This window comes from Gossypium hirsutum, chromosome A03, assembly GCF_007990345.1.
Source record: "Gossypium hirsutum isolate 1008001.06 chromosome A03, Gossypium_hirsutum_v2.1, whole genome shotgun sequence".
NCBI lineage: Eukaryota > Viridiplantae > Streptophyta > Magnoliopsida > Malvales > Malvaceae > Gossypium > Gossypium hirsutum.
Genome location: NC_053426.1, coordinates 110,472,204 through 110,613,189, shown reverse-complemented (window position 1 = coordinate 110,613,189; position 140,986 = coordinate 110,472,204). Strand labels below are relative to the sequence as shown.

The 140,986-nt window shown below is 30.2% G+C and overlaps 18 protein-coding genes and 2 non-coding genes across 29 annotated transcripts in view; 9 read left to right on the top strand and 11 right to left on the bottom strand.

Annotated features, from left to right (window-relative positions):
- Nucleotides 1–3,663: 3,663 nt before the first annotated feature.
- LOC107886953 (BTB/POZ domain-containing protein NPY2) lies at nt 3,664–7,798 on the bottom strand. 2 transcript variants are annotated; one of them, XM_016811063.2, is made up of 5 exons: nt 7,462–7,798; nt 6,446–6,539; nt 5,693–5,762; nt 4,396–5,568; nt 3,664–4,317 (listed from the first exon to the last, which is right to left on the bottom strand). In XM_016811063.2, the coding sequence occupies exons 2-5, from the start codon at nt 6,505–6,507 to the stop codon at nt 3,763–3,765; spliced, it is 1,860 nt and encodes a 619-aa protein (XP_016666552.1). In that variant the 5' UTR covers nt 6,508–6,539; nt 7,462–7,798; the 3' UTR covers nt 3,664–3,762. The 2 variants fall into 2 exon arrangements, with proteins under 2 accessions (XP_016666552.1, XP_016666551.1); XM_016811062.2 differs by having other exon boundaries at nt 6,446–7,798.
- Nucleotides 7,799–19,189: 11,391 nt separating this feature from the next.
- LOC107908847 (zinc finger protein ZAT10-like) lies at nt 19,190–20,422 on the bottom strand. The gene has a single exon (NM_001327006.2). The coding sequence runs from the start codon at nt 20,227–20,229 to the stop codon at nt 19,411–19,413; it is 819 nt and encodes a 272-aa protein (NP_001313935.1). The 5' UTR covers nt 20,230–20,422; the 3' UTR covers nt 19,190–19,410.
- Nucleotides 20,423–24,119: 3,697 nt separating this feature from the next.
- Nucleotides 24,120–26,348, bottom strand: LOC107886951 (pentatricopeptide repeat-containing protein At5g38730). The gene has a single exon (XM_016811061.2). The coding sequence runs from the start codon at nt 26,024–26,026 to the stop codon at nt 24,770–24,772; it is 1,257 nt and encodes a 418-aa protein (XP_016666550.1). The 5' UTR covers nt 26,027–26,348; the 3' UTR covers nt 24,120–24,769.
- A 2,467-nt stretch (nt 26,349–28,815) lies between these two features.
- Nucleotides 28,816–32,239, bottom strand: LOC107886950 (mitotic checkpoint protein BUB3.2). Its single transcript, XM_016811060.2, has 9 exons — nt 31,903–32,239; nt 31,686–31,816; nt 31,493–31,575; nt 30,856–31,122; nt 30,593–30,668; nt 30,381–30,461; nt 29,460–29,538; nt 29,277–29,377; nt 28,816–29,169 (listed from the first exon to the last, which is right to left on the bottom strand). The coding sequence occupies exons 1-9, from the start codon at nt 32,023–32,025 to the stop codon at nt 29,082–29,084; spliced, it is 1,029 nt and encodes a 342-aa protein (XP_016666549.2). The 5' UTR covers nt 32,026–32,239; the 3' UTR covers nt 28,816–29,081.
- A 2,929-nt stretch (nt 32,240–35,168) lies between these two features.
- Nucleotides 35,169–40,124, top strand: LOC107886949 (zinc finger protein-like 1 homolog). 4 transcript variants are annotated; one of them, XR_001680953.2, is made up of 11 exons: nt 35,169–35,563; nt 36,020–36,100; nt 36,522–36,642; nt 36,756–36,850; nt 37,438–37,509; nt 38,321–38,587; nt 38,746–38,854; nt 39,086–39,272; nt 39,713–39,824; nt 39,906–39,955; nt 40,046–40,124. XR_001680953.2 is itself a non-coding variant. In XM_016811059.2 (10 exons), exons 1-9 carry the CDS (start codon nt 35,540–35,542, stop codon nt 39,792–39,794), a joined length of 1,038 nt encoding a protein of 345 aa, XP_016666548.2. In that variant the 5' UTR covers nt 35,169–35,539; the 3' UTR covers nt 39,795–39,824; nt 39,906–40,124. The 4 variants fall into 4 exon arrangements, 2 of the variants coding, with proteins under 2 accessions (XP_016666548.2, XP_016666546.2); XM_016811059.2 differs by having other exon boundaries at nt 39,906–40,124; XR_001680952.2 differs by having other exon boundaries at nt 35,170–35,563; nt 39,713–39,955.
- A 12,253-nt stretch (nt 40,125–52,377) lies between these two features.
- LOC107886947 (transcription factor bHLH84) lies at nt 52,378–53,840 on the top strand. Its single transcript, XM_016811055.2, has 4 exons — nt 52,378–52,836; nt 52,923–53,156; nt 53,240–53,371; nt 53,561–53,840. The coding sequence occupies exons 1-4, from the start codon at nt 52,486–52,488 to the stop codon at nt 53,657–53,659; spliced, it is 816 nt and encodes a 271-aa protein (XP_016666544.1). The 5' UTR covers nt 52,378–52,485; the 3' UTR covers nt 53,660–53,840.
- A 1,656-nt stretch (nt 53,841–55,496) lies between these two features.
- Nucleotides 55,497–60,215, bottom strand: LOC107886944 (vacuolar-sorting receptor 3). The gene is made up of 12 exons (XM_016811054.2): nt 59,642–60,215; nt 57,965–58,657; nt 57,776–57,864; nt 57,597–57,666; nt 57,443–57,526; nt 57,257–57,333; nt 57,086–57,167; nt 56,663–56,745; nt 56,501–56,567; nt 56,141–56,269; nt 55,932–56,041; nt 55,497–55,750 (listed from the first exon to the last, which is right to left on the bottom strand). Exons 1-12 carry the CDS (start codon nt 59,949–59,951, stop codon nt 55,652–55,654), a joined length of 1,893 nt encoding a protein of 630 aa, XP_016666543.1. The 5' UTR covers nt 59,952–60,215; the 3' UTR covers nt 55,497–55,651.
- Nucleotides 60,216–65,684: 5,469 nt separating this feature from the next.
- On the top strand, nt 65,685–66,225 carry LOC107886948 (EPIDERMAL PATTERNING FACTOR-like protein 4). The gene is made up of 2 exons (XM_016811056.2): nt 65,685–65,846; nt 65,927–66,225. The coding sequence occupies exons 1-2, from the start codon at nt 65,730–65,732 to the stop codon at nt 66,113–66,115; spliced, it is 306 nt and encodes a 101-aa protein (XP_016666545.1). The 5' UTR covers nt 65,685–65,729; the 3' UTR covers nt 66,116–66,225.
- Nucleotides 66,226–67,839: 1,614 nt separating this feature from the next.
- Nucleotides 67,840–71,923, top strand: LOC107886943 (50S ribosomal protein L1). Its single transcript, XM_016811053.2, has 10 exons — nt 67,840–68,455; nt 68,609–68,686; nt 68,998–69,039; nt 69,116–69,218; nt 69,465–69,529; nt 69,614–69,658; nt 69,792–69,899; nt 69,989–70,076; nt 70,660–70,706; nt 71,599–71,923. The coding sequence occupies exons 1-10, from the start codon at nt 67,925–67,927 to the stop codon at nt 71,677–71,679; spliced, it is 1,188 nt and encodes a 395-aa protein (XP_016666542.1). The 5' UTR covers nt 67,840–67,924; the 3' UTR covers nt 71,680–71,923.
- A 1,319-nt stretch (nt 71,924–73,242) lies between these two features.
- LOC107886942 (dual-specificity RNA methyltransferase RlmN) lies at nt 73,243–76,403 on the bottom strand. Its single transcript, XM_016811052.2, has 9 exons — nt 76,183–76,403; nt 75,943–76,105; nt 75,720–75,830; nt 75,507–75,641; nt 75,035–75,139; nt 74,458–74,627; nt 74,256–74,355; nt 73,597–73,858; nt 73,243–73,527 (listed from the first exon to the last, which is right to left on the bottom strand). The coding sequence occupies exons 1-8, from the start codon at nt 76,275–76,277 to the stop codon at nt 73,616–73,618; spliced, it is 1,122 nt and encodes a 373-aa protein (XP_016666541.2). The 5' UTR covers nt 76,278–76,403; the 3' UTR covers nt 73,243–73,527; nt 73,597–73,615.
- Nucleotides 76,404–77,810: 1,407 nt separating this feature from the next.
- On the bottom strand, nt 77,811–83,563 carry LOC107886941 (DNA polymerase kappa). 4 transcript variants are annotated; one of them, XM_041102002.1, is made up of 14 exons: nt 83,025–83,563; nt 82,738–82,928; nt 82,484–82,657; nt 82,275–82,398; nt 82,082–82,182; nt 81,911–81,997; nt 81,375–81,470; nt 81,074–81,194; nt 80,569–80,697; nt 80,015–80,094; nt 79,607–79,718; nt 79,145–79,479; nt 78,711–79,045; nt 77,811–78,255 (listed from the first exon to the last, which is right to left on the bottom strand). In XM_041102002.1, the coding sequence occupies exons 2-14, from the start codon at nt 82,906–82,908 to the stop codon at nt 78,132–78,134; spliced, it is 1,989 nt and encodes a 662-aa protein (XP_040957936.1). In that variant the 5' UTR covers nt 82,909–82,928; nt 83,025–83,563; the 3' UTR covers nt 77,811–78,131. The 4 variants fall into 4 exon arrangements, with proteins under 4 accessions (XP_040957936.1, XP_016666537.2, XP_016666539.2 ...); XM_016811048.2 differs by having other exon boundaries at nt 82,738–82,898; XM_016811050.2 differs by having other exon boundaries at nt 82,738–82,889.
- A 5,840-nt stretch (nt 83,564–89,403) lies between these two features.
- On the top strand, nt 89,404–96,473 carry LOC107886940 (endo-1,4-beta-xylanase 5-like). Its single transcript, XM_016811046.2, has 7 exons — nt 89,404–89,534; nt 92,177–92,223; nt 92,306–92,525; nt 92,691–92,854; nt 93,985–94,083; nt 95,028–95,807; nt 96,043–96,473. The coding sequence occupies exons 1-7, from the start codon at nt 89,459–89,461 to the stop codon at nt 96,385–96,387; spliced, it is 1,731 nt and encodes a 576-aa protein (XP_016666535.2). The 5' UTR covers nt 89,404–89,458; the 3' UTR covers nt 96,388–96,473.
- Nucleotides 96,474–101,507: 5,034 nt separating this feature from the next.
- LOC107886939 (endo-1,4-beta-xylanase 5-like) lies at nt 101,508–104,836 on the top strand. The gene is made up of 7 exons (XM_016811044.2): nt 101,508–101,607; nt 101,749–101,795; nt 102,821–102,995; nt 103,116–103,288; nt 103,381–103,473; nt 103,540–104,331; nt 104,418–104,836. Exons 1-7 carry the CDS (start codon nt 101,553–101,555, stop codon nt 104,763–104,765), a joined length of 1,683 nt encoding a protein of 560 aa, XP_016666533.2. The 5' UTR covers nt 101,508–101,552; the 3' UTR covers nt 104,766–104,836.
- Nucleotides 104,837–107,578: 2,742 nt separating this feature from the next.
- Nucleotides 107,579–111,210, top strand: LOC107886938 (ADP-ribosylation factor-like protein 8a). The gene is made up of 6 exons (XM_016811043.2): nt 107,579–107,755; nt 109,034–109,115; nt 109,220–109,252; nt 109,380–109,501; nt 110,463–110,624; nt 110,759–111,210. Exons 1-6 carry the CDS (start codon nt 107,718–107,720, stop codon nt 110,874–110,876), a joined length of 555 nt encoding a protein of 184 aa, XP_016666532.1. The 5' UTR covers nt 107,579–107,717; the 3' UTR covers nt 110,877–111,210.
- Nucleotides 111,211–112,071: 861 nt separating this feature from the next.
- On the bottom strand, nt 112,072–112,145 carry TRNAP-UGG (transfer RNA proline (anticodon UGG)). The gene has a single exon. It is a non-coding gene; the product is annotated as a tRNA-Pro (tRNA).
- A 904-nt stretch (nt 112,146–113,049) lies between these two features.
- On the bottom strand, nt 113,050–113,121 carry TRNAP-AGG (transfer RNA proline (anticodon AGG)). Its single transcript has one exon. It is a non-coding gene; the product is annotated as a tRNA-Pro (tRNA).
- Nucleotides 113,122–115,562: 2,441 nt separating this feature from the next.
- Nucleotides 115,563–117,477, top strand: LOC107886937 (LIM domain-containing protein WLIM1). The gene is made up of 5 exons (XM_016811042.2): nt 115,563–115,863; nt 115,989–116,085; nt 116,683–116,726; nt 116,819–116,902; nt 116,998–117,477. The coding sequence occupies exons 1-5, from the start codon at nt 115,726–115,728 to the stop codon at nt 117,223–117,225; spliced, it is 591 nt and encodes a 196-aa protein (XP_016666531.1). The 5' UTR covers nt 115,563–115,725; the 3' UTR covers nt 117,226–117,477.
- Nucleotides 117,478–119,985: 2,508 nt separating this feature from the next.
- LOC107886936 (telomere repeat-binding factor 1) lies at nt 119,986–123,843 on the bottom strand. Its single transcript, XM_041101990.1, has 7 exons — nt 123,585–123,843; nt 122,938–123,130; nt 122,611–122,828; nt 122,440–122,524; nt 121,638–121,721; nt 120,688–121,038; nt 119,986–120,487 (listed from the first exon to the last, which is right to left on the bottom strand). Exons 2-7 carry the CDS (start codon nt 123,085–123,087, stop codon nt 120,473–120,475), a joined length of 903 nt encoding a protein of 300 aa, XP_040957924.1. The 5' UTR covers nt 123,088–123,130; nt 123,585–123,843; the 3' UTR covers nt 119,986–120,472.
- Nucleotides 123,844–127,151: 3,308 nt separating this feature from the next.
- Nucleotides 127,152–128,771, bottom strand: LOC107886935 (cysteine-rich and transmembrane domain-containing protein WIH2). The gene is made up of 3 exons (XM_016811041.2): nt 128,446–128,771; nt 128,109–128,277; nt 127,152–127,372 (listed from the first exon to the last, which is right to left on the bottom strand). Exons 1-3 carry the CDS (start codon nt 128,495–128,497, stop codon nt 127,327–127,329), a joined length of 267 nt encoding a protein of 88 aa, XP_016666530.1. The 5' UTR covers nt 128,498–128,771; the 3' UTR covers nt 127,152–127,326.
- Nucleotides 128,772–139,848: 11,077 nt separating this feature from the next.
- LOC107886934 (nucleobase-ascorbate transporter 4) overlaps nt 139,849–140,986 on the top strand; it is a 3,553-nt gene continuing 2,415 nt past the window's right edge. The window contains exons 1-4 of one of the 3 annotated variants that reach the window (XM_016811039.2): nt 139,849–140,261; nt 140,411–140,508; nt 140,602–140,778; nt 140,864–140,964. In XM_016811039.2, coding sequence (XP_016666528.2) covers nt 140,009–140,261; nt 140,411–140,508; nt 140,602–140,778; nt 140,864–140,964 — 629 coding nt within the window. In that variant the 5' untranslated portion in view covers nt 139,849–140,008. The remainder of the gene's footprint in view (nt 140,262–140,410; nt 140,509–140,601; nt 140,779–140,863; nt 140,965–140,986) is intronic. The other 2 variants (XM_016811040.2, XM_041101983.1) reach the window with 2 other exon arrangements.

Genomic DNA, 140,986 nt, shown 5'->3' with positions numbered 1-140,986 from the left:
ATTTATTCAGATTTTCCTTTGATTTTTGCCTTTTTTTAATGGTATTTTAAATTCAGGTATTCGAATCCAGTTTATTTTAATATTTTCAGAACTAGATCGATAATTAAATCAGATAAACCATCGATTTTTAATTTGTCTAGTTTAATTAAATAAATTATTTAAAAAATAAATGATTCAATTGGTCTAATTTCTCTCTTTCAACCGATATTCTCATTAGTTCACGGTCCAATTTAAACAACATGGACTTATTTGTGATTTTTTAAATTTTATAGGGTTAATTATATTAGACATCCTTAAGTCATAGCTCATATTCTAAATCATTTTTCCAAATTTTAAAATGTTTTAATTGAGTTAAAAGTATCAATATTGCCTCAATTCTGTCATTTTTTCAAGTTCGGACGTTGAATATCAATTCAAATTTAATGTAAAGAATGTTTAAAATACGTTAATCAAATTATAAAATATGTGTATTTATTGTATGGACAATTTGAATAGCATAATTAAAACACGTGAGCCAATTTATAAAATATGTATACTTGTTGCATGGAGAACTTGGATTTTACGTTCATTTCTAAACTTTATTGACACTTTTTTTTCTTTTTAATATGTCAGATTCAATTTGATTCGTGTGTTTTAAATAATGTTATATGTCAAATTCGAATAAACATTAGTGTCTAAATCGACAACTAGGCTAACAAAAGTACTAAATTGTTACAATATAATTTTTTATCGGATAGCTACTTTTATTTGTAAACCCTCCTAATCAACTAACATTAGTGTCTAAATTGACAGGTAGGCTGACAAAAGTACTAGATTGATACAATATTCTTTTTTATACAATGTTTACTTCTACCTATAAAGTATAAACTTTTAAATCGAAGGAAAAATACGCTTAAGCCCACTCGAATTCATGTATTCCTTGTTATTGTAATAGTAACGATGTCAACTGAGCTAAAGCTCAATCAAGGTAAAAGTATCATGGAGGCCTTTATACTAAGAATCATATTGCATTTTGCCCCATATACTCAAAAAAATGGGCAAACTATTCTTTATACATTAGATTAAATAACAAATTGATCCTTTCTATTAAAAATTTCATTAATTTGTATTGTTAAAAATTGGTGTGGTTGACAAAATAAGTAGACAAGGGCATGTGACATGCCATGTGTACCTGATGCCGATGTACATGGACCAATTTTTAACAATATAAATGAATACAATTTTTAACAGAATGGTTAATTTGCTTTTTGATCTAATGTATAAAGACTATTTTACCCATTTTTTTAAGTAGTGGGGTGGTAAAATGAAATTCGACTCTAATATAGAGGCCTCCATGATACTTTTACTGCTCAATCAACCTAAGATTGAAACAATATTGATACATTGAATATCCAATTAGAAAATTTTGAAGTTTAGGATCAATTTAGAAACTAAATAATAGTTTAGGGACGTTTGATGAAATTAACCCAATTTAATATAAGATTTTTATCCTCCATTACAAAAACACAAAACATGGTTGGTCAATGCAAGAATGTTTCTTCATTCCATTGTAATAAACGCTGCAGTGAACAAAAATTTACTGGTTTTGCTTGTGTCTTTATGCTAATGGAGTTTTTATATATACAGATCAGATAGGTCAGCTTTAACAAAATCTAAAAACACCTTCGAGATAAACGGTACATGAAACAGTACAAAGCCGGTCAGAAACTTGTATGTTAACAGCTATGGCTTCTCCTTCTTTTTTGTTTTTTTGGGGTTTAATTGGATAGGGTTTTCCATGGTGACCTTTGGCTGAACTTATTGCCGCTTCACAGTTAATCGTGTAACGTTCTTTTTTAACTGGATAATATGTGGAAAACAGGGTTTTGAACAATATATATGTGTGTGTATGTCTGAGATCATTGACGATCATATCTAACTTTTGATTCTTTGTTCTGCTGTTACAATCGGAGGAAGATAACTAATTTTTCAGAAAAAAATATTTAAAAAATTTAGAAATACTAATATATATATATATAACAATAATGATACACTCATATTTAGGTAGAGGTGATTATTGGTTCAGTCCGGTCAATAGAATTTTAGGTTTGGCATAAAAATGAGCTTAAAATTTTGTCCAAATTCGGCTCAGATAAAAATGTTAAAATTCGAGTTCGGTATGTCCATATTAAATTTTTTTATATTATTATTTTTATATAAAAATAAATTTAAAAAATATAATACATTAAATACACTAAAATATTAAAATAAATGTTTCCGAATAAATTAAAAATAAATTTAAAAAATTATTTATAATTAAATAACATTAAGATAGGTGTAACTAAGAGAGAAAATACCTCTAAGATAGTAGTAAAAATAATAATAAAATAAGAGTTATACAACATCTAAACAATAACAATAAAATAGTAGCAATATAATAAAGAAACGTCACCAAAATAGTGACAAAATAATAGCAAAACAATGAAAATAACAAAAAAAAGTAGCAAATTTTTTTTGCAAATTCGGGCAAAAAAATTTACCCGAGGTTTGGCCCGTTTAGAAAACGAAACTCTTTTTCTGTCCAAGCCTATTTTTCGAGGCTATATTTTTACTGAATTCATTCCACTTTTCAAGCTGGCTTTCGAGCCCGACCCATGATCATGCCTATATTTAGGTTAGTTTTTATTTTTTTCCACTGTTTTTAGAATAAGAATAATCAATTGGATCGAGAATGTCCAAAATAAGGGTTGAATAGACCAATAAGACAGGTTGAACTACCTGTTGAATCGATTTTCTTTATTTTTAATAATTTATTCAATTAAATAAGATAAACCGATTAAAACCGATAATTTAATCGATTCAAAAAACTTTTTTTCCCCTCAATTTTCTCATTTATTAAAAACTTTTTAAGGTATTTAGGTAGTTGGGCCAGATGGTTTAAGCATTTGGGCTTTAAGTATTTGGGTTGGGCCAATTTTTTTTTTCAATTTGGACCATTAATTTAGGTTAAAAACAATTTTAAAATACAGTTCAAGTTCCATCCCAATTATGAGCAATTCGCTCTAAAACTATATTAACTCCTTTGTTGTTTTGTTGGGACCGATTTTTGATTTAGTTGACGAGTCCAATCTAATTTAAGGTGAGTTTGGATGAGCAGTGGAGTGCGATACAATGCATCTCACGCTACAATATTTAATTTTACCGCTACTACTGTTGTTTTTACATTAACTAATAAACACACCATCCGTCTAAATCCACCCTTAAACATGAAATTCATGTAACTAACAATAGTACTTGATAAGGAATAGAGTAAAGAACATTAAATGGATTGCATGAGCGATACTGTAAGAACGAATTCTATCCACAACCAATAATGAGCATAGAACAATTAAAAAATGAATCTTCACGTATTCTTATACTTAAGACCTCGAAACACCCCTAATATAGAGCCAAGTATATTCGTTTGGAAGTATGAGGATATCTATAGTAACTATAATCTACTTAACCGCACTTGATCATTTTCAGCCCATCTTGGAGTGACTGAAAAAACTGAAACAGATACTAAAAGTGTTGCATGATGGACATGGCAGTGGCATCTTGCATTCATCGATGGCCAGACAAACAAATCTATATATACATATATATATAATATTATATGTATATAGTATGCTTCATTTTACTGAGTTAACATAAAACTAGTCTTGAATTTACCATTGTCATTAAGAGAGGTAAAAACATTAAAAAACCCCACCAAAAAGTTAATGTATTTTCCCACATTGTCTACTAAGAAACTGAATGCCTCCTATTTCTAGATGGTGTTGATTTAGCTTCTTCAGGATTTGCAGAACCAAGACTCTCTGATGAATCTGAACCACTGTTTTCACCTATGGCTGCTTTGCTTGACCATATCTTTGTAAATATCCTCTTTGACTTCATTAAACCTTTCATTTTACTAATGGCGGCCGCGTTGTCAACGTTGTTTCTAATATCTCCGCGGTTTCTCAACCTTAAGGCAGCCAGTTCGGTTTTCAGAGCCTTCAGCTCCTCGGTTGCAGACACTGAATCCCAATCTTCCTCCGGATTAGTTGGTGCTGATCTTGAGCTCCCGTGAGATCCGCCATTTGCGTTTTTCAGGGATTTGGGTAAGTCAGGAGTGCTAGTTCCGGATGAAGTGGCAGCAGCCCCCCGGAGTTGCTTGAAAAAAAGAACCTGAATGACCACACGCAATGGGAGCATCTCGTTTTGAACAGCATGCATACATGCATCGGCTGATAGTTTCTTGCAGTCCATTAACTTGCATATCCTTTTTCGCTCGCTCTTGCTCATCCATGGGTGCTCCTGCATCGAAACAGCACAATTCATGTAAATGCGGATTTGCTATGCATGGAAAAATACGGGTTTTGGCAAGATTCTCACCTTAAGATACATGTCAATGGCTCGGTAAAGCCCGTTATGAGTAGGCCGAGAGATGCAAGACACTGTTTCAGCAAGGTCTACAAACTTTGACAAGGGTAAGTTTGGATCCTTTGCGATTTCAGCAAGGTATGAATCTATCAACTTTGCCACAATCAGCTTGGAAGCATCTGTTAAGATTCCGGGTCTTTGTATTTCCTGAACCTTGTTTTCTTCCGATTCATATTCAGCATTCCGATCTTGCATCAGAAACTTGTTCACTATTTTCTGTACCATATCGACATCATACATTACGTCTTCCCTTTCTGCTGCTCTTATCAAAAGATCATTCAGGGAAGCCTCCTCAAGTTGTTGTCCTATTTGTCTCACCAGCTGTTCCCGAGCCATATCTCCTGAGTCAACTATGATAGCCGCTTTCAACAACTTAAACAAGAAACTGCAAGATACACTTCCTTTCTCTGCAGGCAACAACCAGACGATAGTGTCAACAGTTGATCGATACTTTCCAACATCACGAGAATGGATTACGCCCTTACTGAAACCCGGCAACCTTCGATAAGAATAAGCTTTCAAAGCTTCTCCGATCACTTCATGGGATTGTATTCCTTTGGTTTTAATACTCATTATAACACGCTTATATAGATCAATTTCAAGTTCACACAGATCTTCAACCCACCAGTCCTTTGGCACTGGTCGACTTTTGACACCATTAAAGTTCGGATCATTCCCGTTTTCCTCTGGGAGCTTCTTCCGGTTATAAGTGTAGGACCAATCAACCTTGGAAACATCAATACAAGCATTGGTAGCTATAGCATCGACGCATAGACCGGCCACCTTCAATTCATCGGATAACGGTGACAAAGATTTTGTAGTCTGAAGAACAATAATCGAATCCTTCCAGCTGTGGACAATGCTGGAGTTGAGAAAGATATCAATCTTATAAATTAAATTCCCTTTTTCAATGGTCTCATACATTCCTAAATACTCAGCTGCACATCGAGTGGAAAAGATGTTGTAAGCATTAAGGTTGACGGTCATGCCATAACAAAATTTGGCACATATCTCAAACACAACCGAGCCACCGGGAATGTCAGAAATCTGAACTTCATCGCAATTTTGTTCGTTGCCACTTGCAACCAACTTCTGTAAGCAGGCACTTTTTGATAGAAGAGGAAACTGCATATATGTTCTTCCATTAATCCCAAAATCCCAAATGAACTTTTAAGACTATAAACAAGCAGAACGGAGTCGTGCTTGCTCAATTGAACCGATCTAAACCAAATATGAAATGAATGCATACCTTGTGCAGATAAAACTTAAAATCCCCAACAGTGACTACAATGTCAGTTGCTAGCTCACTTGCTACATACCTGAACAGGAGCACGTAAGCGTAAAACCATTAGAATTTTTCAAAACTCACACGGGTTCAACAAAAGGCTAGATTAAAAAAGGTAACCATAGAGCTTGTAGTAAGAGTTTATATTCAATTCGAACACCATCTACCTTTGGTTTTAAACCTATTAAAATAGGAAAACGAAAACTCTTTGAATTGCTCTGCGCAAGACCAGTATGATACAAAACTCTATGCATAGGCTATAACTTGACGATTACCGGATTTATTTAACTAATAAACGATGCATAGGCTATGCACAATCAAAGTTGCAGAAAGTATAATGCATACATGAGGAACCATAGAAGAAAGATAAAAAGTGAAAACCCCATAAAGTTTAGTCAGATTTAGATGATCCGTCACTTGGATCAGAAGATACTCAAAAAAGGGCTGTCGATTTTTTCTCGGAAAATCCTAAGCAGCAGCAAATTAGTCATTGTTGTGAGGAAAAATAACAAATGAATAGACTACAAAAAGCTGCAAATCACATCAAAACATAAGCCAAAGACCGATATTTGACATCATTCCAAAAGGATTCCTAATAGGACTGTGCAAGTCGAAATGAACAAGAAAGCAATGATCTTATGGAAGATTGAATACATCAAACAACATATAGGGTGACAATACGTTAGATTTCAAATAAAGGGTACCAAGAGATCTCACCTCACGTTATTCCCATCACTTCGAAAGGTATCTGGTTTTGATCCAAGCTTCATAAACTTCATATTGTCAAAGCAAAAAGGATCCCTTTCCTTCCCTGTGAAAGCTTACTCAAAACCAATCACCAAACAATCACAGCAACTCACATAACCCAATAAAAACATTGCCAAAAGTGGTAAAGAATATAACACCAAGTGTGGGGAATGGGGACCCAGCTTCTAAATTCAACCAGCTTTTTCAATGGCAAGATGGGATTTTTGAGTAATAAATTATGAAAAAAGTTGAAAGAGAGCCATGGAAACATTTGTTTCCTTTGTTGATGGCAAAGTCCACTGAGTCCGGGCTAACTCAGTCAACTCAGGGGAACATAGATGACAGACCCTTTTGTACTAAATAATTCCCAAAAACCAGAGCTTCAAGCTCCAAACATGGCATATACTAATCAATATATAGTTTTAAAAGCAGCATCTTGGTATCAGATGAAGAAACCACCAAAACGGTAGACAACAAGCATCTACTTTTATTATTTTTTAAAGTATGGGAATAAATGAAAAAAAAAAGAGATCAAAATAAACAAACGTGAAGAATCAAAACATCAACTACCAAATAACAATATCAATCTGAGGAATCCATCAGAGTATATCACACAGAGATCTAAGTTATAAAAATAACAAGTTGTTAAGATTCAAAAGATCAGATTTTTAATATATTTAAAAAAAATCCCAAAGCCCCACCACATGAATGAGAAAATGGGAAAATGGGAAAATGGGAAAATGTTCATAAATCATATAATTAAACTTGGGTTAATCATATAATTAAACTTGGAACCCAAGAAGAGTGAAAAACAATCCCCCAAAAGCCACTCTCCGTGTAAACCCCAACAATATCCAAGACCCTTGTATCAAATTTGCGAACCCCATAAAGAATATATGTATATATATAGCACCTTCACCATTGTAGCAAAACAAGAAATCCCATTTTAAGAACATAAAGACCTTAATGAAAAAAACAGAGCTTACCAAGATAATTTTTTTACACCACCACCATTGCAATAAGTGTAATAGAACGCTTGAACAGTAATTATTTAGTCACACAGGAACCATGCAGAGGAGCATTTTGGTCAATTTGAACAAAAAAAAGTACCAAAGCCCAAGAAAGTAAGGAAATTTACATAAAACCCACCAGTTTTTTGTACTCATCAGGTTTTAGTACCTATCAAAGTACTATCTTTTTTGAAGTTTTTGGCAAAAACAGCCAAGCTGGTTGCTATTCAACACAAACCCAAAACTTTAGCTTTGTTGTTGTTTTGTGTAATTTTTTGGTTTATTAATAATGGTGAAAGAAAGTAGATTTAGTTTGGTTTAGTTTTTGGGGTGGTGGTATTAACACAGTCAACATCTCTAAGGTCAGCTATGTACGCCAAAGCTGACACTCTCAGCTTATAAATGGCTTCTCTTTTACTCTTTACTTGCGTCCTAATTAACCTGTACTGTTCTCTCTCGATCTCTATCTCTCTCCTATTACCCTATGAACTGAATACATTTGGTAAAAAAACCTCTTGGTCCTTCTTAATTCTAATATTTAGTATATTGGTCCCTCACAAAAAATTGGAACAATTGTACATATTTTTATTAGTATAATAATAAAATTAGTCATTAAATCTTATATATTCTGTCAATTTAGTCTTGATTTAATAAATTTAGCTCATAATCTTTACACGGAATATATCAACGTTGATGGATAAATTTTCTATTGCACCAATCAAAATTATATACAATTGACGAAAAATCGTGATTAATTGTTATTAGTTACTCACTCTCGAACAACAACTAAATTGCCCTACTTTCTTTTTGGAAAAAAATAAATTTCCTTAATATCAAAATCGAGAGATATCAAAGAGTTTTTTTTACCAATAAATTTCATTACAATTTCATGTTTTTAATCCCAAAAAAATGAAGAAAAGATATACGGTCCTTTTCATTGTTGTGAAATCATGACTAAAAGAGTGGGGTGAAGAAGGGGAAAAAAAATGTTGGTTTTTTTGATGGGATGTCAAAATCTGAGTGCATGAGATATAATTGTGAAGCCCAATTATTAAAGATAGCTTCAAGGATTAAAAGCATAATAATCAAGAATGTGTGTAAAATATAAGCTATCTCTAGGATTTAATTGTGAAATCAATAAAAAAATTTGTATCAACTTTTAATTTTAAAAAAATTTTGTGTAAACATAATACATGGTATTTTTCAATTACAAGTAGTGAATTTTATGGATAGGTTGTCTGTTTTAAAAAAAAGAAATCCGAGTTTATAACCATTATTTTTATTATTTTTAGAATCAGATTACTATTGAATTAATAAAATTATTATTTTTTATTCGTCTAATTCAAATTAAATAAATTAATATTAAATAAATTAATAGAAATATTATAAAATTTGATTTAACTGATTCGTACCAATTTCGGATAAATTCTTACATACTTCCATTGAAACTTACAAGAATTACTTTAAGAAAATAGAGTTTCAAAAGAATATTTAATGCTAGTACAAGTGAAAATGGATCAAAACAGACAAAGTTCAATTATAGCATATTAGGTCAAGTTTGAGGTCTGCTAATAGCCTGCAATTTGTATATATTTCGATTTTTTCAATTAAAGGATTATATTATTAAATTTGTATTTTCATATGTATCAAACATAAATTATATATAACTTCAAACAAAAAAATACAAAATATAAATAGGAATTTAATAATATAATTATTGAAGGTAGTTTGGGTTGATGAAGGCAAAAGAGCTATACAAAGTTTGAAGTTTTTCAATGGGCTAATTGCCCTTTTAGTCCTTCTAAAATTTTTATAATTCAATTTGATTTTTTTTAATACAATATTCATGCTGTGCGCTTCCCAAGAACTTTGAATTTTATTTTGACTTCTAAACAAAAGTCTCAGACTTCATCCCGGTACGTTAGTAGAGAGGAAGGTGATGATAGATTGGGAGAATAGTTTAGCAAAATAAAAGTGGCTATAGTGATCATACCTCTTATAAATCGTATTTTTGTCTTTGTTCTTACGTTTTGTTGTCCCCGTCATTGTTGTTCTAGAGGATGCGTAGGGCATTACATGTTTGTTTGTTGAGATATTCGTATTTCTTTTGTGGGGTGAAATTTAAAAGATATAGACTTACGAAATTAAACCTTCGAAGGAGGATTTTCAAATAATCTTAAACTTAGTCTTCTGTCGTGAATTATCTTAATTAGACTATTTGTAGCTATATTTTTTTCTCGGGAAATACGTTGAATCTTCCGCTGCTTTACCTTTGCTAGGGTCTGATGAATTTTTTTTATTATAGCTGAGTTCAAAATTCTAAAGGTACCCTCTTGAATGGCAGTAGTAGCCTCGAGACTGTCTGCTTGAATTAAGACACTTTCGAGTCTTCTATCTGGGATAAGCTTTAATCCATCCAAGATACCCCAAAACTCAACCTCCAACATTATACAATTTCCTAAGTGTCTGCCAAACCCAATGATTCATCTACCATTTTGATCACTCACTAAGCCTCGTACTACAGCAAATCCTTCATCCTGCCTAATTGTACTCTTCAACTTCTTTAACCTCCTAGAACTGTACTCTTCAACTTCTCTATTAGTTTCATCATTTGTTTATCATTAGTTATTATTGTGAGCAATCGATGATTAACTGATAATTTATTATCTCATGCCATAAATTTATTTATAAGAATCAAATCTTTTTTTATATGATATATTGATAATAAAAAGGTGTGTGGCTGGGAGACTTCCATGAGAAAATGTATGGAAGAATTTTGATCTATGAACACACATAAAGATGTTGATAACTACAAAAGGATGCTTCCTACATTTACATGCCTAATTTTGAGCATATTTTATGTATCATACTTTAGGAATTTCATGTTGAGTTTAAATAAAAAATTCAAATTTTAATGATTTTTATATAAAACATGTAAATTTTTAAATTTTAGATTCGGGTTTTTATGGGTTTTTTTCTTTCAAAATTTTGTGTATGAATATGTGCAACTAAATTAAAATTAATATTAAATGTTTTTATTGAGTTAGTGTTACTTTTTAATTAGATTCTAATTTAATGGACAATTTATTAAAAAAATATTTATCGTATAATAGGATTTGAAATAGATCTATTTATAGGTCGGGCTACTAGTCCAAGCCCGAAGGTCTACCTGAAATTTGAGAGAGTTTGGGCAAAAATTTTAGGTCCCAAAAATGGGCTCGGGTAAAAAATTAGGCCCATTTAAAATATGGGCTGGGTTTAGGCTTGAATGTTCAAGATCCGAGCCCGGCCCATTTTAATTTTATAATACTTTATATTATGTTATTTTTATATATTATGTCATTTAGAACACATTAAAAACATAAACCTATACTAAATATATAATAATACTCTAATGTAAACATTAAATATTGTTAAGATGACTATATAAAAATTTTCAACAAATAAAAAATGTATAAATTTATTAAATATTAAAATAATATAATATAAAAATCATTAAAAATTGTAACATCCCGAAATAAGGCCTAAACGAAACAGTAGTTGCGAAACCATAAATTTGAGGTAGAAAAATTTATTTTATTATTATTTTGAGGTCTATGATATGTTTGCATGATTGTGTGAAAATTTCGTGAAGAAATTCTATGCATAAAGTGCTTAATTTGAAATTAGGGACTAAATTGAATAAATTGCAAAACTTGTGTTCTAGAAGTATTTTGCATAAAATTGAATTAGATTATTAATTAGAGGTCCTTAAAGAGTAATTTTACCAATTTCTAAGTCTATGGACAAAAATTGGACATGGATGGAATTTTAGAAAGTTTAGTAGTAAGGGCATTTTGGTCATTTAAGGGTAAAATGAATTAAAATACAAAATTAAAAGCCAAATTTGCTCATCTTCAACCCCATGGCCGAATATAGCAAGGACAAACCATTGCTAGGGTTTTTCAAGCTTCCAAGCTCGATTGTAAGTAGGTTCTAGCCTCGTTTTAATGATTTTTACGTTTTTGGAGTCCCGGTAGCTCGATTAAGCTTATGCTAGCAATAATTCAACCTAGGGTTCATATTTGGAAAAATACCCATAGGTGAAATTTGTGTATTTTGGTGTTTTATGATAGAATATGAGGTTTTAAATTATGATAGACAACTTGTACTACTCGGTTTTAAGCAAAAACGAGTAAAAGCACTTAATCAGTAAAAATACCTAATAGTCATAAGTGCATGTTAGAGTGTGAATTTGATTCTGCCATAGAAGGGAAAAATGATCAGCATGTCATAAAACATAAGAAAATAGGCTGAATTTTAATTTACGAGCTTTGGGGCAAAAGTGTAAATATGTAAAAGTTTAGGGGAAAAACTATAATTTTGCCAAAATATGATTTTGGGTCAATTTGAATAATGTGAGTCCTAATTAGACTATATTTTAAATGATAGAGCAATGAAAACTGAAATTCGGGCTAAAATGGGGAAAATACCAAGTTGTGGACGAAATGGTAAAAGTAGCTATTTTTGCATACGAGGTAAGTTTCCAATAAATAAATGCAATATTCTTTTATTTTACATTATTATTGTCAATTTTCAGCATTTATATACTTTTTTTGAGAATATTTAAAGTCGAATTAAAGGCGAAGTGACAGAGAAAAAGCATTAGGAAGCCCCGTTTGAACCTTAGGAATGTTAGGATATTGGGGTTGACAGGACAGGACAGGACAGAAATGAGCCATGTAAGTCCATATCAGTTATATGGCTTTGGAGACAAGAATGAGCCATGTAAGCCCATATTATATATATATGGCATTGGAGACAGGAATAATTCATGTAAGTCCATGTCGAAGACATGGCATTGGCAGGATATTGATAAACAGGAACGACCCTAGTATCCTTAGTATTCCGAGTGGTTCAACGGGTCATTGTACACGTTAAATTACAGTGAATTATCAGCAAAAGGGAAGGTAGATTATATTTATGAATAGTGAAAGGTCAGGTAAGAAAGAAGGTAAATGAGTAAAGAATAAGGTAGAAAATCAGAAGTAAAGAAAGTTTATGAGGCTAGGTGATATTATGTATAATTATTCATTATGTTGAATGTTGTAATTTATTTACTTGTAAGCTTACTAAGTCTAATGCTTACTCTCTTCATTTTCTTTTTCTTATAGACGTTTCGTTTTGTGTATGGCATGTATAGGAACTTGGTTTCTTTTGATATGATATGATCAATGAATGATGTGTAAATACTTGCTAGTGATTAACAAATAGAAGGGCTGATGATATACATGTTTAATAGTATGTATGAATAAGTAGTAACTATCACATGAAAACTAAGAAAAATGTGAAAGTAACTTAAAAACAGATTCAAGTATCAGAAATAATGTGATTTTGAAAAATCACAAGAAATTGTAGAGACATGGGTTGATGGTGAATAATATATGAAATTAAAGCTTATTGTGTCTATTTTCAAATGGATTAAGCAAAACAGGTAAAGGTTTTGTATTTTATAAGATATCTGAGTTTTAGTGAAATAGGGCCAGAGCAATTTCTGGATCCCCTGTTTCAACTTTATAAATTCACCATAAATTTTACAAAAATAATTAGGTGGTGTACTTTATATGGTTAGAATCCTTATTGAATCTAGTTTTAATAGAAACAAACGGTATAGTCATATGATTTTTGTACAGAGAGAAAAATGGTTCGTAGTAAGTAGAGGCCAGTGCAGTCAAATTCTGAAATAGGAGTAACTTTAACTAATAAACTGTACTAATTGGCTAAGTCAAAAATTCTAGAAATAATTAGTAGATAGATATATGAGTCTAGTTTCATAAAAAATTTACGGATCTTAATTTCGAGTTTTGAAACTCGAGAAATGAATTTTTAAGTAACCATGATTCAGAAAAACAGTTTATTCCGAAAATTAAAATAAGTGGTTTAGAGTTGTTGAAAAGGTAAGATAAGTTTAGTAACAGCTCGAGCTTGACTCCGGTGACGGTTTCGGGCGTGGGGGCATTACAAAAATAATATGAACAGGTTTAAAATGAGCTTGAGTTAGTCTTTTATAAATATGGACATGTTTTGGTAAAATTTTATGCCCAAATTTTGAGCCGAGTCGGACTTGGGCAAGAATAAAGTATATTAATACTATGCTTAAACCTGGTCCGACTCGACCCATGAGAACCACTAATTTGAACTCAAAATATTTTAATTTTTAATAACTCAAATAATCATTTAAAAAAACAATATTTGGTTGTAAATTAAATTATTTAAATTTCATTACATAAAATATTCATCCTCGTCGTGAGTGTATTATAATCTTGTGTAATTTTTACTCAAATTTCAATATTATTTAATTTTAGATTAATGTAATTTTTTAGCCTTAAACTTAGCAAATAATTACATTTTAATACTTTATTTTTTTTATCGGCTTTAATATTTGAACTTAACAGTTCTACCCATTTAATCATTGAATTTAGATTCTATAAAAGTTAGGTTGAATAAATAAAGATGAATTGGGCTTCTAACATTCTTAACTAAAAGCCATGCAGAGCCGAAAACCCATTAACCAAACCCTTCGTTTTAGCCCAATTTACAGTTCTGTTTTGTACTTCCTCTCGTCTTTCCAAGTTTTTGGCCGAAGGCATTATGCAACCTTCATTCTAAATTAGTCCCTAAATTTTAAAATATTTTAATAATAACTTTAAATTATCGAGATTATATTAATAAAGTTTTTATTATTAAAATAATTAATTTAGCCGTTAGATGATATTTCAAATCGTATGTGATATAATTTAAAACAAAAAGTTAAATAAAAATATATATGAAGAGTAATTATTTGATACATCACCTATGATTTTTTTAGACTCCATAAGTAGTTTGAGGGTATGACAAGTATTACGTTTGTTTATATATTTATTTTTTACTACACACCCTGTAAGACACTTGTCATACCCTAAACTCGCTTGTGAGATTCAAAAAACCCTATAGGGAGATGTATGATATAATCTTTCAAAAAATATTGTAAAAATAGATTTCATAAAACTCATAGTTTTAAGGTTTTCGAAACATTTACAAAAATTTTATTGCTCGTTTTTTTTTTGCAGTTTTACTTTTAAAAGCTACGCAATAACATTTTACTTTTTTCTAATAAAATTATTTTAAATTACGGCACATAAAATTTGACATATTATTTAACGAGTTTAATATTTGAAAGATCTTATTGATATGATAATCAATAATTTGGGGATGTAATTAAAAGCTTTTAATGTTCGAAACATCAATTTAAAATGATGATAAAAGTTTGAGATATTTGATGTAATTAACTCGAACTTTTTTTATCACATTTTTATTTATGTATTCATATTATGTCGGTTTTAATTCTTCTTCTTTATTCAAAATATAGATATAGTTTATATATTTTAATTTAATTCATTTATTTTTGTAATATCATTAATAGTCTCAAATAATATTATTAACTATTTGAACTAATTAATTACACCATAAAAATGTAAAGAATAAAATATATCAAATTAATTTACAAAAAATAAATATCATATTTAAGCAAAGTAAAGGGTTTGAACTATAATTTAACCATTTATGTTATCGTTTTCCCAAAATCCATATCTTTATCATCGAGGGTTTGTATTGAAATTTTAATTGATAACAATTTCGAGTTCGATCTCTAAATAACCCTACCCCTATCCTTTATCGACATTAATAATTATTTGATGCATGGTTAATGAAAATTAAAAATTTCACAAGTAGTCTTACAATGATGGCCATTTTTTTTAGTAAATTTAAAAGTTTAAAAATTAAATAAATAAAACACTCGACACTTTCATATCCTACAATTGTGAGAATTATAATAATCCTATCAATATATAGATTTATATATTTTCGATTATCTATGTATCAAATAATTATTCGAAAGATTAAACTACTTGATTTTATAATATAAAAGTTGATGTCAGTCCTTGTACTATGCATTAATTGTGAATATAGTTCATATATTTTTAATTTGATTATTTGTAGTTCTTATCCTTTTGAATTTTAAAATTTCAATCATGACAAAACGAAGATTATTAAATTAATTAAGTTATATTATTTTTAAAATCTTATGTAGCAAACATATATCACCTATACAATCCCATATTAGCGAACTATTTTCACACACTACAAACAAAAAAAAAAGAATTAGTGAATGGATTCAACAACTATCATTAACATCAAAACTTAAATTTTCAAAATTTGAAAAATATAAGAACTAAGAATGATCAAATTGGAAAGGAGCGATATAATTTTTGACTGTTGAACTTGGCAATTAAGTTCACTTTGGCACCTGTATTTATTTCCACTTTGACACTTGAGTTTGACAACTAAATCTATTTTGGTCTATAAACTTAAGAAATATAAAAATTCGATGATGTGACGGTATGAGATTATATCACATGATCACTTGAAATTAATAAAGTTATATAAGTTTACAATCAATAACCAAATTAATGGTTGAACAAGTTAATCCATTGATTCCTGATTCAACCAATTTGATGATTCGATCGCCAGACTAACAATAGTTAAAAATTCATAAAGATCTACAAAAATTTAAAGAAAAAATTACATCAATCCAACATATTCAACTATTGATTTTTTTCCTTTATTTTTATCAATTTCAAGTAACTTTTGAGTCAATCAATTCAACTTATTTAGTGGAACTGTTATATAGATCAACTCTCAATTTATTTAATTTAATTTTGTTTCAATAACATTGGCCACACCGTTGACTTTTGCTCCTATCAAATTTAGGAACTAAAATAAAATCAAATGACAAATTTAAAGACCAAATATTCTTATAAAATTCAAAAAATACCCAAAAATGAATAAAATTGATGAATTTAAAAAGCGCATAATTCAAAGACTCTTAGCAGAGCGTAGCTAAGGGTGGCAGCCGCATCCTTTAGAGTGGAATTTTTTTTTTAAATAATAAAATTTTAATTTATTTTTTTTAAAAAAAATATAAATATATAACTATTAAAAATGATAAAATTAATAATTTCCTGCCCCTAAAAGTAGTTTCGTACTTCACGGCTATCTCTTAGCAAGAAAGCAGACCCTCTCTCTCTCAAAAGTATAGCAGGCTTCCAGGTGTTAGTTTCTCCTCCTTATCTGTAAAACTGGAATCGATCAAGGGATATAATCTACTAGTAAAGTTACCCCACAAGGAAACTATTTAGGCTAATTATTGCATCCCGTGGGATTAGTATATATGGCGCTGGCACTGATCATAATATGCCACGCACATTCGATGTGGGATCGAATTCGTACAAGCATACAAGACTTTTGAGTAAAGAGAGTTAAGGATAGCCGATGACACGGCGTTACATCGGTTCTTAATTTACGTAGACAATTAGGACAGACAAACCCATCCGGAGTTAGATTGTTAACTCAAAATTTTTGAATTATTTGAGTTGATAATTTTTATTTTGTATTAAAAAAAGATTTTAATGAAAAGGTAAAATTTATTGGACTTAAGATTGTATTATATAATAGTTATTATATAGATAATTGGTAAAACATCTCCCTAGTCCTTCTCCGTTTCAAAATTAAACAAATCAATCCTTTTAAAAAGAATTGAAGTAATTTAATATCTGTCAATTTTAGAAATGAGCAACTAAGGACAATTTATCATGATGTTAATGTTCTTTTTCAATTATGCATAATTTTGATTGGTATAATAATAAATTTAGCCCTTGATGTTTACATATTTTATTAATTTGGTCTTGATTCTAAAAAAATTCAACAAATTTAGCCTCGACATTTACACATTTACAAACATATTGTTATCTAAATTTGTTAAATCATGAGAAAATTGATAGAATGTGTGAATTATTAGAGCTAAATTTATTATTATACCAATCAAATTATGTAAAATTGACGAAAAACATAAAAGCCGTGATTGATTGTCCTTAGTGAGGAAAGTTTAGAAATTTCACAAATAATAAGAATTTTTGTTTATACTATAATTAAGATTAGATGAATATTTTGACCGATTTAAAACTAGTATTTATGATCTTTTAAGGTAAAAGTGTTATGGAGGCTCATTTATTAGAAGTGAGATTTTGTCCTTTTTACTAAAAAAAAGAGCAAATTAGTTCATATATGCTAGATTAAAGAGCAAATTGATCATTTTATTAAAAATTCTATCTATTTTCACTATTAGAAATTTGTCCTTATATGTCAGCATAAGGTATATGTGGCATGCCATGTGTCATTATCTGGTTATTCTGTCAGCCATATTAGTTTTAACAATATAAATGGATTAAATTTTTAATTGGAAGGACCAATTTACTCTTTGATCTAAAGTGTAAGGACTAATTTATCATTTTTCACTAGAGAGAATAAAATGCAATCTGATTCTTGAAATAGGGGACCTCTATGGTACTTTTACCATTTTTTTATCAATTGTAGAAAAGTCAACTTATCAGACCATGGATAATCTTTTTTCCATTAACTTGATTAAACAAGAGACCATTGTAATTAATTATTTAAATTATTCATAGAAAAACTAATATTGTTTTGGTGGAGTGGCAAAATATGATTTGGCTTAATTTGGTAAAAATATTAAAGAAGTCCTGTATTAAGATTTGGATTACATTTTTTCACTTTACTAAAAAAGAGCAATTTATTCTCTATAAGTTAGATCAAACATCAAACTGATATTTCTCTTAAAATTTTATCTATTTTTACTATTTAAAGTTAATCAGGTACACATAACACATAACATGATATTGTTTGGTTATTCCATTAACTACATTAATTATTAAAAATATAAATTAATAAAATTTTTAAGAAAAAAATTAATTTACTTTTTAATTTAATTAATTATAATTAATTTATCTATTCTTTAAAAAAAAGAACAAAATATAATTTTTACCGCTTAAATTTCATTAGAAGAGGTATTATACAAGGTCATGATGATCATTATGATCCATTGACGGTGAGATTGCCAGCCACGTGCATTGAAAAGCATGTAATGGAAACCCACATGGAGATGATGGATATCTAGGCGGTTTCAACTGTTAACCATCTCTTTAGATCCCCTAACATGGGCCGGCTGCCTGGTTTTCCCTGTCTGTAAAACATAAAACCACCACCACCTCCGTGACTCCTTGTCCCTTGCCTGCTGTCTCTTCGCTGTTTCACGCGGCATTCACTTTTGCCTTGTTCTTAGCTTAGCTCTCTCCACTCCCATTACAACTAAGAATAGGAGATTGAAAAAAATTAAATCAATAGAAAATTAATTAATCTTTTTTGTGTTTTGATAATTTTAAGTAAACTCAACGAAATTAATACAAATCTGTTTTATTTATATTAATTTTATATTGTCTTGTTTAAATTTAATTTTTATTTAGAATAAAATAAAATATTTTAAAATTAAAAATATATTTTTTTTTATAATTTAAAATTTATAGTTATCGTATAATTTGATTAACGAATTTAATTTTAATATTTAATTTGGTACATATATTATTCTCTATTTAATACTTTAATTTAATTTAATTTCAATGTTATTTTTAATCATTAAATTTTTTTAATTTGATAGATAAAAATATATAAGACAAAAATTTATCGAATCGAGTCATGTAATTTTATTTGATCGAAAAATTAAATTAAATATCAAAATTAAATACTAAATTGAAAAAAATATAAGATATCAAAATTAATATTAAAAATTTATATATCAAATAGTATTAACCCTTAGAAGAAATGAATCAATGGATTATGAGGCCAGTAATTGAATATACAACAGTAGAGGTCACAAATAATGAATGAATTCATAAAGAAGATCAAATAGAAATCCCAAAAATCAATGGAAAAAGAAAAACATAAATCCCAAAATAAATGAACTCACTCTATGTTTAATTCCTATAAACACTAATGAAATTAATGTTGTGCTAAAGAAGCTGTCATAAAACGTGGTTTCTTGGTCGGCAATGGACTTTCAACCTCTTGCTCTGTATAGATTTGACTAAATCTGCTTCCATCCTTGTTTTCCAACTCGCACAAAGCGGGCAAGTTTAGGTCAAAGTCAAAGTCGACGCAACGGGTTTGGCTCAACGCGCCACCGTCCGACACCGTCACCCCACTCAAGCTGACGCTACTGCTCTTGTTGTTGTTGTTGGTGGTGGTGGTGGTGTTTCCGCCTTCGTAGTGACAGCGTTTGTGACCTCCCAAAGCTTGGCCTGTAGGGAAAGACTTATGGCAGATAGAACACTTATGGGCTTTACCGTTACCGCCGGTTTCCCCGCTGGCAGTGGTACTGTTGGTGGTGATGGATTGATTATCGGGTTTAGCATCGGTGGAGGATTTACGGTGGCTGGCTTTATGTCCACCTAGAGCTTGGTAGGAAGGGAAAGCCTTGTTACAAACACTGCACTTGTAAGACAACTTCAAAGCCGCTGGTGCCGGTGCTGACGAAGAAGAAGACATACGATGGTCATCGTTTCCACCGTCTGTCACGGCGTTTTCAGTGGTGGAACCACCACGAGCTAGCATGATGAGACAAAGAGCAAGGTACTCTTCTTCATTCGTCGGTGGCGGCGGCGGCGGCGGCGGCGGAGAAGAAGAAGACTCGTCGTCGCGTTGTCGCTTTGAACGCTTGCCTTTCTTCCATGTATCGACGTAATTGTTGTCGATGTCTTCGTACTTGTTGCTGTAAGGGGCAGTCGCCATTGTTGGAGATTTCAGAGCTTCAAGAGCCATATTTATCTTCTAATTTCCTTAAAATTCAATCAAGTCCAAGAAAACAAAAGAAAATTTTCAAGTGAGAGTTAAAATTGGTGTGAGTTAAAGGGGTTTATATAGAAATTGTAGGAAGTAAAGTCGGTCAACTAAAAGGAAAGGAGGTGTGTGGAGACTGAGCTTCTCTATTGGCAGATTATATATGACTTCTTCCAAGTCAAAACATTGCTACGCCAGCTTTTCTTATCACTTTCCTACTGCTATCCTACCCACTTTTTTTTTCCTAGGGTTAATTTCATAAAAACATCCCTAAACAATTTTTCATATTTTAATTTGGTCCTTAAACTACAAATCATTCTAATTAAGTTTTTAAAGTATCAATATTGTATTATTCAAGTCTTTTCATCAATGTAAATATCAGTTTAGATGCTAAACAGTAGTTAAGATTTGTCATGGAACATATTTAAAATACGTGGGTTAAATTATAATCGTATGTATGTATATCGCATCAACAACTTGAATATGACGTGTTAAAAAGAAATAGCAAAGATATAGGAGGGCTATTTCTTTTTAACACTATGAACCCAAGCTGTTAATGCAGTAAGTACACACATGCTTATAATTTATATTTGAGCTACCATTTAAGTGACAAAAAGCTTTATTGAATACTAATATTTTAGGACTCAATTGAAAATTTTGAAGTTTAGAGACAAAAATAAAATCTGAACCATGAAAAGAGAACGTTGTTTCACTCATCAACTCATAAATAAAAGGATAATGTGTTTCAGCACAGTTAAATTCACGTTCTTCTAAATTGATAATAATACTCATGCCAACCAAACTAAAACTCAATTGTTAATAATATATTTTTTAATTATATCAAATACAAACAACATATTAAATAAAAATCCAAAATTATGGCATATATTACTTACAACTACAAATCATGTTTGCCATTTGATTGAAGAAATCACTTTTGCCACCATTTTTTTATTAACAACACTCCTCCATTTCCTTCTTAAATTCTTTATTCATTCATTTATTTATTCCCTAAATGATGCTCCACGTTGAAGGCTTATATGCCAAACAAAAATATTAAAAAATAAGAAATAAATAAATAAATAAATTGAGTGCCCATAACTTGGTGAAAAGATAATTGGTTGTAAGATAGCAGCTTGGGAATGGTATCGTCTGTTCTGCCGTAACATTCCTGTGTTTTGGTTTTTTGGCACACTTCAATGTGTGTTCGGTTGGCTGGCTGGCTTTGCTTTTTCGTGTTCTAGAAAGACACACACAGAGCTAATTCCTTAAAACGGAATCCATTATTTAGCCACGTGTGTAACTCTAACACCCTTCCTCTTATTCTATCTTTTCCTTTCTACAATTAACAAATCCCCTTCACTGTTCTTTGCTTTTCCATTATTACCCCTTTTCTGGAATTTTAATGATTTTCCACAAGTACAGAATTTTCATGTTTTTAAAGTACAACAAACCAATATTTTTAAGAGATAAATTTTAAAATTATATACATGAATTTTTAATTAAGTGAAATTTTAATTTTGATTTAATCATATATATTTAAAGAAATAAATATATTAATTTATTTTTATATTGAATAAATATAATTATTTATGTATACAATATATAAATATAAAATGATGTTATGTCAATAATTATATTAATAATTTATAATAATTAGATTAAATTAAAATTTCAATGAAAAATTACACAAAATTAAATTTTAATTATTATTGAATTCGTAAAATTAAATTATTGATTTATTTTATGTATATGAATTTTAAAATATTTAAAATATTTTTAGTAATAATATATATATGTATTAAAAAGAGCATTGAGGGTATATACGTAAAATCCGTACGGAGTGGAGCTAATTAGACTGAAGTAATAGAAGTGTAAAAGAGTGTAGAAATTGTAGCTTTGCAAACGCGAAACCGTCGGGACATACGGCACGTAACGCGATTTTGATCATCATCCGACTTACACGTGGCAATTTTGGGTACCCTTTGGAACGACTTTCACATGTTATGACATAACCGACAAGTAAGCTTTTGTTATTATCCATCCACATCAAAAGCCGTCTTTTTGTTGGGAGTCTCCACCAGTGCGACACGTGGATTTCAAATTCTTATCTTTACCACGTGCCACGTTTTTACTTTTAACACGTTGAGCAATTTTAGTGGCTGTAAAGCGTGTTCATTTATATATGGTAGGTAAGCGTGTGGAGGTTGGCTGTGATTAGATACGTGGCTGGCAGGGTGATGTTGTCACTGACCTATATTTTAGTTACTCTTTGTGCTTTGTAGTGTGAAAATTAAAGTAGTAAGCACTGCCAGTAGACGGCAAATTCTACTGTGCGTTCCGGAGAAAAAGAATCACCTTATACTAGTACTAAAATGGAATAATTCTAATTTGGTCCTCTAACTTTATAAAAAAAGATATCTTAATTATTTATTTAATTTTTGTTTCTTTTTAATCATGTTATAGTCTATGTGTATACCATGTTACTAATTAATTAATTTTTAAAAAAATAAAATTATTTATAATTTTTATATTTTTTTAATAATTTGAATATATTCCCTCTTTTATTCACAATTGTTAATTTTAAAAAAATCTCACAATATCTCACTATAATAATATCTCACTTTAGAGGTTATCCAATTTTTTTAATGCTTTAATTAAAATTTTCGATATACTTTATTTTATTTTTTTTGCAAAAGCATGGTAGAATTTTTGGCCACAAGCGTATTGTTTTTCTATTCAAACTAGTATTGATATTAATTTGTTTTGAGGTATTGTTTCAAATTTATCGATATTTAAAAGGTTAAAATATGACATAGGTCCCTGTACTCTTCATAAATTTGAAATTTAATTCTTGTACTTTTTTTTAAAGAATTTAGTCATTGTACTTTCATATAAACTTCGTTTTGTAAACAAACTAACCTAAAATAAAATTATATCTTTAATAGAATCTAGAACAAAAACCAATTCTCAATTATTATTTATATCAATATTTTTATTTATTTGCATAGTTGGTTCTAATAAGTCTAACAAATGAGTAATTTTGTGAGTTATTAAATTTGATAATTAAAATTGAATCAAAATGGAATTAATACAATATTGAATTAGATCCACAGATGAATGTTCAATCGAATCAAGTGAAAAAAATTCGAGTTAGTCGAATTGACGAGTTCTATTTTATCATCTTAACTTGATTTGAATTTTTTTTCAAATCGAATTGAGTGAAATGAAATTTAAGTTGATTCAAATCGAGTAAATTGTTTGAATTAAATTAAAAGTTTAAACATATCAAATAAAATCTTGTTGCAATGGAATTAATTCCATATTAGAGCATATAAATTTGAAACCATATATATTTGAAATTCTTTCAAAGCAAAGTAAGAGAAAAAAAGAAGAAAATATTTTAGTATGACAGACTTGAATTTGTAATTTACTTGTTTAGGTCATCAAAATTATTATTTCAATTTTTTTAAAAAAATTAAACATTTTTTTATATATTCTTTATATTTAAAATTTTTTTAATTATGAAATTTTTATAAATATTTTAAATTTTTGAAAATTATTCTGAATTTTTTTTTGTTGGAAAAGTCTAATTTGCTCATTTTCGAGATTGATGAGAAAAAATAATAATTACACCAATCCGTTATTTGAATTATTCGAATTATAAATTTCAACTCAAATCGAATTCAAACAAACCGAAAACTCGATCCGATAACCCGAAATTAAATTTTTTTTCGAGTTTTTCAAGTTTTGGTCACACTTAATTAAAATTAGGTCTCATGAAGTTTGGTGTCTACAAGTATATATTGCAAAGTATAACTATGCTCATCTTACCTTTTAAGAAGCAAGAATAAAAAAAGGGAAAAAAGCAGTTGAATTTTGAACCACATGAACTGCCATATGAAAGGTTAATTCATGAATCTAAATCTTTTTTTTTTTTAAATTTTTACAACGATTATTCGAACCAAGCTCTTCTTAAGGTAAAATATCAATAGGCTACAACTTAGGTTCAAATCTCACCTTTATTGATATCCTTAAAAATACTCTTAGAAATTAATCCCCTTTGAACCACATGATTCCAAAACAAACCTAAAATGCTATTATTATTATCACCACCATATGAAGCAGTGAAAGATCTATAGGTTTTGAGAGTTATCATCAACCTCTTTTCATACATTTCATTTAATAGATTTGAAGCAGCATTCACCTTCCCCATTTTCCAATAACCATATGCTAGGTTAGCATATATTACACTATCTCCACATATACCTTTTCCTTGCATAATGCCGAATATTCTTTTGGCGCAATCGAGCCTTTCTCGTTTACAAAACCGTCTTACGAGTGCCCTGTACACCGAGACATCAACAATTAAGCCTCTTTTCAACAATTCATCTGGAAACTTCATAACTTCTTCTTCTTTGCCTAAGTTACAATACCCATCAACAAGCCATGAATAGGTGCAATAACTAGGACAAAACCCTGCATCAAGCATGTTGATCAAGTAATCTTTTGCACTATCCATTTAATTCACCTTGCAAAATCCATGAATCAATGCCTTGAATGTAAATTGATCTAACTTCAATCCGGCTTCCATCATCTTGTTCTTCACTTTTATAGCAGACCCCATATCTCCAATCTTGCAATATGCATTGATCAATGTGTTACAAGTCACATTATCAGGTTCAACTTTCTTTTCATTCATCTCATTCAAAATCCAATTAGCTTCCCTTATTTTACCGTCTTCGCACAACTTACGAATGATTGCGTTATAAGTAACAACTCCTGGATAAATCCCTTTAGCCTCCATTATGTCTCGCAATCTTAATGCTTCTCCTAGCTCATTCACTCTACAATAACCATCAATTAAAGTAGTGTAAGTGACATGGTTAGGACTAACACTAACACCTTTCATTTCCTTAAATAGTCTTAAAGCTTCTCGCATTCTACCTTGTCTACAGAAGCCATAAATAAGTGAATTATAAGTTCTAATGTCTGGACTAATCCCGGCTCTTTCCATCCTATCTTGCACACACAATGCTTCATAATGCATACCCTTTTTAGAATACAAAACGATGATTGTATTGAACGTAATAAGATCTGGAAAAACGTTCTTCAATTCCATCTCACTCAATACCATTTCGGCCTTTTCGACATCACCAGCCATGCAACAAGCATGAAGCAAGACATTATAAACGTGTAAATTCACAACCACCCCAAGTTTAACCATTTTCTTGTAGATTTTCCATACGCTATCAATCAATTTATCTTTAACCAAACAATTTAAAAGCACAGTACAAGCATGTAAATGAGGCTTTAACCCATGAACTCTCATCGACTCAAAAACCTGTAAAGCATCTTGGGTCATTCTCAATTTCCCATATGATATCACCAACCAACTTAAAACATGAGAATTAACTTCAACGTCCGAATGGGTACTCACCAAAACCTTCAAAACGGAATTTGACGACAAGAAATCTTTGTTAGGAATTTTGTCGAGCAAGTGGTGTGCAGTCTTGAAATGTTTGTGCTTGGTGAGAATGTGAATCATTGTCCACGTAGATTGCAGAGAGTGGTTATAGGTGGCAATAGAAGTTTTTACCCATTGAAAGAAAGACCACGAAAGAAAAGCATTGCAACTGAAAACAGAGAGGTGGAGAAGGAGATGGTTAATGGTGGTGGAAGTTATTTGACTGCAAATTTTGGGTTCCAAAAGATGATTCCAATGACCCTTTAGGACAATGGTGAAAATTGTTTGAGTAAATCGAGCTGAGTTAGCCATCTGCTACTTCATAAGATCACCCCAACTCCCTTTCCATCCACAAAGCAGCTACTTCCCCTGCACCCTCCTATCGGTTATGTGAAATTTAACAAGGATGGATCCGCAATTGGCAATCCAAGTCCAGCTGGAATTGGCAACTGATCATGCTGGCACAGTACTCTTCTTCTCTAAATATGTTGCAACTGTAGATGCTATTCTTGTATAGCTGCTAGCCATTAAAGAAGCTTGCTGCATTTTCTTAAGTTCAACATGGAGGCACTCTTTAGCTCATTACAGAGTGCGACGGCAGCAACGTGTTCAATGAATTCTGAGCAATTATATTAGGGTAAACTACACCATTACAACTTCTTGTTTTGGTTACTTAATTAAAAAATTTACAATTTAATCATTAAACTATTCAAAAAATTTCATTTTAGTCATTTAACTATCTAAAAGTTTTTATTTAAGTCACTGGCTTGTAAAGTTGATTCATAAAAAAAAACTGAACTGTAAAAGATAAAGGAAAAGATAGCTTTCGATTGGTACAGACAGTGCGAACAGAGAAAATCATATAACATCGATTTTAATAGACCAATTACTTAAATAAAAACTGTTGAATAGTTCGATGACTAAATTATAAATTTTTTTAGTTAAGTGACCAAAACGAAAACTTACTCATAATTTAATGACTAATGATGTAGTTTACCTATTAAATTAAATGTAGATAAGTACAAGTTTGGAAAAAATTCTATCATATTATTAAATTAAGTTTTAAAATAATAATAATTTAATTTAAAAAATTGTGCTAATTATAAAATAGATTTACTTGAACAAAATTTTAAGTATAAAATATAAAAAATATTGTGATAATTATAATTTAGTATATAATTATTAATTTTTTAAAATTGTTCTAATTTTATTAATGTAAAAACTATATATTATATAAAATATAATAAAAATTATCATTATCAATGATAATTAACAATAATTAAATTTGAAAATTAATTATAAATTAAATGTGTAAAATGTATAACTTCGAAAAAACATTTGAATAGAATAATATAACATTTATTATTTATTATATTACTAAATTTATTCTTTTAAATAATTTGTTTATTTATAAGATTCATCACATATATTAAACTTTCAAATTATACACAAATTGCTTTTATTTGAATAGAAAAATTAATTTAACCATTAAAGTTTTAATAAAAATGAAATTGTAATTCGCATGAATTTTTCTAAAATTATTAAACATTACTAATAAAGTATATTAATTGTCATACATGCTACTACATCAATGCTATTAAATTTTAATAATTGAATCAATTTTTCCATAAAAAAAATAGCTTAATCAAATCTTGAAGGTTAAAGGCAAAAGTAACCAAAAAGAAAAGAGAGAGAGTACATGTAATGGCTAAATTTATCATTATGTCAAAATGAAAAACAATTATCATGTATGAAAATGTTCCACTTACACCAATATAAAATTAAAATAATTTTACATATTTTCATGACATTTTGTACAATTGATATTTTAACAGTGGTTGCGTATATTGATTTATTCATAATTGTAAATGTAATTTATGTTTAAGAGTTTAATTTATTAATCGATTGAGTCTTAATTTTATTAGTATAAATATTATTGCCAATGTAAGAAGACTTGAGTTCAAGTGTAATGCATTATCCTATTATTTATGAATAGTAAAAAAATTATAAAATTATAAAAAATTTTAAATATTATGTCAATAAAAAGTAAATATAGAGAATGTTGTAAAATTTTAAATGAACCCATTCAAAGCAACAGTAAAAGCATCTTCCAAGCTCCTTTATTATTAATTAAATTACATTTTAAACTTTTTATTTACACAAATTTGTTAAATTTCACAAGCATCTAAGGACAAAGTCAAACAAAACCATTTGGAGGTGAATAATGTTGAATATTTTAGGCCGCATTTCTTGCTACTTGGGCTCGGCAATGTTCTACAAGAGTACAAGATTTCATCATGGTGAATTCAATTGTGAATTTAACCTTTATATTTTAATTTGAAATTTTTAATCTTTATATTTTAAAAATTGAAAATTCTAACATAATCAAACATATTATTATATGTATAATACCATATTAGCTTATTAATTTTATATAGTATTAAAAAAATCAAATTAATGAATTTAAATGTTTAATGTCTCGATTGGTTACTAATATATTAACAAGTAAAAAATTATTTATTTAGTATGCATTACAATAGTTAGACATAAAAAAATAATTAATACAAATTTAAATTTGAAATAAAAAAGATGAGTAATAACAATTATAAGAAATAAGAATTCTTTAAAATAAATGAAAAATTTTCCTTCTTTACTAAAAATGAAAGTAGTTAAATATTACCTATTAAATTAATTTATTATGAACCATATACTAAAACATGAGTAAAAAATAACATTCCTACCAAACATAGGATAAGAAAATTCAAATTGAAGAATATAAACTAAATTTATAACTTTATGTATGATAAATGATTAATTGCAAAATTTAATCAATCAAATTTAATTATCAGGTTAAAATTAAAAATTAAAAATTCGAAAGTAAAGAGGACTAAAGTTAACTAATTTAAATAAACTCATAATACATACATAATACAAGGACTAAGAACAAAATTTAAATTTTTAGTTGTCTCAATGCTTCCAACGTCATTAATATAGTCTACACATTCAAAATTTTCCCCATATATTTGAAAGATGTAGCCTCAAACATTAATACATGTTTTAAAACAGATACTTCCAGAGAAGAAAAAGAAGAAATTAGAACATAGACCATAACAGATTCTAAGCACTGTTAACATTGGAAAACAATGTACGCTAAACACTTTTCAACAGAAAGTGGGAAAAAAAGGGTATTATAGTTGTAACAAATTCACAGAGGATGTGAGAAAAAAAGAAAAAAAAAAACTCTCTAGCCTATGATTAAAAAAGAGTTTAGTTTCATGGTTCAGACCATTCACTCAAGCCTTACAAAGCAATTAACATCTCAAACATATAGAATTACCACATAGAAGATAAAAATATGCTTAATCAGCTACGCTGGAGGATTAGGATATACCTTTGGTTTTGGCTTGACTTCAATTTCATTTACGCTACGTACAAAGATTGCATCTGGTTCATGTCTGCACAAAAGAGAAGGATCTGAAATTAGAGCTCGACTATGTGTATACCGTAAACCTTCATGATTTTGGGGTCAGAAAAAGAGGGAGAGAGTTGAGAGGAATCTTACGCTTTATCTCCCTCTTCGAATGTGTAACTTGAAGCAACGGCCAATAGTCGCCCATCTTTGCTGAATGAAAGAGCGGCAACGCTTGTCGGGTACTTTGAATACTGCAAAAAGATCATTTAATGATGGTAATAAATTATCAGCTCTTTTAACAGAAATGAAATTGCACTTCGATCCAATCTTTACCTGATACAGCCTCTTCTTATTGTTTCCGTCCCACACATTAACAAAACCATCACAACCTCCAGTTGCAAATGTACCATATCTGCAGGATTGAAAGTCAATGAAGAAATTAGATATGGTTTGAATGGAAACAAGCTAACATTAATTATGTTCAAGATCTTGCCAATCTGATATGGACACTTTAATTGCAATAGGAGTTTTTAGTTTTATTTATTTATTTATTTATTATATCAGGTTTTACTAAGAGTTTTAGTTTTTACTATATTAGGTTTTTGTTTCCTTCATAAACTCTAAGTTAAGAATTCTATTTTATGTCAATTAGGACTCTTTCATTTGTTATTAACAGTCTATAAAAGGCTGCCAATATGAAATAAAGAGGTAAGCAATTATTCTATCAAAAGAAACGTTATTTTGAGAGGGGGTTCAGTCAAGGACGAATCTGCCTTTTTGAGTAACCATAGGTCGAAGCAAGAATTCTTTCTCGTCTAGACCTGTGACTAGATCCTACGCCAAGGCTCATAACACAATCTTTCATAAAAAATATTTTAGCTGAGCCAACACAAGCATTACCAATAAACTGTAACCTAATGTCTTACTCGGAAGTTCAAAGTCAGCAATTTATATATTTTCTCAACAATAGTTGAATCAAATAAGAGGAAAAATGACCAAATGTGTCATACTCACTTCATTAACTTTCCAAGAAGAGAATCTAATATTATAATTACCAATTGTCATTTGTTCCGGCCTGTCACACTACACAAATGACAAAATGCTCCAAATGGCAGTGCCTGCAGTATAATCTATGGTCCACGTACTACATCATATAGTTAATATACTATCCAGCTGAGCTGATGCTGCTCGGGTTTTCAGCCTCATCAGCTTTTAATAAATAAAGAAGAGTAGAAAACTTTTGCAGAAACTTACACAGGATGGAATGCAATGGCATTTACTGGATATACAATGTCCCGTCCAGCCTCAGATTTTCGATGGCACTTGAAGGCATACCTACAAAATATCAATGGATAAATGCAAAAAGATAAATGAAGAACAGGTAGGATCAGCTCCAGAACAGTTTCTAGAGTTCGTATCTATCCACATGACTTATATAGTGCTAAAAGGAAAAGACTGATGCACACTTTTTGGCTTGACTGGCCTCTGAGAGGTCAAAGAACTCCATTGCTACTCGCCCTTCAACCGAACTAAGAGCATACCCTGTATAAACTTGTTTAATAAGAAACAATTATACCCAAAAAAGTAATAGGCGAAGATAAATGGATAAGAGATCTAAAATCATGCAATACTAACTTATTTAAATGCTTGTATAATGTGAGCCTTCCTTTAAAGAGTACTTTCTTTCCTTGTAAAAACTAATAAAACTTTTAGAAGTTATAAACATTACCTGTTCCATTTGGATAACATCTCACACATCTAGTTTGATACTTCAATGAAGATTCCCTTCGTTGTTCAGGTTGAGACATGTTTCGCAAGTCATATACATTTACATGTCTTCCAGCAGTTGCCACGACTAAACGATTTCCAACAAGAGATAGCGAGTAAACACGTTCAGGTTGCGGGTATGTGCCGACAAGAGTACGCTCCTGCCCACTTGCACCTCTTGGATCCCAACATTTCAATGTCTTGTCCCAACTGCCTGTGATCACTTGTCCTATAACAACACATCAAACATTAAGGATTCAGACATTTACTTAAATGAAACAAAATGACACATGCTCAATACCCTGTGTAGTATATTCCTACGAAGACATAGCCCATAGCACCATCATGAAACTCATCTAAGCTTCAAAATCTAATTCATAAAGGATAGGATTCAGTGAAACTTGTGACTACGGAATAACCAATCATCTTTCTAGAAACTCACTCTACCCTATCATTTCCTTAATTATTCGGATTAATGCCTTTTCCAAAATCAAAACTCAGAAAATCCTACTTTGAAAGGCAAGATCAAAGACAAATCATATTCAAATCCAATTTAAAACAACGAAGTCAATAGAGATTATTTGAAAATTTTAACCAACCTGCTGCATAAGAATACTCTATACAACGTACAGGAGCATCATGTCTACCTAATATTTCCTCCTTTCCATGGCTGAACATTATCCTACAAAATTAGCATCTCAAAATTAAGTTTGATACTAAATTCATTTTTCCTAGCCTTTCTCGAGAATCAACCAGAGATATTAGTGCAAAAAGTAGATCCAATTCACTGACCTCCTAACTTTATTGTCAACGCTAGCACTGAACCCAGATGAATCATCATGGAAGCAGCAATCAAGTACCGGCCCACCGTGCATAAACTCTCCTCGCAAAACGTTCGCGCTTGCATCGTACAATCTCACAGTCTACGATTAAAAAAAAAAGAACTGTTCACTGAAAAGAATAAAAGGAAACTTAAAAAATTTAAAGGTATTTGATGTTGAGGGAGCACCTTATCCCATGAAGAGACGAGTAGATTATCGCTGTGATTAGAGAACCGAAGGTTCGAGATTCCGTCCGTCGGAGGGTTAGAGAGCTCGCGACCTGGTACCGGTGGCGGGTGGACAGATGTCATCGCTCGATTGGCTGCTAGAGAGATGAAATGAACTAACGGAGAGAGCTTAGGGTTTTGGTAGAGAAGATGAATGTTTTTTTACTGGGCGAGCGATATAAAAGAGAGGGAAGAAGATTTGAAATTTAGAAATGTTTTTATTCGGATCGGCCAAGTCCCACTGTTTCAAAAATTTTGCCAATGCCATAACTAAACAAAAAAAAATTAACACTTTTTGAATTCAAAATTAGTTGGTACTTTTTTCTTTACCCAAAAAGCTCATCCTGTAAATATGTAATTACACTAATACCATTTAGGTTTATGATAAATATCAATTTTATACATAACCTTTAATTTAATATATAATGTTATATATGAACTCTGATTTTTTTATAATTTTATGTATTAAATTTTGATTTAATTCAATTTTTTCAAATTACTTATAATATTATCGAATTAGCACCATTTTACGTTAATATATTAATTCAATATAAAAATAAATATATGTATTAATTTCTTTAAATGCATATAATTAAATCAAAATCAAAATTTCATAAGATAAGATTAACTCATTTTTGTTTTGCAGATTATTTGTTAAAATTTTCTAAGAGCAACTTGGATTCTGTTATAAGAATTTGGAGTGTGTTGCATAATTTCTATGAGTTTTCTGGTTTGAAGCTTAAACTAGCAAAAAGTGAAAAAAAATTATACAAATGTTACTAAGGAGGAATTTAGGGATGGCAAAAACTGAATTACTTGATAAATTCTAATCGATTCGCTTTAAATGAAGTGGATTTAAAAAAAATGTATGTGAAATGGATGGATTATTTCTTCTACATAGTAGGTATAAAGTAGTTATAATAATTATTTGCTCCACTATATAAAATTATCATTTTACCCTTATATAACTATTAAAAAAAGTAAAAAAAATTATATATTAAAAATATTAAAGATACATGATAAAAATTAAATTGAAGCGGAATAAAGTGAGACGAGATGTATTCATTCAACATCTATGAAGGTGATAATGAATTTTAAAATTATACATTTATAATGAAGCGAAACAGATAATGAAATAATATATGCTAAGCATGAAATAATGATAAATTTAACAACATTCATCTCCAACTCGCTCTATTATCATCCCTGGGAGAATAGCATAGAATTGAAGCTGAGACAAATTAATTTTGAAAAGTTACCTGTCAAATATCTTGGGAGTCCCTCTAGTTATCAAAAGACTCACTGTTCGAGATTCTGCTCCATTAATTGAGAAGATTACTGCGAGATTACAAAGCTGGGTAGCAAAACATTTGTCCTATGCAGGGAAAGCACAACTTATCCACTGTGATATTTAACTTGCAAAATTATTGGTGCCGACAGCTTATTTTGCCAAAAGTTGTTCTTCAAAGGACCAATCAGCTTTGCTCTAGACTTTCTTGGAAAGGACGTGATGAGCCAGTGAAGGGTGCTAAGTTAGTTGGGAATCTATTTGTTTCCAAAAATCTGAGGGAGGAATAGGGTTCAAGCAGGGATTTCTGTGGATAGCATGGCTTTACGCTTATGTGATTAAGGATTGTTTTTTTTTGGCAAGTGCAGATTAGAGCAGGTTGCGGCTGGACATGGAGGAAAATTTTGAGATAAGGAGTGCTGCTATTACAGTAGTGAGACAGCCAATTGATGCTGGACAATAAGTAGGAAAAAGAAGGAAAAGGTGCATTGGAAGAGGCCAGTTTGGCACAAATTTCATATACGAAACTTGAATCAAAATTAATATATAAATTTATATCAATTTCGGTTTTACTTAAATAACTAACGATGGCTCATCCCGTTCTTGAACCGCCTTACAAGTTGCAACTGTCCAATCTAATATATTTGCAAATATACTATGGGTTAATTCAACCAAACATCCTCAGATTTTAAATTGCTCTTCAAATTTTAAAATATTTTAATTGAATTCTAAAATTATCATTATTATAGCAAATTTTAAAATATTTTAATTGAATTCTAAAAGTATCATTATTATAGCAATCAAGTCATTCTATCAATCTAGGTATTAGTTCGGGTGTTAAATTGCCAATAAAACCTTAACTTAATGACTACATTGAGATTTGAGTTTTTTAGATAATGTATTTGAATCTTACATTATTTAAATTAAGCCTGGGTTATCTTGAAATTTATTCTTTTTTTTATTAAAACATATTTCATTCACTAGTCTAATCACGCATTACAATGGGTGATTATGGTTACAATTATTCGGATTGTGTTGATTGTAATTATGATTATACGTATAACATAAAAAACTTTCTGAATCAAATTATAAACACATATATCCTTATTGCATGAACCGCTTAAATATGATATCTTAAAAAAAAGTAATTCTAAATTTTATTGACACCTTTTTTAATAGTCAAATTCAAATAGTCAATGCAACAAAAATAGGAATCAAGTTAAATATTTCTTTTATTAATGAAGCTTTTCCGTTTTTAAGTTTATAATAATAGTTAAAATAAATGGATAAAAGTTCCATAGAGTCTATTGTATTAAGAGCCAAGATTGCATTTTACTCCTCTACTAAAAAATAAGTAAATTACTCTTTATATAGTAAATTAATTAGCAAACTTGTCATTTCTATTAAAAATTTTATTCATATACACTACTAAAAACTAGCATAATTAACCAAATAATCAAAAAATGACATGTAGTTTGCTATGTGTACCTTACACTGACGTATAATGAATAGTTTTTAACCATAGAAATTAATGAAAATTTTAACATAAGGATCAATTTACTTTTTTATTTAACGTACATAAATTAATTTACTAAATTTTTCACTAAGGTATAAAATACAATCTAAATCCTAGTACATAAGTTTATATGATACTATAAAGTTGAAATTAATTTCAATTAAAATGTTTCAGATGATGTATAAAATATAAATTAAAAAATTATAATTACTCAAATAGAATTAAATTTTATTTTTATTTAATTAATTTCAAATTTGAATGATGTAAATATAAATATGTCATATTTAAAACAATAAAAATAACTTAGAATTAAATATAAAATATTTTTCAAAATATTATATAAGTTGGTTAATTTTTATTTACTTAAAAATTAATTTTATTAGAAATATCTATAAAAAAAAGTAAAAAACCCAAAACTCAAAATTTATGAAAAACAAAAAATCTAATTGAATAGAACCAAATTGAAACTGTTAAGAATTCGACTCAATCTGATCATCTGAATCGGCAAATATCGAAAATCGATGGAGGGGTTTTGTTTCCTCTGTACCACCTGAAGCTAAGACTATCATCTCACTCAAAATAGTCAAAAAAAAATTACACAAAAAAGAAGAAATAAATTTTGCTATATTCCTCATTTAAAAAAATGTTTTCTCTGATCTTCTGCTTATTTAAATCTTAAGGTAATTTTCCATCAAATTTTGTTCACCTCAATCTATTTCTAAAATCTGAAGCTTTGTACAAAACGGGATCGAACTCCAAGTGGTTGCTTCCTTTCTGGCCCATTTCTCTGTGCAATGGTGGTCTGCAAATGCCGTAAGGTACCGTTTTATTTTAAATCAATTTTACTCAAAATTTTGATCTATTGATAAGTTTACTGCCACTCAATGCTCAGAATTACAATTTTTTGTACCAATATTTATTAATTTACTCTCTCTTTTTTTTTACAAATTTGTCTTGGAATTTGTAATTCACCGCTGGATTTTGGTCTTTTAGATCTCCATCTTTTTTTCGTAAAAATTATGAGTTTGCAGATCTTTGTTATCTTAACTTTAAGGTTCATGAATTGGAAAATGCGTATTTGATTACTTAAATATATGAATCTAAGAGAGGAGGACATTAACCTTGATATTTGGAGGTTCTAGTGGAATGCAGCTTGTTCTGTTATGAATTTGGTTGCGATTAAATAAGTAATTTGTAGAGCTGATGTTGGTTGGGACCATGATTCACAAATGGTTTCTGTGTGTAAGCCTCTATTCCTCCTTTTGGTATTTCAGGCGACAAAACTATATTGTTTCGTGCACAAGGTTCCCGTTTGTGGGGAATGCATCTGCTTACCTGAGCACCAAATATGCGTTGTAAGTTTATTACATTCTGCTTTATTGGACTCAAAACTTTACTTACAAGCATTTTGACTTAATTTAAACTAAGAGTGGTTATACGAGATTGACTAGGAGCAAAAGACAATAATAATTCTATCCAAAAGGAAAATGGGGGAGGGGGGAAGGTCTGTGGGTTTGTTATGGGGAGGTTTTAGCGGAGTGAGAGCTTGTCTTGTAAAAATCATTTTTGGGTCTTGAACAGCTCTTTTTGCAGCTACAGGTCTCATGATATTTTGGATTTGTTAATATATTTATGATACATCTTGGTGCCATATTTATACATAAACCAATTTCGGCATGCTGTGTACTTTTTACAGTGTTATAAAACAATTCTGAGTGGAGGTGTTGTATGGAATGCTGTTCGGGGCTAATAAAGTTTTCATTTCCTTTGCTCTAGATACATACTTACTCAGAGTGGGTAATAGATGGAGACTATGACTGGCCTTCCAAATGTTGCAAATGCCAAGCTGTGCTTGAGGAGGGGGCTGGCTCTGAAACCACACGATTGGGTTGCTTACGTATGTATTTATGCTGATGTGGATGCTACATACTGCTTGTTGTTTTATTTTCTTGCAAACCAGCATGTTGGACTTATGTTGTATGATCTCACTCTTTTAATTTGCTACTTTAGATGTCATACATACAACTTGCTTGGTTTCACATATCAAAAGCTTTCCTCTGCACACTGCACCCGCTGGATATGTGTGTCCTTCATGTTCGATATCTGTAAGCTCTCAAAAGACTGTTTATTATATTTCAGCATGAATCAGCTGTATCATGCCCACATGCTTCGGTTTGTATTGTGTAAAGTGATAAATATATGTTGACAGAATTGATGGTGACAATGCTCTTGTACCTCACAAGTAGTTAGAAGCATCTAGGTGGTAAATGTGTCCAGGCTTCAAATGATGATACGAGATGGTTAACCGTAATACTAAAAATTACTGCCTTAACCATACTGCTCCGACTTTTGGAGTCATTCATATGAGTAGTTGACTGAGGAAAACTCCTTTGCTGATTGGCATGTTTCCGATTTTCAAGTATTTTAATTTTTTGAATCTTTTCAATGGCCTAGCAAATGCAGAGGATAGAGATTAATATGTGAACATGTAATTGACATTCTCTTGCGTCGGAGGAATTTCTATGATCTGTTACTGATAGAGTCAAGACTGTATAATTTTATTGTGGCATTCCTCAACAATTACTGTTATTCTTGGATTTTAGCAGTTATGCTTTATGGTGATGATTATAATTTACTTCTGTCAGTATTTGATCTTTGGCTTTGTCTCATTTTCCAATGGTTTCTTCCCCAGATATGGCCTCCCAAAAGTGTTAAAGATACAACATCCTGTCTTCATTCACTGCTGAAGGAGGCTATTTTGCAGGTAAGTTTATGCTTGGTTTGGGCTGTTACAAAGAACTGCTGCTTATTCTAAATGAATAGTGAATTTTGAATATATATACATATATATTTTTTCTTTGTCAATATTTTCTTTATCAAACTATTCTTCTACTTTTCATCAATTACATCTTTGCTTTATTATATTCAACCTTGGATGCTTTGGAAGTCCTACTCTTGCCACTTGCCTGTTGTAGATTGTAATTCAGTAGTTATGCTTTTCAGCATGGGCTGAACAAGTTGATTGCATCCTTTCCATGGTTGACACAAAAGTTGTGAGATTAAACTGTTTCCCTGGTGGAGGTTTCCAAAACGGGTTACATATAGTCTGCTAGGAAAATTTCATCCGTCAAATGCATTAATCAGCATTCAGCAGAATCAACTACTTCAGTACTTCTGATAAATGTTATTGTAAAATGTAGGCCATACAAGTTCGCTATGGCCAAACATATTTCTTCCTTGTCCATTAAAAGCATTGACCTGCAAGCAAGTTCTGAAAATCTCATTTCCCAAGTTATTTCTAGCTTCTAAAACTCAATCTAGCCCAGATCTCGGTATTTTGGGTGCCCACTCAATTATCTGAAGCTTCAAACTGCTTAAGATCATCAGTTGCCTTAGACTATAAATTGTGTGGATAAGAAGTGCACCACAGAAAAAGATTTATATGGATCGATTGGAGTTCTAGCATGTTCTATTGCAGATATATATTGTAGTCTCTTTTTTAGGATGAATGCAGTTTGAATTCTTTTCAATTCTGCATAAATAAATTTTAAATAACCTTATGTGATATCATGCAGACTGGCATGGAAAAGAATTTGTTTGGAAATCATCCTGTTTCTTTGCCTAGAACAGAACACCGTGGTCCTCCACCTGCATTTGCTTCAGATCCATTGATAGATGTAGCTGGAGGACAAGAGTATGATGCGAATTCATCACCCTCTGTTGCAAAAGATGGAGGATACTCTGCCATAGCAGGACCTTCAAAACCTACAGTAACAGAAATAATGGAGATGGATGGTCCTAGTTCAACTGAGAGTTACATGAAAGCTTCAAGTCCTGTTGCTGTAAGTCTTTTTTTTTTTTAATCTTTTATTAGTTATTGGATGTGAACCAAGTTCTTTAAATCATGTTATTTTTGCTTGTTTGTATGTGTCAATTCATTTATGTTAGTTGTTTGCTTTCTTATCTTGGGTGTTTTATTCTATGTTGCAATGAAACCCAGCCTATGGCTACAACTCGGAAGAGTACAGCTCATGTTGATCGGCAAAACTCTGAAATCTCATATTATACAGATGATGAAGATGGAAATCATAAAAAGTACTCTCGGAGGGGTGAGTTAAAAAGCCTTGGATCAAGAAGCCATTCTGGTCTCTGATTGATTAGTACTTTTCCAATTTGTTCTTGCTGTGACCTACATCTTTTGGTGTGACCATTCCTTAAAGCATCCATCCAAGGTGCTAAGTGTATCTGTAATGGAGAACTTAGGGAAGATGATTTTTCGTATGCCTATGACATGATTTGCATACAATTCCTTTTTTTGAATTTGTAACTTCTTGTTGTAGGGCCGCTTCATCTGAAGTTTCTCAGAGCATTAGTTCCCTTTTGGTCAAGTGCATTACCAACTCTTCCAGTGACTGCACCCCCACATAAAGACTCGTCAAATGTAGATGATATCCGAGAAGGTCGGTCAAAGCATCAAAGATCAACACGGATGGATCCAAGAAAAATTCTTCTCATCATAGCAATCATGTAAGTCTGCACTTTTTTTCTTCTTTTTTTTTGTATATGAATATCCAAGGCCATGCTAATCAACCAACCTACATTGCCACACATTGATTCATCTCTCTCTCTCTCTTGTGTATGCATTTACCCATTTCTTATCAGCATGCATCTCTCTTTGTATTTATGCGTGTATCTGTGCTCGTGACCTGTGGATGCTGCAACTGATATATCTGGATGGATGCCAATTAAGATGGGGAGATTAAAATAATGAGGAATAGATATATATATATCATAAAAATGTTCCATTTTACTCTTCTCTTGGGAATTAAATGGTGGACCATAGAACAGTGTATGTCTTTGCATCATCCATTGCAGATCCCAAATGGAACAAAATAAAATGAAACTGCCTATATTGGTTATATTACAGAAAGGATTTTTTATTTACAGTGTTAAATTATGTTGTTCAGGGCCTGCATGGCGACTATGAGTATTCTGTACTACAGAATTTCACAAAGGGCTCTTGGTGAGGGAGTGGCTGATGATGAGTAGCAGTAACTACTTCTAATTGCGATGAAATTGGTGAGATATTATATTTACATGCTTCTGCAAATCTTGTTGGTTACTGCTATTGCCGCTATAACTGCCATTTTCTCTGCTCAGTCCTCCCCTTAGTCAGATTGCCCTATGAAGAGCATGGGTGGAAAATACAAGTAAGATTGCAGATTTTTTTTTTAATGATGTTAAAAGAATATTAATTGAGTTGCAGTTAGAGCTGAATGTTACATGGTTTTTTTTGGCAGCCTTTCGGCTTCTTTATCTTGTGTTTCCTTTTGCACCGGTTTCGGAGTTGAAATGAATGACATTTTAAAAGGCACAAAACGTCTTCTTCTTCTTCTTCTTCTTCTTTAAACTGGGTTAGTCTCCGGCAACTAGTTACTAGTGTAGTGGCAAATGACTTTCGTTGCTTAAGGTTTTGTTGAGATTAGATCCCAAATTCAAATCTGGGCAATCCTTCTCTTGTCCAGAAAATTAAAAACATGAAAAAAAAACCCTAATCCGTTTTCAGCTCGGCACTATTTAAATCTAAGCCACATCTAGAGCGGTGAACATCCTGACCATAAGGTCAACACACTAGGTTTATTAACACACATTATAGTCATTGTCTAATGTTAGGTTTGCTCTTAAAAGTATTAAAGTTGGGATTAATGTATAATATGCTTACGGTATACAAGGGTCATGTACACTACTAGTATATAATTAACACATCACTAATGAAAAATAAAATAAAATTTTAATGGGTTAAATAAAATCGTTTGAAAGATTAAAAAAATTAATATTATTATTTAGGATTAATTTGAAATTTTTAAAAGTGCTAGATTGGTGAACAAAATTAGAGTGATGGAGCATGTAACTTGAATAATTTATTAAAATTAATAATTAATAAAAAAAATGTACACAAAAAAGTAAAGAGAAGTTTATTTTAAAATCAATATGCAATATAAAAATATTTTTATTTATTAAAATTAAAAAAAATACTAATGAAATCAGTATCAAATTAATTCGTGATATTAATTTAAATAATTTTTTAATTGAAAACATTCATAAATCTGATTAAAAGATGGTGATTGATGACATGATATAATGAATCTTTTACCATAATTGATTTAAGAAAAATCCTAAATGCTTCGTACTAAATTTGAAGAACAAGATTCAGCACCCCCATAGTTGACCTATTGTTGCAAATTTCCTGACTTTTTTACATAAATAATATAAAAAATAAATAATTACGAAAATAAAAGAGATAAAATTTTAATTATAAAAATAGATAAATTGAACAGTTCTTGCCAGTTTTGCCTGATACATCGGTAGTACCACCCCACTTTCCCCATAAATTATATAGCCATAATTAGATTTTTAAAAAAATTTATTTTGTGCTACCACTATATCAGATGATATTAATATGTATTTATTTCAAATGGGTATACTTTTTAATAGTGCCACCGGTGTGTCAAGCGACACTGGTGAAAATAAAAACAATTGACTAGAAATGAAAAAAAAAAAACTAAAGTTCAAAAAATAACCCTAAAAAAATAAAAATTTCATATCCACTTGCAAAACTGTTTCCTTCTATCTTTTATGAGGGAAAAAAAGAAGAAGAAGAAAACTCTAAATCTACACAAGATCCACCCAAAGCTTTTAGTTTTCCTTTTTCCTTTTCTCATAAAAATTTTGCAAGTGGATTTAGAGTTTTTAGTTTTCTTATTTTTTTAGGGCTATCATTTTAACTTTAGTGTTTTTTTTTTGTCGATGCTGCTTGACACATCGACAGTACCACTAAAAAGATAACTTTTTTGTTCTTCGATATATTCGTATTTTTTCAAGTATTTTAAAAAATATATATTGGTACTGTCTGACACACAGAGACAACACCAAAAAATATTATTTTTTTAAACTAAAGATGACCGCATAATTTGGGGATAAAATGGAGTGGACGATTTAATTTGCCCATTTTCGTAATTAATTTTTACTTGTCTCATTTTCATAATTATTTATTTTTTAATATTATTGTGTAAAGAAACCAAATTTCCTTCTTTTGAGTCCAACCAAAAGAGAGTTCCAGATCACAAACTTTGGGATTCTCGTATCTCACCTAGTTGTTGTAGGTCTCATTCTCTTAAATCCATCCTATTATCCTCCAAACTCAATAGCATCTCTAATTTTGGATTAAATTAGAGGGATATATTTGAAAGTTTTAAAATATGTTTTGTGCATTTAAAATTGAGTTTTTATATTTTTATTTTCAATAATTAATATTTTTATTTTTCTGATTTAAAAATTTGAGTCTAGTTGTTAACATGATTAAAATTATTCTATTAAACTCGTTTATGTTAGATCTTGAAATATAAAAAAAAATTTAAAAAAACTACTTAGTAATAATTTAACAAAAATATGATATTATAATGGACTTAAATTTAACGGAAAATTTGAACGATGTTAACCATTCTTAAAATTACATTAATTTTTTATAAAGTATATAAACTAAATAATGACATTATTAAAGTTTATGTATGGAATTTTGTCAAAATTGAAGTATAGAGACTTAAATTTTAAACTTGAGCGTAATATAGAGACAAAAACTAACAGTTAACCATTGTTATATAATCTAAAAAAAAAAAGCAAAAAGCTGGTGGTGTCCGATTCAGGAATTTAGTTCTCATTCTTTTTAAATTAAAAAATTTAAGTTTAGTTGTTAACACCATTAAAATTTTTTTTTAAAATTTTACGGTATGATATTTCGAAATTAAAAAAATACTCATTTAGTTGTCATGTAACAAAAAATGATATTGTAGTGGACTTGAATTTAACAAATAAATTTAAAATTGTTAAAATTCATGTCACTATTTTAATCAAAATAAAGTATTTAAACTAATTAATGACATTATAAAAGTCGATGTACCAAATTATATAGAAAATTGATGTATGGAGATTAAATCTTAAATCGAACATAAATAAGTACCAAATGTGAAAATTGACCATTGATATGAAATAAAAAAAAATCTGCAAAAGGCGTTGGAAAAAAAAAACAACAGCAAATGGCTTGACAGGTGTCAAGATAAGGAATGGGATAGATGTCAACTATTTAAAACAAAATTACATTTTAATTTCGGTTAATTAGTATATGGTACTTAAGCCTTCCTTCATTATTTAATTTGGTACTTGCCTATTTTTTCCTAATTTAGTACCTAAGTTTGGCTTCATTGTTCAAATTGGTACCTAGACCAATAAATGTTTGACACATGTGCTCTAGTAAAATAGTCGTACTTAATTGCAGGGGCGAAACCATAAAATATTTTTGGGAGGCCGAAATTAAATTGTAAATTTTATGATAGCAAAAATGTAATTTCACCATTTTAATAGCCTATATCTTTAAAATTTTTAAATGATTAAATCAAATTTTTATATTTTTAGGGGGGAAAAGTGCAACTTTACTTTTATTAATTTAAAATTTTAAAGGGCCTAAATATAAAATTTTCCATTTTAGGGGGTTGGACCCCTACCAACCCCCTAGTTTCGCCCTTGCCTAATAGGATAAAAAAAACTTAAGTACCAAATTGAACATTGAAACCAAACCCCGATACTTAGATGGAAAAAAAAACTAAGAATTGAAGTACCAAATTGGGCATTAAAGTTAAACTTAGGTACCAAATAGTCTATTCACCCTTTGTTTTTTTTATATTTTAAATTAAATTATTCATTTTTAAATTTGATGGGAAGGATATTATAACAATTTAGTCTACATTCTTCCTATTATTAGTTTTTAATTAAATCATGAAGGTGCATTGTAATAAAATAGTAATTAAATATGATAATATTAAATATTATATTGGTAATTAATTAAAATTAAATAATCCCCCTTTAGTAAGCATGAAGTCCAAACACACTAAGGGACGAATTCGAAATATAATTTAATTAAGTTGAGAATGCTTCAATACTTAATTATGAAATTAATCCTTAATGTTTATTTTTTTTACAATTAAAACCCTTTTTAGACTAAAAATACTATTAATAACATTCATGCAATATTTTCAATAATATTCCTCCCTATTTAAAAAAATAAAAAAAATGGGGTTATTGACCTATAGCTTACGCGTTGGTTTGAAAAAAAAATAATTAATTTCTTTTATTTAAATTGTAATGTCCTTTTCATTATTGCATACCAACATTCTTCCTTTTCTTTTCTTTTCTTTTTAAAGAAAAAAGAAGGATAAATTATTAAAATAGTCACTTTTGTTTGCCTCAAGTTACATTTTAGTCACTTACATTATCGTGTTGTAACATTTTAGTTATTGGGCCATTAATTGTTATTAATGGTGTAACGGTAAGTTAACGTGGCATGTTAAATCGTCATTTTAGGTTAAATTCTACAGTTGACCCCTATATTTTTTCATTTTGAATAATTTATTTTTTTTCTTGTATGTTCTTTTAATTTTCCTTTTTTTTCCATTATCTTTTGCTTCTCTGTTTATTTTTCTCCCTTTCTCATTTCTTTTAACGTAGTTTTTTTTTTATATTTTTCATTCGTTAAAACTAGTTCACAAGCTCGCCTCACTCGAAAAAATTAAATTGTTCAAAAAAAAGTATAGAAACTAGTATTAACAAATGAAAAATATAGAAAAACTACGTTAAAAGAAAAGGAGATGGGAGGAAAACTGAGGGAGAAGTAGAAGAGAATCAAAAAAATTTAAAAAAACATAAAAGAAAAAAATTAAATTGCTCAAAACGAAAAAAAATAGAGATTGATTGTATAAATTAACCTAAATTTTTTTCGTCTGAAATGATGATTTAACGAGCCACGTTAACTTACTGTTACATCGTTAACAACAATTAACGACTCAATGAATAAAATATTACAACGCGATAACGTAAGTGGCTAAAATATAACTTGGGTAAATAAAAGTGACTATTTTAATAGTTAAAAAAATATCATTTTTATTATTAATTTATTTAGGTAATGTATTTACTTAATTTAGAATAAAATCATATACATTCTGAAAGAGCTACAGATTATTATAATAAATATATATATTATTGTTATATTAACATTTATAGTAAACAATAATGAAAGGGCCAAATGTTAGGCCGGCATTAGCCATGGTCTAACTGGCATTTGGCTCAATTTGTAGACCTAAGGCCATGGCTCATGCTTATAATATATTGATTTATGTCCCTCACTGCATGGACCATGCTTTTTGTTTGACCACATTTTTATTTTAAATTATCATAACCAGCATTATAATTTTTAGGTTAAACTACAATTAACTATGTTATTAGTAAATTTACGTTTTGGTCGCTCAGCTTCTAAAAGTTATAAATTAGTCATTAAATTATTTGAGAGTTTTTATTTGATTCAATGGGGTTGTGACTAACAAGCTCCAAGACAATTTGATAATCGGTGTGGTAGATTAATACCCATTGATGAGAAGAAGAACATAACTTAGGTCCAAGTCGATCTGACAGTTAATGTTGAAGATCAGAGAAGAATGTTGTTTTATGAAAAAAAAACCTGAACTATAAAAGAGAAGAGAAATGAGAGTTTTCAATTGGTGTAGACGGTGCAGACAGAGAAGGTCATATAACGACGATTTTAACAGTCTGATGACTTAAATAAAAACTTCTAAATTGTTCAATAAACATTTTATAATTTTTTAAAATTAAGTGACCTGAATGTAAAATTACTAATAATTTAGAAACCTCGAGTGTATTACCCTAATTCTTAACCTTAAATTATCCCCACTTTACATTTAAAGTTTTAAAATTTAAATTTATTAAACAATTTAATTGTATTTCATACTTAATTTTAAATAATATATTAAATAAATTTTATAACATAAATTCGATATTTAATTTTCAATACTTAAATTTTTTATATATAAAAACATTACAACTAAATTTAAGATCTCTATTTATATATCTAATGTTTAGATATTTATGAGCTGAATCGAATTAAATTTCAATATGATGTTAATAAATTTTAAAAATTAATTAAATCTAATTTCATTCATTCTTTTATAAAAATGACCTCTTTGAGTTTTTATATTAATAAATATTAAATATATTTTTTTCATAAATAAAATTACAATTTTTGCCACTCTATCACTTAACTACAGATATTAAAGTGGTGACATATATATAATATTAATCTCATTATAGGTTCTGAAACCCTTAAATAAGAGGATAATATTTTTCAGTACAATTAATCTCACGTCCTACTGTATTAACAACAATGTCGATTTATAATTATTTACGTTGATTTACGTAAACGATAACAGTAAAATACATATAAAAAAAAAATAATAATTGTGTTCCCATCATTTAAAATTAAAAAAGAAAAAAGAATAGCTTGAAAATGCCACGTAGTTAAAACGACAAAGCATATCATAATATATATATTATTTAGCATACAAATTCCAAAAGAGATATCTGAACATGTGGAATTAGACTAAACTATTATTTTCGTTTATCTGTAATCAATATTTTTTATTTATTAATTAACACAAAAAAATGATGATTAATGAGATAAGGTTGAATATTATATTAATTGTAATTATGCTAATTATATAAAATAATAATAATTGTCCTCTTGAGAAATTAAAAAAGCCTGCATAAAACCCGCAGGCTGGCAATGAACCAAAGAAACAAATTGGTCTAATTTTTTAATTGCACCCTTCTACTTTATGAAAATCTAGAAATTAGTCCCTATATTTTATTTTGTCAAAAACTTTTAGTTCAGCTGGTAAATAAATTGTTAATTTGTTGCAAATAAAATTGTTAAATGATTGGCTTTTACCCTCTATTTTTTATATATAAATTGTTGAACTGATAAATTTTAGATTCGGTTCTTAGTTTGAGTAAAAACGAGGACTGACTTGTGAGAAATTAAAGTAAATGAATTAATTTCTTAAATTTTATAAAGTATAAGGATTAAATTTATAGTCGGATAAAAATTTAAAGAAAAAAATATTGGAATTTATAATAATTATTATGATGGGAGAAGAACAAAATCAGATTTGATGAATTTCCAAAATAGTTGCAATTCTGCTGGGATTTTATTCCTTTTTTCTTTTATTTATTTATTTTTATGAACTTTTAACACATATTTATTTCAGTCCAACCCTGCAAACAAAGATCGTGCAATGGCCGGCCTTATTTTCAGCTTTAAAATATTTGATTATTATAATTATTAAAAATATATAAATTATCTAATTAATTAGGAGGAAACCCTTTTTATGTTATTTTATTTTATTTCTCTTTCCTTTTAAATTCAAAAATAAAAAAAATAAAATGAGAGGAAAAATCGCCGGAATCTTAGGTATGTACATGATGACATTGAAACGTACACTTTTTTTGTTGGTGTAAATAGTATATATTATTGATTGTTTCGTGTGTGAAGTGAATGTAGAATTTATTTTATTTTTATCGATTTAATTTTAATTCAATTGATATGGGTATTGTTGTCAATGTAAGAGAGTGTGAGTTCGAGTGTGCTGAAGCGCATTATCCTCGTATTTTTGAGTTGGGGAGGGGAGCTATGAATATTTTTAAACATGTGTCAAAAAAAGTAAATATGATCTGATTATTCAAAAAAATTATATATTTATTTTTTATAAAGTTTTTTTTGGGCTTCATTGTATCATATATGCTCATAATATTACTCTCTATTTTTTTTTGAGAAATTTATTTGTTATAAAATCTGGGCTGGTAGTGTTTGATCCCTAAAATAGAAAATTTTTCATTTAGACCATTTTATATTTTATAAAATTTTAAATTAGTAATCCCAATAATAATAAAAATTTAATTTAATCATTTAAAATTTATAAAGATATAGGCTATTAAAATGGTGAAATTACATTTTTACTATCATAAAAGAATATAATTTAATTTCAACTCCCTCAAAAAAAAAATCTAATTTAAGTTTGGATATATTTTAATTTTTAGTCTCTTTGTACATTGCAATAATTTGCTTCATTATAATTATTTGGACACGTATTATTTATGATTATACTTGTAATTGTACATTTTACCTTAAATCTGTGTTTTAGAGTATTTATTAATGAATTTTATTAAATAATTTTGGATTTCTTTGCATTCTATTACTATTTTTGGTAAAAGTATCATGGTGGCTCATGTATTAGGAGTTAAATTGCATTTTGTCCCATTTACTCAAAAAATAACAAATTCGTCTATGTACGTTGTATCAAGCAGCAAATTGATCCTTCTATTAAAAATTCCATCCATTTCTATTATGGTTATTTCGTCACCAATCCTAAGTTGTGATAGTACAGTTGGACGAAAATTTTAACAGAAAGAATTGCTCTTTTTGATCTAATGTATATGGATTAATTTATCTATTTTTTGAATATATAAAACAAAATACAATCTAACTCCTATTATAGGAACCTCCATGAAAATATTTCCTACAACTTTTTATTCATCACTAATCATTACTTTTTCTAATAAATATATTTATTGTTCAATAATAAATTCTTACATAAAATGAATATTAAAAAAAACACACACACAAAGACAACTAGGACAATATATAAAATAATAAATAAGAAGTTGAGTTGAAAATAAAGTGAGATATGTTCCTTATTTTTTAATCATTATCTTTCAATACATTAATCATCCTCATTCCCATGTGTAAGAATCACCCAAAAATCTATTAATGATGATTAAACTTGTATTACATAGAAAACTAATCTAAAAAATAAGATAAATAATATGGTGTTAGGGTATAATTTGAGTTTTGTATCTATAATATGTTTATAGTAATTAAAAAATACTTTATGAAGCTGATTGAGTTTTAGTTTGATTTGTATAGTCATTGTTGCTAATGTAGGAGAACGTGAGTTTCAGTTCACCGAAGCGCATTATACTCCTATTTATGGGTTGGGAAAGGGTTATGTATAATTCTAAACATTATGTCAAAAAGAGCAGATATAACCAAAACTTATAATGAGATTGTTAAAAAAAAACAAAAAAAAACTTTATCAAGCTAGACAAATATAAAGGTCCTTTGAATTTAATTAATTTACAATTACCCATTAATTATCATGTGATCACATTAATTTTTTATACATTTCTTAATTTATTCTTAATCCCAAACTCCTAATTAATTATATTTACCTATTACGTGTCTATGTATTCTTGAATCTTAATTAACAAGAGTTTACAATAATATCAGTGTCAATTAAATTATTACTCTAGATTGAATTTAATTTTATTATATGATGTAAATTTAAAATAATAATAATTTCTTAAGCCAATGTGTAAAAGGGTATATATGTCATTACATTATCTTAAACACACATGGAGAATTTTGACTTTTTTTTTATATGTTTAGTATAATAAAATATAATATGGGAAGAATGGATATGATATAGTGAGAGATAGATAAATAGATAGATTGATAGATTTGAGAATATATGAATGAATTTATTGATAGAGGAAGAGAATTTTTGTTTTTAACCTACAATTATTTTAGATTAGATTTTATTTTCTATTTAAATTTGATTTTTTTTTTGAAAATGATTAAGGTTGTCGATTGAGTTTTAGCTCGTTTGGCATGGTCATTATTGTCAATGCAGGAGGATGTGGGGTTAAGTGTGCTGAAGCGCATTATCCTCCTATTTATGGGTTGAGAATGGGCTATGGGTAATTTTAAGTATTGTGTCAAAAATAATAGATATAATTAGAACCTATAACGAGATTATTCAAAAAAATGATTAAGGTTAAATGTAGTTTTGCAGTAATTTAAATGATTTTAACTTTTTTTATAAACAAAATAATTTTATGTAATTAATCAAGTAATAATTAATTATTGTTTTAATTGTTTTGAGAAAATAAAAGGATGAAAAAAAATTCAATGTTGATTATCCCCCCATTGTGCTTTAAGTAAGGAGATATAATTAATATTTTAATAAAATTACTATTCAAATAAAATTTACATTCTTCGTAAAATTAAATAATATATGGAAGCATTAAAACTTGTTATGGGTATAGAATAACTTTAAACTTCGTGAAAATATTAAAATAAAATTTAATAACTTCATTATCGAGGTGAATATTTTTAATGTTAAATTTAAGATTAAAATATTTAAAAGAATTCTAAATTATATAATTTTTAAGTAATTAAGTAAACCCTAATCCTATACATTTGCTATAATTATATAACATAATAATATTTAATTTGGATTTTAAAGTTAATTTGATGGAAATTAATTGTTAATATTATTAGGTTTGTGTTTTTCATTATTATATGAATACAATAAATTTAGTATTAATTGTGAATTTACTTAATTTTGCGTTTAATTTATCAAATACAGTCTGATGGATATGATTTAGTTTGATTTTAGGGTAGATATGATAAAAGTTCATTGTTAATTTTCATCAAATTAAGTCTAAAACCTGAGGTAAACACTAAAAATTAATAATTAAAAAGTTAGCACGGTTACCGCCAAGTACAAAAGTGTATAACTTTTGTCAAATAGAAATTCCACATTGGACCAACAAATAACACATGTGCCATATTAAAAAAAATGTCAAACTTAGAACCAAATTATATATTAAAAAATTGGCAAGTTCATGACAATAAAAATGAGAAAATTATATTTGGTCGAGCGATAAAAAGTTGGATATTCTTTCAATAGGGTTTCAAGTTCAAGTTTCATAGACAGAATAAACAGCTCTAGGAGATATTCGTCCATCATTTAGAGTTTAGATTCAGTTCAACTCTAAATTTAATCGAGACTCAATATAACTATCAAATATCGAAAGATCTCATCTAAACCTTTACATTCATCGAAAAAAAATACTCTCAAGTACATGTAAATTACATGATAGAATATCCTAAAAATCAAAACCATAACCTAGTCACCAACAGTTCCAAAACATATTCATAAAAATCTGGGTTATGATCTTCTTCAAGTACATGCAAAAGAATTTCTTAGGGTTCTTATAACAACGAAGATAGAGATTCCTCCTAAAAGTTGTAAAAACACTCTTAAAAAAGGAGACAAAGTATCTGAAAATCAGATATTAATGTCTGGTTGAGAATGTCAGCCAAAATACTCATCTCCACGATCTGGCCGACCCCTTTCCCTAAGGTGTCATTTTCATCCTATACTTTCAACTTACTATATATGTTTATTATAAATTTTATGATATTTTCAAGTTAAGACCCCCCCACGTCTACCCATTGCCAGGTGTGTTTCTCTTTCCCATTCCTCTTCACCAAAATATTTCTGGACATCTAATTGTGTTCTCGGTCCTTGTATTTTTTTTTGTACAATCAAAGTTTAGACCTCAACTTTTAATACTACGATCTAATAAGCAAAGTTGAGTTGTGTTATGGTGTTTGTTATTACCGACCTGCGACCTAGATACCCAACTAGGATCGACCCAATCTAGTTGTCATAACTTGCATAGTTCGCTAGTATGAGTTTGCACGCGGGATGGTTAGCATCATCATGCAAATGAACTCATATTTAAAGAACACGTGTTTATTCTAGAATAGTTGCATAGTTATATTGACATGCATGAGAGCTTACCTAATATGTCGCATCCAAAAACCGTATTATAAGAGTAAGGAAATTAGCCTCTTTGAAAAATATATACACAAAAGCATTCAACAAGTTTTCTGATTTTCCATTAAATTGGATTATGTTACTTGCTGGAAGGGAAATAAGCAAATAAAAAAATGTCGAATCTGGGTTTGTAATGTTTTCTGATTCTAAATTTGGGATTGTAAAATTCTTCATACATATGTGGTTTTCACATAGCTTTAGCCATGTGAGCAATTTTCTTTTTTAAATGTCACGTTATTCAATTTAATAAAGTACTTTTACAGTTTCCATTATTAAATCAAAAGATTAGGAGATAGTAAACTCGTTTAATTGGATTTGAATGAATGGTTGAACTAATCAGTCTATCAATTTTCAGTTCAATCGATTTGATCATTTATCCAATAATAATTAAATAAATAATTAAAATTTTAAAACTTATAAAACTGGATCAATCTGCCAACTTTTTTTTTTCAGTTTTTAGACTTTTATCGTTTTGAAGCAATTTACTCAAAGGTTGATTCAACTTTTTTACTGAACGATTTTTGGTTTAACCAGTCCGCTTGACTAGTCTAGTCTAACTCAATAACATTGGCTTTACTTAAATACCATTTACGAACAAAGGCATCCATGGTTTTACCTTAAAAAAAAAGTAAAGGGACTAAATTTCAAATATGTAAAGAGTACAAAGACCGATAAAAGAAATAAACCATTTATAATTGACCAAATTTTGTTTTGTCGTATTTCACCTAATCTTAGTTCATGTTTTAAGTACTAAATCATTCTCGTTTGAGTACGGTTAGTTAAAAAACAGTCTAGTTTTCAGGCGTCTTCGAGCTAAGCTCAAAAATATATTGATTCCATTATTAATCCTTTTCTGAGTTGTTCTTTGTGAGGGACCCCTCATTACGAGCTTTCTTTCATAATAATTGGTAATTATTATAAAAAAAATGAAGATATTGTTGCACGAGTCAATGCTTTTTGTTGGTGACATTCTTCACAGTTGTTTTCCCATATATATAGCCCTCTCTATCCTGTTTCTCTTCAAGGATCAAAACTAATTCAATAACTTGAAGCCCCAAAAAGAACTCAAAAAACCCACTTTTTTTGGTTCTTCAATGGATTCAATGGGAACCCTTTTAGGAGATTGGAGTTGTTTCAGTGGGATGTATACAACTGATCAAGAAGCTGATTTCATGGCTCAATTGCTGAGTAATTGTCCTCAGCTCCCTGACATAGATATGAGCAATTACTTGAGTGATTCATACCCAGTTTTTGTAACCAATAATAGCCCCATTTCAATGGATTTTTGTATGGAAGATGGGACCAACACTGGTTTTTTTCTGGTTGAACCTGATGATTGTTTGAACCCAGAAATGGGTAAGGATGGCAATGTTGAAAAAGAACCGAAGCCTGAACCTGAGAAGAAAAGTAGTAACAAGAGATCTCGAAATTCAGGAGATGTTCATGTAAGTGTTCGAAAAAAAGACTTGAAAAGATATGTTTTTGATTTCAGCTTATCATTGATTGTTTTTTTTTACTTGTGTGTGTGCAGGTTCAAAAGACTAAGAGAAATGGAAGGTCTAAGAAGAACCAGACCATTGCGGCCAATGATGACGAAGACGGTAATGGCGGTCTCAACGGGCAAAGCTGGGCCAGTTGCTCTTCGGAGGACGACTCGAATGGTGGTGCGAGCTCAGGCTCAAAGGGGGAAACAACACTGAATTTGAATGGCGAAACAAGAGCCAGTAGGGGAGCAGCCACTGATCCACAAAGTCTTTATGCAAGGGTAAGTAACATATATAAGGCAAATCTGGCTTAAAGCATTGTTGCTTAACCGACTAAACCGATCAATTCGTATTGGTTTTGCAGAAAAGAAGGGAAAGGATTAATGAAAGATTGAGGATTTTACAGAATCTTGTCCCTAATGGAACAAAGGTTGATATTAGTACAATGCTTGAAGAAGCTGTTCAATATGTAAAGTTTTTGCAGCTACAAATTAAGGTAATAAACTTCACTTCATTGGAGTGATTTCCGAATTTTTTCGAAAAAATTTTTGAAGTATCGTCTACCTGAAGTCGATCAAGAGATAAAACCCAGACGGAGGACAATGACGATATTTCTAAGAGTTTACTTCTTTTATTATATTTTTTTCCTAATTTAATTTCGTTTCCTTATTTCGGAATCTTGCAGTTGTTGAGTTCCGATGATCTTTGGATGTATGCACCTATTGCTTACAACGGAATGGATATCGGAATCGATCTCAAGGTCGGTACAGCGAAGAGAACGTAGAAGATACCGCCGCTGTAGACCATTTCTGGTGAAAACATATAGGCTATCTTGCAAATTTTTATAAATTGAAATAAGTTCAGTTGCCATTTTCTAATGAATTTATTTCTTGATAAAATCTTGATTTGTAATCAATAATTTTACCACAAAAATCATTCATCAAAATTTGGTCATTTATTTCTTGTAATCACATACAAAATTTGGTTTAAGTTTTCGTACATTTAATTTTAAAGAAAATAAATAAAGTTTAAAATGGTGGACAGTAAATTTTTTTAAAAAAAAATGTTAATTTGTAACCTTCAACCTCAACATAATTAGACTCAAGTTTAAATATAAAAGATTTCACCCGTAAAAATGGATACCAATTAATTTAGTAGTTCAGTCTGTCTATGAATAGTTTAGCCGATTGAGTCTTAGTTCAATTAATATGTATTATTATTAATGTAGAAGAGCGTGGGTCTGAGTGTTCCTATCTATGGACTGTGGAGGGACTATGTGTAGTTTTAAGAATTGTGTAAAAAAAAGCAGATATAATCAGAACTTGTAATGAGATTGTTCAAAATAAATGAATAGTTTAGGTTTGTCTACGTTTAAATTTGATCAACACTAAAAATTGCCAACTTATATTTTAGAAATGAAAATAAATTATTTTATTTAATTATTATTCTGTTTTAAGACTGAGGAAGAAAAATTGAAAAATCGAAAAATCGAAAATTGATTTGAACTGAATTATTTAGATGATTTATAGAATACAAGTTAAGAAGTTAAATTATCGAAGTTGTGCCAAATTTTATTTTTTAATTAATTTTTAATTAATTATATTTTTGTAATGTAACAAAAAAAATTTATATTTTAAAAAGTGACAATTTTCTTAAAAATAATGTCTTAAAGATATAGATAAATCTCATTTTTTATAAAAATAAATAAAAACTAAAAACCAAAAATGAACATGAAAAATTTAGAATCAAACTAAATTGCGATGAACAACTCTAAAATAATCGATTCAACCGAATTACGAGATTCACAATGTAACTTAAAAGAATTGCAAAAGAAAAGGTCTTCTAGTTTAACTACATATATACTATTTATATTGTGGTCAAATTTTGATTCATGTGCAATAGGTTCTATTCTTGTACTTTAATTTAGTTATTTTATCCTTATATATACTTTTAGTTCTATCTGAACACTACTATTAAATTTAATCATTTTCAAAATTTTATTCAATAAATATATTATCACACGTGTGATATTATATCAACTTATTATTTTCATATGATACTCACATAAAAGTCACACAATGGCTCGGGATTAAATTTTAAAATTCAAAAAGACAATAAAATTGAATAAATTGAAAAACATAGACCAAATTCATTACTTACAAAATCAATAGCAAAATTTGACCAAACGGATTTAAGAACTTCCATTTAATCAAGAAATAAAATTTCCAAATTTGCATGATATAAAAACTAAAATTTGTCAATTTGTAAAAAATAAAAATTTCAAAATGTGTCTATCATACATTATTTAATTTCTTCTAGTTTTTTTTTTCAAAAGTTCTTATCATATCTACTCTTTTTGATACAATGTTTAAAACTACACATTACCCCTCCCCAACCCTTAAATAGGAAAATAATACGCTTCAGCGCATTCGAACCTACACCTTCCTACATTGACAATAATAAGAAATTAAAAAAGAGGGGTGCTTATATATATTTTTTCAAGTGCAATTAAAAAAGAGGGGTGCTTAAAAAAAATAAGAAATTAATCTAAAATACATAAATGAACTACAGAGACAAAGTAGGCATATAAATTATTGGTCAAAGATAAATAGGGATTCTAATAATAAAGAACAAGAAGCCATTTCTATTCTGTATTCCTTTATTGCTCCATATATTTTACATATCAATAAAATCCTTGCTCCAAATCCAATTGAATCAATGTATGACAAGAAGTACCACAACACTACTCCCTGCAAATACTGGAGTTTTTTTGTCTTCATGCTCGACCATCGCTTACATGGTTTGGTACTTCCGCTTGACTATCCAGTGGCATGTACTGTGCCATTATAGCTCGGATTTCAGAGTCCATGTATGACTGCAACAGTAATAAAACACGTCAACATTAAAAAAACTATGCTTAACATATACGGGAAGAAAATCAGAATGACCGGTTCGGGTTTTGGTAAGTTAGTCTATAGGAAGTTGCCGATCAAAAGATTCAATCCAGAAGAGTCACTTTCTTAACTAGCCAAATATAATATAATGCACTAACTTACCCTTAATCTATATTTGTAAATGAGATAAGCCCCACCACTGGCCATTGCCAAGCCGATTAAAATGACCCAAACGGCTGCCCATGATGATCTTACTTCGGTACCACTCTTACCTGAGATAGAGCAAGGAGTGAGACATCAAAACACGAACCGGAAATCATATATTGCATAGAAAATAGGTTCGAGTTGCAAATTGTAGATCGACAACTCACTTATGCAGGTATCATGGTCCCGGATATACAAAAGATCTCCACTGCAAGTGCATTCATAGCTTCCCCAAGTATTTTTGCAGCTACATTCAGGGCACTGGCAGGCTTTCTTCTCTTTGCATTCGTCAATATCTGCGTGATTGGCAACGCACAAATATTAAATGGCTTAAATCATTTGACAAACCAAATGCTTCCATTTGCTTGCAATCAACTAGTCATTTACTGTTCGTTATAGCTTATCTACATGACGGTCATGCGAGTTTCTTCATACTAAGAATAAAGGAGGCACTTTCCAGATGCCTGTGGCAATTAGGTTCTCGAACTCGCAAAAAAAAAACATATATTTATTCGTTTAGGACTCACCTTCACAATTTTTGACACCATCACCTTTAAACCCTGGAGGACACTGGCATTTACCATTTCCATCATCCTGTTCAAATCCTCGATTAGAGCATAAACTTGATTTCAGGAGGAGGAAAATGTAAAGCTGGGAGGAGGTTAGGAAAAATAAATGTCAATACTAACCAAACAAGCGGAGTATGCATGTCCATCTCGTGCTTCATGCCAACAACCTCCATTATTAATTTTGCACCTTCCAGACCCACTAGCTGATCGGCAAAAACGAAAATAGAAAATGAGCATATATTATGCAGATATAAGCTGATTAATGATAGAAACCAGAGTTTTAAGGGAGAAAATTGTATTGCCTCATTAAACATAAGCAAACACAATAAAAATTGATGAGGAGCTTCGAATTTGGACATAAGCAACAAACAAAAACAAATTAAGCTTTATCCTATTAATGCCATTGCATATTGTTAAGCTCATATAATGAGACATGAATCATGAAAAAAGCATTAAAATGGTAACTTCACAATTTAAATTTAACTTCGAAATAATAACTAAACCAATGCAAAAAAAATGATAAAAAACAAAATCTCATAACACCTTCACAGTGACTGTAACCGTCTCCTTTAAATTGTACACCATCAACCAAGGGACATTCACAGACTCTCCCGCGAAATGTATCCTGAGAAAGTTAATATGTTGGGACTTAATTGCGTTAATGGTGTCATAAGCAAGTAATGAACCTCTATTAGAAATTTCTTTGATTCATACCTTGCAGGCTGTGAGATTGGTTGCTTTATCTTGCCAACAACCACCGTTGTTATCCAAGCATTCATTTGTCTCCACATCTGCCACAGACGTAAGCACTGTCAATTAGCATTGCGCTATATGATAGCCCCTAAGTGGTAACCAACTAAAATACTTCTCTAGCAAGAAAGTTTAATAAAAAACACTTACCACCGCTCAAGCAAACGGCTGGTTCAGTAGTCTCCTCGAAACCAGCACAGATGGCCTTCAGAACAGCACCTTTGGCCAGCTTTCCTGTATTCTAATATATCAGAAAGGAAGGCGTCCTAAATTTTATATGTGATACACAGGCACCTAGACAAACCTCGATATTGGCGATCGTTAACAACAAGCGTAGGCAGTATGGTAACATCACCCCTAGATCCTTTTCCCACCTATAGAAAATATTTCTATTAAGCAGCTTTCAATGATTAAGAGCTCCAAAAAGGTCAAAAATGAGAACAAATACATAAAAGCATATATAACTAAGCACGGGAGAAATACTTGGGCTTCTTGCTCTTCTTTCAGAACAGGATTATCTTCATCAGCATTAGGGTCTCCCATGCACTTCTCAATCTTTTTACCATCAAGCCCTGAATGGATGACAAAAACATCATGATTTTGTCCTTTCTTGAGGATGGTATTAGTGGCAATAATAAGTGAAATAGAGGTTTCTTTAATTTAACTATTTACCGAGAGCTCTGATAACAACATCTGCGCATTCCTTGTTATATTTTTTCTCCTTCATGGGGCATCTTATCTGAAAATCTGTCACATAGTCCCACCACAACCAAGGCTTATTGGTCTCATTTGCCACTTTGAAAACACATAGCTGTCTCAAATTTTCAATAACTACATCTTTCCCCTCATAGCCAGAGCTAAAATCTTGTTCGGGATCAGGTGCACAGTATCTTCCGTAGTTGATGCACTGAGATTTGCACTGTCTGCTTAGCGAGAAAGCCTGAGGGCAGTACCAAGTTATATAATGGGGTGTGAATTGAGTATAGCCACCTTTTTCAAGTATCTGTGCAGCACCCTTGAAATCCTTCAGAAATTCCATCAGCATATCACATTTAACTCCACACTCATCATTGCTGTTGGTCCATAGCTCATACTCCACACGATCATCAGGGTGTGGAACAGACTCTCGCCAATCAAGATTAACATTGACCATATCCCCACCACTTATTGCTTTCTTAAGAATTTCACCAAAATTTTTCTCGATAAGGGCGGATGGAATTGTTATATTTTCAATGTATTTGGCAGCTAACCTATCCTCTTCAGGTGTATCCATGGTTATTAATGCTTCTTGAATATCATCAGCAACAAGCACTGCAGAAGCACCAGCTTGCTGTACATTCCAGACCTTTAAAGCAAAGAAGCAATCTGGGAAAATAAATAGAATAGTAAACACAAAAAGCAGACTCAGCTTGAAGTTATCGAAAACTAAAGAAAAATAAACTGAAAGACCATAACTTAGGTAGTCAAGTCTGAGGACAATAAACAAGTTTTACAACCTTAATCTCTACGACCTAACACAATAGTAGCCATTGGTATCCATACATAGGCCACGATAAACTGAAAAATGTCTCAAACATACTGAATTATTACTTAAGATTCTTCTTATCCCTGTAACAGTTTAATCACATTGTAATATCTTAATTATATAATTGGAGGCAACTATAAGCCATCAATATGATGCACTTAGAGCATGCACAACTTCCATCTTCTTTGAGCTTGTGTTTATCTTCGATCAATTCAAACAGCTTATTTCACAAGAGAAAACAACAAGATTTCATTCCAAATCAGGAAAAAAGTTGATCCCAGTGAAATGGGGGGGGGGGGAATAGGAAAATTAACCCAAATTTCAGAGAACAACTAGGATAAAAGGAGAAAATGACATCTTTCCTTCCAAACGACTTAAGCAGGCTAAAACAAGTATATATATATATGAAAGTCATGAAAGTTATTAGTCCACCAAATCAAACAAACTACAAAACTTAAAGCTTATAGTGACAATGTAATAGACAGAAACTACTAATAAATACTTCACTAAATGAAAGGAAGAGTTAGAAACCAATCACATAAATCCAGTGCATGAAAATTAAACCAATTAAACTCAAATAGGAAACTTACAATTATAAAAGAATAGGAAAAATAACCCTCTTAAACCAACCAAACCAAACAAATCAAGCCATAAATCTAACACCCAAAATAACCCCAATTGTAAAGTAACAATCAAATTAGCCAAAAAAAGAGGCAAAAATGGTTCCTAATGAGTCAACCCAAGAACAAATAAATCATAGCTAAAAAAACTCAATCTCAGACCAGAAATCAAATATGGAAGGCAAAAATAAGAAAAAAGGGTACCTCCACGATCGACCAAAACAAAAGTAGGAAGAGCACCAGGCTTGGATTTAAAGGAAATCCCAAAGTCATCAAAACTTTTACAACCCTTTTGATTCTCCTTAGGGTAAACCACGGCACCAGCCATGCTTCCCCCATATTGAGGTATCCCAAAGTTGCCAATTGCACTGTCATAGGTACCCTTAATCTTCTCGGGTGAAGTCACCCTCAAGCTGTTCTTTTCCACCACAAATCTCGCGTAACAATTCCCAATCACAGAGAACAACATAAACCCTTGAAGAAGAAGAAGAATATGCAATCTCCGTATCTCCATCTCCTACTCTTTTGACACGTGGGGTTTTCCTGGGATTTGCGTAGATCAGTTTAAGGAAGATACTGAAGAAGATGATCGTGTAAGAAAAAACATGCGAGTAAAAGAGATGTTATATTTTCATTTAATACAACTACATTTATCTATTTCTTAAAATCCTTTTTTTATTAATTTAAAAATATCATAATTAATATTTAAGTAAATAATTATATTAAAATGGTGAAGAGATTTATGCATATTTTGGACATATTTTGGACATGAATATTCGAGTTTTTGTTTTTGTTTTTTGTTTTTCCTTTTTTAAGTTTTATTATTGTAAATATAATAATGTGGAATTAAATTAATATTCAGCATTGTAAAATAAAAACTTGTAGATGGGGAGATTAAGACTCATATTTTATACAGAAATATCTCTTTTTTTTAAATTGTAATTAATATTATTGTAATTTTTATATCATTTATTAATAAAAATTCAGAAATTAAAAAAATACAAAGATCAAACACGTGATGAATACAACAGTAAAACATTTTGTATTTTTAACTAGAGATTTAAGTTCAAATATTAAAATAATATTATTAAAAGAGACAATAATAAAGTTAGAACATGTACCGAATAGTATAATAAACAATACTAGAAATAAATAAATGGTTTACGGTGAAAATTTTAAGACAAGTGTTTATCTCTCCGAGCAAGTGGGACAGTTTGGACGGTACCTTTTTCTTAAGGGTTAAGATATTCATTTTGGTTGAATTTTATTATTAGTCCCTATATTTTGTAAAACTTTTAAATTTAATCTTTATATTTTAATTTGGTCAATTTTAGTACTTGTATTTTTCAAATTATTCAATTTTAGCCTTTATACTTTTTTAAATTTAAAAATTTAATCTGAATTTAAACAATAGCAATCAAATCCATTTGGTTAAATTCAATTATTATTTTTGTACAATTCGTACAATTGTAGTTCTAGTCCATATTCTCCAATCGAATCATTATAAGTTCATATATTTTTCGAATTTTAAAATTTGAGTCTTGACGGAAATGACAATCATTAATCTATTAACTAGATTTTAGTGAGCAATATCTGGAAATAACAAGTAGGCATGGTATTACGCATATGATAACATGTTTGCCACATTAGATTTTGGAAATGGTAGAACTTAATGAATTTAAACGTTATAAATTGGTGTTGATTGAAATTTTACATTTTGAAAAGTATAGAGACTAAAAACGATAAATCAAAGTACAAGGATTAAATCCACAACTTTCATAAAGTACATAGACTAATTGTAGAATTTAACCTTCACTTGTTTTCTATATCTACACTGTTTTTTAAAGGCATAATGTTAAATCTAGCCATCAACGTTTACATATTTTGTCAGTTTGGTCCTTATTATTCTTTTGAGTTAAATTTGACCATTAAACATTAAAGAATAGTCTAATTATTATTTTTAATTTAAATTTGAGTTAAATTTGACCATTAAACATTAAAGAATAGTCTAATTATTATTTTTAATTTAAATTTTGACTAAAACATTAATTTTTTAAATGATGTTGGAGTGACAACTCACATAATAGTCCACATTTACTTCAATTTGGCCCTTATTTTGAGTCCTAGTATATTCGAGTTATTGGTTCAAACAATTCTCCATGATTCTAATTAGCTAATTAAGATATGCATTTATTGTAAGAGATAGTATAATTTGTGCCCCTAAACATGGCAACTAGGTCCAAATTGGTATCCGTACTTTACTTGGGTTCACTTTGATACCTGAATTTACATTTCGTAAAGATTTGATGATGTGACCAGTATTTTTGAAACAAAATTAGTTGGTTGGACCGCAAACCGATCGGTATATTGATCTTAATAAAGGGGTTGAACTGATTGAATTGGAAGTTGCTCAGAATTGCTCAAAATTGATAATAATAATAAAAAAAAGGGACAAAAACTCGTAGCTGAGTAGATTGAACTGGTTTAATAAATTTCTTTATTTTTTAATTTTTGTTTTAAATTATTATTAGCCTAGTAGTTGAATTGATCATACTGATTGAATCGGAATAATTGAATCGGAAAGTAGTAGCCTAATCGATTCAACTATTGGTCCGATTATTAGAACATTATACGTGATACTTTAAGATTATACTACGTTATCACATGAAAATTTATATAATTTTTTTAATTTGCAAGTGATAATATAATATAATCTTAGGGTGCCACATCATCAAACATTTTTATATTTTTCAAGTTTATGACCAAAATGAATTTAATTATCAAGTTTTAAAAAAAATATACCGAATTAAAAAAAAACCCAATATCTTTAGAAGTTTAAAAGTTTTATAAATTTACCGACTGACTTTGCGATGGCTTCAAAGTTGAAATTGACGGAGCAATCACCGGAGGATCCTCATCCAAGTCGACGCTCATCATGGCTTTTGAGTGGTGACTGTGGGATGGATGGGTCCATTTTTGAATGCTTTGTTTTTTTTTAGTTTTGAATAATTAATTTATTTCATCCTTCAATTTTACAAAAAAAAATTATATTAACTTTTCATTTAATATTTTAATTTTTTTAACCTTTATGTTTTTTTTTAAATGGATATAGAAGTTAATATTTATTAAATTTATTGTCGTGACATACACATAAATCCACAAGTGGATCACATGTCGATATTTTTTTATTTTTTAAATTTAAAAAATTCAATAAAAGTAGAAAATTATTTTTAAAAATTAAAAAATATAAAAAATAATTAAATATAAATTATTTGTATGTCACGTCAGTAGAGTTAACTTTTTCCATACATTTTGAGATTATTTGACAAAAAATATAAATTCAAGAGTTAAAAAAAGTGAAATTAATTGGAGAACTAAAATAAATTTTTTTTATAACATTGGAGGGCTAGAAAAAAATTATACCTTTTATTTTTCTTAAAAAAGGACTTTTTCTTTCAGAGCTTCATTCTTCCTTTTCAATTATGTAGACCGTATTCTTCTTCAAGCCTGGGCTTGATTTTTGGGTCACTCATATTTCTATTCTAACCTTTCACATGAAGGCAAGCAAAACATTTATTCTCCCTATTAACTCCTTTGACTGTTAAAATATGTAACAACGAATATATATTTATAATTTATAATATTTATAAAACACGAAAATATTATTTATTTTAATATATTATTAAACTAATATTTAAAAATTAAAAAGTTGGAACTTTTAAAAATAATTATAATTTTTGTAAAAAATATTATAATTTATTAAAAGTTAAAGTTGTGAGAATAACCTAGTTAAAAAAGTAATTAAAATTTCATTTACAATTATTAATTAAAATGCTAGGTAGAAGTTGTGCTAATTTTATTGATATAAAATAGATTATTACTGAATAAAATTTAAAGCATCTCAATTATCACTTAATTAATATTAGAATTAATTATGTTAATTAATTGTTATTTTAAATAATGATACTTTGTGTTGATTAAATAAAATAAAACTATATTATATGTTGAATATGTTAAAAATGCTTTATTTGATTTGAAAATATTCTATCATAATGAGTTCGGAAAAAATATATATTTGAAAAAAATATTCTATTATAATGATTTGAAAAAAATAAATTAATTAGTGATAGACTTAAAAAAAAACACTTCTTGCTCCAAAAACCCTTTTGGAAGAAAAGTTGAGTTAAACAAGCTGCTTTTGACTGAAATTTTTAATTTTTCCTCTCCCAAAATCAAAAGCACTTTTAATGCTTAATTAATTTTATACAATATCCAAATAATAAAAACAAATTAGGAGCAACTAATAGTAATATGATAGCAAAATAGGGAGAAAACAATAAGAAAATAACATTAAAAAAAAGTAGAATTTTTGTCATTTAGTGAATTCGGGCCAGGCCTGGGCCAAAAATACCTTACCCGAGGCCTGGCTCATTTTTTAAACGGGCCTAATTTTTTTTGTCCAAACCCATTTTCGAGCCTATATTTTTGCCCAAACCCTCCCACATTTCAGGCGGGCCTTCGGGCCAAGCTGAGTAGCCCTACCCATGAGCAGGTCTACTTGATAATAATATGTCTAAAATAGACATTTTATTTCTCAAAAGTACTTTTTAATAGCAATGCTAAACATTCAAAGTTTAAACCAAACTTTTCAAAAATATTTTTTCAGTTAAAAGTTGGCACCTCCAAGTGCCGTCTTCTATATATATATATTGGGGCTGAAATAAAAAATAGGAAAATATCATAAATAGTCTCTATATTTTATCAAAAATCCATAACAATTAAATTTAGTTAGTTTCAATTGTTTCATTTTCCTGGTTTCAATACAATATTGACAGGTTTCAAGCCAAGATTTTGGTGGGAACTATAAGTAAATATCACATTAATTTTATTAATTTCTTCTTTTAAAAAGTTTATCTTGAAATTGTAATAAATTTATAAGGGACCATTTGTGATATTATTCCTTTCTTTTAGTTGAGCGTAACAACAGCTTGTTTCTATGCTTTGGACTAAAAGGGAAATAATATCACAAATGGTCCCTCATAATTTTCTCATAATTTCCATATTTACTTGTAGTTCTCACCAAATACTGGGGCTCGAAACCTATTAATATTGAATGGAAAGTTGGAAACTGAATAAAAAACAACTGAAACTAACTAAACTTAGTTATCATGAAAGTTTGTTAAGATACGGGGACTATTATGATATTTTCCCCTTTTTCATTGAGCTAAGAAAAAATATATAAAGAAGACCGCACTTGGAGGTGCCAACTTTGAAGTTGGGGGGTAATTAATCTATAACCCAATATATTTTGCTAATAAATCTTTTTATTTCATAAATTTGGAAAAAAACCCTTGCTTTTAACATTTTACTTGAAATTGATAAATACAACGTTATAATTTGCAACCAATGTTGATAGGTGCCCAAATAAAATGGAAATCGGTTTAGGAAAATGGTATAATAATTTATTTGACTCTTTAACTTTACAAAAAATTATTTTAGTCCTGTATTTAATTTTTTGTCTCTTTTAGTTATTGAATTTGCGTTATTTGTCAAATCACTCCAAAATGAATAGAAAAATTAATGTTTGTTAACATTGCTAATTTGACATCCACGTGATAGTCTACCTTAACAATTAATTAATTTTTTAAAAATTAAAAATTAATTTATAATTTTTATACTTTTTAATAATTTTAATTTTAAAATTAAAAAAAAGACCAAAAATTAACCCTTGTTACAGTCCATTTTGGGTTGCCTTGATAAACAATACAAATTTAAGGGCTAAAAGAGATGAAAAGTTAAATGGAGAACTAAAATATTTTTTTAGTAAAATTAAGGGGCCAAATAAATCATTATGCCTAAAAAAAATGATTGATTAACTTTTGGTTAACAATTTCTTATGTATGCTATCATGTTGATCATGTTGTTCCCACTTATTCGAAAATGATGACAAACTTATTTAAAACCACGGAACAAAAAATCAATTCAAATGATATCAATATTGAATCAATCGGGTCTCGATATACACCAACAAACAATCTCCATTCCACATCTGAAAATTGTGAAATCATCTTTTCCCTTAAGGATTCAAAAACCATCACTGGCAGTTTTACATATCTGGAAGAGCACATGGCTTATGCTGTTCCAAACCTTACTGATGATGATAATTTCAGTTTTAGTTGAGATCATTTTGACCATTTCTTCATCATACAGTATCAAAATTTTCAACTACTCCATATTCTCTCTTATGTATAAATAATTGCCATTCCATGAGTTACCTTCCAAATAGTTCTCTATGGAACACAGAAAGAAAATTACCACCATTTTCATCACTACCCTCTTGCTTACCGTTCTAGGTTCTTCCATCTCCGTTCACTCTCGCGAACTAGCCGGCTCACCGTCACCTTCTCCGGTCGGTACATCTCTAGTTCACTGTTGATTTCCCTTGTTGAAATGTTGTTTGAATGGTGGATATGGTTATATACTGTGCAGGAAAATTTGGGGCTGATTGCTGGGACTAGAAGGCCTGGATCTTTACCAGCTTCTTGTGATTCAAAGTGCAAGCAGTGCGAGCCGTGTATGCCGGTCGAAGTATCGGTTCGGGCGGCGGAGATAGAAGAGAATGAGTACTACCCTCAAGTGTGGCAATGCATGTGCCAAGAGAATATATACCCACCTTAATTATTACCAGCATATATGATTTAACTTGCTTCTATATCTAATTGTGTTACTTGTATCATACTTGAATGAGGCTTTGATGTTATGTGAAATATGAAAGTTTTAAAAAGTAATTTATTATCGTATTTTATTTGAATATGTGATTTATGAATACTAAACATGAATTGTTATAAAAAAAATCGAATAAAAAAATATTTTAAATAGCAGAAGGTGAATTTAAAAGTTATTTGAGCAAATAAGTAAACAAATATAAACATCTTATATAGATATAGGGTAAGGATTGTATAAAATCCATAATTTTGTATCTATTTTCTAATAGTTTAATACCAAATCAATTTTTTCATTCTGAAAAAAAAATCAAATCCAAATGAAAATCTTGAAATTCATTATTAAATTACTGATGTGACATTAAACTATTGAAAATGGATAATATATTTATTTCATACAATCATTTCTCATAGATATAGTATATTCTGTTATTGTTATTTTGTTTATTATAAATAAATACATTAAATATAAACTATAATAATTTTTTAGGGATTGAATAGTAAATTTTCACTTTACATTATTTTTTTTATAATTAATTATGGTGTAAATACGACGTGGGTCAAAAAAATGGTAAAGAATATATTTATAAAAAAATAATTTTAAATGAAATTTTAGATGAAATGGTAAATTTGAGATATTAAAAATTATGATGTGTTAGGATCGAATCTTGTAATGGGGTCTGCATCTTTTACAAGTTGGTGGATGAAGATTAATCAAGAACTTCCTGAGTTCGGAACTTTCTCGGGTATTAATCTAAGTTTGTGATTATGTTGGAACCTTTGGAAATCTTGAAGTAATCGGATTTTTCAAAAAGGTAGAAATTTTTTTTGTTTATGGAATGATATTGTGTGTGTGAGAATATGATGAGAACCACCAATAACGACGTTGTTAGAAATGTAAAATTTAATAAATCAAAATTTATCATTTTAGATAATTAAGAATAAAAATTAAATTTAAAAACGTACTTGAATCTATCGATATCTTAAAATCTTGAAATTTTAATTCTACCTAACATGTGTATTCCGAATGAACTAAAGAACTTCCTATAGTCCCCTGTTTTATGTTTTTAATGAAATTTTGATAAAAAAAAAATCTACAATGCGTGTATTTTTTTTTTAGATTTTATATATCAATATAAAAATATTATTTATAATAATAATAATTACTTTATAAAATGAATGGATTTTTGATAATTTATTAAATAAATTAAGATGATTGACAGGTGAGATCAATTTAATCAATCATTGAAATATTAGTATTGATAAATATAGATGCCTCTCATTGAATTTGATATTATTAGTGTTAGTAATACTAATTTCAAATGATATTATTAAGGTAAATATATTATTTGGTACTTGAATTTTATTTTAATATTTAATTTAGTATATGAGCTGTTTTGCTTCAATTGAGTATCTTAATTCAGTTTCAATGTTCAATTTAAGACTTAGTTTTTTCAATTAGATATTTAGGGTTTTTTTTTTCCAATTATAAACCTATGTTTTATTCACTAGAGAACACGTGTCAAATGTTTATTTGGCCACATGGTATTGCTTAGTCTAGGTACCAAATTAAATATTGATGCAAACTTAAGTATCAAATTGAGAAAAAAAACTCGGTATCAAATTGAACATTGAATGAAATTTTAAATACCAAATGTAATATTAACCATAAACCCTAAATTGGGAATCTAAAACCCCAACAGCCAAAAACCCCTTCCCTTCTCCTCCTCCTACCACAGCTACAGCAGTTGCATAAACAAAAAAAATGGCCGGCTTCAAGCTCCTCCTCTCTCAGTCACGCCGCCTTTCACTACCCCATTTTTCATCTTCTCGTTTCCTTCCTCTCTATAGATCTCTCTCTTCTTCTTATTCTTCTTCCTCTGACTCTCAATCCCTCCCCATTCAACCAGTCTCCTACGCCCCCAAGCCCAAAGACCCACCACAACCAGGCCAAACCCTTCAGTCTACTCCACCGGAAGAAGGCACTCGATCCACGTTGAGCCGGGAGGATCTCCGTTATGTCAAAGACGTACCCAACATCTCACCCATCTCGTATCCTACGCGTGTGGCTCCTCTCCCTGAGGATCGTGTGGGGGAGGCGAGGGATCAAGAAAGCGAGGAGATGGCGAGGGAAAGTAGAAAAATTCAGGCGGAGAGTCGAGCTTGGAGGACACCTTTTAGGGTTGCGGCTGAGGAGGAGAAAGTTGTGATTCCGTTTCCTATGTTGATTATGCCGGAGAAGAAGAACGAGAAGCGTCCTGTTCTTGATTTGATGGATGCCATTAGGGAAGTCAAGGTCTGTGTTAAATGCTTCTTCTTTTTTGAAACAATTTTAATAAACACTGTTTGTTTTGTGAATCGAAGATTCAGTATTGCATGTATGTACTTGCTTATATCTTGTTTATTGTCATTGCTAATTACTGCACATTGCTTCTGGTAATTTGTTCAGGGGAATGCCAAGGCGAATTTCGATGAGACCGTTGAAGCTCATGTCCGGTTGGGTATCGACCAAAAGCGATCCGAGCTGGTATGCATTTCAGTCTGTTTGATTTCTTATTTTATATTTAAGATTAATCTCGTATATCTATCTCTATTATGATGAATCTAGCACAAAGGCTTCAAAAACTTGTTTCCCAGTGGTTAATGCTTCTTAGATTACAATTCTCCATATATATATATATGGCAATGCCAAATGTGGTTAAGGGAAGAATTTTAGAAGGTCTCTGTTACTGATGTTCTATTTCGACATTCTTTTGAAGTAATTACGGCTTTTGGTTCCTATATTTGTTTGTAAGAGGGTTATTTTGGATGCTCACTGCTCTTTTGACTGGAATGCAGATTGTTCGTGGGACAATGGCACTTCCTCATGGTGCTAAGAAGGTATTCAGAACTTTTTTCTGTAAGCTGAACTAACATGTTTTCTCATCTGTTAACAATACTACATTTGACATTTCAGGAAGTCAAAGTAGCTGTCTTTGCTGAAGGAGCGGATGCTGATGACGCTAGAGCTGCTGGAGCTGATATTGTTGGTGGTGTTGATCTTATCGAGGAAATTGCAAGTATTAAACCCCTCTTGTCATATTGTTTTCTATATCTACTTAGTTCCAGTGCTTCCTTGTCTAAGTTAATTGCTGTTATATCACCTCTGATAGGGTTTATGCCCTTTAGTGTTTTTTTTTTTTTTGCTTTCACATTCCCTTTGTTTCTTTAGCTCGAATAGATGGAAGGTGGAGTCAGTACTTCCTTTGACATATCTCTAAAATAAATTATGATTTCAGTCTGAACCCGAGCTTGTATCCTTGCAGGCACGGGCAAGGTTGACTTTGACAGATGTTTCTCAACGCATAGTTTCATGAAACGTCTTTATAAGGTTCTTGATTTCAGATGCCTTTTTAAATAGTGTCACTAGTTATCATCATTTGATTCAATCGATATGTGTTTTTACGTCTTGCAGATATCAAAAATTCTGAATCAGCATGGTCTGATGCCAAATCCCAAAGTAAGTATCATCTTATATTTATTTTTGTTAGTGCATTGCCAAGTGGAAACACCACTCCCGATCCTACTTGCATATGTTAATTGCAATTCAAAAAATCTATTTGACTTGTTTACCCTCATGACTACTTGTATAGCAAGGTACTGTAACCAAAGATGTCACCAAGGCAGTCAAAGAAGCTAAACAGGGTCAAGTAAAATTCAGAATGGACAAGACATCTATTGTGCATGTTGGAATTGGAAAGGTAACATATCTTACTTAAGAACATAATCTCGTGGTTTAAGAATTTTATTGCTGAAAGTGAGGTCATGAAACTTTTCACCTGTGGTATAGGTGAGTTTGTCAGAGGAGTTTTTGCGTGACAATGTTGGTGCGTTTATGAATTCTCTTTTGCTAGCAAAGCCAGCAGGATTGAAGAAGAGTAAGAGAGCTACACCTTATATTCTGTATTTGCTGATTTGTACAGTCTGGATTAGGATTTATCTTTTAGCTGCAAACATGTTACAATTATATTGAATTACTTTCACAACAGAATGATTTACTCTTAACATGATAATAATTTACATGAAATGAGTTTGATCCTAGATTTTCCTATCTGCAAACCGAAAACTATGAAAATGGTTATTGTTACCCTTACATATTAATGCAATTGAAATAAAATTTATACAAGAAACTTGGGAATTGAGAAATATCCTTTATACGTATGCATGCAAGTAAGCCAATATAAATGTAAATATAATCATTGAGGAAGATTTAATTAAGTAACTTTAATTGGGAACAAATTATAATTTGTTAGAATTCAATACACTAGATAAAATAACTATGCTAGGCTCGTTATGGTTACTAACTGTAAACTAAGGTAAACCAGCAGGCACGATGAAACACACGTAAAACAACCAATTGGGTGAACTTCTAGAAGAGTCCTGCATCAGTAACTTTGTTGGGTAGACCCTATTTTCACTTAGCTTCTTTGCTTTTCATACATAATTTTGGTTTTTTTACAGCGTCCAAGTATGCTGGATATGTGAACTCCTTCCATATATGCAGCACAGTAAGTTCATCATCTTATTTATATTACATTTTAGCAGCTGTTAATTGATACCTGTTAATTTATACTACTTGCACTGTACCTGCCAAGCTTGTGAATTATGATTCTTGTCAAATTTGAAAAAAAATAAAATTCAGAAACATTTGCACTCTAGGAAACTTGGCTAAGCTAATAGTTGTTAGCAACTTTCAGTTGCATGTTGAAATGTTCTGATATAACCTCTTTCAGATGTTTATTATAAATGCTTTACTTCAAAATGTAAAAATAAAATAAAATAAAAAGAGTATTTTATTGTACTGTTTTCTAACTGATCTATCTGTGGCATACTGTATACAATTAGACTGTTTTAAGTTGAGATTAGAGAATGTCCATAATACCAAAATACTTTGTACATTAACTGCTCATGCACAAGTTCCCCTGCCCCATCTTTTGAAAAAAAATAATAAAGAAGACTGCCTTCTCTAACAAGCAATTGGTCGCACTTATATCAGAATCTAGCTGTTAAATCTTCTACCTTTCTCTCTACCTTAAATTTATTAAGATACTGACTTTAGTTAACTTAAATGGAAAATATTAAAACTTGGCTTAGTGTCAGGGGAATACTAGTGGTCGAGATTCAACATATATTGTGCATATTGACATAAGGGTGTATTTTTCTTTTGCTCTTTCTGTAAATAGTGTAATTTAGTTGAACTAGATGGTTAATCTCTAGGTGTATTGTGAAATGAGTATGCCGTGTAACTTTTAGGCATTTGCATTTATTCCCTTATTCACTGGGAATATGGATGCAACAAGATTTAACTTTGAAGACAAAAAGTAACCCATATGAACTATATGCATAATCAGATGTTTAATGCAATGCCAACCATAATCAAATTTAAATGCATGTGTGCAGATGGGTCCGGGTTTTCGCGTCTCTATACAGTCATTATCCAGAGCAGCAGATCATTACAGCAAAGTGTATCTTAACGCCTGAGTCATTTATCCAGACCAGCATAGGTGTATTTTTAATGCTTGAGTGGATAAGTTAGTTAGTTGGCAACTGAAGTGCATTCAGTGAAAGCTCTTTGAGATTAAAGGTTTTGTCTAATGCCAAGATGTTGGTATAGGATGATAATTGTCGGAATCTGGTTAGAGTAGGGTTTTCTTTTTCCTCTCTTACATTTCTTTTGTAATACGCTGATATTCAAAGTATTTATCGACTTGTCTGAGTTTTGCAATGGTTTTTCTTACTGTCAAACACTGAAATTCGTTGAAAATAAATGGCTGCGTGAGTGCCTAAACGAATTGATCACAAACATTTGTTCATTTAAATTAGATCGGCAATTTTATAAATTTGTTTTTTATATGTCAATAATCAAATAAATTAAAGAATGCACTAAAACCCAATCAAATTTATTGTTAAAACTTAATTAGTTGAATTATTAGATTTTCAAAAATTGGCCAAATGCATCTTCTAGAAAGCAACTCCAGAGTAAATAGGTAAAAAATCACAGAATTACAAAATTTCAAACTTGTCACTTTTTACTATTTTGGCACCTAATAATTTGTTTTCATGTTGGTACTTAATCTTATTTGGGGTAATAATTTGTTTTCATGTTGGTACTTAATCTTATTTGGGGTCTAACTTGATACCTAAACTTGGCTCTCTTTTCTAATTTGATATCTAATTTTTTTTGTTCGATTTGATACTTGAACTTATCGTATGTTTTTACAAATTACTTCCAACATACGACCAATGTTATTTTTGTACGAGATAGCAAAAATAATCAATGTACAATTGACGTGACAGATGATATGATTTTTATTTTATTTTATATGTTCAATTACTTCATAATTTTATTTATTTAATTATTTTATTAATTAAAAATAATGAAAAAAAATTATTTGGATTTTTAAAACTTTTTTTTCCTTATTTAATATTAATTCGTTAAGCATAGCTCAATACTTGTTTTTTTTAACATGAATTTTCTCTGATACTTACGATATTTTTGTAACATAAATTTTTTTAACAACATTAGTGTTTTGCGTAATTTGTATAACATTTAATAAGTCTAGGTACCAAATTGGACCTAGAAAAAGGTTAAGTACCAAATTACAAAAAAAAACGCCAAATTTAAGTACCGAATTGGGCAAAAAAAAATTAAAGTACCAAATTAAGAAAAAATTATCAAGTTTAGGTACCAAATAGGCCAAAAATATTTAAATACCAAGTTAGAAAGAAATGCTAAGTTCAGGTACCAAATGCCATATTAAACCTACCAAAAACAACTCATTGAAAATTACACGGGTTAATAATTTATATTTTATGAATTTTATAATCTTATATTCGTATTAATAAAAAATATGGAGCAATTGTATGATATTGTTCACTTTTTGTAAACATTCCAAGAACTCTATCCTATATTAACTATAACTATCATAGAAAGAATTGAGGGAAAGAGCAAAGCAGGATCAAGAGAGCTGTTAGCAAGAAAACAACATCACATATATATATATATTTTCTTTTTTCTTTTTCTTTCTAATTTTCAGATGATAATGCCTCCAAAAAAAAAAGGGCTTCTAATATGTTATTATCCAAAAGTTTCCGATTCACTAAGTAATTGACTCAGAGAACACAAAACTAGAGCCAAAATTGATTCACATCTAAAATTTGTAATTGAAATACATTCGAAGACCTTTGACATTGCCAAGATAGTTAACCCACACTTTGCAGTAGCAAAGATTCTGATATGGTTACTTCCGAGTCATCTTCACATGAATGATCGATAAACTCGCCTTTCGGTAGAGGTTAAGAAAACCATAATGAATTTAAGAACAATGCCTGACTGCAGATAAAACAGAAGCAAACTAGAGATCCAATCTCAAGTATTCGTACTTTTAAGAATCTCACCTTAAAGGGATTCTGCACATCAAATGCGAAGATCTTCGATGTCGGTTAAGAGACTTGTATTTTCACGAGTTCTCTTGTCAGGTAAATTCACGACCAGCTGACCGCATGCACCGCTTATATCCTGGCCCATTTGCTTACGAACTGTTGTCCTGATGTTATAAGTACCCCTAAGAATTTTTTGGAAGTCTGATACTTTCTGGTCACTGCTGGTTCTGAATTGACTTGAGCTACCAATTGGATTAAATGGTATTAAATTTACAACCTGCATCGAAAGTTAAAACTCAAAATCTCGGGAAAAGAAGGTTAACAATAGCATATCAGCTTAGAGCTATGAACTGGTGAAACTAAAATTCACTACATGTTTCGTAAACTAGCTTTGCATTTTTAGCAGCCCCGGAATCTAGTTCCCTGCCAATAAGTTCGGCTCACATTCAAGAATATGTTTGAGACCATTAAAGAAACACTAAAGATGCCCTATCCAATCCCCATAGGCTACACTTATTCCCTCCCCTACACCTACAACCCTGAGAGAAAGAAACCTTATTCACTACCCACCACCAAGCAGAAAAAACAAATAGGTAGGCATGAATGCACATATGTATACAGAGTAGAGAGACTACTGAAAAACCGTGTGCATTTATGCTAAAATAAGAGCTCACCACTTGAAAAGTTTCCAGCAATTTGCCGAGCTGGTGTGCATGCTGCTCTTCATCGTTCATTCCATCAAGCATGATGTACTCGATGAATATTTTTTGCTGACTGAAAGTTTAAGACCAAAGTTAGGGCTCTCAAAATGACCGCAAAAATGGAAGTGTCAAAACCATAACCTACTTATAAGAAGAAATATTTACAAACTGCTACCTGTTCTTTTGATATGTTTGCAGGGCTGTCATTAGTTTTTCCAAAGGAAAAGCTCTTGCTGAAGGCATTATCTGACAACGGATCTCTTGAACTGGTGCATGCAATGATACTGCTAGGTTCAAGCCCGGTAGATCGCCATGAAGCTTGTTGATAGCATGAATAATCCCTACCTACATTAAATGAGGTGGAATTGCAAAGCTATTAAGTTGGGAGCTTCCTGCAGTCAAACAATTTTCATTTTCTTTTCATATAAAGCATTCTGTTTTTACCTCTCCAAAACACTAGAATCTCATTTATAAAAAAAGGGAACACAAAACAAGCTTTAAAATTCTCCTCGTAGTCCAATTAGACGTATTTTAATCACATAGAATAACATAACTCTCCATAGACTTTCAGTTTCAAATACTGGAAGTATCAGTTGTTTTAGATTTCACTCTTCATGAAACGCAAAGAAAGACAATATCAACAATCAGTAAGGTGAACCAAATGCTGCTAATCAAATGCTATGGCATGGATAATAATACACATGATACAATTGGTATGAATATCTACACAAGACAAACTTTGGAGGCATTACCGTTGATACTGTGATTCTCTTTGGTGACAGCTGAAACGGTGATCCTGTCATAACACGAATAGCTTCCACCAAGGCAGTATAATTATTCAGTGGTTCTCCCATTCCCTAACAAAATAAAAGGAAGGAAATTTCAACCGCATTTCAAAAGAAAAAATTTTCACTACACAACCCATCGGAGCTTCATGACCATTAACAACGTAAATGCCATCATCATCATCATTTTCACTAACAACATGACAAGATATGGCATCAAAATGATGCCACTACCAATTGGAAATAAAGAAAAAAGAAATACAAAAAAATGTCAAATGAACTTGAATGAATCAAAATAATCCATCACAGAACCAAAAATCATAATTTTGAAAGAAGCATTCCAGAACTCCTCCATGGAAGCTTAAGAAGAATAAAAGCAAATCCCCTCATAAGATAACACGGATAATGCTTCACATATAGAACTAAATAAAAGAATTACCATGAAAACAACGTTGCGTATGTTAGTTAAAAGAGAAGCATGAACCAATTGCTCCACAATTTCTCCGGACGTCAAATTGTTCTTAAATCCCATAGTTCCAGTTGCACAAAATTTGCAACCCATTTTGCACCCAACCTGTGATGAAATTAAAATTAAATCAACATTTTATCAAATACATAACATTGAGAAGCACAAGATTCTGAAATCAAATACCTGAGACGATATGCACAATGTCGACCTAGGACCACCAAGACGAGGCTTTCCTCCATATTTACCTAAACGGGTATCATATGTCATAATCACTGCCTCTACAAAAGCTCCATTCTACTAACAATAAAAACAAACTGTCACCCACTAACTTGATAATTCAAGCTTCTATTTCCGAGATAATTCCCTATTATTCTTGTTATTTAAGAAAAAAAAAAGGGGAAAGGACCTGGAGTTTGATGAGGAGCTTGGTGGTGACGCCGTCGGTGGAGTGGAAAACGGAGTGAACGGTGGACGTGAAGGGCTTGAACTTCGTGCGAAGAAGACGGTAAGCTGATGAGGGCAGATCGGGAATTTCATCCAGCTCGCATCCAGGGTTTTGTAACACATACCTTCATAAATTAGAAAACTTAAATCTCTAAGATAAATAAAAATGTGGAGAAAGTGGAAGAGGGAAGAACAAATTTACTTCCAAATGGAAGCCATGAATTTAGTGTTGATTCCGGCAGCATTAAACTGGGCCCTAAGCTCCGCAGCGTCGAACACCGATCGATACGTCGCCATTCTCTTTAAGCTGATGTTTTCTTTCCCCGTCTTTTCTCCTCCCGGCTCCCTCCTTTATTGTTTTGTTGTTTGTGTACTAAACGGCGCGTTTTTTCTCTGACAAAAAATCGGGTAAATGCCTGAAGTTTTATTTTTTTTTGGACGAGCCTGAAATCTGACTATAATCAAATACCAAATTATTATCTTTTGGATAAATCTCAAAATAATATATAATTTTAGTTTAATATGTAATTTTATACGAAAATATTAATTTTATATAATTTTATACATAAATTTTTTATTTAATCTAATTCTTATAAATTATTAATATAATTATTAATATAACATAATTTTATATTAATTTATATATATATAAATAATTATATTTATCTAAAATAAAAATAAATTACTGAATTTATTTCTTTATATGTATATAATTAAATAAAAATTGAAGTTTTATATATACATTTGAATCAAAATTAAAATTTCATGTGTGTGATTGTACCAAATCAAAGTTTATGTATCTAATTACACATTGAATCAAAATTCATGCATAATTTTAAGATTTATCTCTTATATTTTGTTGGTTAAAATATGATTAAGTCTATATAATTTTTTAAAAGTATTTTTTTATTTTAAAATTTAAATTTAATTATTAATACGTTAAAAATTTTCTCTTGAATTTATTATTAAGATATTTAAAATGAAAAAATATTTAATAATCATGTAAATAAATATATTTAATAAAAATTTAACGGGATTACCAATTAAATTTTTATAATAAAATACATATTTAAAGTCAACACATCAATGCTACTAGGTCAAGAGTTGGGGGTTACATAATAAATATTTAAGTAAACTACATCGAATGTCACCTAATTATGGATCATTTTTTCTTTTGATCACTCAACTATAAAATTTTTTTAAATTAATCATCCAATTATTAGTTTGTTTCTTTTTTGGTCACCTAATTATGAATTTTTTAAATTGATCACCCAACTCATTGAGATTGTCTTTTTAATCCATTAATTGAATTAACAGGAAAGTGACGTGGCAGTTAAAAAGTTAGTATAATGACAAATTTAACCCTAAATTTTACATATTATATTAATTTAGTCATAATTTTAAAAAATTAATCTTCAAAATTTACAAATGGTCTCAATTTGATCCTAATAATAAAACTTCAAAGAAATATATGAAAATCATAAATATCTTGGTCAAAAAATATATAATAAATTTAACATATAAATATTAATAAAAAACTTAAAATTATTATATTTTCTAAAAAATATTTATATATATTTATATATTTCTTTAAATTTTTAAAAATCAAGGTCAAATTGAGATGATTTGTAAATTGAGAGTTAATTTTTTTAAAATTGACTAAATTAATATAATACAAGAAAGTTGAAAGCTAAATTTGTTCTTATACCGATTTTTTAATTGTCACGTCACCTTCCAACGGAAATAGACCAAAAATAATAATCTTGATTAGTTGGGTGACTAATTAAAAAAAATCATAATTAGAGTACCAAAAAATAAACAAACCAATAATTGGATGATAAAAAAAATGGCCCATAGATGGTTCACCTGTAGTTTACACTATTCAGTATTATTCATAATCACAAAAATACCCATTAAATAATGCTATTTATATCTCAAGGCTTATTACTAAGGAAGTAGGTCAAGGACCTGCACTTACTATAGACCAATCAGCTTGAGCCTTTAGAACTCTTTGAGGCACTGTCTTGGTCTAATTGCCCAAACTCCTCTTAGATCGTAGCTCAACAGCTGAGTTTAAAGAAAAAAGGCACTAGTTTGCCCATAAAACTCACACCTATACAAACCAACATTTTCATAGTTATACATACATGATTACAATTGCCGACTGCCCTTCTTGGTAAAGAATGAATCAATTGGCAGATGCATCCCCTGTTTTGGTGATGATTTATGCTTCTTACGTCTATTTTGGCTTCCACTATAATCCTTTGGGACAATCCTAACAACAACATATCAAAATTTATTAGATCAACCGCACAACTCTACATTTATAGTAAGTATATTAAAATCATTATCAAAATCACCAAAGGGAATATATGTCTGAGTCCAATATGAATCAATGCATTATACAAACGTTAAACTCTAATCCCAACATGCCAAGAACAAAAGGAATATGCTAAATTCTCCATTAATATTTTTCTCATAGATCTGAAAATACCAAACATGCAAATCATATAACATTATCCGCTCTGGATGAAATATGCTTATATTAAACACATCAACATTGTTTAGGGGAAGAGGAGAAAAAGAGAATCAACATGGTTGCAGCTCGAGTTAGTCAAAATTTGCTTGATGTTGCTTGCTAATTTTATAATTCATCAAATAGGAGTTTTTTACTACAATTCTATTTAAAATTTGTGGTACCTTTTCTACCAAAAAAGAAAATTGTAGTACCTTAGCCTTGGAATCAAAGAGCTCGACCCTGTACCAGATTCCTCCTTCTGAATCCTCTCGGCAAGATGGAAATCAGAGTGCTCTTGTCTTTCTTCAACAAAACTTGGTAATTCAGCCCCACACAATGAACACTTGTAGTCATCCACCCAAAATAACATTTCCATCTGATTTGATGAAAAAAATTCCTCATTTCCGGAGGTACTAGGTTCTTTGTTTAATCTGTCAGGATTGCTGCCCTCCGGCTCCCTCTGGACGGAAGAATCATCTTCTGACACTCGTGATAAGTCTCTTTTAGGAGATTTTGTGGTCCACTCTTTCACATCGGCAGTATTCACCTAGGGAAATAGATAAATAAATCATAATATTAGAGAATTAAGAAGTGATAAGACAAACAAAAAAGGAATTACTAAGGTAGAACAAATTTTAACAAGTACCATGGCCGCAGTTTTGTTGCTAGAAAGTTCATCAATTTTCTCCATTTCACAAGCATTTATGCTGGAAATGCAATTTTTGTCATCTATATCTGATAAATGCTTCCTCTCAAATGGATCTCCGAACTCATGGTGACATGTCTCATTGTCGTCAAGAGAAATGGCAGTTTCCTTTTCACTTATGAAGTGGAGATCACTCAAATCTGAACCTAAGAAGCGTTGATCATCCCCAGTTCTTCTAGAAGCATCTCCTGATATTAAAAACGTAGTGAGAGTTTTTTGTTTAGGGTCACCAGGTACACCCCCCTTATCTTCATTGAAATGAGACACTCGCAGACCTAACAGCAAAGAACACAAATGCACCGTTATAATATACAGACAACAAAGACTTGTTCTACCCATGTTTTCTTTCCTGCTCCATAGCCATTAAATAATAGATAATAACAGGCAACACATAAAGTCTACCTATCAGTCTCAACGAAATAGGGAGTTCAGCCTTTAATAAGTTTGAAGCGTGTTTTAAGATGTCATCACTCAAAGAAATATATTTCTGCAAGGTGACAGCCCTTGTACGAACCTGAAGATTGTAGTCCATATCAGCTACGAACACAAAAGGGAAGGCACCAAAAAGATAAAGAGGAAATAAAGCCAATAATGGATAACATGTCAGCAAAATTTTAAATATAAATACAATCGCTATTAATCCTTGAGATAAAAGGGAAAACAGAAGCCCGAGAAAAAAGAATCTGAAACCAGAATTGGCCCATTTCAAATATATAACGAACCATTCCTTTAAATTTTGCCGCTTGTCATTGAGCATAAAAGGAAAGAAAAAGAGAAAAGCAATTAGGTATCATGATTTCATGGATGTACCTCAAAAGATGCAGTTTTTAATTTAAGAGTTAATGTTCGTCCAGAAAGACCCTCTTTTTGCATGTCAGCTGACAGCATCTCTGCAATATTAGCCGCAAATACAAACAGAACAAAGCTCAATTGCTGAGATAAATTATTAGTAAGTTTTGAAGACAATGCCATCTAAATTGCTTTGACACACACACACACGGAAGACAAGTTTAATCCAACATAAAAGCAGCCTATATTAAGGGTACAATTATAAGGAGGATAGCTGAATGGATTCTGGATGCCAAACAAGCTAGGAGACATTTTGCAAAATATCCCAAGCCAAACAGCGTCCAGTGAGGGGCATTCTGTCATCCATCTTAACAATCTTATCAAAATGCTGCTGCTAAAACATTGATATTGATACCTCCCTCTAATAAACTATTAATTTACTTTGCTGAAGCTCAACTGTTTAAAAACCATTTTCACCTTAAGGAAGTACTAAACACATGATTATGAAAAGAACAGCAGAAAAGAAACCACCAACCTATGAATTCAAAGGAGAAAAAAAATTTGAGACTGTCTACCTAATTTCTGATAAAGCAATGCAGCATCCTCTGTTGCAGAAAATGTCCTCTCACTGCTGATACTTTTCCGAAACCTGACCTCAGGAGTATCCGTCCCTCCAAGCCCCAATCCAACAGATAGGAAAAAATCTAAAATCATTAGGAAAAAGAATCAGAATCCCATAAAATTCATTCCCTCTCTATGCATGAAAATACATTTAATTTGATGGTCACTTTAGCCTCATTGATTATTGCTTTCTTTTTGTTTCGAAGAATCACATCAAATTAAGTATCTATCAGCAAAGGAGATTTAACACATGCTATGACTGCCAAATGATTCAGAAAGCTCTGATTAAAAGTCAACCTTAACTGAAATCACTAGGTTTTGACAAGTAAAGTTGACACAGCTGACTATAGCCATAAGGGAATGCAAGACAATTGTCCCCACCGAATGTGCAGTTTCATAAAATTTCCTACGATAATCACTCAGTCTTGAACAGTAGAGACTCCTTATCAGTATGCTAACCTGCTGAAGAATGAGAAAATAGCGCACAGAGGAAACTGCCTTTCTGCAGCATCTCTTCACAAGTGCTGACTCCAAAAACACCCTTTAAAATATTTTCCGTCACCTTGCCTATACCCCCAATCTGCAAATTCAGTTTTCTCAATCTCCACTTTTATCAGACAGAAACCTTTTGTCCAGTTAAGAAATGAAATCATTTTTTCTTGTTTCTTATCCAAGGAAAAATAAATCATTAAGGACTTCACAACAAATCAAAGACACAAAGTTTGAAACAAGAACTCAAGATTGGCTGATCAAAGAATACCTTCCGAATAGGAAGTGAAGATATAAATGTCATGACAGCCATGCGGTCATTTGGTAAAACAAACTGCCCATTTGGCTTGTTAATATCTGAGCAAACCTGAGGGGAAAAATTTAGTACATTCAGAAGGGACAACAAAGAAAAGTGTAAACAACTAGCTGTGACAATATTATGAAATGTCCACTGTGATTTCTTTGCTTTTGATGATTTGACTACACACAGAAACTGTGACAGGCAAACTGAATTTGAAATATTCTATATTCTGTAAAACTAAATCTGGTAAACATAATCCAAACAAGTTAACAGTCAAGAACAAAGTATTGTTAATCAACAAAAGAGTTGTCACATTTTCATCCAACATCACTACTGACTTCATCAATTTGAAGAGATAACATCCTATGGAAAATTGTAGAATTTCTGCATAAAATGCAATATTCCAATTTTGATTTGATAATGCTACAATAGCAAAATTCATAGTGATGACAATTGCAGATGCAGCTTCTCAACTGCAATTATATGCCAAGAACAGAAAATAGAACCTTAGCAAGTAAGCGATTTGGAGCCACTCCAGCACTACATGTCAAACCAGTCTCTTCATATACTCTAGATCTGAGTTCTTCAGCAATCTAAATAGAAAGACAAAAGATGGCATCAGCTTAAAAGAGCATCAGTTAAGCAGCCGGAAAAACAAACTGATAGTACAAACTTACTTCTGCACCAGTAATGCTTCTTTCTTCGCAAACCTTAGTAATATCAACGTAAGCTTCATCCAAACTGGCAGCCATGAAATTAGGATCATAGTCCCAAAAAACTATCATAGAGGAACATATGCAATATAACGGATCAGCAAACCATAACCCAAAATTGCATCAAGAACTCTGTTTAAAAAGCAAAGCATCTAACCTTTTCTAGTTAAATCACTATAATAAGTATATTTCTTGAAATCTGTGGGAACAAATATCAAGTCTGGACATAATTTACGTGCAATGAACCCAGGCATGGCAGCACGAAGGCCAAATTTGCGAGCCTACAGAGTGAATGAAATTTAGTAAGAGTAATTTTTACAGACACAAATCAGTTTCACCAATTTAATTGTGTGAAGCGATTCAAACCTCATAATTAGCAGTGGAAATCATAGACATACTACCAACAGCCATCGGTTTACCCTTCAACGAAGGATTACTCAAAGTTTCAACAGCCGCATAAAAAGCATCCATATCTACATGTAACCAAATCCTAGAAAGGTCTCGTGTAGATTCGAGCTCTAAAATTCTCTTATCCGCATCCTAAGAAAAATAGCAAATCATATATTTACTTAAACATAATTTCGACTTTTGCAATTCGTATAAAGCGGTATTAAAAGAACCTTTTGATAATGAGATAAATCAGCAGCGGAAAGCTTATCAGCTCGAGCTCGCATATGCTCTATTTTTTGCCGAATAAAAGCCTCCTTTCGCTCTTCATTTTCGAAATATTTTGATCCTTTGCTCATCCCATACACTACTTTCTGAACTTTTTCTTGATCAACTCCATCCATAATTTTGAAAAAAGAATCAACTAACGGTTATTAAAATTTCAAATTTTATCCGTTCATGAAAGAAAATTTGGACGTGAATTGATGAATGAAACGGCGAATAAAACATTGAATAATACCTAGAAAATTGAACAAGATGGAAAGCGAGAAGCGATTTGATGATGGATCGGAAATCAAGTAAAAAGAAAAGTTTGAGTATTAGCTGCTTTGGCGTTGGTGTAAACAGTGTGATAAGATTGCCATGGCCGCGGTTTATCGCTCGCACTTTCGCTCTCTTCCATGCTTGCTGGAGAAGGAGAGGGAAGAAAGCCTTTGGAAAAGGAGAGCGCCAACGTGTAATTAAAAAACTTGCTGGAGGAGAGGGACGAAAGCCTTTGGAAAAGGAGAGCGCCAACGTGTAATTAAAAAACTTGCTGGAGAAGGAAAGGGAAGAAAGCCTTTGGAAAAGGAGAACGCCAACGTCTAATTATAAAAGCAAAAGGGAGGTATTTTGGAATACCTCTTATTTTGGATTTGCTTCATTCTCTTTCATTCTCTTCTTCTCTCTGGCACCAGCCCTCGAACCTTGGACATGTGACCTGTGCATTCTGAAGCCAAACGCAGCAAGCCAACAAGCCGGAACAAGGACCAGTACCAGCTTATGCTTCGTTACTTTATTTATCCAATTTTCTTTCTATTTTTTTGAAGTATTCCTGCCTTTGATTATGTTTTCTTATTGTTGGTATTAAATTATTACTGTTCCTGTAACTACCCGAATTTTACCGTTACCGAAAAAGTGTATTTTCGGGTCTCCGTTTTTGAAAAATGAATTCGTAAATATTTATTAAAAATATTTACGAAGTCAATTGAGTGGTTAATTAGAGTTTAATTAAGTAAATTTAGTTTAATTAAGAGTAATTAGGAAAAATGACTAAATTGAATAAAGGATGAAAGTTGAATTGTAGAATAAAAGAAAATGAAGAGGACCAAAATGGCAATTATGCCATTTGTCCTAAATGAGGCGGCATAAACATAAAAATCTGAGATTTTTTATGTGTTAAAATATATATATTAAATTATTATTATATTATAGTATATTATATTATATATTATATTATATAAATAAGTAAAGAAACAGAATGAAAGCAAACGAAACAGAGAAGAAACAGGGGAGAAAGAAAGAAAGAAAAAGAAAAAGGAAAATTTGGGTTTGAAGGCTCAAAGTTTAATTTGGTAAGTCAATTAAGTCATTTCTTCTTAAATTTTGATGTTTTAGAAGCTTTGGAACAAGACTTTGATGAAATTAAGTTGATATTTTGAGAGTTTATAGATTTTCAAGTATAGTTCATGTTGAATAAAATAGTGAATTAAGGGTTTAATTGAGTAAATTTCAAGCTAGAATTGATAATAGGATCAAATTGTAAAGTAAGTTATAAGTTTTATGTTGTAGGGACTAAATTGATGAAATTTTGAAATTAGGAAAGTATGCTGGAAATTTAATATTTAAATGAGAGTATGGATGAAATTTGAATAGAAATAAAGTATGAATTAAGATAGAAAAGTAAGTGAATTTAGTTAGAATTAAATTGAAATTAAAGTAAATCAACATTTTGTACTAAGACTATTTTGGACAGCAACAGTAGTTTAAGTTTGAAAAATCACCAAAAATTGTAGAAATTGAATTAGAGGATGAATAAAATATTAAATTAAATATTATTGAGTCTAGTTTCTTGTAGAAGAAACGATATAAGCAATTGAATTGTAAATTATGAGATATAATGGATTTTGTGAGACAAGGTCAGAATGAATTCGGGTTCCCCTGTTCTGACTTTGGAAAATCACCAAAAATTTAATAAAAATAATTAGAGGCTTAAAGTTATATGTTTAGAATCCCTAATGAGTCTATTTTCATTAGAAATCAACGAGAATGTTATCCGAGTTCTGTACTGTGAGATAATTAATTTTTAGTGAAGAAGGGACGAAACTGTCAGACAGCAGAATAGGGGTGAATTTAAAGAATAAACTGTACTTAATGGCTAAACCAAAAATTCTAAAATTTTATTGTAAGAAGATTTGTGAGTCTAGTTTCAGGAAAAATTAGCGGATCTTAATTTAGAATTCTATAACTCAAGATATGAATTAGTAATGTATTAATGATTATGAATTGTATTAATTTCGTAGTCAATGTGGTATCAGAAATCTCGGCTAAGAAAGGACAAGACAAAGTCAACGGGAGTTAGCTCGAAAATTACGGTTTGTATTTCTATAATCCGAACCTAATACTTAATTGTTGAATTTATTTCTTAATATGTATATTAAGTGTTTTGAAGTAAGAATTATTGTGTTTTGCAAATGAAATGGATTGATATAGTATGTGATGAAATTATTGAATTTATATTGATTGAATTGGAGTATATATATAGATATATATATTTAATATTGAATATATATTGATTATTTGAATTAAATTGAAATATAAATTGTTTGAAAATTTTAAATATGAGATTTGTGGTATTTGGATATTTGTTATTGAAAAGTGAATTGAATTGTATTGAATTATGGATTTATGTGATTAATTAAAATGTGTATTGCTTGAAAAAAAATTGAAAGTGAATTGAATACCCTATTAACAGTATCGGGCTGAGTCGGATATAGTTGGCATGCCATAGGATTGGAAGTGTTCAGGGATTCTTCGACCTCGAGTCGATGAGACACTGGGTGTCACTATATTTCTTCGGATAGATTCGATGAGGTACTGGGTACCAACTTTACTTCGGCTAGGCCGATGAGAGACTGGGTGTCAAATATTGCTTCGAACTATCCGATGAGGCACTGGGTGCCATATTGGTGTGTTTGGTTGGATCCGTGTATCCGCCAAGGTCCGAGTCTTGTTAATAGGGGTAAATAAGTGAAAAGACAAGTCGAGTGAATTTGATTGATTGAGCTATTGGAATGAAATGAGAAATTGAATTGAGAATTGAAATTGAGATATGAGATTGAAAACATGAACCAAAAGGTTCATGAAATGAGTGAAGTTCAAATGGATGATGATTGATGTTAGAATGAATTAAAATGGTATATTGTTAAGAAATAAAGTGTGAAAACAAGTGAATTGTGAATATATTGTATAGAATTTATACGGTAAGTAAATGAAAAGAATTGAACAAATATGTTATTGTGTTTGTTATATGACTTGTATAGAATTTATATGGTAAGTAATTGAAAATTTATCTATAAAACAAATAAATGAATACTTATAATTGTTATTGTGATTTTAAGTTTAATTGTTATATTATTAAGTGTTCGGATTATGGAAATACCACTGAGTATACCATACTCAGCGTACGGTTTGTTTCCGTGCGCAGGTTTAGTAAAGATAGAACGTTGAATCAGCATCCCAGTTCGATCCCGAATTCATTAAGGTAAAGTATGTTAATTATTGGTAATGGCATGTACCTAGGATGTTTTATGAGAGTCATTTAGGTTGTAGATGTACTCATGAAATGAGTAAATTATGGTTGGCAACGGTATGTAGTATGAATTTTGAAATTTACTAAAAATTCGTAGTGATTCTAAATTAGTCCCGAATTGAATTTACTGTTCATATTGGACCGCGAGGGCCCATTAAAGGGACGACATCGTTTTGTGCGTTTAAGGCCAGTCTCAAAACGACGTCGTTTTGGGGCCTATATAAGTCAATCTTTTTTTTTCTTTTTATTTTTTTTTATTTTCATTCATTCCCATTTCACCAAAAAAACTAAACCCCCCCCTCAAATTCTCTCAAATCCCTCTCCTCTCCGGCCATGGCTCCAGCCAAGCACCGCCGCGGGCTCAGCCACTATCGACTGCCGTGCTTGGCGACCGGAACTCCAAAAGTCTCGGTGGTTAACAAAGGTAAGCCTCTTCTTCCTTTTTATTATATATCTATATAAAAAATTCGAAAAATGAGAAAGAAAATAAAAAATGAAATCACCTCTTGAATTACTGACTGGATTTTTGTTTTTTTTTAGTTTTTAATATTCACTCTCTGTTTTGTATTTGAAAATCTATTGTTTTTGTATTGATATTCTGTCCTTCCCCCAAATATTACAATGGATTTTGATTGGCTTTTATAGCCATTTACAAACGCTTTTAAACTTATTTTAATTCTATTATTGCTTGCAGGTGCAACTTGAAGACGGTGGACGTGACAAGCCGGTGGCAGTAGGCGCGCCAGTGGCGGTGGACATGACAAGCCAGTGCAGCAGGCGTGCCAGTGGCGGTGGACATGACAAGGGCATACCTAGGTGCGGCGCACTTAGGGTTTTCTTTTGTTTTTTGTGTTTTATGGTTTTCGGCTTAATTAGGCTTCGGGTTAGGCTGAATTGGGTTTAATTTTTAGGTTTGGTTTTGGGTCTTATAGATTGTTGGGTTGTTTGGTTTTGGGGTCTTATTGGACCTCGGGCTAAATTGGGCTTGTACACTATCCAACATAAAATTGTGCTAATTTGATAATGTTGTTAATGTTTTTTAAAAATTGAATCAAATTAAATTAAAAATTCATTTATAAAATCACAAAAAATTAAAGTTTATGTATAAAATTGCACATTGAATCAAGAAATATGTGTAGCCCAAATCACATATATAAAAAGAATAATTATACTTTGTTATTTACTATCATATAAGGTTAATCCAAATAAAATGTGATATAATTTGGTTAAGGCTTATTGGGCTTCAGTTATTAAAATAAGCATGGGTCAAATATGTGTTGATACATTAGTAACTAAAATTAAAATTAATGTGCAAAAATTATATATTAGGATTATGGTCCCCAAAATACACACATGACTTTTTTGACATCTCATCTTCAGAAAAGAGAGAACTACATTCTCTAAATTACTTGCGTATTCCTTTGGAAGATCAAAACCACAAGACTCAGGTTTAAAGATATTGATGGATTCAGGTCTGCTTTCGCTTTCACTTCCGCATCTAATTTTGTTTTTAATTTTTTTATGATGGTCTAACATGATATATATTGGTTTACAATTTTAAATATAATATATCAGAGTTTTACGATTCCAACAATATGTTAAGGTACAATAAAAAGTTGACTTTATTGAGAAAAAATCAAGAACTTGAATTTTAAAATCAAAATTATATTAAGGTATTTGATAATTATATTAATTAGATCCTAAGTAAATTCAAAATTAAATCAGGTTGAATTTAAAAAAAAAAATTTTTCTATTCATAAAATTTTAACTCAAGATTATCGAATTCTTTACAACTCGGTCGAATATGTTAATCAACAAATAATTGAAACTTGATATGTTCTGCTATACATTTTTCATAATTAAGCTAAGGTGTGTGGGCATTAAGAACTTTTCTTTGAAGGAAAATATAGCTGAAATATTAGAAACATAAAAGAAAATCTAATAATTGAACTTTAAAAAACAAAAAAAGCTTTTTTCTTATTTTATAATTTATCTTTTTAAAATTTTTTTTAACAATCTCATTATGAGTTCTGATCATATCTGTTTTTTTACACAATACTTAGAACTACCCATTACCCCTCATTGATCCATAAATAGAAGATAACGTGCTTCAACTAAAGGTGTCAATGGGCCGGGTCGAGTTTGGACTAGGCCAAAAAAATGGACTTAGAGTTTTACCCAAACACGGTTTGGATAAAAATGCTAAAACCCGGACCCAGCCCGTATTAATTATATATAATTAAAATATAATGTATCAAAAATATTAAAAATGTTAAAATAAATGTTTCTTGGCAAATTGAAAATAATTTTAAAAACAATATGTATACTTAAATAACATTAAGATAAGTGCAACTTAACAAACAAATATCTCTAAAATAGTAACAAAAAATAAAAGCAACATAATAATGAAATGGTGGCAAAATAACAAACAAAAAAAAAACTATAAGAAACTAGCAAGAAAACAATAAAAAAAAAGTAATTTTTTTTTTGCATATTCTGATCTGGCTTGAGCCAAAAAGTCTTACCAGAGACCCGACCCGTTTTCTAAACAAGTCTTATTTTTTTGTCTAAACTCATTTTTTGAATTTATATTTTTACCCAAACCCTATCACTTTTCAGGTGGGCCTTCGGGCTGGGTTGAATGGCCCGACCTATGGACAGGTCTAGCTTTAACGTACTTGAATCTATATATTTCTGTATTGACAATAATATCTATACTAGTTGAGCTAAGACTCAATTGATTTTTTTTTTTCAAAATTCTAACTTTTTTTTATACTTAAAATTTATCTCATTTTCATATTTTTATAACAAACAAAAAAAAACACTCTCAATTGATAAGTACTTGTGATGTCAATTTAAAGCTCTTAAATTCATTTCATTAAAAAAGGAAGAAGAAAAGCATAATTAAGAATGACCCAACATGGGGAAATCTCACAGATTTAATGTCTGGTGGACGTTATTGGTAGTAAACCCTCATTTATTCTCAACCCGAAAACACCCCTCCCCCCTCTCCCTTCTGCTTATAACTAATCTAAAAATGCCTTATACATTTAGCATAAATTCTCTTCGCCATTTCAAGTTTTATCCATTCCTTCTCAAAAACAATGGAGATTTCACTGCAAAAAAACAATCTGATTACTATGCTGCTTATCTTAGTATGTCCCGATCTGCTCTTTTCAGGTTTGTCAATTTCCCCATGTATAATTTTTTGCAACTTTTTTTTATTATATTTTTTTATAAAATGTCAGAAAAATTGTTTTGAGTCAGAAATGAATAAAAATTTAAAATGATAAAGTACAAATTTATCATTATATTAATTTATAATTTTTTAAAAATTAAAGGAATTAATAAATAATTTTTCATTTTTGAGACTAAAGCCATTGCTTACCATTCTTTTCTTCTACCCGTATTTTTTATCAAATCTTTAAATCGAAGAAAAAACATACTTTAATAAAAATATATATAGCATATTTCATCGAAGTAAATAAAAGAAAAGTTGGCACAGTATACTAATTTTGTTTACGAAATTTTCATTATCAAAGAGGATTGTATTTTTTTTTTAAAAGAGTTTGATGTTTTTTTTTTATAAAAATAACTCAAAATTACTTGATTAATTACGAAAATGACTCAATTTAAAAATTATGTATGTAAATAACTCGATTTTTATAATGTTTGTCGGTACCGTCAGACATACCAATAACATCAACAAACACCGTAGAAATCGAATAATTTACGTACATAATTTTTAAATTAAATTATTTTCGTAATTAATAAAAAAAAATTAGTTTACTTCTATAAAAAAAAACCAAGTTTGATGTATGTGAAAAAGTGGATGGTGCATTGTCACATTCTAATACGACAATTTAAAATTGAATCCTGTCTATCAACTTACTATAAAAAGAGGGGATAAGGATAATAGTTTCAGTTTTTGTTTCCTTAAAAGTCCATGTAACTTTTTTTTAATATAGAAAATGTTAGATGTAACTGAGTTTGGATGAACAGTGGGGTATAGTATATTTAGTTTATTTTTTGTCTCACGTTATAATACTGTTACAATTTCGCTGTTACCGTTACTTTTAGACTAGTCATAAGTAAACGCACTGCTTAGCCAAACTCGCCCTTAATTAATTTTTACATGTCTTTTTCTCATTTAATTTATAATTAAATTATAGTTTTTGTCAAATTTAATATTATATGCTAGTATAATTTTGCATATATTAAATTTTTATTTTTATTTTTATAATGTGATTAGTTAAATTAAATAAATCATTATTCTCGTTAAATTATTAACATGTATTTTTTAAAAAGCATCAAAAATTATTTTAAGGAAAAAAAATAAAATGTCTATTTAAAAATAACATTATAAAATATAACATCAAATTATGTCAAAATCTCAAATTTGAAATACATCATTATTTTTATTGGGCAATAAATATTATTTGAGGATATTTTAATCTTTTAAATTTTTTTTATAAAATCTAAAAAAAAATTGGATAATCAAGGTAACATTTGAACTTAAATCATTATAGTTTTCACTATCTCAAATTTTATTATTTCAATAAAAGTTAAATTTAATTTTATGTCAAAAATTTTAATAAATTTATTATACATTTTTCACCTATATTAAATGTATCATAATTTAATAATTATTATGATATTTATTTATCCTACGTTACTTGCAAAAGAAATAAAATTTATTTAAGTTTTATTCCTATACATTAAAAGAATTATACAATTCATATTGTAACTATCTAGCTACAGTAATGGTGATAATGATAAGCAATGGGCTTTTTTTTAGAAGTAACTCGAATTTTTTATTAATTATGAAAATAATTTAATTTAAAAATTATATATGTATATAGTATTTGCCGGTACTGTCAGATACATTGGCGGCACCAGCTCCCATCGTCAATCAATAATTGCATTTAAATGAAAAAAATAATTTTTTGTAGTTTTGAAGTGTGATTATATAAAATATTTAGGGACCTAATGAAGCAATTATCTTAGTTGAAAAAAAGTGCCCCTAACAGTATAGCGGCACCAAATTAAATGTTCTCCACCTTTTGGTTTATTTGCATATTAAGTTTGTCCTTTTTGAAATTAAATTTAAATAACCTCTAAAAATATATAAGAAAACAAATATAAATTCTTTTTATTTTTTATTTTTTTTAAAAAATTATATAAAGTTCTTATTTAAATTACCCAAATATATCCCTAAAAAATTTTCCTCAAGTTTATCTAAATTTAAACATATTCAATTCATTCCCTTGCATATTTGAATTTAGATAAACTTGAAGAAAATTTTTGAGAGATATATTTAGGTAATTTAAATAATAATTTTATATATTTTTTAATTTTATTTTTTAAAACATTAAAAAAAGAAAGGTTTATTTTTTTTATTCTTATATTTTTAAGGGTTATTTAAATTTAATTTCAAAATGAGATAGATCTAACATGCAAATAGACTAAAAACTTGATAGCATTTAATTTGGTGCTGGGGTGCTCTCATGGCAACTTTTTCAGCCACTCTAAAAAAGATAATTGCTTCATCAAATCCCTAAATATTTTATATAATTACACTTCAGTCCAACCAATTTATTTTGTGGCACCCAAAAAAATTATTTTTTTAAAAAGCTAATGGTTGCTAAATAATGATGGGGTGGTGTCATCAATGGGAATGGAGGCACCAATATGCACAGTAAGAAACGATTCAGTTTTATACAGAATTTTGTACTTGAATATTTTTCGTAATTACTCAATTGTGGAAAACAATTCCATATTAAATACAGTAAAAAGATATTCCAATTCTTTTTCTTTTACAGGGTTTGAAGCTAATGCCTTGCCTTATGATTACACAGCAAGCATTGAGGTAAGCTCTCCATCACATACATAATTATAACTAACAAAATTCTATTTTTTACTCCTTTTACCACATCCTCTTTTAATTTTAGTGCTTAGAAACTCCTCTAAAACCTCTACACGGTGGAGGAATCATATTGAACCCAGAGTTGAACATGGGGTTAAAAGGATGGCAAGCATTTGGAGATGCAAAGATTGAACAAAGAGAACTTGCAGGCAACAAATTTGTAGCCGTTCATGCCAGGAATCACCCAACTGATAGTATCTCTCAGAAGCTTTATTTGCAGCAAGAGACCCTCTACTCTTTCTCTGGTTCATAAATTTTCACATAAAACCTTATAAATTTTACCCTTTTATGTTCAACATGAGTATACTCGATTTATTTTGGAGGATCATACTGTATACTCGTTACCGAATATTAAGTACTTTGGAAAATACAAATGTTTGCGTACATTTTGACTGTTACCTTACTTGCAGCTTGGATACAAGTTAGTGAAGGAAATGAGGCAGTGGCAGCGGTATTTAAAACTGGAACAGGGTTCAAACATGGTGGTGCAGTGGTTGCTGAATCAAAGTGTTGGTCTATGCTTAAAGGTGGCTTCACTTCGGATGCTACCGGCCCAGCCGAGTTATACTTTGAGGTAATATTTTTTGTTAGGGTCTTTGAGTTTTAAGCTTTCATTTATTAGTTTCCTTGATATTTCTAGGTCATGTCAAGAGCCCTAAAGGTCGGTAAGTTAAGCCCAAGGGTGGCATCGGGACAGGCAGGACCTGGCCTCTTAAAATGAATTTTTTAAGAAAATATTTTAGAATTTTTAAATGTATATTATTGAGTGCTTTTCTCTTTCTGTCTTAAATGGTGAGGCTTTTTTGTTTATATATGATATAAGTACTATTTATTTATATGACATATTAGGTAAGTTCTATGCATGTCAACACGTATCCTACTAACACGTGTTTATGCGGTCTTACTCGCGATCTCACGTGTGACTTCGTAGGAAAATGTAGGTACCCATCCTACAAATACCTATTATTAGTTTACGAGCTCGATGCGCGAGCTCGATAGAATCTAACCTAAAACTATTTAAGGTTTTGGGCCGATGATGGCAAGTATCATAACATATATGTTCATATGTATTAAAATTGCATTTTAGTTTTCAAGAATGATAAAATTGTATGGTAACTCTTATTATAATTTATAATTTAATTTTGGTCCTTAGTTAAGGGGTACATCACACAAATTAGTTATTGCTTTTGGACATGCAAGTGCTCAGCAAGAAATTTTTTTAGGGGCGCGTAAAATTATGAAATTATAGAAGGATTAAGGTTAAAAATTTTGCATTAAAAATACTTAAATTATATTATTAATTTTTTAGAGGGGTCAAAAATACAAAATTTTTCATTCATTCAAATGATTAAAGGATTTAATTGAATGATTTAATTTTTATGAGAGACTAAAGAAAAAGTTTCCCATTTAATCAAGGGAGTAAAGGCCCCTACCCTTGGCTTTGCCATTGCGGGCCGAGTTTTTTATCTCAACTATGACAAAAACCCTGGCTAGTTCATAAAGTAGGAGAATCTCGAAGTGTTAAAACAGACGAAAACATCGAAACTAATCACGGAGTTTAAACCTCTTAACATAATAGAGAAATAAAATTCTGATTAAGATCAATACTTAACTTGTGTGATGTACCAACCCATAAAGCTCTCGACAGAACCGAAACACATCAAATTTAAACACTTAACAATTTTCTTTTTTAAATCTATTCAGAGCAAGAACACATCAATTGAAATATGGGTTGACAGCATCTCACTCCAACCATTTACCACAGAAGAATGGGCATCTCACCAAGATCAAAGCATTAAAAAGGTAAAAATTCCCCTTTTAATGTTTCACAAATAACAATAATCTATATTTCGATAAAAGTATTAAGAGTTTTATATTAAAGGTTTGATTCCATTTTGCCCTTTTTATTAAAAAATGAATAAATTAATTTTTATACATTAGATCAAAGAATAAATTAATCATTCAATTAAAAATTTTATCTATTTTTATTGTTAAAAGCTGGTTATTATATATAGGGGTATGTAAATTTTGGGTAAAACCGATTTAACCGACCAAACCAAATTAATTCGGTTAATCGGCCGGTTAACCAAATTAATTCGGTTGGGGGTCGGTAAATAATGTTTTGGAAGTTCGGTTAACGATTAATTCGGTTCGAAATCGATTAATTAACCTATTTAACCGAAAAATTATATTTTTTATATACATTTTACATATATTAAATTCAGTTAATTCAGTTACTTTGGTTAATTCAATTAATTTTTATATGTTTTATACTTATTTTAACAAAAACAAAAACAAAAAAATATATAAATTTTGGTTAATTCGGTTAACCGACCAAATTAACTGAAAAATTTTGGTTGGGTTAATTTTTTTGAAAAAAATTCAGTTCAATTAATAGTTAAGGGTTTAAAAAGTTCGATTAATTTGGTTAATGCTAGTTTGGATCGGTTAACCGATTGAACGCCCCTAATTATATATCAATACGATATATATATATATAGCATGCCGTGTGTCACTATTTGATTATTCTATTAGCCTACCAGATTTTAACTGTGAAAATTAATGAAAGTTTTAACAGAAATGACCAGTTTGTTCTTTAATCTAATGTATATAGACTAATTTGTCTATTTTTTGAATAAACAAGACAAAATGTAATCTAATATATAGTACAATGATCTCTATGAAAATTTTACCTCCATACTTCATATACTAAACCATCATAAAATAAACCTTAAAAAAAATTGCAGGTTCGTAAAGCAAAAGTGAGGATACAAGCAATTGATAAACAAGGCAATCCCCTCTCAAATGCCACAATCACGATTCAACAAAACAAACCAGGGTTCCCAATAGGTTGTGCCATAAACAAAAACATCCTAAAAAATACACCTTACCAAAAATGGTTCACATCAAGGTTCACCGTCACCACATTCGAAGACGAAATGAAATGGTACAGCACCGAAGTTTCCCCCGGTCATGAGGACTACACGTCGGCCGATGCCTTACTTAGCTTTGCCAAACAACATAACATTGCCGTTCGAGGCCATAATGTACTATGGGATGACCCCAAGTGCCAACCGGGATGGCTTTACTCACTCTCGCCAGCTGAGCTTTCGAGTGCGGTCCACAAAAGGATCGTTTCCGTTATGTCGAGATACAGAGGGCAGCTTATTGCGTGGGATGTTGTCAATGAGAATCTGCATTTTTCGTTCTTTGAAAGTAAGTTAGGGGATCAAGCTACTCCAAACTTTTATAGGTTGGCTCATGCGGTAGATTGGTCAGTGCCTTTGTTTTTGAACGAGTATAATACTATAGAGGATAGTAGAGATTGGGCAGCTACACCAGCTAAGTACCTGCAAAAATTGAGACAGATTCAAGGTTTAACGAGGAATGCAAAGATGGGAATTGGACTTGAGTCCCATTTTGGTACTCCGAATCTTGCTTATATGAGAGCTTCTCTTGATACACTTGGTGCTACTGGGTTGCCCATTTGGCTTACTGAACTTGACGTTCTAAGCGGTCCTAATCAGGTAATCAAAAAGGGGTTTAAATATATGAACTAGTGCTTTGGATTTTAAAAATTTCGGGTCCATTCTAATTGTTTTAAGTTGGGTTATTTGGGTTTGAGGCTCGAGTCATTACAGGTTTAGATAATTTTGATTTTTACCATTTTGAGGTTTTTTTTTTATTTGACTCATATCGGTTGAGATATTTTGAGTAAGGATGGTAAAATGTGATAGGATTATTTCCTTTGATGTAGGACAGGCCAAATACTTGGAACAAATTCTAATGGAAGCGTATTCTCACCCTAAAGTAGATGGGATTGTAATATGGGCAGCATGGAAACCGCAAGGGTGTTACCGGATGTGTTTGACCGACAACAATTTTAACAACTTAGCGACCGGAAATGTTGTTGACAACCTGTTGCGACAATGGCAGTCGAGGGCCGTGTCGGGTTTGACTGACACCCGAGGTTTCTTTGAAGCTACCCTTTTTCATGGTGACCATGAAATCAACATCACACATCCTTCTTCTTCGGCTCACAGCTTTGTGGTCGTTTCAACTAATGCATCCTTGCAATCGCCACTTACGTTTCAAGTTTCTGTATGAGAAAAAGCAGTGCATAAACCAATAATCATAGTTTTAGATTAAAGGATTTATGTTTAATAGTTCTATACATTAATTTGGTTAATATAGCTCATAACTCAATAATATAATTTATATCACATTCTGATATATTATTAACGATTTATTGCATTATAATTATTGAGCTGTTAACTACTATTAATGGTGTGATAACAAGTTAATATGATGGTTAACGTTTTTTTAGTTGAGTAAATTATACTAATAGTCGTAAAATTATAGAGTGTTTTGTTTCGGTTACTCAAATTAAAAAAAATAAAATTTAAAAGTTACTGCTTACTAATATTATTGGCATATTTGATATATTGCTAGTAGAGTTTTTAGACTCATAAGCAGAGTCAATGAATTAACAAGTATTCTATAGGGTTATAATAAAATATTTAAAAAATAAATATTTAAAAAAAAGACAGATAACAAATTTTTAATGCTACTTGTGGAATAAAAAAAAGTATACTACCAATGTACCAAATATTAATCCATAATATTTTGGTCATTCTTTTGTTAAATAATTAGTGGATTGTTGATGTGGTTTTTTTATTAGCGTAATAATAAATTTAGTTTTCAATATTTATAAATTTTATCAATTTGATTCTAATTTAAAAAATTCTAAATTTGATTCTAATTTTAAAAATTTCAAAAAATTTAGCTTTCAACTTTAGACATTCTCCCAACGTTGATTCTTAAAAATTCAATCTTAAAAAATAAAAATTTTAAAAAGGGTCAAGTACAAAAATAGCCACTAAACTATTACTCAAATTTCTATTTTGGTCACTGAATATTTAATTTTTCTGATTTAGCCACTAAACTATTTGAAATCAATCTTTTTGGTCAACAAACGTTAACAGTAGTTTGAAATTTAACGGAAGTGCTGACATGACTTTTTTTAATTGGTCTAATAAAAAATTTAGCCCTTAATATTTATAAAATTTGTCATTTTAGTTCAAATTCTAAAAAAATCAATAAATTTAACTATTTATATTTAGAAAATGACAAATTTTAATTTTTAAAAATCTTGTAAAATTTTAAAAAACACCCAACACCTAAACCACTATTTCTGCTTTAAGCATTTTTTTTCCATCAAGGTCTTCACAAAAATATTTAAGTTCTCTTATTATCAATGAAAACTAAAGAAAAAAAGCACAAATTTTCAATAAAGATTAGTAAATATATACTTGTGCTATGTATAAGATGTCTAAGAAGAGTGTTATGTTAAATGATATTCAAGTTTTAAAATATGGATAAAAGATAGATTTTACGTCTTGTTTGTTAACGTATCGTTTTACTTTTAATATTTTTTTTATAATTTTTAAAAATATTAAAATATAATAAATCACTATTTAAAATATTTATATCAAAATATAATAAAATATTATAATATTGTATATTTATTTTATATTAATATTAAAATAATAAAAAAAATATTAATTTTTTAAAAAATTAAAATATTTATATATAAATATATAAATATATAAAACAATAAAATATTATTGTTTAAAATATAATAAATCGTATATTTTTATATTAATACTTATATAGTTTTATAATTAAATTTAAATAAAATCATTTAATTTAAATTCAGGTTGGCCTGGAGACAAAAGTTCATTGTCCAAGTCCAACTTAAGATAAGCTGGGTTGACTTGGTTGAATAGGTCACCTGACCCATGAACAAGTCTACTTGTAATATATGGTTGTTGAGTGTGGATAAAATTGGAACAAAAATAATTGAAGTCGAGTAAACGATGAGTGATATTTTTGATACATACCTTGACATATGTAAAAGCTATAGCTCTGTTTGCAAACAATGATTGCTCATTAATATGGAATGTGTACAAAGGGGTATTGAACAAAATATGTTATGCCCAGTCTGCCATCATGAGATAAAAGATATTTTGCATGTCCTTAAGGACTACCTGATTGCCAAAGATGTCTGGAAGTACTTTGTGCAAAGGAATTGCCGATCCCAGTTTTTCTCGGGGAATCACTTAGACTGGGTTAGGACAAATTTGGGGAATTCAGGGTGGATGTTGAGGAGTGGGGTTCCTTGGCCTACTCCTTTTGGTTTGTTAGCATGACGCATATGGAAAAATAGAAATCTCTTTGTCTTTCAAGGTTTATCTTAAAACTTTTTAGAAACTATTAAGATATCAATAAATTGAGCGAAACAATACAACATAACACATAACTGGGACCAAACTAGAGAACGTAATTTAAATTATGAGCATTTCTTAAGAAATTATTGGAATGGTACGGTAACTGAATGTTAGCATTAAGGAATTAGTTTAGTGCTAACGTAACTCGAACTTAGACCACACCTAAAACGGTAAACATCTTGACTATCGTATCAACACGAGTTTCAAGAAATATAAATTTCATTTCAGTGTTGGCTGTGCACTGCATAGAAATTAATGAATGTCATTTAATTGTTTTTTCAGAGTTACTTTATTTATAAAATGACCCTTGTAGGGTCATATTCCTAGTTATGTAAGACATCGATTATCTCACGCATTTCTATCCACTACAATTATTAGGGATAATTAACATTAATATCAACACTTAATTAATGTTAAGAACATGGAAATTTAATTTATATTCTTCACAATTAAATTAAAACATTTATAATTTCCATATCAAGGCATTAATTAATGATTTCATGCAAGTTAAGTCTATCCATATCATCTTAAACATAAATAGAGCCACTAGGTGCTGGACCTAATCACATTTCATGTTATTTATACTGTAGTAAAAATATGGATATATTAATTATGTTGACCCAATTATGTTCACGTTCTTGATTTGGTTAAGTTTTTTTCTAACCTGTATAATAACATATTTAGTCCTCAATACTTATATATTCTATTAATTTGATTCTAATTCTAAATAAATCAATAAATTTAACTCTTCATGTTTCTAAATTCTATCAATCTGTAAAACCTAAAAAAGAAAAAAAATCTCCAATAAAAAAGAACTACGATATATGTTTATGTTTTACATTGAACCAAATATCGTGTGTAGACATATGACACTTACCTTTTGGATAAACAGTTTCTTCGTTTTGAGTTTAATGGACTTATATTTGTCTCTGATTTTAACCTTTAAATAAATATAAGTATAATACATATGGGTTAAATTTAATGTATTGATGGTATAATTTATGTATTATCGATAATTTATACAATAATACATCATTTAATAGTTTAAAAAATAAATAAATTTACAATTATTTATTTTTATTTTGATTGATGTGTAATGAATAAAAATAAAATTATATATTGTGAGTGTACCCCCAAATATAAGCAAACGTATATAGAAAAAAATATTAAAACCATTTGATAAAAAATCTAATTACCCTTTGTGGTTTAGAAAATACCTAATCACTCTCATAAGGTTTAATGAAAAATTCTCTAACCCTTAAGATATATTTATTAAATGAGTTTGAAATAATAATAAAAAAACCAATTTTACCCTTTTATAAATATTATAGGCTAAATTTATTATCATGCCATTTTATATAAAATATAAATTTGTATTTAATACAGTATCAATACAATATCAATTAATATTGCGTATAGAACACCTCATAAAGGTCAACTTATTAAATGAGACTCATTTGAGCCATATGAACTGGTTCGACTCGTGGAACCTATGAAAAAAAGCCTATCTACTTGAAGCTTCGGTGGCCTAGTGAAATTCTCTAATAAAACTCGAGTTACCAGGGTAAATATGATAAATCCTAAAGGGATAAGATTGTATAGAGTTTAAATCTCTTAGGACCTAATCTCAATATTTGATGTAACTCAATTTGTACTGTTGATTTTGAGGAAATTCAAGTATAAGTAGGGTCCTTCCTCCTCATTTGTATTCACTCAGTTCTAATCCTTTATAGTAATTGAATACTATTAACAACATTTACTTAAACACTTGGTATGCACTATTTTTCTGTGGCTTTTTGTTCGTTCGTAGCTTTTTTTTGTTTTTCGAGTTTACTTTCGCTTTGCTTTGATACTTTAGAGAATTTCTATAAGAATTCTCATCTCCCGAGTGTAGGCTAACTTAAGCAAAATTTGAACTTAAGAAATCAACTAAAGTCGCGCATTTGCCAGACTAAAGATATAGTCTCGTGACAGACATATAACCTACTTAAAAGATATAATAGTTATATTTTTACAATTTTTAACATTATCCATTATTTACTCATCATGTATAAAACTTATACACCGCGCATTAAAATACAAACCCACGTAAAATACTTATATATAGACTTAGATAATGACACACGAGTGAACTTAAAAAAAAAAGTAAGAATGTAATTAAAAATTTTTGAGAGATTAAAGAGTAATTTTATTATGTATTAACGTATTATTTCACCAATTGTGAAGGGATTAAATAAAAAAATCATTTTAAGAGGCTAAAGTGTAGTTTTACCAAACATTAGCTTTTAATTGGTCGAAATAATAAAATTGAGATAGTCAGGACTTCGATTAAATATCTAGATTCCAATTTATATGTATTTTTCTAAATTTATAAAACAAAAATATATAAACACCTTCAAAATAATATTTGTTATTTTATTAAATGAATGAAAATTTAATAATTTTCTAAATGAGTTGAGACCAGTTGACGAGGGATATCAATTTAGAGCTAGTTTACTATCTAGGTTGAAAAGTGCTTTTCTAAAGTGATTTTGAAGATTTTGACGGTATTTACTACTATTGTCAAAAAAAAATTAAAAATAAAATGTTCATTTTAGATAAATAAATAAATTAATTATCATTACTATTTTTTTAAGACTGTTTACAACTACCCAAAGCCTTTATCCAACTCATAAATAGGAGGATAATATGCTCATCGCACTCGAATCTATGTTCTCCTGTATTAACAATAATATCTATACTAATTGAGTTAAAAACTCAATCGACTAACACATATATATTTATCATATGAATAATATTGTTAAAATTTTACCTTTTTGACTAAGGTTAAAATCCAGTTAAAAATCAAAATTTGATTTGAGAATTTACCCGTTTATTATTATTTTTTCTGTTTTTCAACTTCAACGGTAAATAAATCCTTAACCCGCGTATAAATATACATGTTAAAATGAGGCTAAAGATTTTGTCTGTATTGTGGAAAAGATGAAGATTGCAGAGGCCAGCGTTTTACTTGTGACATGCATTGTCCTGTTTTCAGGTTTCTCTTCCTTTCTCTCAAACACTAAAAAAAAAAAAAAGAAGATAAAAACACTCGACAAACATGTTTTAGACAAGAAATTAAAGATGGTTAATTACTGTTTAATTAATTTTCTGTTAATCTCTTTTGGTTCCAATGCAGGACATGGCGTTTGTTCTTTCTCCTATGACTATTCTGCAACAATGGAGGCAAGTACATTATCATCTTCTACCTCTGGACTTTACCTGTTCTGCTAATGGCCAAAACCTTTGCTTCTTTTTTAATGTTTTTCTTTTTGGAACTTTTTGAAAGAAAAAGGAAAACTATTTTTTAATGCCGATGTGGTATCTGTTTACAGTTCAAAGTAGAGATTGCATCGGAACAATCGGCAATGATGTTGTTATTATTAGGGTTAATTGCACCAAACCTTGATTCTATCTTGGTCCTTACTTCAAATAGTTCTAGCCATCAATTTAGATGTTAAATATTAGTTCGGACCTAATGTAGAATATTTTTAAAACATATGGATTAAATTGAAATATGTATATACTTGACATATGGGCATTATCATTACAGTAGACACTATCACCAAAAAGTTCAGAGCAATTTATGCTATAGGTGTACACATGTTTGCAATTTGACCAATGTGTTTTAAATAGGAACAATGCAACATTTAATCCTTAAACTTGGTAAGTTTTCTTAACTTGATCCTTGAACTTTATTTTTGTACACATTTGTCCCGAACTTGGTAATTTTTTTTTAATTTTGGTTTGTGTGATGATGTGGCATTTTGAGGTCATGCCACATCATCACCTAAAATTTTTAGGTGATAACGTGGCACAATGTTAGAGTTTCATGTCATCACATTAACCAAAACTAGGAAAAGTTACCAAATTCAGGAACTAATGTGGACCAAAAAGATGTTTAGGGATCAAGTTGAAAAAAGTTACAAAATTCAAGGACTAAATATTATTTTATCCATTTTAAATATGCTTGTGCCATAATTGAGCTGACATTTAACTACTAATCTGACAGTGAGGCTCACGAAATAACTTGATTAATAGGGTACTATGCTTGGAGCACTCAATTAAAATTTTTAAAGTTTAAGAACCAATTTACAATTCAGACCATATGGTCGGTGGAATTAACCCTTATTAATGTTAAGAACAATGTAATTATGATCAGTGGTTAATTATGAAACATGTCAACTGAAAACTGTATAATCCTCAACCAGTGCTTGGCAACGCCCAAGAGAGCTCAATATGGTGGAGGGATGATTGGGTTCAATCAAAGAACAAATGGATCCACATTGTCGAGTGAATTAGGAGTTTCAAATGATGGGTTACACAATACAATACTCTCATTGAGGACTATAAAGCTCGAGAAAGGAAATTTATATACATTTTCAGGTAAATATATATATGTAACATGAAATGTAATTTATTGTTTTAATTGATGGATTATATTCCCAATGATTAGATTAAAGTAATTGATTTGCTTGAATGATGAAATATTATTGAAATATTCAGCTTGGGTTCAAATCAGCAATGGGAGTGAAAGTGAGACTGTAGCTGTTGCATTCAAGGCTTCTAATGGTGAATTGGTACATGGAGGTGAAACTATGGCTAAACAAGGGTGTTGGTCACTGTTAAAAGGTGGCATAGTTGCTGGATTTACAGGCGTTGTAGAGATTCTTTTGATGGTAGTTGTTTCGGTTTATTCGGTATGCGATTCGTGTGTCGAAAAATGTCTTTTTCGGGATGAAGGGACCTCATGTTTTTTGCATGAATGCAGAGCAAAGCAATGGAGATTCGAGTCGATAATGTTTCGTTGTGGCCGTTCACAGCAAAGGAATGGAGATCCCACCAAGACAAAAGTATTGACAAGGTAATCAGGATCAATCGTGTCGTGTTTATTGTGGTTGTGTACTTAAGTTTAGTGAATTTGATTCAGGTTCGTAAGAAGAAGGTGAGTTTCAAGGTAACATATGCCAATGGAACTGCGGCTGATGGTGCTTTGATCTTGATACTTCAAACCAAGTCCGGTTTCCCATTCGGATGCGGAATGAACCATTATATCGTCACGGATGAAGCTTATCGGCAATGGTTCGCCTCGAGATTTAAGGTTACCAGTTTCACCAACGAGATGAAATGGTACAGCACTGAAAAAACACAAGGCGTAGAGAACTATACCGTTGCGGATGCAATGGTGAATTTTGCCGAACAAAACGGGATTTCCATTAGAGGTCATAATGTTTTCTGGGACAATCGTGTAATGCAGCCTAAATGGGTTAAAGACCTTCCACCGGCCGAGCTAATGAAAGCTGCAACTCGAAGGTTGAACTCGGTGGTTTCGAGATATGCAGGACTGTTAATCGGGTGGGATGTAATGAATGAGAATCTACATTTCAGATTCTTCGAGGACAAACTCGGGGAAAACGCATCTTCAATGTTCTACTCGATGGCTTATCATCTCGATCCAAGTACGACTCTTTTTATGAACGAGTACAATACGATCGAAAACAGCAAGGATCATACAGCAACTGCTTGTAAATACAAGGAGGAGCTTGAGAAGATCCTTTCATTTCCTGGCAATGCTAGCTTGAAGGCAGCAATAGGATTAGAAGGCCATTTTCGTGATCCGAAACCGAACATAGCTTACATGAGATCAGCTTTGGACATTCTAGGAACAATGGGGTTACCTATATGGCTTACGGAAGTCGATGTCGGTGGAGGACCAGATCAGGTACTGGGACCAGATCCGATAAACACAAAACATAAATCATAAACATGTACTAATTGTCTTTATATTTTTATTTTTTTTGTGACTAGGCACACAACTTGGAAGATATACTAAGGGAGGGCTATTCTCATCCTGCAGTCGAAGGGATTATCATTTTCGGTGGTCCGATAGCCGCCGGATTCAAGTGTTTGACGCTAGCAAATTATGATTTCGAACCTACGCCTGTCGGAGAAGTTGTAGACAAGTTGATTAATGAGTGGAAATCTGGGAGGAGACAAGTTAGAACAGATAGTAGAGGAATGTCTGCAATTTTACTCTTTCATGGTGATTACAGGGTAGAAGTGAGCCATCCTTTGCTTAACAGTTCAATGAGTATCAACTTTAAGGTAACGAAAGAGACAGAAAACATTACTGTATTGCTTCAATTTGATGCTTGAATTGTTGTCATAAAGCTCAGATCATGGCTAGTAATAAAAGTTTTTTGAAGATCTGTTATAAAATTTTACCATATGATGACTTGCAAATGTAGCTATAACCATTGAGACAAAACTTCGGGGATAAAATCGAACATAGATACAAATACTCCTAGCTTAATACTGGACTTGTTGGGAAGGTTCATAGGTAACATTTTACAGATTTATCTCCGAGCATCGAAATCCCTTACAGTTGGATATCATTAGTCACTTTCATGAACCAAGAAAAAACAATCCGAGTCTTGAAAGGGCAGCCATGAACGTGAGCTTGCCGATTTTGTAAGTGCCCATGTTGCTTCCAGGATGCTTCCTTTTTATTTGTTTCGAGTACCCCTGCCATTGTTTCTCACACTTGTTTTCACAAAAATGGTCTCTACTCTCTATAATACAACAAATTTAATAAATGCTTTCACACTTAGGTGGAATTTTTAAAGAAATTTTTTTGTATTATGCATTTTGGTAGATTTTGGAAAATATGGGAATTTTAAACGAAGGTCCCTCACTCTACTAAAGTAAAAATATGGTGAGGTCTTTACATTAAGAATCAAATTGCTCTTTAATCTTATTTAGAAGAACTAATTTACTAATTTTTTAAATAGAGAGGACAAAATGCAGTTAGACTCTCCATAATACTTTTACCAACGGCCACCAACATAGTTAAGCGTTACTAAACTACCACATATATTATATTGTGGATCAATCTCATGTTTTAGGGATGGGGTGAACATCTTTGGCCAATGTTATCTTAGAAGAGAAAAAAAAGAAAAAGCATCTTTCGTGATGGAAAATAGATTAGAATATGCTATTAGTCATTATACATTTATATAATCTGAGATTTAGTCTTTATATTTTAAAAGTTAAAATTCAATCTTTTTACTATTTTAATTTAAACTTTTTATCGCAATCATAATCGTTTATTAATTTATAACGTTCTATCAATCGTATGTCACATAATATGAAAACAACCTAATGCACATGTCACGTCTATAAATTTTAATGAGAAATACTAACAATGTCAGTAATTGAAATAAAAGTTTTTAAATAAAAAAAGTAAGATACTTAATTTTTTATTTTAAAAAAATAGAAAATAAATCAAAGAATTAGCAATATATGTATAACCCACATGGTTTTGATAAAGACACTTGCTTTGATTTGTCAATTCGGAATGGCAACACTTTTAACCCAATACCCAACCGCCCAAATAATTTTCATTCTTTTATTTGTCTTACTTTCATTAAAATATTTGTCCTAATACTCTTTCACAGACCAAACCGACCAAAAATATTTAAAATGTTAAAATATCTAATTCCACTCCTTTCTAAAAATATCTCTAAATTAAAAAAATATATATATTTCTTTGTCGATTGAATATTAGCTGGATTGAACTGAGTATTAATGTCAATATAAAAAGACGTAAATTTAAGTATGTCCAAACATATTATCTTCTTATTTATGGGTTTGAAAGAAACAATAGATAATTTCAAGACTTGTGTCAAAATAAATAAATATAATTAAAAAGTGCTAAAAAAATTATTTTCTTTAAAAAAATATTTTACTATTAAAATATGTTGAATATATCATTTTTGTAATAAAAATATTATTTATGACGGATGGGATTACAAAAAGTGGGGTAGGATAGAAAATCTAAAGAAAATTATCTAGAAGCTGAAAATATACCTTGACAAAAGGAATGAATTAAATATGTATATGGTATAGTTTAGACTTAAAAGGGAAAGAATTATACGAACAGCCTCACCACGTAATTCTGAAATTTTCATAATTATTTAATAATATTTTAGTATTTTTTTATGTTATTCGTACGTAATTTTAATATTTTTTTCAATTTAAACTTTAAATTTTAAACTTAAATTATAAACCCTAAACTTTAAATTTAATATTTTGGTTTAAGGCTTAGGCTTTAAGATTTGGGTTTCGTTTAAGGTTTTGGACTTGGGTTCAATGTTTAGGTTCGAGTTTAAGGTTTAGATTCAGGATTTAAAGTTTAGATTAAAAAAATTAAAATTATGTATTAATGACATAAAAAAAATATTGAACTATTGTCAAATAATTAAAAAGAGATATAGATTAATATGGCATCCCGTTGCATACAATCTACTCTCTAATCTTAAAAATTAATCCAGAAATTAATTCAATTTAGCAATAAAGAATATTAAATTTAATTTTTTTTTGTTCCTTTTCTTTTTGAATTCGTATTTGGATAAAAATTGGATTTCAAAATTAATCCGATCATGAATCTTAATTGAATATAATTTTACCAGTAATAAAATAAAAACTGTTGGAATTGGATTGAAATTATATAATCATATCATTATTATTTTTTGATATTAATATTTTACCAAAAAATAATTTACTTAAATATTCGTAATTTAAGTTTATCATCAAGTGACGTGGCTTGCTACGTATCTTTAAAAAAAATGGAAAAATATATTTAAGTTATCCGATAGAACCTGGAGATTGCAACTAAAAGAGCTGGATTGTAGTGTTTTAATTCGAAGAAATCACTGCCACTCATACGACGTCGTTTTACTCCTACCCAAAAACTACTTTTGTTTTGTCTTGTAACTCATAATTCAATCTCCATATTATGCGTGAAATCACGCACCACAGATATATCGCCAAATATACAACAGAAACCTTCACGATTGGTTTAAATTCTACACTCTTTCTTTTTTGCGCGTGAAAACCAGCGAGGGAACATTCTTTTTTTTTTTCGTGGTTTATTTATTTATTTATATATTTTTATCATTATATATTTTCCTGATTTTAAATAGCGAGGGAATTCAATCATTGTAAAAAAAGCGAATAATTTTTATTTAATTTTCTTTTCGACGGATCTTAGCAGCTCAAAGTTGAAACCCTAATTTTCTTGAATTTTTTTCTCATTCGAAAAGAAAGATGGGATTATGGGAAGCTTTTCTCAATTGGCTTCGAAGGTAAGTTTCTCTTCCTTGTTTGGTTACTAAGAAAATATAGATTCTTTATATTATTTTTTTCACTTAATTCGTTTCTTCCGTTTTTCTCCTTTTTACTTTCTCGAATCCAGGAAAAAAGGCCATTCGCTCAACGATCAATATATTTTTATTGAATTTCACACTTAATATTTTATTTGATTGGATTAAGCATATAAAAGTGTGGAATATCTGTCTTGTTGGTTGTTTTTGTTTATTGGATTTTAAAGTGGAATTTATTGTTTTTGTTGCTTGTTGGATTTCCTTCCCTTTAATGCAGCTATTTTTGAATGATAAAGCAATGCATTATTTTTATATGCAATGTGATAATTGCCTTTTAAGAAACTTTGTTAAGTACTGTATTAATATGCGTAAGTTAAACATGCTTTTGTATGGCTGTGATTGTAGACTAGATTTGAAATTTTAAGCTATTGTTTAGATATTAATTGGTTGATGGCTAGTTTTGATTGATTATAGACATAGTTACCTAGCTAGGTTTTGTTAACCATTATGTTGAAGTGCTTGGTTTGGTTGCTTTTGTAAGATAGCTAGGAAAAGATCTTTTTTTTATTTATTTTTTGACATTTATGCTCTAGGTGCTTGGGTGTTTTTCATACTGGAATAACATACATGTGTCCTTTTGGTGTAATCTAAGCAAATTATGTCCATTGTAGTGTGAGTTCCAGTTTTTTGGGTATTGCAGTTGGGAAAGTGATAGTTCAGCTAGTGCTGACAAGAGAGTGAGATTAATAGGGTTATCTTGCTGAAGTACTTGAGATAAGGATGGCTTGTCATATTGAGATTGTCTAGTTGGTGACCATAGGGATTATGGTCTGGTATTAATGATGATAGTGTTGATATGAACAATAATCAATTAGGAGAATGTCAATGACAGGGTTCTTGAGGATTAGTTCTTGATTGAGGCATAGCTGGTTTTGCAGTATATGGTTTTCTTCAATGGGATAATAAACTACTACAGCATCATTTCATTCTCCTCTGTTGTTTTTTCTTCTCTAGTCCAAATTAGCAAACTGTCAAAGATCAATGTCTGTCATGTACTAGGAATTGTGACCTAGGGTGACAAAGGGAAGGCTTTAGTTGTTGCTGGTAGGTCTGGCAAGAGGGTTGTTTAGTTATTAATTAACTTTTTATGAGAGCTCTTGATGCATGTTTCTGATTGACCTTCCCTTTTACATACTAATAAGTTATATTTGGATTAAATTTGCCATTGGCCTTTCTTATTTTCTTTCTCTTTTCTTGTAGTCTCTTCTTCAAGCAAGAAATGGAGCTATCGTTAATAGGCCTCCAGAATGCTGGAAAAACGTCCCTAGTTAATGTCATTGCAGTAAGTGAATATCTAGATCAGTCATAACTGTGTTTTGTTTGTTAGTATCCTATTCTTTTAGCTTGATCTGACAACTGGACTTCTTTGTCTGCATCTTATATCAGACCGGTGGATATAGTGAAGATATGATACCAACTGTAAGTCATATGGGAAAGAGCCAATACCAACATTCATTCTTGAGAAGTTTGTCGTTTGAGCTCAATAAGTTTTTGTTTTGGTGGGTTTTGTTCCTTTTTATTTTCATGACATCTCATCTGTTTGCAGGTAGGATTTAATATGAGGAAGGTAACAAAAGGAAATGTCACTATAAAGTTATGGGATCTTGGGGGTCAACCAAGGTTTCGAAGTATGTGGGAGAGATACTGCCGCGCTGTTTCAGCTATTGTGTATGTCATTCGTACTTTCTTAGCTACCATATTTATCTTTATTGGATGACCTTGGAACCTCTTACACCGTTTAGTGTTTTTATGATATATGTGCCTTTATTCACAGAAAATTGTTCTGCATAAGAATTATCATTGTTTTGAGAATACGCTATGCATACTACATATCAAAGGATATTAGACTCTAGATTCCTAGAAACAAAAGCCATTTGTTTGTTTTCTGACTAAAGATATTTGTCTTTCATGGATGGCATTCTATTGGAATTACAAGAAAAAGTTCCCTTTGTTGATTGATATATTTTCACATCCTAATTTCCACCTCCATCTTATTGCTGGATTTGAACTAATTTTATTGTCTTAAAAAGAAGCCTCTGTAAACAATGTTCTTTGTCCATCTTATTATTGGGCTTGCATTAACTTTATTTCTTAAAAATAACCTCTACATAAACAATGTCCTGTGTCCATCTTATTGCTAGTGTTCAACTAAGTCTGTTCTTATATCTCGACTTCCCTTATCTGCATTTATGATCAATTGTTAGGCAGGAAAGGCAAAGTCCAAAAATTGTAGTCATGCATGTACTGTTGTAGTGCTGGTGTAAATTTACAAATATATCTGAATGTATAATTGAGGGCAATAAGAAGTAGGGAAGGATCTGTATAACACAGAAATGTGGGATATGATTTGGATCTTTACATTCGACAAATATATCTTTACACACAATTGGCTACCTCATCACTCGACACCACCCGTTCTTATAATTTCCTTTCAGCTACTGTTTGTCTTAATTTCCTACAGATTTAAGGTAGCATTTTGCTTTGTGAGACTTGCAAATTACTCATGTGGGAAGTATACATTGATATATGATATCTGTCTTATTACCTTCTGCACGTAAAGTTTTCACATGTATGTTGTCTTCATAATGATGTTCAACTAAATCTAACCAGGATTTTCTGCAATTTACAGATATGTCGTGGACGCTGCTGATAATGATAACTTATCTGTCTCGAGAAGAGAACTCCATGACCTGTTAAGTAAACCCTCATTAAGTGGTATTCCGCTACTGGTTCTCGGAAACAAGATTGACAAATCCGAAGCCTTGTCTAAGGAGAATTTGACAGAGCAAATGTAAGTGTAGAGTTAAAAGTATTGCCGTAGCCTGACATAACCAGTTGTCAAAATTATTGCCAGCCGAAACTGTTAATGTGACCCCATTTATGTTATTAATTATTGCTTTAAAATGTAAATTTTCGATGATGCAGGGGGCTGAAATCCATTACAGATAGAGAGGTTTGTTGCTATATGATCTCATGCAAGAACTCTACCAACATCGATACAGTGATCGATTGGCTGGTGAAGCATTCAAAATCAAAGAATTGAAGCATCTTTCATCCATGGTGGTCCAATACATGACTTTGCTGTCTGCTTAACAGGGTTTCTCAATGTCTGAATGACACCATTGTCTTAATTTTCCAACTTGGTTCGAATCATAAGTATTATATATATATTTGTTTGGTGGGTGAGTGAGGACATAAATTTGTTTTATCCTTTTTGTGTACAGATATTAGTGGTTTGTTACAAACGAAGGATTTCGATGCATTTTTAGTTCCATTCTTAGGCAGTCATGCATATCCCTTTTTATAGGAATATGATTTAATTTTTTTTTAAATAATACATATTATTATATGGTATAATTTGAAATTTAGTTTTTATAGTTTACATCTCTTATTAATTTGACTTTTTTTTAGCTATTTACTCTTTAAATGACATTTTTTTTATCATATTTGTTTTTTTTACACAATACTTAAAATTATTCGTAACTTTTTCTCAACTCACACCTTCTTTTATATTGATAATAATATTCAAGTCAATTGAATTAAGATTTAATCGGTAAAAAAGTAAAATTTATTAAAGTGAAAAACTTGTGATATTTATTTTTAAATAATATGAATTTAACCGCCAAAAGGAATGTTTCACCTTTGACACCAAAACCCATTCACTTTTCGGTCACCCTTAACATTTCGCATAACCCTTTCTCTGTCCCTCCGGTTCCGGCAAAAAGCCAGCTACGGAACTGAGCGAGAAAGACACCGGAAATTTACCCTATCGGGAAACCGCGGAATCCTCAAAAACTAACTAGTAATCGCATGTATGTTGCCTGCTATGGAGATGAGTTTTGCTCAACCGCAAGTACAAGTTCACCGATTTATTTTTTAGAGTTCTATTGAAATTCTCTGCTTTTTTTTTGGAACCTGTTGGAGCCTAGGGTTAAAGCTAACCTTTTATAATTTATTGATATATTATGTTAGAAACAATTTTTTTTGGAACTTCGTTTTGATTGATTTTTTTCACCGATGATGATAAGATTATCTTGTATGAAATTAGATTAAAATGTTTGCATTTAAAAAATTCAAGGCTGGTAGTTATTTGTGATGAATTTTGTCAGGAAACTAACTAAACTGTGAATGTCATTAAGTTTTCTACATTATTATACTCTTAATTGAAGTTGACTTGAGGTTGGATTATGAATAATGATCGTCAATTATTACAGATTCTAAAATCTAGGGAAAAAAAATGGGTGCATTCCGAGAATCGAACTCGGGACCTCTCGCACCCAAAGCGAGAATCATACCACTAGACCAAATGCCCAGTTTATGCAATTCGCTGTGATTGACTAGTAGTTCTTAGTTTTTATGGTCAAGTTCCTGCTAAATTTTGACGAGTAAATGATGACTTGTGAACTAGATGTTTGTAGTTTTTAGATACTACTTTAGTACTTAAAGAAAATGGTGAAAGGTGAATACGGACGGGCCAGTGAGAAGGGAAGGATGCTCGAGCTTCTGCAGGGAATGCTATAAAGGATTGCTATGGACGATGATTGTTGGGATTCTCAAGACGCATCGGCTCATCATGCTCGGTTATGGAAGCTGAGCCGTGGGGTGCGTACAATGGAATTTCAGAGTGCAGTGCTACGGTCTCTGAGGAAGATGGTCCTGCGAGGGTGGGAGGTGAAGGTACAGCATTCGTGTAGGGAGGGAAATAGATTAGCGGATGCCATGGCGGCTTTGGCCATGGGAAGACCAGTTGGGATGCAGGTATACTCCACTCCACAAGTTGGGGTACATCTTTTGCTCGCAGACACTCAATGAATGTCGACACTGAGGCTTTTAAACTTATAGTTTGCTGGTATATTGGTCAAATTGGCTGTTATCAACTGGTCATTAAATGTAAATGTCCTAATAAGCTTTTGTTTGTGGACTTTCTGCAAGGTACTTAAATCTACTTCAGCTGCTAAAGAGCCATTTGGTAATTCGACTAAGGATGCTGAAACATATCCCTCCTTGACCAGGTTTTTACACCTTTGCAGTGCTTCACCGCACTGTTTTATTCAACTAAGGATATGGTTGTAAGATTAAAACGTAAAAGAATAAACTTTTGAATATACAAAAAAGCACCATTCTTTAACAGCTAAGAAATCCTGTAAGGAAAACAAGTGGATCTGAAGTTACTATGTTATTAGTAATTAGGGTTATTACAAATAAAAAGTGAACGAGGGGCATTCCGAGAATTGAACTCGGGACCTCTCGCACCCTAAGCGAGAATCATACCACTAGACCAAATGCCCGCTTTTGGGTTCTCGTTATTGGTTTTCACTAATTATTATAGTCTAATAACCAAGTGAGCTTCTCTTTTGGCTTTTTGTTTTCAGATTTAGGGTAAACTAAATACAAGATTTATGGATTATGTTCATATTTTTCTTACTTTATAACTTAAATGTTGGCCTAATTGATCAATAAGCTAACCTTTAAACCATTTTTCTGGAAGTATTTGGACATGGTCCTGAATTGTGTGTTGTTAGTCCATTGATCTTTAGCATGTGATAGCAGATCTAATGTTTCCCCTGATATTACCATGGTTACAGGTCAGTGGGGATCTAAGCTTTGCCCAACTTCCAAAAATAGCATCATTATTACAATCTTAAAATTAGCAATTTCAATGCTTGAAAAGCAGATCATGTTGAGGTCCAGAATACAAACTGTACGACAGAAACTAAAAAGGTAGAAAGCAAAAAAGGATAAGGGGCATTCCGAGAATCGAATTTGGGACCTCTCACACCCGAAGCGAGAATCATACCACTAGACCAAATGCCCACCGAGTTGTACATTCGCTTTTACCAACTATTTTTATTGTTTTTTGAGAGACACTGCACACTAATTATTATTGATAATTGAACCTCGTGCCCTCGAAGTCCCAATATGAAACCCAATTAAATAAAGGCTTTTAGAACTTAATTCAGAGTGGAATCGGTTAAATTATGTACTTTTTAATCGTTTTGATTGGTTTATGATTAAATTCAATAATATTATAAGAATTCAATTAAACCATAAGTTCGACTGATTTTTTAGTTGAATTTAATTGATACGTACTGATTTACAGATTAATTAATCTAATTCATTTAATGAACCGATATCCTAATTGATTCATATTTAACCGATTTGATTGGGCTCAAATAATATTACTCTATTTATTATTGCATACTTCCCATTATATCAAATATAATAGATATGTTAATGATTTTTATTCTAAACTTGAACTAAGTTAAAAACAGTTTATTCGGTCGATTGAGTATTAGTTCGATTGGTATGGTCATTGTTGTCAACGCAGAAATATGTAAATTTGAGTACTGTAAAGCACATTATCCTCTTATTTATGAGTTTGAGAAGACTATGAGTAGTTATAGACATTATATTAAAAATATCAAATATAATTAAAACTTATAATAAAATTATTAAAATATATATATTTTGTTGGAATTTCAATTCTCAATATTGTTACTATTATTATTATTATTATTATTATTATTATTTGAGGTTGTGTGACAGGAAGTGATTTGAGACCAATCTGTAAAAGCTGAAGCCTTTAAGTTGTATGATGAGTATCCTATACCACATAAAAAAGAAAAGATTATATGTATCAGCCACATCACTTACAGGATCATGATATCATATCATGCTCCCATTAAACATAATAATTAATTAATAGAAGTAATTAAAATAAAGAAAAAAAAAGTAAAAGGATACAACAATGAATCCAGCTGGCTTTTTCATGATTAAATTCTTCTAATTCAATTTCTTTTAAGGCCCCTCACAAAGGAAAAGTTTTTTTCTTAAAAGAAAAAAAAGAAAAAGCAGTTGATTTACCTAAAACTTCTACATTACCATGCATGATCTTGACTAATAATTTTTCACCCTGTTGATGTCTAATTTGTAATCTCTTGATGCTTGTACATCTTTTAGACAAAAAAATTAGTTCAAAGTTGACGGACTCTTCAACGAATTGATATTATTTTGGGATCAAACTCGGGTTTTATCTTTCAATTCTATAAAAAGTTTGAGCAGGAGTGTCTTGTTGAATTGGATCATTAACTTACCCACTAAAATGACATGAGTGTCGTGCGTTAATATTGTTAAAGTCATTTTGTTAAATTCAAATTCACTGCAATGTCCATATTTTTAGTTATGTTGCTATTTAGTGAATATATTTTTTATTTTAAAACATCACACCAACAGATTTAAAAAATAACAATGTTAATTTTTTTTTCAAAGTAAAAGGACTAAATTTTTAGAAATAAAAGTACAAAGATTAAATTTCAAAATTTTAAAGAATAGAAGGATGTATGGTATATTTTAACCTTTTTGAAAGAACCCAAGGACATAACCAAATTTTAGGTTGTATTCAGTACCATGTTACCTTTGACATTGTTCTAACATACATCACAATTTTAGTTACTAAGAATTGATTGTCAATTATTGAAATTTTCATCTTCTTACCCTCACATTTTACAATTTTCTTTTGAGTCCTTAATCTCAATTATGAAAAAGGGAAGGATGGGGTCAATTTAAAATGAAAAATAAAGTAAAAAACAAAAAATTACAGATAGAAATGTAAAGAAAGTGTTTCAGGAATTGCTTAAAAGGAGGAGAAAAATGATAGCAATAGTGGGGGCACCTCTTTTTCTTTTTTATCAAATCTGTCTATAAATCTACCATTTTTTAAAAAAAATTTGTTGCCCACAATTCACTGCATCCTCTATATTAATAATAATGGAGTTGTAGAAGGGAAGAGAGAATAAAAAAACTAAAAGAAAGAAACTAAGCCAAAAAGAAGAAGAAGGAAGGACTGAGTTGAATAATATTGAAAGGTTAGTGAGTTGAAAAATAACATAAAAATGGCAACATTTGCAGGGACTCAACAAAAATGCATGGCCTGTGACAAGACTGTTTACTTGGTTGATAAGCTCACTGCTGATAATAGGGTCTTTCACAAAGCCTGTTTCAGATGCCACCATTGTAAGGGTACTCTCAAGGTAATTAACCCAATATTATGATCATTTATGGGGTTTTTTTTTTCAATTATAAGCATATTTTCTTTTGGAATTTTCATTTTTTGGTATATTAGAAACATGAATTGGACCCTTTTTTTCTTTTGCAGCTTAGCAATTACAATTCTTTTGAAGGGGTGCTTTATTGCAGGCCTCACTATGATCAGCTCTTCAAAAGAACTGGCAGTCTAGACAAGAGTTTTGAAGGTAAAATTCCATTGTAAACCCTTGTTAGATTAGGTTTTCGTTGGGTTTAGACCTCCGATCACAGTCATTGATGGATCTTGACAATAAATTTTAGATTTAACTAAAGTTTTTTTTTCAATAAGGATTTAATAAGAATTTTCAAAAAAATTGAAATCTTAATGAAAATTTAGAAAAACTTTGAGGGGTCTAATTAAACCTCTATCTTTGGTATCCCGTAGTCACATTGAGTTTCAACTAAATTTGAAGTTAGAGTTGAGTTGGACCTTTAAATGAGGATAAAGTTCTCCCAATATCTTACTTAGGATATATTGAATTCGTTATCACTCGACTCAGTGTACCTTTAAACAGAGACAAAATTCTCTCAACATTATTGTTTCTATTCACAAAACTCGAACTTAAAACTTTACTTAAAAGTATTGAACTCTTTTATCACTCTACTCAACAAATCGAACTTAAAACTTTACTTAAAAGTATTGAACTCTTTTATCACTCTACTCAACAAATTATAATTTTTTTTATTAACATTTATTACTATATATGAGAGGATTCATTAAACCCTTTGCTCTAATTTCTTTTTTTAATGTATGATTCTTTTAGGAACACCAAAGATTGCCAAACCTGAAAAACACATAGAAAATGAGGTAATTCTTTGTAAATTTTTTATGATATTCTACCACCAAACTAACACATATACTAATGTCTAGCCATTGATTGTTTAATTGTATGGGAATAGAATGCACAGAAAGTGGTGAATTTATTCGGTGGAACCAAAGAAAAATGTGTGGGATGCAATAAGACTGTCTATCCAATTGAAAAGGTGAATAAAAATCCAGAAATTTTATTACAAAATATATGCAATTAAGCAATCAAAAATGAAAATTTCATTACAAAATTTTGTTCTTCTTCAAAAAGGTTGCTGTTGATGGGACATCATACCACAGAAGCTGCTTCAAATGCAGCCATGGAGGTTGCACTATTAGTCCATCAAATTACATTGCACATGAAGGCAAACTTTATTGTAAGCATCACCATGTTCAACTCTTTAAGGAAAAAGGAAACTATAGTCAACTTGAAGGTGACCGACAAGAAGAACCCATCACTGAGAAACTTACATCCATGGAAATTGCTGCTGAGTCATAGTTTATGAGTTGCTGCCCGAGTCAGATCATTTATTGCCATTGCTGAGTCGGTTTGTTCCCATGGGTTTTTTCTTCGTTTCTAATGTATTAGTTCATATATTTCACAATCTCCTCTTGCAAGATGTGTTTGTTCATCGGGATATGGGTTAATATATTTTTGTAAGTGGAGTGTTAGGTTTGAAAATAAGACTCCTCTTTACTCATGGTTTGTTTTCCAGCATTTGATTGTGGAAGTATTATGATGATTTTGGCTTTGAGGTCTTCTAATCCCAAAAATGGGAATGGATTTTGATTTTTTTTTTTATAATCTTTATTCGTGTCGATTGAATTACGGAACGAAGTGATAAAAAAATTGTGTTTAAATTTTCAATTGATATTAATTTTGAGTTCTATCTTTAAATAATTTCTATTTGTAATATCTTTGATCAACTTCATCCAACGAATGAACTCACTAAATAAATAGACATTGATTTCCACCTATGTGACACATAGGTTAATCGCCATGCATATAGAAGATTCTAGAAGTATAAACATGTGGTTTCTACAACTTGTATAAAAGATCCAAACGATCCACGAATGTTTCCGCAATGAACTTTAACAGAGTTAGAACTCGAAAAAGAAAGAAGAAAAGATGGAGAAGAAAACATCATAATTAAAGCAACTATAATGGCCGACAAAGTGATGAATGCTGTAATGATGAGCAAGCACAGCTGCACAAGGCTGTACATAAAACTATTCATATACTGCATCTGCGGAAGAAAGTGGGATTTTGATTCCATGGGGCTTTTCTTTTTTTTGCCTCCTGTAGAGACTACACTATTCAGTTCTTTAGATAAAATATACGATTCAATTTTAAAAAGTTACAAAATAGTTTTTAAATTTTTCGAAAATTTTTATTTAAGTCACTAGGCTATTAAAATTATTTTTGTGTGCCTTTCTTTATTTGTAGAACACCGACATTGACCGGCAAATAGACTTAGATCTAAGTAATATTTTTCTACTCATCGATGAGTCAACTGTGTCAATTGTCTAATTGTCGCTCACAACTCGCTAGTTGGACCCTTTTAAAAATAAATTTAGAAGCTCAGTGACTAAAATAAAGACTTTCAAATAATTCAATTACTATTTTAAAACTTTTTAAAGTTAAGTGACCAAATATAAATTTACTAATAGTTTAAAAACACAAATACCCGATTCTAAATTAAAAGCCATGATCGTTAGTCAATCTGCTATAGATTCCCTTCACGAAACACACACTTAAACTCAATTTTCCAATCACAAGCAACAACACTATCATAATCCACCTCGCCTCTATAAGGATAAAATCCAAAGCTGCTAAACTGTTCGTTTCCAAGATCACCCGTCTCACCTTCATCTTCCTTACCAACATCTATCCATTATATATACCTCATAATTCAGCCTCAATAATAATACAAATCCCTATGTATTCCGTGCAAAACCAGATTGTCAGACACCATTCTCATCTTGGATAGAGCCTCCAGCTACTGCATAACCCCTCTCAAGCACCATCGGTGTTGACTTCAGTCCATCCTGATTTAGGACGCTGCTAACAAATTGACTGTCATATCATCTCCTTTTCTTTGTTATCCGGCCCATCTGTGTTATGAACAGCATCACAGAATTCTGGACTCAATCGTCATGCCTGTTCAGCGTACTTTCCCACTCAGAGAAATTCTCATTAAACCTGGTTTCGTTGTAGCCATAGACACCAGCATAACAAACCGAAAACCACATCCCAATTGTCATCATTCAAAACAAAGCATTCCTGCCTAGTTATATTGGCATGAATCCAATCAACTAAATTAAGGCCTAAGAACTCGTTCAATCTGTCATTCTTCACAACTCGGCTCCAAAGACCCGCCGCTGACAAGCACCTTCACAAAATATGATCTATATCCTCCAACCTAGATTCACATTGACTACACCAGCGATCCGTTGTAATATATCTTCGCCATATTTTAGCATTCCTCAACAGGTTGACATGAGCCATAAGCCAAAAGAAATACCCTCATGACTCCCTAATCTTCCAAATCGCCTGCCACTGTTTATCAATACCTCGACCAGGTTCCTTAACAATTCATATGGTGAGGAGTGAACATGGATCCTTTGTTCCATCTCCAACCAGGTTAAGTTAATAAAATTAAAAATTTTAACTAATTTATCGTTTACACTAATTCATACTCACTGTTTTAATTATCGTTTTAACTAATTTAATTGGTTAAGTTAATTGTGCAAGATATATAAATAAATAAGTATTTGATTAAATTATAAATTTAGTTTGATGGATGAACGGTGAAAAAATTCAAAAAAAAATACATAAAGTCAAAATATGTTATTATCTAATTAATTGATAATGTATATGCCTATCATCTAAATAATTTTTTTTAAGGTTGACGATCAAAGTTCACCCAACACTTGTTAGATATTGGGTAATGTACAAAACTATAATCTTAAATGGCAATGCAAACCCACTGAAAAAACCATTAAATCATGAATACCAATTAATGCATTACTCTCCCTACATTTCATAATCATTATAAATAAAACTGAATTTCCACCCAAAATATATCAACCGAAATAATGTATGTGCTCAACTGATCTGTGACTGAGTGAGTTAAATTCCCATAACATAGCAATATTCCCTTTGTTTCAAAATCTATTTCTAAATGGCAGTTCCTAAAAAGAAAAAATTAAGCACAAAGATGCAAACAAAACTATATAAGATATTGGCACAAAAAACTACAGCAAAATGAATTCATTTCTATTGAGAATGGCATGAAAATGCTTCAGAACACGAAGAAAACTACACAACAGATAAATCTCAAATGCAAAACAAACAGTTCCTATCCCCCCTATTTACATGTCTAGTTTCTATGTTTTCCAGCATCCTGAGCGCAGAGCTATTCAAAATGAATAAATATCAACTGCAATCCCATAATATTCTCAAAAAAACAAAAAACAAAGCAAGAACCCCTGCATTTGAAACCACATTAGCAAGGTTGTTAATGGAATCTACTTTTCCTCGCAAAAGGAAGAATCCTATACATATGCAACCAAAAAGGCCCTAACCCTTTTTTTTGTTCTCCCCCGGACGGCTACAAATAATAAGGATGATCACTGGGTGCCTGCTACAAATAGGGACGATCACTGGGTGCCTGCTGCAAAAGGGATGATGACTGGGTGCCTGCTGCAAAAATCGTCAACACCTCTTTGCTCGTTTTGCCAAATCAAGCTCGAACCATCTGTGTATTACACAAACAATATTGTACAAGGAATCCCATAAATACTGTGTAGAGGTTCTATATGCAAAAAAATTTAAAATAAAAATCGACATTAGTTAAAGGCGGGTGTAGAATAAAAGAGAAATAAGCTTGCATGGTGTATTTCTCTGCGCATATGTTCATGTGTGCAAAATAAATAATGACAATACATGGCAATTTACCACTTTCTGATTGTTTCTTCCTTTTAGAGTTTTCATTGCTGCTTCTGCAAAAGCTTGCGCTGCCTCTGCATCAGCTTCAGCAACCTCTGCCTCTCTTGCTGCTTCTTCAGCTTCTGCTATTGCAGCTTCTGCTTCTGCAACTGCTCGAGCAGCGGCTGCAGCAGCCTCTTGTGGTGTCATCTTCCTCATCCTAGCTAACTCTAAATCAATCTGAGATTTTGTGATGATTTTCAAATCATCCCTATCAAATCGAGGAGAAACCCTTTCCCTTCCCTCTGAAAATAGCATGGGATGATTCCTCCTCCTGTCTGAAAATGACAGAGCAGGTGCAATCCTATACCTGCGTTTCACCTGCAAATAAAAGCAAGGATGATTTCAACTAAATAACTACCATAAACTTGGTAAGGTGGTATTAGGACTATCAAGAAGCATAGAGAGGAATTCCTCCCAAAATTTTACAACGAAACTGCAAGCATGTGTTACACAGAGTGGAGTGCAATCAGCCTATACACTGAAATGCCTTCTCAGTTCACATTTATCAATTTAACTAGTTCCAGGAATTCTTAATGATGCCAAAAACACACAGATGTACAGAGCAGTCCTTAGATCAAATTTTTACAAAAAAACTGCAAACATTTGTGTTTTACACAAAGGGTGCAGTGCAATCAGCTTGTTCACTATAACACCTTCTTAGTTCACATTACTCATAAATGCATAGCAATCGTTGAACTTAAGATCAAATACAACCCTATAATCATGAATATATAACTTACAACTCCGAAATCCTTATCTGTTTCCAAAAATTATAACAGAGAATACATCCACTGGCATCAAAATATATGCAAATAATATATTCATGAAACAAGACATCTATTAATTTCTCAGACAACAAACTTCATGACTTAGAATAAAGTAGCATCAAATATGTTTCCATGTGGTATGCTAATTACCTTTATCAGTCTACCACAAGCTGTTAAATACTTTAACTTCGCTGACAAGAGCCTCTTAAAGTCAGGAGGTGCCCAGTATTGCTCCTACAGAATAAGAAAAGAAATCGGTCAATTATGCCAACAAACTCTTAGTTAACACATGTTTACAGGGACATCAAAATGCTAAAGCCAACAGACTGATGGGAAACACACGAGCTAAATGCTGCTGCCATCACCAAATTTTGAGACTGAGCATCACATCTAAAGCAGATGACATTGATGAAAAAAATAGGTAAATTATACTTAAAAACCCTCTAAATTGAAGACATATCAAAAGAAACATACAAATGTTAAAGCCAACAGGAAAACAACTAACAGATAACATATGAGCTAAACATAGTGGGTGCTGTCATCACCAGAATATGAGATGGAACATCATATCATTTTAAGTCCAAGAAAGCAGATTAAATTGATAAAATTATTATTTTAGCATGTTAAGTTCCATCAAATTTCTTAAGCAGAATAGTCAGGGATCTATTTGAAAATAAATAGGGTAGCAACACCCTGAACAAAGGAAAACATTTAGCAGACTGCCATGACTTATGTAGTCACTCTCTTATGCCTTCAAATTCAAACTGTACAAAGAAACATTTATGTCACACGGCTTTCCTTGCAGCTATTTTCTTCAATTAAAAAGGTGTATATCGACCAATCATGAGCCATTTCAAAGTTCTCTGTTTATTAAAGACCTCAAATGCAAGATTTTCTTTAAATAGGAAAAAGAATGGAATTATAAACATGAATACTGGCATATAAACACTACCTCTATATATGCAGCAATATTTGTCTTGTTTGAACCACCAGGCTCCTTCAAGGTTGTAATTGCTTCCATAATGAGGTTATCTAACCTACAACAGTGACAAGAATTAACAACGTCAGGAGTGAAATTATACAAGATGAAATTAATCAAACAAAAATAAGAACAATGTCTAACCTGACGATGGATCTCTTTGTAGAAGATGGAATCTGTAATGTAGCACTGGAAACTGGGACAGACTTAACATCCACGATTTCCTCATCACTTGGAGCTACAGCGAGGTCCACCGCACTCTCCTCCTGTTTAGGAAAGCTAGATGTCCTTTTCACAGCTAGCCTAGCTTTGTCTCGAGAACCCCATCCATTGGCCATCACACTCATATTTCTCCATTTATCCTACCCAAAGATACAAAGAAAACATGAATTAACAAGTACAAAACTCTATAGGTACTTTTCATCAAGACAAGGACTGAACCATTCAACATTAGAAGCCAAAGGAACATACCTTAAGATCTACATTGGAACGCAGATACAAGACGCCACTAAATTCAGGGTCTTTCAGTATCGTTCGCCATTTTCCAGCACCATGTTTGATGACTCCAGCTTTTAGCGCTGCCTCTTCTTCAGGTGTCCATTTCTGCTTAGGAGCACCCATTTAAAGGAACACAAAGGGGAAAAAAGCCTTCAAATTCAAGAAGCTGCAAAAGTCATTTCCCTCAATATTAGCAGATAAAATCAACGAAAAAAGAGATTTCAAGCATCATTCTTCCATGGAATTAATATTGAAACAATTATCATCAATATTCTGTTATAATTGGGTAAATTTAGCTAATTCCTAATCGAGAATAACGTGAATAACAAATCAATACTACATGATTCCAAGAAATGACCATCATCATAAAATTAAAACTATTTCAATAAAGAAATGCCCCTTTATCAACTAACAAAGCGAAAAAATGACATAATTTCACCCATCTGATTTCTAAAGATTATTAATAGGAATAGCATACAGACAGAAAGGCAATTAAGCAAAATTAAAAAGCAGATTTGAAACAATCGAAAACACGAACGAAATTAAAACGCAGATTAACATATAAAAAATGAAATTACCAGATGCGCACAGACAAAGAGGGGGAAAAGAAGAACAATTACCTTATGATATAATTTTGTGGGTGACTGAATCGGAGATCGGAAGGCGAAGAACTGCTATTTTTCTTAAAAAGACCGAAAAGAAAAAGAGAATTAAAGAAGAAATTAAATTCAATTATTTTTTTCTACCATGGCGATGCTATGCTACAGGAGATTTCACGGCGATTCAATGGGACGCTGTGATTTTCTGGCGGAAAAATTTGTTAGGGTTTCTATTTTTCCCCCTTTTTGTTTCTGAAATAAGATTAGGGTTTACTCGTGTCACGTGTGGAAGTAGGATGTGATCCCTGAAATGAATATGTTATTGACACGTGTCAACGACTTTGGCGGCTTCGGAATTTTGACCTTTACTAACAAAGAGTAACAAGATTTAGTAGCTTTTTAGAAATTAAGGGAAAAAATTACCCTTTTTTTCCTAATCAAGATAATAAATAATTTTGCATAATTTATGGCAGGTAGGGACGAGGGTAGTGGGAAAATGGAGAAATTTCATTGTAGTCCCTTTAAAAATTATATTAGAAAAATTGCATTTTAATCCATTTAAAAGTTTATAACTTAGCTTAAGTTCTCTGAACTGAAAAAAGTTTCTAGCTTCGTCCATTATGGTAGGTTAGGACTAACCTACTACTAAGCTTACACATTTTCCTATTAATGTTGTCAGTTAAAGACGAGTTATTAGTTAATTCTCATGCACCAAAACCAAATGAGTGAATAACAATTCAAATGAAGTTTTGTTTTTATCTCCGCTTTGTTGTTATTTTATCTAAAATATCTTAATTTCTTTATTTTCGTTGGAGAGTGTTTCGGAGTACAAATTCTAATATTTATATAGCTCATCGTTTTCTTCTAGAGCTCTTAATGGTCAACATAGAGCCTTCAATCCCAACTTCAACCTCTTCCGCTTAGGTCCATCTCCAATTTACATAAACATCTTACAGTTTTTCTTTTTTGAAGTTTTTTGAAGGTTAAAATATGTCATGAGTCCTTATACTCCTTACAAATTTATAATTTTGTCTATGTACTTTTATTTATAGAATTTGGTACCTATACTTTTCAAATTTTGAAATTTAGGTCCAACTAATAACACTGTTAAAATTATTTTATTAAACTCAGGTTCATTATAAATGTCAATTTTTTAGTTACATTGCCACCAAATGAGTATTTTTTTTTTATTTCAAGATGTCACACCAACAAAACTAATAGCGTTAACAATTGGACCTGAATTTTGAAATCTAAAAAGCAAATATACTAAATCCGGGAAATAAAACTAAAATGACTAAATTCTAAATCGGTGAAGAGTATAAGAATCTATGACATATTTTAACCTTTTTTGAATAATGGAAACAAAATCTTTTGGTTAAAACATGTCATAAGTCCTTATATTCTTTGTAAGTTTGGAATTTAGTCGTTGCATTTTTATTTTTAAGAATTTAATTAATTTAATTTTTAGATTTTTAAATTCAAGCTTAATTATTAACACTATTAAAATTATTTTTGTTAAATCCAAGTTCATTACAACATCATTTTTCTAAATAAATTGTTACCAAATGAGTTTTTCTTTAAATGTCACACCAACCAATTTAACAAAAAAACAGTATTAACACTTGGACTTAAATTTTCAAAGAACAGACCTATTCTAAGTTGATAGGGATTATCTCGATACTTAGTGACTCTGCCATTAAGAGATCCAAGGGCGCGCCATGGCACCTTAAAATGGTAAATTTTCAATTTAAATTTTTTATAATTTATAAAATTTTAAATTAGTAATAGTGAAATTGTATTTTAGCCTCCTAAATATAATACAAATTTAATTAAATTTTTTAAAAATTATAAATATATAAACTATTAAAATAATAATATTATAATTTTTACTATCGTAAAATTTTATAATTTAATTCTCAAACCAACAAAAATTTTCGAACTCTGCGTATCTAAATTTCTCATCAACATTGCTCACAAGGAAACACAATCATTCAGCGCATTGATTAATTCCAAACAATCAGACTCGATAATAACGTGATCAAATTGCTTCTCTTTCAGCCAACATAAGGCTTCTTTCATAGCCATTGCCTCTGCAATTTTCGGTTCAAAAAACAGCCTTCAAATAACCTGATATGCAGCCTAAGGCACTACCAGCAGCATCTCTCACAACACTGCCCAACAAGTTCGACCTCTCAATACAACCGCATCAGTATTACATTTGACCCCTACCGTCGGTTGAGGCTTCCACCGACGAACAGCAGCCGAAGTAGGCGCAGAAACAACTTGCACCTTGCTAGAAGCCGATTGTGTCGCGATCCAGCATAAAAGACAAAATAAGAAGCTTGGACCTCAACATTCCGCCAAAAAGAAATGTTTCTATGAAGCCATATACTCCAAAGAAAAGCAAGAATTCCCTCGGTTGTAACATCACCGATGCATTGCAGCACAGAGTTTATCAAATAAAGCAGCGAATCTGTACCAGGAGCCATTCCCGACGACTCCCATACCACCTTAGTTTTCAGACAATCGAGAAACACATGATTAAAGGACTCCACAGCCGCACAAGAATAATACTAGAAAAATTATTAATAACAACTCTATATGTGTTTGATAACTAAAAAAAAAATCAATAAATAATTGTTAAAATAAAATAAATAGGTAAATATCTACTTATCATTGTTTAAAATAAATTATTTTTTTAAAATAAAACATCAAATTATTATTTTTAAATTTTCTCCTAAATTATGTAAAAGAACATAAAATATTGTACTAATACGATTAAAATTATGAAATAAATAATTTTTAAAAATTCAAATTAATTAAGATGAAGTAATATAATTATATTAATAGCAATGAAGTAAATAAGTTGATAACTATTTTTCACGTAATCTGATTTTTTTATATAGCAATAAAATGAGTTCAATCAAAATAAAATTACACTAATCAATTGTATCGAAAATTAATTATTTAATTAATATAATATAATAGAAAATACAGAATTCGTGTCAATTGAGTTTTGTGAGCTTTGTTGCCAATATAAGAATATGTGAGTTTGAGTACATTAAAACTCATTATTTTTCTATTTATAGGTTGAAGAAAGAGTATGAGTTGCTTCGACTAATTATGATTTTTTTATATTTTCATTTAATTATTTTTAATTAAAAATTGGAGATATCGTTTAAGCCAAGACCTTAGAAGCTAATACTACACTATAAAACATACCACAATGCGTTGCAAAAAAAGTATGAAAATCTATATTTATAAAAAAAAATTATTGAATTTTAAAAAAAAATTTAATTAAAATGATAAAATTAAAATTTTAGAATTCATGTTCTAAGTTTAAATTTCGCATTTATTTTAGGTTGAAATTATTAATAATTATTTAAAAAAATAAAATTTTAATCATTTTAAAAATCATTTCGTAACATTAACTCGAACTCTTCAAAACTTAAATTTTACTTTTTTAATAATATAAAAATTAAATTAATTAAATTTAATAATTAAATAAATAATTTAAATATTCCTTTACTCGGCAGAGCAAAAGATACCAATCACTGTCCAATTGGCTAACCTTGGAACAAATATATATACAGATAAAAACTAAGAACTAGGAATTAATATAAAATATAACAAAGGTTTAGTTTAATTCCAAACAAAGGTCCAATTTAATTATTTAAAGAACATAAACAAAAAAAATTAAGCAGGCGAGACAGTAAGAACATTTGATTTTTCAACATTTGAGGCATTTGGCATAGTTGGATTCTCAAAAGCAAGCATCCAGCAGGCAACAACAGCACAGAGCAGCCAAACTGCACAAGCAATTTAATTAATTAAATAAATCAATTAATGGAAACAACTATACAAATCAATCAATTCAATCATCAGGTATTAATTTGGCAAAAGACTGTCTTTTGTCTATTTCTCTTTCGAGTTCTGTTTCCACATGATTTTGTTTTTCATTCAATGATTTTGAAAGCATTATGTTTCTAGAAAGCAATTGATAGATTTTAACATCCATAATTTGTTTGACTTTGTTAATTTAGGTTAAAATTTGCTCTTAATTTTTTTACTTTTATAAAATTTGAGATTTAGTCAAAATAGTATATACATTCTAATCAGTATGTTAACGAGAAATACTTACAATGATTTTTAAATTAAAAAAAAATAAGAGGATTGAATCTCAAATTTTGTCGAAAACTTTGAAATTATAGGAAATTTGAAAGAAAAAAGAAAAAGGTGAAAATAGTTATATGACCGAAACACCCCTTGCAGCATCGAACGCCGGAGACTGACCAAAAAAGTCTAGGGGTATTTTCGGAACATTGACAGAAAATATGAAGAACTGACTGATCATGCGAAAAGATATGACCGAATGCCATTTTTTCTCGGCGATTTTGACGAAAACGATTTTTTCACAACAGACGCCGAGTGGAATTAAGTTAAAGATTTCGTGGATCTGACTTACGATTCAATATACGGTAGAAATACTCGTACATGCAAGGGAAACCCTAAAGTCGTGCAGAGAATGAGGGAGAGGTGACTTACCAGCCTTCTAAGAAACCAGTACTTTGCTGTTGCTGAGGAGGAGGCTGAGCAGGATATTGAGGGGCGTAAGGAGGAGGATATCCTTGAGGAGGATAACCTTGAGGATATCCTTGTGGAGGATATCCCGGTGGTGGATAAGCATCCTTCGGATATCCTTCCGGTGGATAACCTATTAATTTCAAACACCAAAAAGAAAAAAGAAAATCAGATCCGTTAGATGACCGGATCTATTCGATCGCAATGCAAAACAAAAAAGGCAAATATGTAAATCTATATGCTAAACAAACAAACAAGCCAAAAAAAATCTCAGAAAATAAGCAAAAAACCAAGTTTTGACCTTGAGTAGGAGGAACACCAACTGGAGGCTGTTGTTGATTGTAATAACTCATCACTGTTCTTTTTGATTTTCCTGCAAATAGTTTCGCTAAGGAAGATCTTTCTCTCTTTTCTTGAGTAGAAGATTTTTTGTTCCTTTTCACTCCCTGGGGAAAATTTTTTGGAAGAGAGAAGGCTCTGTGTGAACTGTGGAGGGATAAGGCAAAGTGAATATTATTATATACTGGATATTTTCAAAAGAACAATTTGTTTAACAATTCTATTTTTTTTTTCTCTCTTGTTAAAGTTGGGAAGGATTGTCTTTTACTCTTTGGCGGGAATTACAAGATGGGGAGTATCTGCTAAGTTTTTTAGCGTGTAGTGCTATTATCAGAAATAATTAGTGAAAAGAAATAATTTATTAATTGTATATATTTTAACTTGCAATTATGATGGTATACTTAAATGAAATTAATGTTTCTGTAGTTAAAAAAAATTACTAATTAAACATTAGTTAACAAGGTCTCCAATTAGCCTCGAATTTTGGGCTTGAACTAGTAATCCTTGAGATGGATAATATTGAAGCAATCTAAGTAATTCAAGTAACTAAAGTGGATCAGCAACATTCTGCAGTAAGTCAAGCCATCAAGAATCTACTCCAACTTCTTTAGATGGTATTAGGATTGCAAATATCTCCAGAGAGGTCAATAGGGTTGTTGATGGTTTGGCTTCAATACTGTTCTCAAGACTATTAGGTAGATATATTTTCATGCAACCGCTGGATAAAGTGCTTCAATTACTGCACGATGACTGCTTTGGAATGACTTGACCTCGCTTAGTGTAGTTATGGTTCATTCCTTCTTCTTGTACCGAAAAGAAAAAATATAGTTAACAATAATTTTTTCTTTTGTCGATTGAGTATTGTTTGGTTGGGATTGATATTTTTATCGATGTAGGAAGACTTGAGTTTGAATGCATTGAAACGCGTTTTTTTCCTCCTATTTAAAAGATAAAATGAATATTATGGGTAATTCTAGACACTGTATCAAAAAAATAAAAATAAAAATAATTTTTCTATAAAAAACAAGAAATTGAAATTAATGCTCAACAACAAGACTAAATTAAATATATTTTGTAAAATCTTTTAAAAAATTTATTTCTCCATACCACATTTTACAGCTAATTGAGTTTTAGTTCGTTGGTATCATATAATCCCCTGATTTATAAATGTAAAGATTACGAGTAATTTAAGCATTGTATTAAAAAATTATTTTTATAAATTAAAAAGAAACTTAAAATTTATTTTTAACTAATTTCATAACACATAATTAGTTTATACATCACACGAATATACAATTTAATAATTGTATATATTTTAGCTTATACTTGAAATTATGATTCTATACTTTTAAAAAAAAAACTAATAAAACATGAGTTAACAAGAATCATTGTTTATAAAAAAAAGAAAAGAAAAAAAGAAATCATTGAAATTAATGTTCAACAATCATTCTGTTAATTATTTCAGTTTATAGACTAAGATGATAAATACTTTGGTAGGCTTCCCCCATTTTGAAATTCAGCTTATAAAGTTCAAAGTGCTGCGACAGCATGTGGTTGTTGATGGATATTAAAGCCCATTCTGTAATATAATAAATGAAAAATATAATTATATAATAATATAAAATTTGTCACTCAGCTTTACAAATTAATCCAATATTCCGTGTCCAATGCGCGTAAAGATAAACATGACAAAGCTCGCCTCTTTTTTTCCTTAAACGCAATATAATTTAAAAAAATATATTATATTTTTAGTCCTCCTTAACTCTTAAATAAGAGGAGAATACGCTTCAGTACACTCGAACTTCTATCCTCTTACACTAACAATAATACTTATCCTAACTGAGCTAAGACTCAATTGGCAATTCCATTAATATATTATATTTGATCATTAATGATTTTTTTTGGTTGTATAAATTTTAATAATTTCATGTTATATCTGAATTGTGTTTGTTTATATTAGTTTTATTTATGGTATTTTTTTGATACAATATCTACACCGATAATAGTAATCGATGTCAAACAAGTTAAGACTCAATTGGTTTATGGTATCATATTTAACTTATGGTAGGTTTGGATGGATGGTGCGTTTATCTACAGTTAGTACAAAAATAACGGTGTCAATGAGATTAAATACTATAACAAGACTATAGCATGAGATAAAAAAGTTAGTTAAACGCATCACACTGTATCCAATCGAATTAAATTATAATGAACGAATTTAAAAATTTTAAAAATTCAATCAAACTGAATTCAACTCGTAATATTTTATTAATTAACTTTCATAATCTAAATTTTTTACTCAAAATAAAATAATCTAACTTTCACCTAACAAGTCTTACATGTACTAAAAAGTTTATTTGTGATTTAACCAATGTTCTTTGTTTTTTTATTAAAATAATTATCATTATTGTAGTCCAATAACATCACCCATCATGATTTCTAATTAAAAAAGAAAAAGCAAATTTGCTTACTCAAGTAATCTTAATTTCTATAAAATATATATTTGGGAAATTGGGACCAACCCATGCCTTCCAAATTAATTTCATTTGTTTTATATTAACCTAATGTTTTGAAATTTGAATTATTTTATGTCTTAGTTTTGAGAATCATGGTCACTCTTGTATCGAGATAAGGGATGTGGTCTGGTTGAACTTAAATGTGATAATGTCTTTTTAGTGGAAATAATTTTAGTTAGAGAAGCTATTGATAGTCATTTTATGGAACTGTGGGTTATTCATGAGTTGATACAAAGGAATTGGAGGATTCATATCCATCATTTCCTAGAGCTCATAATGTAGTTGCGGATTTCATGGCCAAGCATGCTGCTACAGGTTTCACGGGTATCCAGGTGTTTTGTAGAACCCCATATTCTGTGCGGGAGCTAGTTTAGAAGTATGTTATGAGTTTTTGATTTCGTGATTGCTTTTGTAATAGCTTAATATTGTTTTATTTACCAAAAAAAAACATTATATCCATAACAATATATATAATAATAAAAACAATATTTCCAAATACTAATTGAAAATAACAATTATGAAAGGAAATTAATCATTACAAAATTTAAATAAAATATAATCTAGAATATTGTAATAACTTTGGACAAAAATCTATATACAAAATATCACAATTATGCACCTACAATCAAATTTGCAATTACAAATAATACAATCTAAATAACTATATTCAGAATCAACATGTAGAAAGTATGATTAGATGGTACATTTAGCCTCATATCAGAGTAAAATTGGATAAAGAGCACAAATAATTCAAACAATGTGAAATCAATGTTGTTAGAATCAGATTTGTGCTTGAAGTGATCATACTATCGTTTTTTAGCTCATCCATTATAGAAATAACAAATTCTAAAAAAATTTAGAAACATTAAAAAAAAAATTAGGAAAAAAATCACAAGTAAATAATAATAAAAATATACACATTCATTTTATAAATCATAACAACAAATATCAATATTTAAACTAATTTAAATTCAGTTCAAATATTTTTTAATCATTTTTATCTAGTTCGATATTTTTTGTCGTTTCAATTTTTTTTCAATTTTACGGTACCGATTGAACCACTTAAACCAATCATTTTTTATTCTGATTCTAACTGTTATAATAAACATCGATAATGGTGGTAGAATTATCGCAAAGCAATAAAAAAATATATAGATTTTACGTGGAAACCCTTTCGGGAAAAAATCACGAGCAGAGGAAGAGAAATTCACTAATGTTAAAAAACGAATAATATAAGAGGAGTCTCCACTACATCTATTTAAATGTTGAAAAACCCTATTCTAATCAAAGTCAAATAGAATAACAATTCTATATGGATTCAACTTGCGTTGTATGGTTTGTACCGCCTCGCAACTCTAGTCTAGTTTTGTGCTTAATTACGGCCCTTGGCCTTTCGCTCCCACAAATCTCATTATTTTGTCACTATTTTTTCTTCAACAAGTGATGAGATTCGGGTCACACAATCTTAACACTAATAATTAGACTCAAACCCAAAATCTTAAAATTATTAAAATCTTTTGATTGAAACAAATCCTCATTCAAAATATTTTTTTATATAATTTACTAAATTGAGATAAAAAAAACACTTTTGAATCCACAATCTCCAGTTTTTATAATCATTGGCATGCATGTCAACATCTAAATAAAATTGTGAATTAGGTTGGGAATGGATATCTATTTCATTACACGTTATGGAGATAACCCTAGCGTCAAGTAAGAAAATATGGGAAATGTGTATGAACGCACTAAAATGTAATTTTTGCATTCTCAAAAAGACTTCAACCTTTTATTTTATTGTCGTCTAGTTCTAAAATGCAAATATTTTGGTTTGGGTTTATTTTGTCTTTTGGTCCTTTCTATTTGTGTCATTCTTGTGTTCCCAAATTGGAATTTGTGTATATCAGCATTTGCCTAACAGCTATTTTTTCAACGCCAGATTTGCTTGAATTAGAAAATTTGTGTGTTTTCATATCTTGATTTGCTTTTCCTTTCCATTTGCAGGTTATTATTACGTATAAAATTAAAATTATGGCATATGTTTAGGGGTATTATTGAGCTGAGTCAAGTTTGAGTGCTTGACTCGACATTCAAAGTTGGATACTGAACTATCAAATATCTATTTTTAAGTTTGAGTTTAGTTCTAGATATAATCGAGTTATTCAAGTTTTTATTTGCCAATTTTTGTACTCAAGCTTGAGCTCCTCTCAATAATTAAGCTTAAGATTAATAATATATGTTAATAGCAATAACGTAATTTAATCATATAAAAATATGAAAAACTCAATAAAGCTTATAAGCCGTTCGAATCAAGTGTTACTAAACTCAAATTTGGCTTGATAATTATCGAATTGAATTCAATTTTTTTCGAGTTGAACTTGAATAGCTTGCAAGTAGCAGTGTCTCATTTACACCCTCGATATATCTATTTATTCTTTATTTGTGATTTTTTTTTCTTTTCACTAACATTGCATTAAATAAGGTAAAAGTATCATGAAAACTCTTGTATTAGGAATCATATTGCATATTGTCTCATTTACAAAATAAATTGACAAATTAATCTATGGACGTTAGATCAAAGAGCAAGTTGGTCATTCTATTAAAAAATCCATCTATTTCCACTGTTAAAAACTAGTCCATATACATCAATATGAAGTACACGTGACATGCCATGTCTAGTTATTTTGTCATCCAAACCAGTTTTTAATAGTAAAAATGAACGAAAATTTTTAACAGAAATAATCAATTTACTTTTTAAATTAATATACAATGAATAATTTGTCTAATTTTTTTGAGCAATCTCATTATAAATTTTGATTATAATTATTTTTTGTGATACAATATTTAAAATTACTCATAATTCTTCTCGAACTCATAAATAAAAGGATAATACGATTCAACACAGTCAGTACCAATTAAATAATAACCTATATACCTATCAAGAACTTTGAACGTGCAAATTCTTTTGGCTCATTCGAGGATGTCATTTGTGATCCTTGAGTCGTAATTGGGTTAATAAATATATTATTATATTCAAATATTTAATAATTGAGTCGTAATTTGGGGTAATAAATACATTATTATATTTAAATATTTAAGAATTCTGTCGTAATTGGGGGTAATAAATATGTTATTATTTTCAAATATATTATATAAAATAAGAATACTTTTTATTGTTTTGATTTTGATTTTGTTTATTTGTCAATTAGTTTCTTCCGGTGCCTTTCCCAATCAGAGGAAGGTATACGCTATGGCGCCTCAAAATTTAGGTTTAACTTTCATATAAGTCCTTGTACTATACCTAAGTTATGAATTTAGTCATTATATTTTAATTTAGTCAATTTTAGTTCCTATACTTTTCGAATCGATCATTTTTAGTCTTGACCCGAATAGTGGCAGTTAAATCCATTTGGTTAAATTATGTTATTAGTCATGTACTGTGTATAAAGTTATTGATTTAGTTCATGTTTTTCAATTTGATCATTCTTAGTCCCTATATTATTTAAATTTTGAATTTCAATCTTGACACAAACGACGGCTCATTAAATCTATTAATTAGCTCATTTTGTGAGTAATATGTGAAAAAATGACAATATATTACAAGCATGATAATATTTATGATAATGGGTGGAGGTTATAAATATGTAAATGATAATGATGAATATATTTAAAAAATGACTTGGACTGTTCATCGAATATTCGAAATTGCATTAATAGATGCAAAGAAGGGGTCCGATCATGAATTCATGATCTAACAAGGATCATTTTAGCAATAAATTAACAAGCTGGAAAAGAAAAAGTCTAACACGGTGGGGGAAACGTCGATCAAAAGTGGTGATATATAACATTAGGGTTAGGAATATTTTTAGGTTTTGCAATTTAATACTTAATACAGAAAACTTAAAAGCTATGTTTAATTAAATTGAAATATTAGACCAATTGTTTGAGTAAATTAAAAGTCATTTATTAACGTGATAATGATATTTAATTAGTCTCGTAACATATAAATTTTTGTTTGGACTCACTAATTAAACATAGAATTTCTTTGTGTTGCGGATTAATTAAAATGAAAAATAAATTATTTGTTGATGAATTATTTAGCATAAATTATGATATTCTCTATCTTTATAATTTTTAAAGGATTAAACTAAAATTTTATCATTTTTAAGGGCCAAAGTACAATTTTTACTTTTTGCCTAAAAAAAAGAGATATTTGAATGTAGTTTAATTGGATTTGACATTTTAGGTATGTAATATTTAAGATATTATGGCCATGTTTAATAATTGGTTAATTGTTGATCGCAGTGGTTGGTTTGACTATCTAATTCTATTAACTGATTTGATTAATTGATATTATTAAATGTTTATATAAAAGTCTTCGGTAAAAATTAGCTTATAATTGAAAGTTTATATATGAAAATAACAAATAATGGCATGTCACATTTTATTATTAAGTATTTATTTGTTTATAATACTTTAGTCTTTATTGAAATAAAACACTGTTAACAATGAATTAAAGCATCCATTATGGAAATTAATTAGTGAATATTTTTGAAATTTTAAATAAACAATTTTCTTAAGTTCTTTATTTGCAAATTTCTTAAGTTGCATAAGAAATCATTTTACACAAGTAAGTTGAAAATAAATTAAGAATACATAAATTAATTAGTGAATATTTTTTAGAATAGAGGCTACTGATATATTGGCACTCCTATTAAGTTTGAGAGCATGTGACAAAGGAAGTATTTTGAGCAAGTATAGTCGGATATGTCATTCCACATATCTCATTCCCAATCAACTGTGAAAAATGTTGCCCATCCCTGCGGTTTTTTATTTTGGAGGTTTTAGTTCAACAAGTTTTTGCAAACCTCTATTCATCAAACACTACAATTAAAGGGTTTGACTACTCAATCCTCCATTTGTGCCCAAATCAACTAAAAAAAGTCTAAAACTCTGTTTACCAAACACCCTATATATATATATATATATATTAATACATTAATAGTTTGTGTTAAATATATTTTGTATCGTGTCATAGTGAAAATGATCACAGATAGTAGGAAGCAAGAAGGGTGAAAGTACTTGTTAAGTCCTTCTATTATAGAGATTGAATTAAATTGGTCTCTCTATTATTAAATAATCAATTCAATTCACATATTATTAAAAAAAATCAAATAATATCAATTTGTAATAAAGTTAACATTTATAAAAACTATTATTTATTTATTGTTCAACTCTAAACAAAATAATTTATTTAAGTCAAAATGTTATTTTTATTAAAATTTGATATTATTTTTTCCTTTTAATAATAAAAAGGACTAAGTTGATTATGGGACTAATCAAAGGGCCGATGCATAGTAATGAAAGTAGGGAATTAGGCCATTGAAAATTTAATTGGGCTATTAAATTTTTTGAAAGATCTAAAAAAAAATCAATTAGACCTTTAAAAAAATGAAATTTTTATTAGATTTACTCAATTTTTTGAAAAAAAAAATTCGTTGAAATTTTTAATCAAGTCCTCTAAAACTTAATGTTAAATTTCGTCACCGGGTACAATAGAGATAAGATAACATTTGACCCTTAAAATTGGTAACTAAGTCCACTTTGGTATTTATATTTTTTTATTCACTTTCATATCTAAACTTAGCAAATAGAATTATTTTATTTTCTAAATTTGAAAAATATAAAAATTCGATGACATGACACTTTGAAATTGTGTTACATCATCACTTAAAAATTTTAAAAAATATTTTATATAAATTTTCAGGCAATGACGTGGTATAATCTTAAAGTATCATGTACAATATTCTAATAACCGGATTGGCGATTGGACCAATTAGACCATTAATTCTCAATTCAATTTGTTTGATCGATTCAATTGCTAGGTCAACAATAATTAAATAAATAATAAAAATCGTAAAAAAATTAAAATTTAAAAATAAAAATTCTATTAAATAGGTTCAACCCGTTCGACTATTGATTTTAATTTCAGTTCTTGATTTTGACCAATTCCAGATAGTTTCTGATTCAATCCGTTAAACCCTTTTATTCGGACCAGTATGCCAATCTATTTTTGATCCAACTGGTTCAACCGACTAATCTAGTATTGTTTTAAAAACACTGGTCACATCATTAAATCTTGAAGTAATTTAAGTACATGGACCAAAATAGATCTAATTGTCAAATTCAAATACCAAAATAAACCAAATTCTTAATTTCGGAAGCTAACCACACACTACTTAACAAAAATTTGAGATATTTTTGGTTTCATTTTCAGCTGGTTTGGACGGGCATGCAGAATGAATGAGACCAAAATCAAAGCTGAAACCATGGCATGTTCCACTGAAAGCTCTCAGATCTTGCCCATAATGACTGCAGAAAGCCCGTCGCCCATTATTTGGAGAATGTATGATCGGTCTTATACTAAACATGTTTACGGAGTGGATTTACGTATGATGTAAATATATTTTACGTTTAATTTAATTTGAAATATAAATTTTAATTTTTTAAAATATGTTTAAATTTATAAATGAGTTCGTTTTAAGCTAACCTATATTATTATTATTTGAAATTATTTCTAGTTTATTAATTTTATATTTTTTTCTTAAAATCTTAAACATAGATAAATTACGTTATTGTATTATATATATTATATTTAATATTGTTTTATATAAATTACATAATATGTAAAAAATATGGCAAGCTTGAGTACCTTGAATATTGAATTTTAAGCTCAATATGTATTTTAAATGGTCTAATTGTTTTTGTTAAATTCAAATTTCGAGCCTTTTACTTTTATCTAAATCCTTTCACATATTGAATAGATCATTGAGTTTGAATTAATGTTTTTTTAAATTAGATTAGTGGTCGAATCGATTAGGCCACTGATTTATCGGTACTAATTGAAATTCGATTCAACCATCAATTCAATCGGGTTTTAGCCATTTAAACTTGTCTATACCAATTCCAATTTAATTGATCTAAAATCATTCTCTAGACTAGCACCCAATCAATTTTTGGTCCAACCGGTTTAGTCTAGTTAAAAATCCTTAGTTTGAACTAGACCTAATAATAACAGGGTCAGACCGGAGTGATGTAAAATTTTAGGCCCGTTTTCTAAGGTTGTCCTAAAATAGGATTAAAATTCTACTCAAGACCAACCCAAATCAAAAATGGAAAACCCAAGTCCAACTCGACCCACTCGTATTTATTATTTTAGATTATTTTTTATAGAAAAACAAAATTTAAAAAAAATAATACATCAAATACACTAAAAACATTAAAATAAATATTTCTCAACAAACTGAAAATACATTAAAAAAAGTCTTTATATTTAAATAACACTAAGATAGTTATAACTTAATAAGAAAATGTGTCTAAAATAATAACAAAATTATCAATAAAATATTCAAACAATAACAATAAAATAATTGATTCGGACTTGCTCATATAAAAATTCCTACCCAAAGCCTTGCCTTTTCAGAAAATAAAATTTTTTTTATCCAAGCTCAATTTTAAATATATATATATTTAAATTCTCTCACGAAACAGACCTTTAGATTTGAAGAAATGATATGATTCATAATCAAATTTAATTTGATTGAATAGTACAACTCTTGAATAAGTGTCTTGCTACATTACCAGTATGTACTAGTGAGTAGCCGAGGTTGTTAGGTCGCGACAAGCCAGTGAGTGGCAGGTGGGCAGCCTAGGACGGCCCAAGAAACATCAGCATCTACACTTTTTACTTGAGCCATTTGCCTTTCATCTTTCCATTATCCATTAAAATTATATTCATTTAAACATAGAAGAGCTCTTAATAAATGCTGTCATGCATGAGATTGTGAAGTAGTTGAGGTAAGATTTTGTGGGTGTAAAAACTTTAAACGTGGATAATCGCGATAGAACAATCGCAAAGAAGAAAAATAATTTTATATAAATTTAATTTGTACCGTATAATTCTTTTATTTTATCATTATATTTATTTTTTAATAATTGACGGAATTTGAATTATAGAATCTCTAACAATTTCGAGTCACGGGTTAAAATATTAGTGTTCTTAAGTTAATTATATCTCATTGTACCAATCAAGTGGAAGCTTCCTTTTTTTCTTTTTTCTTTTTTTAAGGTTTTTGCTCTATTATTCACCCAACTTCTAAATTTCTAGAAACTAAACAAAATACTTAAAATGTGAAATTTTAATGAATTTCAAAACAATGACTATTTTTTTCGTTTATCCAACATTATTTTTTATTTCAAAATAAAAATTAAAGAAAGCATTAAAAAAAGGAAAATTTATTCCGTGACCTAAAGTTTACGATACTATACTTAGTCAGACCACATTTTTGTGCTGATTTTGACTGTTGTAGTAAGAGCCATAGATATTTTATACTTATTCTTAGTTTAATTGATATGGTTGCTCGGGGAAGTAGTCGGCTCACCCACTATTAAAATGATAGATTTGTCATTTAATTCCTTAAAATTTTATGAAATTACATGTTAATATAATGGTAAAATTATACTTTAATTCTTAAATAATTTATAAGTCATCTTTGCCTCTCTAAAATAATTTTCCGGCCTTTTAAATACTTTCTTTCAATTTAAGGGTTTCGGGAATTATATATAGAAGTAAATATTGTATAAAAAAAATGAAATGTAGTATAAGTTTGGGTGGTAATTTGATGAGATTGATACCTTGTGCAAAGCTATGCAAGCAAAAGGAAAATAAAGGGACTGAATTGAAAATGTGGGAAAAGTAGAAAGAGCGAAAGCATAATTAAAGATGAATAGGCAAAGCGAAGCGACGTGAAAAAGCGGGCATATAAACGGAAAGTAAAAGGATGCTTCGGTTGAGTACTTTCCAAAATTGAAAAAAATGGAAGCCCAGTATTATCATCATTACTATATTCATTTGTTTTCTTTGTCTGTTAATGAATTTGAGAGAGTGGAAGGCAGAGACGTCGCTATCAAAATCAACAGTTAGTAGAGCTTTTTCCAAGCAAAGCAAAGCCCATGGTCACTGTCAAAACGTCGCCGCCTAGAACTGCCTCTCTCTCTCTTCCTTCATTTTTCACCTCATCTTACACATTTCATTCCCATAATACATATATTCAAACCCAAACTCCTCCCCAACCAGAAGCAACCCAGAAGAAAACAATGGCTGCCGGTGGTGGAAATAGTGGAAAATCCGATGATTTCCAGCCTTTTCCGGTTAAAGATCAGCTCCCTGGTGTTGATTTCTGCGTCTGCACCTCTCCTTCTTGGCGTATGAATATAATCATCATTACCCATCTTTCCTTTCATCTTCTTCCTTTTTCATTATCATTATCATTATCATTGTTTTCTTGGGTTTTAAGTAACGAAGAATATCTGTTCAAAGACTAAAGAGCTTTTTTTTTTTTTGTTTAAATGCAGCTGAATCAATACTTCATGGCTTTCAGCATTACTTGGTAATGCTTGGGACTACTGTTATTGTATCATCTACAATTGTCCCTTTAATGGGCGGTGGCAATGTAAGAAAACAAGGCTTTAATTCAAATCCTTTTTGTTATTTTGCCTATTTCTTCTTGATTAATTCTATGTATGGTCTCTTCGAGCTAAAACAGACGGAGAAAGCTGAGGTTATAAACACTCTTCTCTTTGTTTCTGGGTTAAACACATTGTTACAAACATTCTTTGGAACCCGGTTGCCAGTGGTTATTGGGGGCTCTTATGTTTTCATTATCCCCACCGTTTCTATTGCTTTATCATCAAGATACAGCTTCCTCACTGATCCCAACGAGGTTCATTTGTTTTTTCTTCTTTTTCTTTTGAATGTCAATGACATACAGAGCCTCACTTTGTAATGGTGACGACTTGATTATACAGAGGTTTAAAGAATCCATGAGAGATGTACAAGGAGCACTCATCGTTGCATCATTCTTTACCATGACTATTGGTTTCTTTGGTTTCTGGAGAGTTTTCGCAAGGTAGCAATAGAATTTTTGCAAA

Coding starts and splice junctions, on each gene's coding strand:
- LOC107886942 (XM_016811052.2), bottom strand. CDS start 76,277: ATGGCGACGTATCGATCGGTGTTCGACGCTGCGGAGCTTAGGGCCCAG. Junction 74,356..74,457: donor CAAACATATCAAAAGAACAG/GTAGCAGTTTGT, acceptor TTAAACTTTCAG/TCAGCAAAAAATATTCATCG. Junction 73,859..74,255: donor TGCTGGAAACTTTTCAAGTG/GTGAGCTCTTAT, acceptor CTTTCGATGCAG/GTTGTAAATTTAATACCATT.
- LOC107886947 (XM_016811055.2), top strand. CDS start 52,486: ATGGATTCAATGGGAACCCTTTTAGGAGATTGGAGTTGTTTCAGTGGG. Junction 52,837..52,922: donor GAAATTCAGGAGATGTTCAT/GTAAGTGTTCGA, acceptor GTGTGTGTGCAG/GTTCAAAAGACTAAGAGAAA. Junction 53,157..53,239: donor CACAAAGTCTTTATGCAAGG/GTAAGTAACATA, acceptor TTGGTTTTGCAG/AAAAGAAGGGAAAGGATTAA.
- LOC107886941 (XM_016811047.2), bottom strand. CDS start 82,908: ATGGATGGAGTTGATCAAGAAAAAGTTCAGAAAGTAGTGTATGGGATG. Junction 81,998..82,081: donor GAAGCATTACTGGTGCAGAA/GTAAGTTTGTAC, acceptor CTTTCTATTTAG/ATTGCTGAAGAACTCAGATC. Junction 81,471..81,910: donor CAAATCGCTTACTTGCTAAG/GTTCTATTTTCT, acceptor TTTTCCCCTCAG/GTTTGCTCAGATATTAACAA.
- LOC107886944 (XM_016811054.2), bottom strand. CDS start 59,951: ATGGAGATACGGAGATTGCATATTCTTCTTCTTCTTCAAGGGTTTATG. Junction 57,865..57,964: donor TGTTGTTATCAGAGCTCTCG/GTAAATAGTTAA, acceptor TCATCCATTCAG/GGCTTGATGGTAAAAAGATT. Junction 57,334..57,442: donor AGCCGTTTGCTTGAGCGGTG/GTAAGTGTTTTT, acceptor CGTCTGTGGCAG/ATGTGGAGACAAATGAATGC.
- LOC107886943 (XM_016811053.2), top strand. CDS start 67,925: ATGGCCGGCTTCAAGCTCCTCCTCTCTCAGTCACGCCGCCTTTCACTA. Junction 69,659..69,791: donor GTCTGATGCCAAATCCCAAA/GTAAGTATCATC, acceptor CTACTTGTATAG/CAAGGTACTGTAACCAAAGA. Junction 69,900..69,988: donor TGCATGTTGGAATTGGAAAG/GTAACATATCTT, acceptor CCTGTGGTATAG/GTGAGTTTGTCAGAGGAGTT.
- LOC107886935 (XM_016811041.2), bottom strand. CDS start 128,497: ATGAGTTATTACAATCAACAACAGCCTCCAGTTGGTGTTCCTCCTACT. Junction 128,278..128,445: donor TGGTGTTCCTCCTACTCAAG/GTCAAAACTTGG, acceptor TGAAATTAATAG/GTTATCCACCGGAAGGATAT. Junction 127,373..128,108: donor ACTGGTTTCTTAGAAGGCTG/GTAAGTCACCTC, acceptor TTGCTTGTGCAG/TTTGGCTGCTCTGTGCTGTT.
- LOC107886949 (XM_016811059.2), top strand. CDS start 35,540: ATGGTGGTCTGCAAATGCCGTAAG. Junction 36,643..36,755: donor CACACGATTGGGTTGCTTAC/GTATGTATTTAT, acceptor TTGCTACTTTAG/ATGTCATACATACAACTTGC. Junction 36,851..37,437: donor GTCCTTCATGTTCGATATCT/GTAAGCTCTCAA, acceptor TTTCTTCCCCAG/ATATGGCCTCCCAAAAGTGT.
- LOC107886936 (XM_041101990.1), bottom strand. CDS start 123,087: ATGGGTGCTCCTAAGCAGAAATGGACACCTGAAGAAGAGGCAGCGCTA. Junction 122,829..122,937: donor GTTCCAATGTAGATCTTAAG/GTATGTTCCTTT, acceptor ATCTTTGGGTAG/GATAAATGGAGAAATATGAG. Junction 121,039..121,637: donor CTTGTGGTAGACTGATAAAG/GTAATTAGCATA, acceptor TTTTATTTGCAG/GTGAAACGCAGGTATAGGAT.
- LOC107886951 (XM_016811061.2), bottom strand. CDS start 26,026: ATGGCTAACTCAGCTCGATTTACTCAAACAATTTTCACCATTGTCCTA.
- LOC107886939 (XM_016811044.2), top strand. CDS start 101,553: ATGAAGATTGCAGAGGCCAGCGTTTTACTTGTGACATGCATTGTCCTG. Junction 102,996..103,115: donor AAATTTATATACATTTTCAG/GTAAATATATAT, acceptor TGAAATATTCAG/CTTGGGTTCAAATCAGCAAT. Junction 104,332..104,417: donor TCGGTGGAGGACCAGATCAG/GTACTGGGACCA, acceptor TTTTGTGACTAG/GCACACAACTTGGAAGATAT.
- LOC107886937 (XM_016811042.2), top strand. CDS start 115,726: ATGGCAACATTTGCAGGGACTCAACAAAAATGCATGGCCTGTGACAAG. Junction 115,864..115,988: donor ATTGTAAGGGTACTCTCAAG/GTAATTAACCCA, acceptor TTTCTTTTGCAG/CTTAGCAATTACAATTCTTT. Junction 116,903..116,997: donor CTGTCTATCCAATTGAAAAG/GTGAATAAAAAT, acceptor TTCTTCAAAAAG/GTTGCTGTTGATGGGACATC.
- LOC107886948 (XM_016811056.2), top strand. CDS start 65,730: ATGGAACACAGAAAGAAAATTACCACCATTTTCATCACTACCCTCTTG. Junction 65,847..65,926: donor GCTCACCGTCACCTTCTCCG/GTCGGTACATCT, acceptor TATACTGTGCAG/GAAAATTTGGGGCTGATTGC.
- LOC107886953 (XM_016811062.2), bottom strand. CDS start 6,507: ATGAAGTTTATGAAGCTTGGATCAAAACCAGATACCTTTCGAAGTGAT. Junction 5,569..5,692: donor TTAAGTTTTATCTGCACAAG/GTATGCATTCAT, acceptor ACATATATGCAG/TTTCCTCTTCTATCAAAAAG. Junction 4,318..4,395: donor CCATTGACATGTATCTTAAG/GTGAGAATCTTG, acceptor GTTTCGATGCAG/GAGCACCCATGGATGAGCAA.
- LOC107886940 (XM_016811046.2), top strand. CDS start 89,459: ATGGAGATTTCACTGCAAAAAAACAATCTGATTACTATGCTGCTTATC. Junction 92,526..92,690: donor GACCCTCTACTCTTTCTCTG/GTTCATAAATTT, acceptor CCTTACTTGCAG/CTTGGATACAAGTTAGTGAA. Junction 94,084..95,027: donor AAGATCAAAGCATTAAAAAG/GTAAAAATTCCC, acceptor AAAAAATTGCAG/GTTCGTAAAGCAAAAGTGAG.
- LOC107886950 (XM_016811060.2), bottom strand. CDS start 32,025: ATGACATCTGTCCACCCGCCACCGGTACCAGGTCGCGAGCTCTCTAAC. Junction 31,817..31,902: donor TCGTCTCTTCATGGGATAAG/GTGCTCCCTCAA, acceptor TTTTAATCGTAG/ACTGTGAGATTGTACGATGC. Junction 30,462..30,592: donor GAGGCCAGTCAAGCCAAAAA/GTGTGCATCAGT, acceptor GATATTTTGTAG/GTATGCCTTCAAGTGCCATC.
- LOC107908847 (NM_001327006.2), bottom strand. CDS start 20,229: ATGGCTCTTGAAGCTCTGAAATCTCCAACAATGGCGACTGCCCCTTAC.
- LOC107886938 (XM_016811043.2), top strand. CDS start 107,718: ATGGGATTATGGGAAGCTTTTCTCAATTGGCTTCGAAG. Junction 109,116..109,219: donor CCCTAGTTAATGTCATTGCA/GTAAGTGAATAT, acceptor ATCTTATATCAG/ACCGGTGGATATAGTGAAGA. Junction 109,253..109,379: donor GTGAAGATATGATACCAACT/GTAAGTCATATG, acceptor ATCTGTTTGCAG/GTAGGATTTAATATGAGGAA.